The sequence below is a fragment of the Scyliorhinus torazame genome, chromosome 5, assembly GCF_047496885.1.
Source record: "Scyliorhinus torazame isolate Kashiwa2021f chromosome 5, sScyTor2.1, whole genome shotgun sequence".
Classification (NCBI taxonomy): domain Eukaryota; kingdom Metazoa; phylum Chordata; class Chondrichthyes; order Carcharhiniformes; family Scyliorhinidae; genus Scyliorhinus; species Scyliorhinus torazame.
The window spans coordinates 11145449-11277638 of NC_092711.1; the positions used below are offsets into that span (position 1 = coordinate 11145449).

General features: G+C 58.8%; 1 protein-coding gene across 1 annotated transcript; it reads right to left on the reverse strand.

The window, feature by feature from the left end:
- Window positions 1-48004: 48004 nt before the first annotated feature.
- On the reverse strand, window positions 48005-121547 carry LOC140418177 (protein mono-ADP-ribosyltransferase PARP14-like). The gene is made up of 3 exons (XM_072501601.1): window positions 121376-121547; window positions 109066-109248; window positions 48005-48784 (listed from the first exon to the last, which is right to left on the reverse strand). Exons 1-3 carry the CDS (start codon window positions 121509-121511, stop codon window positions 48204-48206), a joined length of 900 nt encoding a protein of 299 aa, XP_072357702.1. The 5' UTR covers window positions 121512-121547; the 3' UTR covers window positions 48005-48203.
- Between the last annotated feature and the right edge of the window lie 10643 nt (window positions 121548-132190).

Genomic DNA, 132190 nt, shown 5'->3' on the forward strand with positions numbered 1-132190 from the left:
CTTTGAGGAGCGTCATGGCTTCGACGTAGTTTGGCGTGTCCTGGATTAGCGGAAAGCCGCTGGAGCGCTGTATCTTCTGAGCCTCCGAGACAGGGATGGACGCCGAGTTGATGTACGCCTCGAAGCAAGCTAGCCAGTGTTGAAAGTCCTTTTTGGCGTCGCTTGAATGCGGATCCAGCTGCAGGAGATCCGGTTTGATACGGAGGTCCATCTTCTGAAAATCTTAGAGCAATAAATTGATGCGCGATCAATTGCACAAAGACTTGAGTTGGGTACAACTGAGGCTTTATTGCTTTAAGATGTGTGGCCTCCCACAGCAGCTGGCGAAATGGCTGCAGTATGGAGGACACGCATATTTATACTCCACCTACTGGGCGGAGCCAGCAGGCAGGGACTACCAACGTACCTGTAATACAGGCCCTACCATACATCACCCAATAGAGGTGCAACAGTGGTTTACCACAATGTCTGTCTGTACGAGACTGGGGGGGGAGGTCGCGGGAGAGCAAACAAAACGGAGGCCGGCTGACTCATCCCTTCAGGCACGGCCTGTAAGACGCCCAGGAGGCGAGAACAAGGGGTCACCTCAGGGCAAGGAAAAGGTTGCCACAGAACCACCTTGAGGGACGTGGGTTCGAGTGAGTGACTTGGTCAGACACTCGCGCTGAGAGATTATCGGAACGGGCGTTGATCGCTCAGCCCCTCAAACCATCCAATAGGATGGTGGCTAATCCGACATTCCACTCGTCTCCTTCCCTCTCCCCCGACCTGTCTCCTGGAAAGTCTGCGAGGGAGATATTGCGAACTGCAAGGGAGAGCAATCCCTACGGGCTGCAGACCCGAGACTGTAATCCACACCAATACTGTGAAGAAAATGGACTAAATTATCTGAAGCAAGGACTTGAACCTTCACCCTTATTATTTTTACCCCTTTCCACCCCTTTGTGTTTGTCTGTCTTGTGTATGTGTGGGGTTAGAGGGTGGGTCAGTTAAAGCGGAGGGGGGTCAGGTCAGGCATTAACGTGTCATTTGTATGAACTAGGTGTTTCATATTTGATCTGTCATTGTATTTAACCTTACAGATCAGGGGCGGGATTCTCCGTTCCCCCCCCGCCGGGTCAGAGAATCGCCGGGGCCTGGCGTGAATCCCGCCCCCGCCGGTTGCCGAATTCTCCGGCACCGGATATTCGGCGGGGGTGGGAATCGCACCGCGCCGGTTGGCGCCCCCGCCCCCGGCGATTCTCCGGCCCGCGATGGGCCGAAGTCCCGCTGCTGGAATGCCCATCCCGCCGGCGAGAATCAAACCGCCTCTCTTACCGGCGGGACAAGGCGACGCGGGCAGGCTCCGGGGTCCTGGGGGGGGGGGCGGCGTGGGGCGATCTGGCCCCGGGGGGGGGGGTGCGCCCCCACGGTGGCCTTGCACGCGATCGGGGCCCACCGATCCGCGGGCGGGCCTGTGCCGTCGGGGCACTCTTTTCCTTCCGCCCTCGCCATGGTCTCCACTGTGGCGGAGGCGGAAGAGACTCCCTCCACAACGCATGCGCGGGGATGCCGTGAGCGGCCGCTGACTCTCCCGCGCATGCGCCGCCCGGAGATGTCATTTCCACGCCAGCTGGTGGGGCACTTCCGCCAGCTGGCGGGGCAGAAATCAGTCCGGCGCGGGCCTAGCCCCTCAAGGTTAGGGCTCGGCCCCCCAAGATGCGGAGGATTCCGCACCTTTGGGGCAGCGCGATGCCCGACTGATTTGCGCCGTTTTTGGCGCCGGTCGGCGGACATCGCGCCAATACCGGAGAATTTCGCCACTGGAGTTTGTAATAATTGTAGAGGCAGGGGCCAGAGATATTGGTGACTTTTGTAAGAATTATTGCTTGATTCACTCGTGTAGTCGTGAATATTGCTCACTGGTTTCCACTAAGATCACCTCTGGTGTTTTACTAAATAATTAATTCATGCCCATGTTAACCCTTACCAACTTTTACAGACGCACCATAGAAAGCATCCTATCGGGCTGCATCACAGCCTGGTATGGCAACTGCTCGGCCCAGGACCGCAAGAAACTTCAGAGAGTCGTCAACACCGCCCAGTCCATCACACGAACCTGCCTCCCATCCATTGACTCCATCTACACCTCCCGCTGCCTGGGGAAAGCGGGCAGCATAATCAAAGACCCCTCCCACCCGGCTTACTCACTCTTCCAACTTCTTCCATCGGGCAGGAGATACAGAAGTCTGAGAACACGCACGAACAGACTCAAAAACAGCTTCTTCCCCGCTGTTACCAGACTCCTAAACGACCCTCTTATGGACTGACCTCATTAACACTACACCCTGTATGCTTCACCCGATGCCAGTGCTTATGTCGTTACATTGTATATGTTGTGTTGCCCTATTATGTATTTTCTTTTATTCCATTTTCTTCTCATGTACTTAATGATCTGTTGAGCTGCTCGCAGAAAAATACTTTTCACTGTACCTCGGTACACGTGACAATAAACAAATCCAATCCATGGGGTATGAGCTATCAGGGGTTTGGGGACAACGTTTATTTCCATGCCCAGTGGGTGCGTGCAGGTTGGCTGTGCCTTTCCATCGCTGTGTGGATCTGGAGTCACATGTAGGCCAGGCCGGGTCAGGGAGGCTGACTTCCTTCCCTGGTTAGCGGACCAGATGAGGTTTTTACGACAGTCGACACAAGATCATCATGTCATCGAGAGTGGCGCAGTGGTTAGCACAGCTGCCTCAGAGACGGAGGGAGGAGGGGGAGGGGTGGGGGAAGGAAGGGTGGGGGAAGAGGAGGGGGGAGGGGAGGGGAGGGGCGGCCAATTGTCAGCTTTTCAAACCGCGGCACGCTGGCCCGGCCCAATCGGCAATCACCGAGGGGGGCGGGGCCAGCACAATGGGCTGGGGGCGGGCCCGAGCCAACTACCAATCACTGTGGGGGCTGGGGGCAGGGCATGGACTGGGGGCGGGTCTAGCCCAGCCGCCAATCACTGATGGGGGTGGGGCGGGGCCAGGATAATTGGCTGGGAGGGCGGGGCTCAGGACAATGGGCTGGAGGGACGGGGCCAGGACAATGGGCTGTGGGGGAGGGGCCCAGGATAATGGGCTGGGGGGAGGGGCCAGGACAATGGGCTGGGGGGGAGGGGCCCAGGACAATGGGCTGTGGGGGAGGGGCCCAGGATAATGGGCTGGGGGGGCAGGGGGGCAGGACAATGGGCTGGGGGGCAGGGGCCTGGACAATGGGCTGGGGGCGGGGCCTGGACAATGGGCTGGGGGCGGGGCCTGGACAATGGGCTGGGGGCGGGGCCTGGACAATGGGCTGGGGGTGGAGCCTGGACAATGGGCTGGGGGCGGGGCCTGGACAACGGTGTCACAAAACCATAAGATGTAGGAGCAGAAATCGGCCACTCGGCCCATCGAGTCTGCTCCGCCGTTCCATCGTGGCTGATATTTTTTCATCCGTATTCTCCGCCTTCTCCCCATCACCTCTGATCGGGGTCAAAGAGATGGTCTGGGGGAGTGTGGGTAAAGGAGAAACTCCGAGGGGGGTCCGTCAATGAGAGGCTCTGAGGGGGGGCGAGTCAAGGCAGGGCCCAGGGGTAGTGAGGCTCTGAGTGGGCGGGGGCAAGGCGGGGCTCTGTGTGGGGGGGCAGTGTCACGAGTCGCTAGATACGTGATATTTCTATCTATTACATATGTGTTCAAACTACTGGATATATACGTGCACTGGATATAATGACGATACTGGATATTACTGTCATATCCCACAGACACTGTATACAAATGCCAGATACCAGTGATGTCAATGATACTCGATTCCAAATGTAAGGAAATACCTTCCAATTACCCCTGAAACAATGCTGATCAATCCAGAGGCAGTGTCACAGTAACCCTTAACTGGTATCTTTACTTCCAATCAAACAATGAAACCATCTCCGCTCTCAATCCACTGTAAAACACCATCAGCGCTCAGGAATACCCGGTGCTCTGAGATGTCTGGATCCTCCACTTTGAGAAAGAGCAATCTTTTGAAACTGCTTGAAAGAAAAGACCAGACCCCTGCCAGAACCAAGCAGAAATTCGGGCTGTATTCCTTCAGAAGCTTGGTCCAGCTCACCTTCCAGCCAGACAAGTCCGAGCTGCTTGGAAAGAAATGGTTAATCTGTCTACAGACATATCTTTACTGAACTGCAGTGGGAGCAGATGCTGGACCTCTGTCCACACCCCAAACTAAAACTCACCTAAAACCGCTTTGCTGTAAAATGCCTGATACCAGCTCCATCCAGTACATACATCACCAGAGGAGTCAAGGAAGCCTTTTGTATTGCAGGCCTAAAATCAAAATGGCAGCATCTGAAGACAGTAGGAATGTTCGATCCCATGAGGCTGGGTTTTGGAAATATTTAGACATGGCGATGTTTCTGGTTTCAGGAACGTTGCGGCACGGTAGCACAGTGGTTAGCACTGTTGCATCACCGTGCCAGGGTCCCAGGTTCGATTCCCAGCTTGGGACACTGTCTGTGCGGAGTCTGCATGCTCCCCCCGTGTCTGCGTGGGTTTCCTCCGGGCGCTCCGGTTTCCTCCCACGTGCTGGTCAGTGAATTAGACATCCTGAATTCTCCCTCTGTGTACCCGAACAGGCGCCGGAGTGTGGCGACGAGGGCTACAGCACAGGAACAGGCCCTTCGACCCTCCAAGCCCGTGCCGACCATGCTGCCCGTCTAAACTAAAATCTTCTACACTTCCTGGGTCCGTATCCCTCCATTTCCATCCTATTCATGTATTTGTCAAGATGCCCCTTAAACGTCACTATCGTCCCTGCTTCCACCACCTCCTCCAGCACCCAGTTCCAGGCACCCACTACCCTCTGTGTAAAAAAACTTGCCTCGTACATCTCCTCTAAACCTTGCCCCGCTCACCTTAAACCTATGCCCCCTAGTAATTGACCCCTCTACCCTGGGGAAAAAGCCTCTGACTATCCACTCTGTCTATGCCCCTCATAATTTTGTAGACCTCTATCAGGTCGCCCCTCAACCTCCGTCGTTCCAGTGAGAACAAACCGAGTTTATTCAACCGCTCCTCATAGCTTCAAGGAGCCATGAACCTGTACCCCTAAATCTCTTTGTTCTGTAACTCACTCAATTAATGGTCAGGAGTTGGGGTAAGTCCTGCCCTGATTCGATCGACCAAAATGATCAGATCAGTTTCCTCGAGGCCGTCCATTTCTCGATGTATCGAATATTTATTCACATTGCTTCACAATGATCGGCCTCCACCACTCTGCGGGACACAATTCTCTATCACTCTCTTGGAGGAGAGATTTCGAGCCACTTAACCTTCAACTGAGCGGCCGTTTTCCTTGTAGCTCTGCCCACTTGTTCGAGACTCGCCCACGAGTGAAAACGTCTCACCATTCACCCTGTCAATCCCCCTCAGGATCTTATATCTTTGAATAAAGTTGTCCCTCACTCTTCTGGACTCCAAGAAACGCAGATCCAGGCGATTTTGTCTCTCTCGATAGGACAACCCTCTAATCCCAGGTCAGTACTGAGGGAGTGCTGCACTGTCAGAGGGTCAGTACTGAGGGAGTGCTGCACTGTCAGAGAGTCAGTACTGAGAGAGTGCCGCACCGTCAGAGGGTCAGTACTGAGGGAGTGCCGCACCGTCAGAGGGTCAGTACTGAGGGAGTGCCGCACTGTCAGAGGGTCAGTACTGAGGGAGTGCTGCACTGTCAGAGGGTCAGTACTGACGGAGTGCTGCACTGTCACAGGGTCAGTACTGAGGGAGTGCCGCACCGTCAGAGGGTCAGTACTGAGGGAGTGCCGCACTGTCAGAGGGTCAGTACTGAGGGAGTGCCGCACTGTCAGAGGGTCAGTACTGAGGGAGTGCTGCACTGTATGAGGGTCAGTATTGAGGGAGTGCCGCACTGTCAGAGGGTCAGTACTGAGGGAGCGCCGCACTGTCAGAGGGTCAGTACTGAGGGAGTGCTGCACTGTCAGAGGGTCAGTACTGAGCGAGTGCTGCACTGTCAGAGGGTCAGTACTGAGGGAGTGCCGCACTGTCAGAGGGTCAGTACTGAGGGAGTGCTGCACTGTCAGAGAGTCAGTACTGAGGGAGTGCCGCACTGTCAGAGAGTCAGTACTGAGTGAGCGCCGTACTGTGAGAGGGTCAGTACTGAGGGAGTGCCGCACTGTCAGAGGGTCAGTACTGAGGGAACGCCGCACTGTCAGAGGGTCAGTACTGAGGGAGTGCTGCACTTTCAGAGGGTCAGTACTGAGGGAGTGCTGCACTTTCAGAGGGTCAGTACTGAGGGAGTGGCGCACTGTCAGAGGGTCAGTACTGAGGGAGTGCTGCACTGTCAGAGGGTCAGTACTGAGGGAGCGCCGCACCGTCAGAGGGTCCGTACTGAGGGAGCGCCGCACTGTCAGAGAGTCAGTACTGAGGGAGCGCCGCACTGTCAGAGAGTCAGTACTGAGGGAGTGCCGCACTGTGAGTGGGTCAGTACTGAGGGAGTGCTGCACTGTCAGAGGGTCAGTACTGAGGGAGTGCTGCACTGTCAGAGGGTCAGTACTGAGGGAGTGCCGCACTGTCAGAGTGTCAGTACTGAGGGAGTGCCGCACTGTCAGAGTGTCAGTACTGCGAGAGCGCCGCACTGTCAGAGAGTCAGTACTGAGGGAGTGCCGCACCGTCAGAGGGTCCGTACTGAGGGAGCGCCGCACTGTCAGAGGGTCAGTACTGAGGGAGTGCCGCACTGTCAGAGAGTCAGTACTGAGGGAGTGCCGCACTGTCAGAGAGTCAGTACTGAGGGAGTGCCGCACCGTCAGAGGATCAGTACTGAGGGAGTGTCGCACTATCAGAGGGTCAGTACTGAGGGAGTGCTGCACTGTCAGAGGGTCAGTACTGAGGGAGTGCCGCACTGACAGAGGGTCAGTACTGAGGGAGTGCTGCACTATCAGAGGGTCAGTACTGAGGGAGTGCTGCACTGTCAGAGGGTCAGTACTGAGGGAGTGCCGCACTGACAGAGGGTCAGTACTGAGGGAGTGCTGCATTGTGAGAGGGTCAGTACTGAGGGAGTGCCGCAATGTCAGAGGGTCAGTACTGAGGGAGTGCTGCATTGTCAGAGGGTCAGTACTGAGGGAGTGCTGCATTATCAGAGGGTCTGTACTGAGGGAGAGCTGCACTGTCAGAGGGTCAGTACTGAGGGAGTGCTGCACTATCAGAGGGTCTGTACTGAGGGAGAGCTGCACTGTCAGAGGGTCAGTACTGAGGGAGAGCTGCACTGTCAGAGGGTCAGTACTGAGGGAGTGCCGCACTGTCAGAGGGTCAGTGCTGAGGGAGTGCTGCACTATCAGAGGGTCAGTACTGAGGGAGTGCCGCACTGTCAGAGGGTCAGTACTGAGTTTGTGCCGCTCTGTCAGAGGGTCAGTACCGAGGGAGTGCTGCACTGTCAGAGAGTCAGTACTGAGGGAGTGCTGCATTGTCAGAGGGTCAGTACCGAGGGAGTGCTGCACTGTCAGAGAGTCAGTACTGAGGGAGTGCCGCTCTGTCAGAGGGTCAGTACAGAGGGAGTGCCGCACTGTCAGAGGGTCAGTACTGAGGGAGCGCCGCACTATCAGAGGCTCAGTACTGAGCGAGTGCCACACTGTCAGAGGGTCAGTACTGAGGGAGTGCCGGATCATCAGAGGATCAGTACTGAGGGAGCGCTGCACTGTCAGAGGGTCAGTACTGAGGGAGTGCCGCACTGTCAGAGGGTCAGTACTGAGGGAGTGCTGCACTGTCAGAGGGTCAGTACTGAGGGTGTGCCGCACAGTCAGAGGGTCAGTACTGAGGGAGCGCTGCACTGTCAGAGGGTCAATACTGAGGGAGTGCTGCACTGTCAGAGGGTCAGTACTGAGGGAGTGCCGTACTGTCAGAGGGTCAGTACTGAGGGAGTGCCGCACTGTCAGAGGGTCAGTACTGAGGGAGTGCGGCACTGTCAGAGGGTCAGTACTGAGGGAGTGCCGAACTGTCAGAGGGTCAGTACTGAGGGAGTGCCGCACTGTCAGAGGGTCAGTACTGAGGGAGTGCCGCGCTGTCAGAGGGTCAGTACTGAGGGAGTGCCGCACTGTCAGAGGGTCAGTACTGAGGGAGTGTTGCACTGTCAGAGAGTCAGTACTGAGGGAGTGCTGCACTGTCAGAGGGTCAGTACTGAGGGAGTGCTGCACTGTCATAGAGTCAGTACGGAGGGAGCGCTGCACTGTCAGAGGGTCAGTACTGAGGGAGTGCTGCACTGTCAGAGGGTCAGTACTGAGGGAGTGCTGCACTGTCAGAGGGTCAGTACTGAGGGAGTGCCGCACCATCAGAGGGTCAGTGCTGACGGAGTGCCGAACTGTCAGAGGGTCAGTACTGAGGGAGTGCTGCACTGTCAGAGAGTCAGTACGGAGGGAGTGCTGCACTGTCAGAGTGTCAGTACTGAGGGAGTACCGCACCATCAGAGGGTCAGTGCTGACGGAGTGCCGCACTGTCAGAGGGTCAGTACTGAGGGAGTGCTGCACTGTCAGAGGGTCAGTACTGAGGGAGTGCTGCACTGTCAGAGAGTCAGTACTGAGAGAGTGCCGCACTGTCAGAGGGTCAGTACTGAGGGAGCGCCGCACTGTCAGAGGGTCAGTACTGAGGGAGGGCCGTACTGTCTGAGGGTCAGTACTGAGGGAGCGCCGCACTGTCAGAGTGTCAGTACGGAGGGAGTGCTGCACTGTCAGAGGGTCAGTACTGAGGGAGTGCCGCACTGTCAGAGGGTCGGTACTGAGGGAGCGCCGCACTGTCAGAGTGTCAGTACTGAGGGAGTGCCGCACCGTCAGAGGGTCAGTACTGTGTGAGTGCCGCACCGTCAGAGGTTCAGTACTGAGGGAGCGCCGCACTGTCAGAGGGTCAGTACTGAGGGAGTGCCGCACCGTCAGAGGGTCAGTACTGAGGGAGTGCCGCACCATCAGAGGGTCAGTGCTGAGAGAGTGCCGCACCATCAGAGGGTGAGTACTGAGGGAGTGCCGCACTGTCAAAGGGTCAGTACTGAGGGAGTGCCGCACTGTCAGAAGGTCAGTACTGAGGGAGCACCGCACTGTCAGAGTGTCAGTACTGAGGGAGTGCCGCACTGTCAGAGGGTCAATACTGAGGGAGTGCCATACTGTCAGAGGGTCAGTACTGAGGGAGTGCCGCACTGTCAGAGGGTCTGTACTGAGGTTGTACCGCACTGTCAGAGGGTCAGTACCGAGGGAGTGCTGCACTGTCAGAGAGTCAGTACTGAGGGAGCGCCGCACTGCCAGAGGGTCAGTACTGAGGGAGTGCAGCACTGTCAGAGGGTCGGTACTGAGGGAGCGCCGCACTGTCAGAGTGTCAGTACTGAGGGAGTGCCGCACCGTCAGAGGGTCAGTACTGAGGGAGTGCCGCACCGTCAGTGGTTCAGTACTGAGGGAGCGCCGCCCTGTCAGAGGGTCAGTACTGAGGGAGTGCCGCACCGTCAGAGGGTCAGTACTGAGGGAGTGCCGCACCATCAGAATGTCAGTGCTGAGAGAGTGCCGCACCGTCAGAGGGTGAGTACTGAGGGAGTGCCGCACTGTCAAAGGGTCAGTACTGAGGGAGTGCCGCACTGTCAGAAGGTCAGTACTGAGGGAGCACCGCACTGTCAGAGTGTCAGTACTGAGGGAGTGCCGCACTGTCAGAGTGTCAGTACTGAGAGAGCGCCGCACTGTCAGAGAGTCAGTACTGAGGGAGTGCCGCACCGTCAGAGGGTCCGTACTGAGGGAGCGCCGCACTGTCAGAGGGTCAGTACTGAGGGAGTGCCGCACTGTCAGAGAGTCAGTACTGAGGGAGTGCCGCACTGTCAGAGAGTCAGTACTGAGGGAGTGCCGCACCGTCAGAGGATCAGTACTGAGGGAGTGTCGCACTATCAGAGGGTCAGTACTGAGGGAGTGCTGCACTGTCAGAGGGTCAGTACTGAGGGAGTGCCGCACTGACAGAGGGTCAGTACTGAGGGAGTGCTGCACTATCAGAGGGTCAGTACTGAGGGAGTGCTGCACTGTCAGAGGGTCAGTACTGAGGGAGTGCCGCACTGACAGAGGGTCAGTACTGAGGGAGTGCTGCATTGTGAGAGGGTCAGTACTGAGGGAGTGCTGCACTATCAGAGGGTCAGTACTGAGGGAGTGCTGCACTGTCAGAGGGTCAGTACTGAGGGAGTGCCGCACTGACAGAGGGTCAGTACTGAGGGAGTGCCGCAATGTCAGAGGGTCAGTACTGAGGGAGTGCTGCATTGTCAGAGGGTCAGTACTGAGGGAGTGCTGCATTATCAGAGGGTCTGTACTGAGGGAGAGCTGCACTGTCAGAGGGTCAGTACTGAGGGAGTGCTGCACTATCAGAGGGTCTGTACTGAGGGAGAGCTGCACTGTCAGAGGGTCAGTACTGAGGGAGAGCTGCACTGTCAGAGGGTCAGTACTGAGGGAGAGCTGCACTGTCAGAGGGTCAGTACTGAGGGAGTGCCGCACTGTCAGAGGGTCAGTGCTGAGGGAGTGCTGCACTATCAGAGGGTCAGTACTGAGGGAGTGCCGCACTGTCAGAGGGTCAGTACTGAGTTTGTGCCGCTCTGTCAGAGGGTCAGTACCGAGGGAGTGCTGCACTGTCAGAGAGTCAGTACTGAGGGAGTGCTGCATTGTCAGAGGGTCAGTACCGAGGGAGTGCTGCACTGTCAGAGAGTCAGTACTGAGGGAGTGCCGCTCTGTCAGAGGGTCAGTACAGAGGGAGTGCCGCACTGTCAGAGGGTCAGTACTGAGGGAGCGCCGCACTATCAGAGGCTCAGTACTGAGCGAGTGCCACACTGTCAGAGGGTCAGTACTGAGGGAGTGCCGGATCATCAGAGGATCAGTACTGAGGGAGCGCTGCACTGTCAGAGGGTCAGTACTGAGGGAGTGCCGCACTGTCAGAGGGTCAGTACTGAGGGAGTGCTGCACTGTCAGAGGGTCAGTACTGAGGGTGTGCCGCACAGTCAGAGGGTCAGTACTGAGGGAGCGCTGCACTGTCAGAGGGTCAATACTGAGGGAGTGCTGCACTGTCAGAGGGTCAGTACTGAGGGAGTGCCGTACTGTCAGAGGGTCAGTACTGAGGGAGTGCCGCACTGTCAGAGGGTCAGTACTGAGGGAGTGCGGCACTGTCAGAGGGTCAGTACTGAGGGAGTGCCGAACTGTCAGAGGGTCAGTACTGAGGGAGTGCCGCACTGTCAGAGGGTCAGTACTGAGGGAGTGCCGCGCTGTCAGAGGGTCAGTACTGAGGGAGTGCCGCACTGTCAGAGGGTCAGTACTGAGGGAGTGTTGCACTGTCAGAGAGTCAGTACTGAGGGAGTGCTGCACTGTCAGAGGGTCAGTACTGAAGGAGTGCTGCACTGTCATAGAGTCAGTACGGAGGGAGCGCTGCACTGTCAGAGGGTCAGTACTGAGGGAGTGCTGCACTGTCAGAGGGTCAGTACTGAGGGGGTGCTGCACTGTCAGAGGGTCAGTACTGAGGGAGTGCTGCACTGTCAGAGGGTCAGTACTGAGGGAGTGCCGCACCATCAGAGGGTCAGTGCTGACGGAGTGCCGCACTGTCAGAGGGTCAGTACTGAGGGAGTGCTGCACTGTCAGAGGGTCAGTACTGAGGGAGTGCTGCACTGTCAGAGAGTCAGTACTGAGAGAGTGCCGCACTGTCAGAGGGTCAGTACTGAGGGAGTGCCGCACTGTCAGAGGGTCAGTACTGAGGGAGTGCTGCACTGTCAGAGGGTCAGTACTGAGGGAGCGCCGTGCTGTCAGAGGGTCAGTACTGAGGGTGTGCCGCACTGTCAGAGGGTCAGTACTGAGGGAGCGCCGCACTGTCAGAGGGTCAGTACTGAGGGAGGGCCGTACTGTCTGAGGGTCAGTACTGAGGGAGCGCCGCACTGTCAGAGTGTCAGTACGGAGGGAGTGCTGCACTGTCAGAGGGTCAGTACTGAGGGAGTGCCGCACTGTCAGAGGGTCGGTACTGAGGGAGCGCCGCACTGTCAGAGTGTCAGTACTGAGGGAGTGCCGCACCGTCAGAGGGTCAGTACTGAGTGAGTGCCGCACCGTCAGAGGTTCAGTACTGAGGGAGCGCCGCACTGTCAGAGGGTCAGTACTGAGGGAGTGCCGCACCGTCAGAGGGTCAGGACTGAGGGAGTGCCGCACCATCAGAGGGTCAGTGCTGAGAGAGTGCCGCACCATCAGAGGGTGAGTACTGAGGGAGTGCCGCACTGTCAAAGGGTCAGTACTGAGGGAGTGCCGCACTGTCAGAAGGTCAGTACTGAGGGAGCACCGCACTGTCAGAGTGTCAGTACTGAGGGAGTGCCGCACTGTCAGAGGGTCAATACTGAGGGAGTGCCATACTGTCAGAGGGTCAGTACTGAGGGAGTGCCGCACTGTCAGAGGGTCTGTACTGAGGTTGTACCGCACTGTCAGAGGGTCAGTACCGAGGGAGTGCTGCACTGTCAGAGAGTCAGTACTGAGGGAGCGCCGCACTGCCAGAGGGTCAGTACTGAGGGAGTGCAGCACTGTCAGAGGGTCGGTACTGAGGGAGCGCCGCACTGTTAGAGTGTCAGTACTGAGGGAGTGCCGCACCGTCAGAGGGTCAGTACTGAGGGAGTGCAGCACCGTCAGTGGTTCAGTACTGAGGGAGCGCCGCCCTGTCAGAGGGTCAGTACTGAGGGAGTGCCGCACCGTCAGAGGGTCAGTACTGAGGGAGTGCCGCACCATCAGAATGTCAGTGCTGAGAGAGTGCCGCACCGTCAGAGGGTGAGTACTGAGGGAGTGCCGCACTGTCAAAGGGTCAGTACTGAGGGAGTGCCGCACTGTCAGAAGGTCAGTACTGAGGGAGCACCGCACTGTCAGAGTGTCAGTACTGAGGGAGTGCCGCACTGTCAGAGGGTCAGTACTGAGGGAGTGCCATACTGTCAGAGGGTCTGTACTGAGGTTGTACCGCACTGTCAGAGGGTCAGTACCGAGGGAGTGCTGCACTGTCAGAGAGTCAGTACTGAGGGAGCGCCGCACTGCCAGAGTGTCAGTACTGAGGGAGTGCAGCACTGTCAGAGGGTCAGTACTGACGGAGCGCCGCCCTGTCAGAGGGTCAGTACTGAGGGAGTGCAGCACTGTCAGACGGTCAGTACTGAGGGAGTGCAGCACTGTCAGAGGGTCAGTACTGAGGGAGTGCCGCCCTGTCACAGGGTCAGTACTGAGGGAGTCCCGCACTGTCAGAGGGTCAGTACTGAGGGAGTGCCGCACTGTCAGAGGGTCAGTACTGAGGGAGTGAGCACTGACAGAGTGTCATTACTGAGGGAGTGCCGCACTGTCAGAGGGTCAGTACTGAGGGAGTGCTGCATTGTCAGAGGGTCAGTACTGAGGGAGTGCTGTACTGTCAGAGGGTCTGTACTGAGGGAGAGCTGCACTGTCAGAGGGGCAGTACTGAGGGAGTGCTGCACTATCAGAGGGCATGTACTGAGGGAGAGCTGCACTGTCAGAGGGTCAGTACTGAGGGAGAGCTGCACTGTCAGAGGGTCAGTACTGAGGGAGGGCCGTACTGTCTGAGGGTCAGTACTGAGGGAGCGCCGCACTGTCAGAGTGTCAGCACGGAGGGAGTGCTGCACTGTCAGAGGGTTAGTACTGAGGGAGTGCCGCACTGTCAGAGGGTCAGTACTGAGGGAGTGCCACACTGTCAGAGGGTCAGTACTGAGGGTGTGCCGCACTGTCAGAGGGTCAGTACTGAGGGAGCGCCGCACTGTCAGAGGGTCAGTACTGAGGGAGTGCCGCACTGTCAAAGGGTCAGTACTGAGGGAGTGCCGCACTGTCAGAAGGTCAGTACTGAGGGAGCACCGCACTGTCAGAGTGTCAGTACTGAGGGAGTGCCGCACTGTCAGAGGGTCAGTACTGAGGGAGTGCCATACTGTCAGAGGGTCTGTACTGAGGTTGTACCGCACTGTCAGAGGGTCAGTACCGAGGGAGTGCTGCACTGTCAGAGAGTCAGTACTGAGGGAGCGCCGCACTGCCAGAGTGTCAGTACTGAGGGAGTGCAGCACTGTCAGAGGGTCAGTACTGACGGAGCGCCGCCCTGTCAGAGGGTCAGTACTGAGGGAGTGCAGCACTGTCAGACGGTCAGTACTGAGGGAGTGCAGCACTGTCAGAGGGTCAGTACTGAGGGAGTGCCGCCCTGTCACAGGGTCAGTACTGAGGGAGTCCCGCACTGTCAGAGGGTCAGTACTGATGGAGTGCCGCACTGTCAGAGGGTCAGTACTGAGGGAGTGCCGCACCATCAGAATGTCAGTGCTGAGAGAGTGCCGCACCGTCAGAGGGTGAGTACTGAGGGAGTGCCGCACTGTCAAAGGGTCAGTACTGAGGGAGTGCTGCACCGTCAGAGGGTCAGTACTGAGGGAGTGCCGCACTGTCAGAGGGTCAGTACTGAGGGAGTGCCGCACTGTCAGAGGATCAGTACTGAGGGAGCGCCGCACTGTCAGAGGGTCAGTACTGAGGGAGTGCCGCACTGTCAGAGGGTCAGTACTGAGTGAGTGCGGCACTGTCAGAGGGTCAGTACTGAGGGAGTGCCGCACTGTCTGAGGGTCAGTACTGAGGGTGTGCTGCACTGTCAGAGGGTCAGTACTGAGGGAGTGCCACACTGTCAGAGGGTCAGTACTGAGTTTGTGCCGCTCTGTCAGAGGGTCAGTACCGAGGGAGTGCTGCACTGTCAGAGAGTCAGTACAGAGGGAGTGCCGCACTGTCAGAGGGTCAGTACTGAGGGAGTGCTGCACTGTCAGAGGGTCAGTACTGAGGGAGTGCCACACTGTCAGAGGGTCAGTACTGAGGGTGTGCCGCACTGTCAGAGGGTCAGTACTGAGGGAGTGCCGCACTGTCAGAGGGTCAGTACTGAGGGAGGGCCGTACTGTCTGAGGGTCAGTACTGAGGGAGCGCCGCACTGTCAGAGTGTCAGCACGGAGGGAGTGCTGCACTGTCAGAGGGTCAGTACTGAGGGAGTGCCGCACTGTCAGAGGGTCGGTACTGAGGGAGCGCCGCACTGTCAGAGTGTCAGTACTGAGGGAGTGCCGCACCGTCAGAGGGTCAGTACTGAGGGAGTGCCGCACCGTCAGAGGTTCAGTACTGAGGGAGCGCCGGACTGTCAGTGGGTCAGTACTGAGGGAGTGCCGCACCGTCAGAGGGTCAGTACTGAGGGAGTGCCGCACCATCAGAGGGTCAGTGCTGAGAGAGTGCCGCACCATCAGAGGGTGAGTACTGAGGGAGTGCCGCACTGTCAAAGGGTCAGTACTGAGGGAGTGCCGCACTGTCAGAAGGTCAGTACTGAGGGAGCACCGCACTGTCAGAGTGTCAGTACTGAGGGAGTGCCGCACTGTCAGAGGGTCAGTACTGAGGGAGTGCCATACTGTCAGAGGGTCAGTACTGAGGGAGTGCCGCACTGTCAGAGGGTCTGTACTGAGGTTGTACCGCACTGTCAGAGGGTCAGTACCGAGGGAGTGCTGCACTGTCAGAGAGTCAGTACTGAGGGAGCGCCGCACTGCCAGAGGGTCAGTACTGAGGGAGTGCCGCACTGTCAGAGGGTCGGTACTGAGGGAGCGCCGCACTGTCAGAGTATCAGTACTGAGGGAGTGCCGCACCGTCAGAGGGTCTGTACTGAGGGAGTGCCGCACCGTCAGTGGTTCAGTACTGAGGGAGGGCCGTACTGTCAGAGGGTCAGTACTGAGGGAGTGCCGCACTGTCAGAGGGTCAGTGCTGAGGGAGTGCTGCACTGTCAGAGGGTCAGTACTGAGGGAGTGCCGCACTGTCAGAGGGTCAGTACTGAGGGAGTGTGGCACTGTCAGAGGGTCAGTACTGAGGGAGTGCCGTACTGTCAGAGGGTCAGTACTGAGGGAGTGCGGCACTGTCTGAGGGTCAGTACTGAGGGAGTGCTGCACTGTCAGAGGGTCAGTACTGAGGGAGTGCTGCACTGTCAGAGGGTCAGTACTGAGGGAGTGCCGTACTCTCAGAGGGTCAGTACTGAGGGAGTGCCGCACTGTCAGAGGGTCAGTACTGAGGGAGCGCCGCACTGTCAGAGGGTCAGTACTGAGGGAGTGCCGTACTGTCAGAGGGTCAGTACTGAGGGAGTGCCGCACTGTCAGAGGGTCAGTACTGAGGGAGTGCCGCACAGTCAGAGGGTCAGTACTGAGGTAGTGCCGCACTGTCAGAGTGTCAGTACTGAGGTTGTGCCGCTCTGTCAGAGGGTCAGTACCGAGGGAGTGCTGCACTGTCAGAGAGTCAGTACTGAGGGAGTGCCGCACTGTCAGAGTGTCAGTACTGAGGGAGTGCCGCACTGTCAGAGGGTCAGTACTGAGGGAGTGCCATACTGTCAGAGGGTCAGTACTGAGGGAGTGCCGCACTGTCAGAGGGTCTGTACTGAGGTTGTACCGCACTGTCAGAGGGTCAGTACCGAGGGAGTGCTGCACTGTCAGAGGGTCGGTACTGAGGTTGTGCCGCTCTGTCAGAGGGTCAGTACCGAGGGAGTGCTGCACTGTCAGAGAGTCAGTACTGAGGGAGTGCCGCACTGTCAGAGTGTCAGTACTGAGGGAGTGCCGCACTGTCAGAGGGTCAGTACTGAGGGAGTGCCATACTGTCAGAGGGTCAGTACTGAGGGAGTGCCGCACTGTCAGAGGGTCTGTACTGAGGTTGTACCGCACTGTCAGAGGGTCAGTACCGAGAGAGTGCTGCACTGTCAGAGGGTCGGTACTGAGGGAGCGCCGCTCTGTCAGAGTGTCAGTACTGAGGGAGTGCCGCACCGTCAGAGGGTCAGTACTGAGGGAGTGCCGCACCGTCAGTGGTTCAGTACTGAGGGAGCGCCGCACTGTCAGAGGGTCAGGACTGAGGGAGTGCCGCACCGTTAGAGGGTCAGTACTGAGGGAGTGCCGCACCATCAGATTGTCAGTGCTGAGAGAGTGCCGCACCGTCAGAGGGTGAGTACTGAGGGAGTGCCGCACTGTCAAAGGGTCAGTACTGAGGGAGTGCCGCACTGTCAGAAGGTCAGTACTGAGGGAGCACCGCACTGTCAGAGTGTCAGTACTGAGGGAGTGCCGCACTGTCAGAGGGTCAGTACTGAGGGAGTGCCATACTGTCAGAGGGTCAGTACGGAGGGAGTGCCGCACTGTCAGAGGGTCTGTACTGAGGTTGTACCGCACTGTCAGAGGGTCAGTACCGAGGGAGTGCTGCACTGTCAGAGAGTCAGTACTGAGGGAGCGCCGCACTGCCAGAGTGTCAGTACTAAGGGAGTGCAGCACTGTCAGAGGGTCAGTACTGACGGAGCGCCGCCCTGTCAGAGGGTCAGTACTGAGGGAGTGCAGCACTGTCAGACGGTCATTACTGAGGGAGTGCAGCACTGTCAGAGGGTCAGTACTGAGGGAGTGCCGCCCTGTCACAGGGTCAGTACTGAGGGAGTCCCGCACTGTCAGAGGGTCAGTACTGAGGGAGTGCCGCACTGTCAGAGGGTCAGTACTGAGGGAGTGCTGCATTGTCAGAGGGTCAGTACTGAGGGAGTGCTGCACTGTCAGAGGGTCAGTACTGAGGGAGTGCTGCACTATCAGAGGGTCTGTACTGAGGGAGAGCTGCACTGTCAGAGGGTCAGTACTGAGGGAGACCTGCACTGTCAGAGGGTCAGTACTGAGGGAGAGCTGCACTGTCAGAGGGTCAGTACTGAGGGAGTGCTGCACTGTCAGAGGGTCTGTACTGAGGGAGAGCTGCACTGTCAGAGGGTCTGTACTGAGGGAGAGCTGCACTGTCAGAGGGTCAGTACTGAGGGAGTGCTGCACTATCAGAGGGTCTGTACTGAGGGAGAGCTGCACTGTCAGAGGGTCAGTACTGAGGGAGAGCTGCACTGTCAGAGGGTCAGTACTGAGGGAGAGCTGCACTGTCAGAGGGTCAGTACTGAGGGAGTGCCACACTGTCAGGGGGTCAGTGCTGAGCGAGTGCTGCACTGTCAGAGGGTCAGTACTGAGGGAGTGTGGCACTGTCAGAGGGTCAGTACTGAGGGAGTGCCGTACTGTCAGAGGGTCAGTACTGAGGGAGTGCGGCACTGTCAGAGGGTCAGTACTGAGGGAGTGCTGCACTGTCAGAGGGTCAGTACTGAGGGAGTGCTGCACTGTCAGAGGGTCAGTACTGAGGGAGTGTCGTACTGTCAGAGGGTCAGTACTGAGGGAGTGCCGCACTGTCAGAGGGTCAGTACTGAGGCAGCACCGCACTGTCAGAGGGTCAGTACTGAGGGAGTGCCGTACTGTCAGAGGGTCAGTACTGAGGGAGTGCCGCAATGTCAGAGGGTCAGTACTGAGGGAGTGCCGCACAGTCAGAGGGTCAGTACTGAGGTAGTGCCGCACTGTCAGAGTGTCAGTACTGAGGTTGTGCCGCTCTGTCAGAGGGTCGGTACCGAGGGAGTGCTGCACTGTCAGAGAGTCAGTACTGAGGGAGTGCCGCACTGTCAGAGGGTCAGTACTGAGGGAGCGCCGCACTGTCAGAGGATGAGTACTGAGCGAGTGCCACACTGTCAGAGGGTCAGTACTGAGGGAGTGGCGCACTGTCAGAGGGTCAGTACTGAGGGAGTGCCGCACCATCAGAGGGTCAGTCCTGAGGGAGTGCCGCACCATCAGAGGGTCAGTACTGAGGGAGCGCCGCACTGTCAGAGGGTCAGTACTGAGGGAGTGCTGCACTGTCAGAGGGTCAGTACTGAGGGAGTGCTGCACTGTCAGAGAGTCAGTGCTGAGAGAGTGCCGCACTGTCAGAGGGTCAGTACTGAGGGAGTGCCGCACTGTCAGAGGGTCAGTACTGACGGAGTGCCGCACTGTCAGAGTGTCAGTACTGAGGGAGTGCTGCACTGTCAGAGGGTCAGTACTGAGGGAGTGCCGTACTGTCAGAGGGTCAGTACTGAGGGAGTGCTGCACTGTCAGAGGGTCAGTACTGAGGGAGTGCCGTACTGTCAGAGGGTCAGTACTGAGGGAGTGCCGCACTGTCAGAGGGTCAGTACTGAGGGAGCGCCGCACTGTCAGAGGATCAGTACTGAGCGAGTGCCACACTGTCAGAGGGTCAGTACTGAGGGAGTGGCGCACTGTCAGAGGGTCAGTACTGAGGGAGTTCCGCACCATCAGAGGGTCAGTGCTGAGGGAGTGCCGCACCATCAGAGGGTCAGTACTGAGGGAGCGCCGCACTGTCAGAGGGTCAGTACTGAGGGAGTGCTGCACTGTCAGAGGGTCAGTACTGAGGGAGTGCTGCACTGTCAGAGAGTCAGTGCTGAGAGAGTGCCGCACTGTCAGAGGGTCAGTACTGAGGGAGTGCCGCACTGTAAGAGGGTCAGTACTGACGGAGTGCCGCACTGTCAGAGTGTCAGTACTGAGGGAGTGCTGCACTGTCAGAGGGTCAGTACTGAGGGAGTGCCGTACTGTCAGAGGGTCAGTACTGAGGGTGTGCCGCACAGTCAGAGGGTCAGTACTGAGGGAGTGCCGCACTGTCAGAGGGTCAGTACTGAGGGAGGGCCGTACTGTCAGGGGGTCAGTACTGAGGGAGTGCCGCACTGTCAGAGGGTCAGTGCTGAGGGAGTGCTGCACTGTCAGAGGGTCAGTACTGAGGGAGTGCCGCACTGTCAGAGGGTCAGTACTGAGGGAGTGTGGCACTGTCAGAGGGTCAGTACTGAGGGAGTGCCGTACTGTCAGAGGGTCAGTACTGAGGGAGTGCGGCACTGTCAGAGGGTCAGTACTGAGGGAGTGCTGCACTGTCAGAGGGTCAGTACTGAGGGAGTGCTGCACTGTCAGAGGGTCAGTACTGAGGGAGTGCCGTACTGTCAGAGGGTCAGTACTGAGGGAGTGCCGCACTGTCAGAGGGTCAGTACTGAGGGAGCGCCGCACTGTCAGAGGGTCAGTACTGAGGGAGTGCCGTACTGTCAGAGGTTCAGTACTGAAAGAGTGCCGCACTGTCAGAGGGTCAGTACTGAGGGAGTGCCGCACAGTCAGAGGGTCAGTACTGAGGTAGTGCCGCACTGTCAGAGTGTCAGTACTGAGGTTGTGCCGCTCTGTCAGAGGGTCAGTACCGAGGGAGTGCTGCACTGTCAGAGAGTCAGTACTGAGGGAGTGCCGCACTGTCAGAGTGTCAGTACTGAGGGAGTGCCGCACTGTCAGAGGGTCAGTACTGAGGGAGTGCCATACTGTCAGAGGGTCAGTACTGAGGGAGTGCCGCACTGTCAGAGGGTCTGTACTGAGGTTGTACCGCACTGTCAGAGGGTCAGTACCGAGGGAGTGCTGCACTGTCAGAGAGTCAGTACTGAGGGAGCGCCGCACTGCCAGACTGTCAGTACTGAGGGAGTGCAGCACTGTCAGAGGGTCAGTACTGACGGAGCGCCGCCCTGTCAGAGGGTCAGTACTGAGGGAGTGCAGCACTGTCAGACGGTCAGTACTGAGGGAGTGCAGCACTGTCAGAGGGTCAGTACTGAGGGAGTGCCGCCCTGTCACAGGGTCAGTACTGAGGGAGTCCCGCACTGTCAGAGGGTCAGTACTGAGGGAGTGCCGCACTGTCAGAGGGTCAGTACTGAGGGAGTGCCGCACTGACAGAGGGTCATTACTGAGGGAGTGCCGCACTGTCAGAGGGTCAGTACTGAGGGAGTGCTGCATTGTCAGAGGGTCAGTACTGAGGGAGTGCTGCACTGGCAGAGGGTCTGTACTGAGGGAGAGCTGCACTGTCAGAGGGTCAGTACTGAGGGAGTGCTGCACTATCAGAGGGTCTGTACTGAGGGAGTGCCGCACTGACAGAGGGTCATTACTGAGGGAGTGCCGCACTGTCAGAGGGTCAGTACTGAGGGAGTGCTGCATTGTCAGAGGGTCAGTACTGAGGGAGTGCTGCACTGTCAGAGGGTCTGTACTGAGGGAGAGCTGCACTGTCAGAGGGTCAGTACTGAGGGAGTGCTGCACTATCAGAGGGTCTGTACTGAGGGAGAGCTGCACTGTCAGAGGGTCAGTACTGAGGGAGAGCTGCACTGTCAGAGGGTCAGTACTGAGGGAGTGCCGCACTGTCAGAGGGTCAGTGCTGAGCGAGTGCTGCACTGTCAGAGGGTCAGTACTGAGGGAGTGCCGCACTGTCAGAGGGTCAGTACTGAGGGAGTGTGGCACTGTCAGAGGGTCAGTACTGAGGGAGTGCCGTACTGTCAGAGGGTCAGTACTGAGGGAGTGCGGCACTGTCAGAGGGTCAGTACTGAGGGAGTGCTGCACTGTCAGAGGGTCAGTACTGAGGGAGTGCCGCACTGTCAGAGGGTCAGTACTGAGGGAGCACCGCACTGTCAGAGGGTCAGTACTGAGGGAGTGCCGGACTGTCAGAGGGTCAGTACTGAGGGAGTGCCGCACTGTCAGAGGGTCAGTACTGAGGTAGTGCCGCACTGTCAGAGTGTCAGTACTGAGGTTGTGCCGCTCTGTCAGAGGGTCAGTACCGAGGTAGTGCTGCACTGTCAGAGAGTCAGTACTGAGGGAGTGCCGCACTGTCAGAGGGTCAGTACTGAGGGAGCGCCGCATTGTCAGAGGATGAGTACTGAGCGAGTGCCACACTGTCAGAGGGTCAGTACTGAGGGAGTGGCGCACTGTCAGAGGGTCAGTACTGAGGGAGTGCCGCACCATCAGAGGGTCAGTGCTGAGGGAGTGCCGCACCATCAGAGGGTCAGTACTGAGGGAGCGCCGCACTGTCAGAGGGTCAGTACTGAGGGAGTGCCGTACTGTCAGAGGGTCAGTACTGAGGGTGTGCCGCACTGTCAGAGGGTCAGTACTGAGGGAGTGCCGCACTGTCAGAGGGTCAGTACTGAGGGAGGGCCGTACTGTCAGAGGGTCAGTACTGAGGTAGTGCCGCACTGTCAGAGGGTCGGTACTGAGGGAGCGCCGCACTGTCAGAGGGTCAGTACTGAGGGAGTGCTGCACTGTCAGAGGGTCGGTACTGACGGAGCGCCGCACTGTCAGAGGGTCAGTACTGACGGAGCGCCGCACCGTCAGAGGGTCAGTACTGAGGGAGTGCCGCACCGTCAGAGGGTCAGTACTGAGGGAGTGCAACACCATCAGAGGGTCAGTGTTGAGGGAGTGCCGCACCATCAGAGGGTCAGTGCTGAGGGAGCGCTGCACTGTCCGATGGTCAGTACTGAGGGAGTGCTGCACTGTCAGAGGGTCAGTACAGAGGGAGTGCCGCACTGTCAGAGGGTGAGTACTGAGGGAGTGCCGTACTGTCAGAGGGTGAGTACTGAGGTTGTGCCGCACTGTCAGAGGGTCAGTACTGAGGGAGTGCTGCACTGTCAGAGGGTCAGTACTGAGGGAGTGCCGTACTGTCAGAGGGTCAGTACTGAGGGAGTGCCGTACTGTCAGAGGGTCAGTACTGAGGGAGTGCCGCACTGTCAGAGGCTCGGTACTGAGGGAGCGCCGCACTGTCAGAGGGTCAGTACTGACGGAGCGCCGCACTGTCAGAGGGTCAGTACTGAGGGAGTGCCGCACCATCAGAGGGTCAGTGTTGAGGGAGTGCCGCACCATCAGAGGGTCAGTACTGAGGGAATGCTGCACTGTCAGAGGGTCAGTACTGAGGGAGTGCCGCACCGTCACAGGGTCAGTGCTGAGGGAGTGCCGCACCATCAGAGGGTCAGTACTGAGGGAGCGCCGCACTGTCAGAGGGTCAGTACTGAGGGAGTGCTGCACTGTCAGAGGGTCAGTACTGAGGGAGTGCTGCATTGTCAGAGGGTCAGTACTGAGGGAGCGCTGCAATGTCAGAGGGTCGGTACTGAGGGAGCGCCGCACTGTCAGAGGGTCAGTACTGACGGAGCGCCGCACTGTCAGAAGGTCAGTACTGAGGGAGTGCCGAACCGTCAGAGGGTCAGTACTGAGGGAGTGCCGCACCATCAGAGGGTCAGTGCTGAGGGATTGCCGCACCATCAGAGGGCCAGTACTGAGGGAGTGCCGCACTGTCAGAGGGTCAGTATGAGGGAGCACCGCACTGTCAGAGGGTCAGTACTGAGGGAATGCTGCACTGTCAGAGGGTCAGTACTGAGGGAGTGCCGCACTGTCAGAGGGTCAGTACTGAGGGAGTGCCGCACTGTCAGAGGGTCAGTACTGAGGGAGTGCGGCACTGTCAGAGGGTCAGTACTGAGGGAGTGCCGTACTGTCAGAGGGTCAGTACTGAGGGAGTGCCGCACTGTCAGAGGGTCAGTACTGAGGGAGTGCCGCACTGTCAGTGTGTCAGTACTGAGGTTGTGCCGCTCTGTCAGAGGGTCAGTACCGAGGGAGTGCCGCACTGTCAGAGAGTCTGTACTGAGGGAGTGCCGCACTGTCGGAGGGTCAGTACTGAGGGAGTGCAGCACTGTCAGGGGGTCAGTACTGAGGGAGTGCCGCCCTGTCAGAGGGTCAGCACTGAGGGAGTGCAGCACTGTCAGAGGGTCAGTACTGAGGGAGTGCAGCACTGTCAGAGGGTCAGTACTGCGGGAGTGCCGCCCTGTCACAGGGTCAGTACTGAGGGTGTCCCGCACTGTGAGAGGGTCAGTACTGAGGGAGTGCCGCACTGTCGGACGGTCAGTACTGACGGAGCGCCGCACTGTCAGAGGGTCAGTACTGAGGGAGTGCCGCACTGTCAGAGGGTCGGTACTGAGGGAGCGCCGCACTGTCAGAGGGTCAGTACTGAGGGAGTGCCGAACTGTCAGAGGGTCAGTACTGAGGGAGTGCCGCACCATCAGAGGGTCAGTGCTGAGGGAGTGCCGCACCATCAGAGGGTCAGTACTGAGGGAGTGCCGCACTGTCAGAGGGTCAGTACTGAGGGAGTGCGGCACTGTCAGAGGGTCAGTACTGAGGGAGTGCTGCACTGACAGAGGGTCAGTACTGAGGGAGTGCTGCACTGTCAGAGGGTCAGTACTGAGGGAGTGCCGTACTGTCAGAGGGTCAGTACTGAGGGAGTGCCGCACTGTCAGAGGGTCAGTACTGAGGGAGTGCGGCACTGTCAGAGGGTCAGTACTGAGGGAGTGCCGTACTGTCAGAGGGTCAGTACTGAGGGAGTGCCGCACTGTCAGAGGGTCAGTACTGAGGGAGTGCCGCACAGTCAGAGGGTCAGTACTGAGGGAGTGCCGCACTGTCAGAGTGTCAGTACTGAGGTTGTGCCGCTCTGTCAGAGGGTCAGTACCGAGGGAGTGCTGCACTGTCAGAGAGTCAGTACTGAGGGAGTGCCGCACTGTCAGAGGGTCAGTACTGAGGGAGCGCCGCACTGTCAGAGGGTCAGTACTGAGCGAGTGCCACACTGTCAGAGGGTCAGTACTGAGGGAGTGCCGCACTGTCATAGAGTCAGTGCTGAGAGAGTGCTGCACTGTCAGAGAGTCAGTGCTGAGAGAGTGCCGCACTGTCAGAGCGTCAGTACTGAGGGAGTGCCGCACTGACAGACGGTCAGTACTGGGGGATTGCCGCACTGTCAGAGGGTCAGTACTGAGAGAGTGCTGCACTGTCAGAGGGTCAGTACTGAGGGAGTGCCGTACTGTCAGAGGGTCAGTACTGAGGGTGTGCGCACTGTCAGAGGGTCAGTACTGAGGGAGCGCCGCACTGTCAGAGGGTCGGTACTGAGGGAGCGCCGCAATGTCAGAGGGTCAGTACTGACGGAGCGCCGCACTGTCAGAGGGTCAGTCCTGAGGGAGTGCCGCACCGTCAGAGGGTCAGTACTGAGGGAGTGCCGCACTGTCAGAGGGTCAGTACTGAGGGAGGGCCGTACTGTCAGAGGGTCAGTACTGAGGGAGTGCCGCACTGTCAGAGGGTCGGTACTGAGGGTGTGCCGCAATGTCAGAGGGTCAGTACTGAGGGAGTGCCGCACTGTCAGAGGGTCGGTACTGAGGGAGCGCCGCACTGTCAGAGGGTCAGTACTGAGGGAGTGCCGCACTGTCAGAGGGTCGGTACTGAGGGAGTGCCGCACCATCAGAGGGTCAGTACTGAGGGAGTGCCGCACCGTCAGAGGGTCAGTACTGAGGGAGTGCCGCACCATCAGAGGGTCAGTACTGAGGGAGTGCCGCACCATCAGAGGGTCAGTGTTGAGGGAGTGCCGCACCATCAGAGGGTCAGTGCTGAGGGAGTGCCGCACTGTCAGAGGGTCAGTACTGAGGGAGTGCCGAACTGTCAGAGGGTCGGTACTGAGGGAGCGCCGCACCGTCAGAGGGTCAGTACTGAGGGAGTGCCGTACCGTCAGAGGGTCAGTACTGAGGGAGTGCCGCACCATCAGAGGGTCAGTGTTGAGGGAGTGCCGCACCATCAGAGGGTCAGTGTTGAGGGAGTGCCGCACCATCAGAGGGTCAGTGCTGAGGGAGTGCCGCACTGTCAGAGGGTCAGTACAGAGGGAGTGCCGCACTGTCAAAGGGTCAGTACAGAGGGAGTGCCGCACTGTCAGAGAGTCAGTACTGAGGGAGTGCCGCACTGTCAGAGGGTCAGTACTGAGGGAGTGCTGCACTGTCAGGGGGTCAGTACTGAGGGAGTGCCGCACTGTCAGAGCGTCAGTACTGAGGGAGTGCTGCACTGTCAGAGGGTCAGTACTGAGGGAGTGCTGCACTGTCAGAGGGTCAGTACTGAGGGAGTGCCGCACTGTCAGAAGGTCAGTACTGAGGGAGCACCGCACTGTCAGAGTGTCAGTACTGAGGGAGTGCCGCACTGTCAGAGCGTCAGTACTGAGGGAGTGCTGCACTGTCAGAGGGTCAGTACTGAGGGAGTGCCGCACTGTCAGAGGGTCTGTACTGAGGTTGTACCGCACTGTCAGAGGGTCAGTACTGAGGGAGTGCAGCACTGTCAGAGGGTCAGTACTGAGGGAGTGCCGCCCTGTCAGAGGGTCAGCACTGAGGGAGTGCAGCACTGTCAGAGGGTCAGTACTGAGGGAGTGCAGCACTGTCAGAGGGTCAGTACTGAGGGAGTGCCGCCCTGTCACAGGGTCAGTACTGAGGGTGTCCCGCACTGTGAGAGGGTCAGTACTGAGGGAGTGCCGCACTGTCGGACGGTCAGTACTGACGGAGCGCCGCACTGTCAGAGGGTCAGTACTGAGGGAGTGCCGCACTGTCAGAGGGTCGGTACTGAGGGAGCGCCGCACTGTCAGAGGGTCAGTACTGAGGGAGTGCCGAACTGTCAGAGGGTCAGTACTGAGGGAGTGCCGCACCATCAGAGGGTCAGTGCTGAGGGAGTGCCGCACCATCAGAGGGTCAGTACTGAGGGAGTGCCGCACTGTCAGAGGGTCAGTACTGAGGGAGTGCGGCACTGTCAGAGGGTCAGTACTGAGGGAGTGCTGCACTGACAGAGGGTCAGTACTGAGGGAGTGCTGCACTGTCAAAGGGTCAGTACTGAGGGAGTGCCGTACTGTCAGAGGGTCAGTACTGAGGGAGTGCCGCACTGTCAGAGGGTCAGTACTGAGGGAGTGCGGCACTGTCAGAGGGTCAGTACTGAGGGAGTGCCGTACTGTCAGAGGGTCAGTACTGAGGGAGTGCCGCACTGTCAGAGGTTCAATACTGAGGGAGTGCCGCACAGTCACAGGGTAACTACTGAGGGAGTGCCGCACTGTCAGAGTGTCAGTACTGAGGTTGTGCCGCTCTGTCAGAGGGTCAGTACCGAGGGAGTGCTGCACTGTCAGAGAGTCAGTACTGAGGGAGTGCCGCACTGTCAGAGGGTCAGTACTGAGGGAGCGCCGCACTGTCAGAGGGTCAGTACTGAGCGAGTGCCACACTGTCAGAGGGTCAGTACTGAGGGAGTGCCGCACTGTCAGAGGGTCAGTACTGAGGGAGTGCCGCACTGACAGACGGTCAGTACTGGGGGAGTGCCGCACTGTCAGAGGGTCAGTACTGAGAGAGTGCTGCACTGTCAGAGGGTCAGTACTGAGGGAGTGCCGTACTGTCAGAGGGACAGTACTGAGGGTGTGCCGCACTGTCAGAGGGTCAGTACTGAGGGAGCGCCGCACTGTCAGAGGGTCGGTACTGAGGGAGCGCCGCAATGTCAGAGGGTCAGTACTGACGGAGCGCCGCACTGTCAGAGGGTCAGTCCTGAGGGAGTGCCGCACCGTCAGAGGGTCAGTACTGAGGGAGTGCCGCACTGTCAGAGGGTCAGTACTGAGGGAGGGCCGTACTGTCAGAGGGTCAGTACTGAGGGAGTGCCGCACTGTCAGAGGGTCGGTACTGAGGGAGTGCCGCAATGTCAGAGGGTCAGTACTGAGGGAGTGCCGCACTGTCAGAGGGTCGGTACTGAGGGAGCGCCGCACTGTCAGAGGGTCAGTACTGAGGGAGTGCCGCACTGTCAGAGGGTCGGTACTGAGGGAGTGCCGCACTGTCAGAGGGTCAGTACTGAGGGAGTGCCGCACTGTCAGAGGGTCAGTACTGAGGGAGTGCCGCACCATCAGAGGGTCAGTACTGAGGGAGTGCCGCACCATCAGAGGGTCAGTGTTGAGGGAGTGCCGCACCATCAGAGGGTCAGTGCTGAGGGAGTGCCGCACTGTCAGAGGGTCAGTACTGAGGGAGTGCCGCACTGTCAGAGGGTCGGTACTGAGGGAGCGCCGCACCGTCAGAGGGTCAGTACTGAGGGAGTGCCGTACCGTCAGAGGGTCAGTACTGAGGGAGTGCCGCACCATCAGAAGGTCAGTGTTGAGGGAGTGCCGCACCATCAGAGGGTCAGTGTTGAGGGAGTGCCGCACCATCAGAGGGTCAGTGCTGAGGGAGTGCCGCACTGTCAGAGGGTCAGTACAGAGGGAGTGCCGCACTGTCAACGGGTCAGTACAGAGGGAGTGCCGCACTGTCAGAGAGTCAGTACTGAGGGAGTGCCGCACTGTCAGAGGGTCAGTACTGAGGGAGTGCTGCACTGTCAGAGGGTCAGTACTGAGGGAGTGCTGCACTGTCAGAGCGTCAGTACTGAGGGAGTGCTGCACTGTCAGAGGGTCAGTACTGAGGGAGTGCTGCACTGTCAGAGGGTCAGTACTGAGGGAGTGCTGCACTGTCAGAGGGTCAGTACTGAGGGAGTGCTGCACTGTCAGAGGGTCAGTACTGAGGGAGTGCTGCACTGTCAGAGGGTCAGTACTGAGGGAGTGCTGCACTGTCAGAGGGTCAGTACTGAGGGAGTGCTGCACTGTCAGAGGGTCAGTACTGAGGGAGTGCTGCACTGTCAGAGGGTCAGTACTGAGGGAGTGCTGCACTGTCAGAGGGTCAGTACTGAGGGAGTGCCGCACTGTCAGAGGGTCAGTACAGAGGGAGCGCCGCACTGTCAGAGTGTCAGTACTGAGGGAGTGCCGCACTGTCAGAGGGTCAGTACTGAGGGAGCGCTGCACTGTCAGAGTGTCAGTACTGAGGGAGTGCCGCACTGTCGGAGGGTCAGTACTGAGGGAGTGCCGCACCATCAGAGGGTCAGTGTTGAGGGAGTGCCGCACCATCAGAGGGTCAGTGCTGAGGGAGTGCCGCACTGTCAGAGGGTCAGTACTGACGGAGTGCCGCACTGTCAGAGGGTCGGTACTGAGGGAGCGCCGCACTGTCAGAGGGTCAGTACTGAGGGAGTGCCGCACCGTCAGAGGGTCAGTACTGAGGGAGTGCCGCACCGTCAGAGGGTCAGTGTTGAGGGAGTGCCGCACCATCAGAGGGTCAGTGTTGAGGGAGTGCCGCACCATCAGAGGGTCAGTGCTGAGGGAGTGCCGCACTGTCAGAGGGTCAGTACAGAGGGAGTGCCGCACTGTCAAAGGGTCAGTACAGAGGGAGTGCCGCACTGTCAGAGAGTCAGTACTGAGGGAGTGCCGCACCGTCAGAGGGTCAGTACTGAGGGAGTGCTGCACTGTCAGGGGGTCAGTACTGAGGGAGTGCCGCACTGTCAGAGGGTCAGTACTGAGGGAGTGCTGCACTGTCAGAGGGTCAGTACTGAGGGAGTGCTGCACTGTCAGAGGGTCAGTACTGAGGGAGTGCCGCACCGTCAGAGGGTCAGTACTGAGGGACTGCCGCACCATCAGAGGGTCAGTGTTGAGGGAGTGCTGCACCATCAGAGGGTCAGTACTGAGGGAATGCTGCACTGTCAGAGGGTCAGTACTGAGGGAGTGCCGCACCGTCACAGGGTCAGTGCTGAGGGAGTGCCGCACTGTCAGAGGGTCAGCACTGAGGGAGTGCTGCACTGTCAGAGTGTCGGTACTGAGGGAGCTCCGCACTGTCAGAGGGTCAGTACTGACGGAGCGCCGCACTGTCAGAGGGTCAGTACTGAGGGAGTGCTGCACTGTCAGAGTGTCGGTACTGAGGGAGCGCCGCACTGTCAGAGGGTCAGTACTGACGGAGCGCCGCACTGTCAGAGGGTCAGTACTGAGGCAGTGCCGAACCGTCAGAGGGTCAGTACTGAGGGAGTGCCGCACCATCAGAGGGTCAGTGCTGAGGGAGTGCCGCACCATCAGAGGGTCAGTACTGAGGGAGTGCCGCACTGTCAGAGGGTCAGTATGAGGGAGCACCGCACTGTCAGAGAGTCAGTACTGAGAGAGTGCCGCACTGTCAGAGGGTCAGTACTGAGGGAGTGCCGCACTGTCAGAGGGTCAGTACTGAGGGAGTGCTGCACTGTCAGAGGTACAGTACTGAGGGAGTGCCGTACTGTCAGAGGGTCAGTACTGAGGGTGTGCCGCACTGTCAGAGGGTCAGTACTGAGGGAGTGCCGCACTGTCAGAGGGTCAGTACTGAGGGAGGGCCATACTGTCAGAGGGTCAGTACTGAGGGAGTGCCGCACTGTCAGAGGGACGGTACTGAGGGAGCGCCGCACTGTCAGAGTGTCAGTACTGAGGGAGTGCCGCACCGTCAGAGGGTCAGTACTGAGGGAGTGCCGCACCGTCAGAGGGTCAGTACTGAGGGAGCGCCGCACTGTCAGAGGGTCAGTACTGAGGGAGTGCCGCACCGTCAGAGGGTCAGTACTGAGGGAGTGCCGCACCATCAGAGGGTCAGTGCTGAGGGAGTGCCGCACCATCAGAGGGTCAGTACTGAGGGAGTGCCGCACTGTCAAAGGGTCAGTACTGAGGGAGTGCCGCACTGTCAGAAGGTCAGTACTGAGGGAGCACCGCACTGTCAGAGTGTCAGTGCTGAGGGAGTGCCGCACTGTCAGAGGGTCAGTACTGAGGGAGTGCCATACTGTCAGGGGGTCAGTACTGAGGGAGTGCCGCACTGTCAGAGGGTCTGTACTGAGGTTGTACCGCACTGTCAGAGGGTCAGTACCGAGGGAGTGCTGCACTGTCAGAGAGTCAGTACTGAGGGAGCGCCGCACTGTCAGAGGGTCAGTACTGAGGGAGTGCAGCACTGTCAGAGGGTCAGTACTGAGGGAGTGCCGCCCTGTCAGAGGGTCAGTACTGAGGGAGTGCAGCACTGTCAGAGGGTCAGTACTGAGGGAGTGCCGCCCTGTCAGAGGGTCAGTACTGAGGGAGTGCAGCACTGTCAGAGGGTCAGTACTGAGGGAGTGCCGCCCTGTCACAGGGTCAGTATTGAGGGTGTCCCGCACTGTGAGAGGGTCAGTACTGAGGGAGTGCCGCACTGTCGGACGGTCAGTACTGACGGAGCGCCGCACTGTCAGAGGGTCAGTACTGAGGGAGTGCCGCACTGTCAGAGGGTCGGTACTGAGGGAGCGCCGCACTGTCAGAGGGTCAGTACTGAGGGAGTGCCGAACTGTCAGAGGGTCAGTACTGAGGGAGTGCCGCACCATCAGAGGGTCAGTGCTGAGGGAGTGCCGCACCATCAGAGGGTTAGTACTGAGGGAGTGCCGCACTGTCAGAGGGTCAGTACTGAGGGAGTGCGGCACTGTCAGAGGGTCAGTACTGAGGGAGTGCTGCACTGTCAGAGGGTCAGTACTGAGGGAGTGCCGCACCGTCAGAGGGTCAGTACTGAGGGACTGCCGCACCATCAGAGGGTCAGTGTTGAGGGAGTGCTGCACCATCAGAGGGTCAGTACTGAGGGAGTGTCGCACTGTCAGAGGGTCAGTACTGAGGGAGTGCCGCACCGTCACAGGGTCAGTGCTGAGGGAGTGCCGCACTGTCAGAGGGTCAGCACTGAGTGAGCGACGCACTGTCAGAGGGTCAGTACTGAGGGAGTGCCGCACTGTCAGAGGGTCAGTACTGAGGGAGTGCTGCACTGTCAGAGTGTCGGTACTGAGGGAGCACCGCACTGTCAGAGGGTCAGTACTGACGGAGCGCCGCACTGTCAGAGGGTCAGCACTGAGGGAGTGCTGCACTGTCAGAGTGTCGGTACTGAGGGAGCGCCGCACTGTCAGAGGGTCAGTACTGACGGAGCGCCGCACTGTCAGAGGGTCAGTACTGAGGGAGTGCCGAACCGTCAGAGGGTCAGTACTGAGGGAGCGCCGCACTGTCAGAGGGTCTGTACTGAGGTTGTACCGCACTGTCAGAGGGTCAGTACCGAGGGAGTGCTGCACTGTCAGAGAGCCAGTACTGAGGGAGAGCCGCACTGTCAGAGGGTCAGTACTGAGGGAGTGCAGCACTGTCAGAGGGTCAGTACTGAGGGAGTGCCGCCCTGTCAGAGGGTCAGTACTGAGGGAGTGCAGCACTGTCAGAGGGTCAGTACTGAGGGAGTGCAGCACTGTCAGAGGGTCAGTACTGAGGGAGTGCCGCCCTGTCAGAGGGTCAGTACTGAGGGAGTGCAGCACTGTCAGAGGGTCAGTACTGAGGGAGTGCCGCCCTGTCAGAGGGTCAGTACTGAGGGAGTGCAGCACTGTCAGAGGGTCAGTACTGAGGGAGTGCCGCACTGTCAGAGGGTCGGTACTGAGGGAGCGCCGCACTGTCAGAGGGTCAGTACTGAGGGAGTGCCGAACTGTCAGAGGGTCAGTACTGAGGGAGTGCCGCACCATCAGAGGGTCAGTGCTGAGGGAGTGCCGCACTGTCAGAGCGTCAGTACTGAGGGAGTGCTGCACTGTCAGAGGGTCAGTACTGAGGGAGTGCTGCACTGTCAGAGGGTCAGTACTGAGGGAGTGCTGCACTGTCAGAGGGTCAGTACTGAGGGAGTGCTGCACTGTCAGAGGGTCAGTACTGAGGGAGTGCTGCACTGTCAGAGGGTCAGTACTGAGGGAGTGCTGCACTGTCAGAGGGTCAGTACTGAGGGAGTGCTGCACTGTCAGAGGGTCAGTACTGAGGGAGTGCTGCACTGTCAGAGGGTCAGTACTGAGGGAGTGCTGCACTGTCAGAGGGTCAGTACTGAGGGAGTGCCGCACTGTCAGAGGGTCAGTACAGAGGGAGCGCCGCACTGTCAGAGTGTCAGTACTGAGGGAGTGCCGCACTGTCAGAGGGTCAGTACTGAGGGAGCGCTGCACTGTCAGAGTGTCAGTACTGAGGGAGTGCCGCACTGTCGGAGGGTCAGTACTGAGGGAGTGCCGCACCATCAGAGGGTCAGTGTTGAGGGAGTGCCGCACCATCAGAGGGTCAGTGCTGAGGGAGTGCCGCACTGTCAGAGGGTCAGTACTGACGGAGTGCCGCACTGTCAGAGGGTCGGTACTGAGGGAGCGCCGCACTGTCAGAGGGTCAGTACTGAGGGAGTGCCGCACCGTCAGAGGGTCAGTACTGAGGGAGTGCCGCACCGTCAGAGGGTCAGTGTTGAGGGAGTGCCGCACCATCAGAGGGTCAGTGTTGAGGGAGTGCCGCACCATCAGACGGTCAGTGCTGAGGGAGTGCCGCACTGTCAGAGGGTCAGTACAGAGGGAGTGCCGCACTGTCAAAGGGTCAGTACAGAGGGAGTGCCGCACTGTCAGAGAGTCAGTACTGAGGGAGTGCCGCACCATCAGAGGGTCAGTACTGAGGGAGTGCTGCACTGTCAGGGGGTCAGTACTGAGGGAGTGCCGCACTGTCAGAGGGTCAGTACTGAGGGAGTGCTGCACTGTCAGAGGGTCAGTACTGAGGGAGTGCTGCACTGTCAGAGGGTCAGTACTGAGGGAGTGCCGCACCGTCAGAGGGTCAGTACTGAGGGACTGCCGCACCATCAGAGGGTCAGTGTTGAGGGAGTGCTGCACCATCAGAGGGTCAGTACTGAGGGAATGCTGCACTGTCAGAGGGTCAGTACTGAGGGAGTGCCGCACCGTCACAGGGTCAGTGCTGAGGGAGTGCCGCACTGTCAGAGGGTCAGCACTGAGGGAGTGCTGCACTGTCAGAGTGTCGGTACTGAGGGAGCTCCGCACTGTCAGAGGGTCAGTACTGACGGAGCGCCGCACTGTCAGAGGGTCAGTACTGAGGGAGTGCTGCACTGTCAGAGTGTCGGTACTGAGGGAGCGCCGCACTGTCAGAGGGTCAGTACTGACGGAGCGCCGCACTGTCAGAGGGTCAGCACTGAGGCAGTGCCGAACCGTCAGAGGGTCAGTACTGAGGGAGTGCCGCACCATCAGAGGGTCAGTGCTGAGGGAGTGCCGCACCATCAGAGGGTCAGTACTGAGGGAGTGCCGCACTGTCAGAGGGTCAGTATGAGGGAGCACCGCACTGTCAGAGAGTCAGTACTGAGAGAGTGCCGCACTGTCAGAGGGTCAGTACTGAGGGAGTGCCGCACTGTCAGAGGGTCAGTACTGAGGGAGTGCTGCACTGTCAGAGGTACAGTACTGAGGGAGTGCCGTACTGTCAGAGGGTCAGTACTGAGGGTGTGCCGCACTGTCAGAGGGTCAGTACTGAGGGAGTGCCGCACTGTCAGAGGGTCAGTACTGAGGGAGGGCCATACTGTCAGAGGGTCAGTACTGAGGGAGTGCCGCACTGTCAGAGGGTCGGTACTGAGGGAGCGCCGCACTGTCAGAGTGTCAGTACTGAGGGAGTGCCGCACCGTCAGAGGGTCAGTACTGAGGGAGTGCCGCACCGTCAGAGGGTCAGTACTGAGGGAGCGCCGCACTGTCAGAGGGTCAGTACTGAGGGAGTGCCGCACCGTCAGAGGGTCAGTACTGAGGGAGTGCCGCACCATCAGAGGGTCAGTGCTGAGGGAGTGCCGCACCATCAGAGGGTCAGTACTGAGGGAGTGCCGCACTGTCAAAGGGTCAGTACTGAGGGAGTGCCGCACTGTCAGAAGGTCAGTACTGAGGGAGCACCGCACTGTCAGAGTGTCAGTGCTGAGGGAGTGCCGCACTGTCAGAGGGTCAGTACTGAGGGAGTGCCATACTGTCAGAGGGTCAGTACTGAGGGAGTGCCGCACTGTCAGAGGGTCTGTACTGAGGTTGTACCGCACTGTCAGAGGGTCAGTACCGAGGGAGTGCTGCACTGTCAGAGAGTCAGTACTGAGGGAGCGCCGCACTGTCAGAGGGTCAGTACTGAGGGAGTGCAGCACTGTCAGAGGGTCAGTACTGAGGGAGTGCCGCCCTGTCAGAGGGTCAGTACTGAGGGAGTGCAGCACTGTCAGAGGGTCAGTACTGAGGGAGTGCCGCCCTGTCAGAGGGTCAGTACTGAGGGAGTGCAGCACTGTCAGAGGGTCAGTACTGAGGGAGTGCCGCCCTGTCACAGGGTCAGTATTGAGGGTGTCCCGCACTGTGAGAGGGTCAGTACTGAGGGAGTGCCGCACTGTCGGACGGTCAGTACTGACGGAGCGCCGCACTGTCAGAGGGTCAGTACTGAGGGAGTGCCGCACTGTCAGAGGGTCGGTACTGAGGGAGCGCCGCACTGTCAGAGGGTCAGTACTGAGGGAGTGCCGAACTGTCAGAGGGTCAGTACTGAGGGAGTGCCGCACCATCTGAGGGTCAGTGCTGAGGGAGTGCCGCACCATCAGAGGGTTAGTACTGAGGGAGTGCCGCACTGTCAGAGGGTCAGTACTGAGGGAGTGCGGCACTGTCAGAGGGTCAGTACTGAGGGAGTGCTGCACTGTCAGAGGGTCAGTACTGAGGGAGTGCCGCACCGTCAGAGGGTCAGTACTGAGGGACTGCCGCACCATCAGAGGGTCAGTGTTGAGGGAGTGCTGCACCGTCAGAGGGTCAGTACTGAGGGAGTGTCGCACTGTCAGAGGGTCAGTACTGAGGGAGTGCCGCACCGTCACAGGGTCAGTGCTGAGGGAGTGCCGCACTGTCAGAGGGTCAGCACTGAGTGAGCGACGCACTGTCAGAGGGTCAGTACTGAGGGAGTGCCGCACTGTCAGAGGGTCAGTACTGAGGGAGTGCTGCACTGTCAGAGTGTCGGTACTGAGGGAGCACCGCACTGTCAGAGGGTCAGTACTGACGGAGCGCCGCACTGTCAGAGGGTCAGCACTGAGGGAGTGCTGCACTGTCAGAGTGTCGGTACTGAGGGAGCGCCGCACTGTCAGAGGGTCAGTACTGACGGAGCGCCGCACTGTCAGAGGGTCAGTACTGAGGGAGTGCCGAACCGTCAGAGGGTCAGTACTGAGGGAGCGCCGCACTGTCAGAGGGTCTGTACTGAGGTTGTACCGCACTGTCAGAGGGTCAGTACCGAGGGAGTGCTGCACTGTCAGAGAGCCAGTACTGAGGGAGAGCCGCACTGTCAGAGGGTCAGTACTGAGGGAGTGCAGCACTGTCAGAGGGTCAGTACTGAGGGAGTGCCGCCCTGTCAGAGGGTCAGTACTGAGGGAGTGCAGCACTGTCAGAGGGTCAGTACTGAGGGAGTGCAGCACTGTCAGAGGGTCAGTACTGAGGGAGTGCCGCCCTGTCAGAGGGTCAGTACTGAGGGAGTGCAGCACTGTCAGAGGGTCAGTACTGAGGGAGTGCCGCCCTGTCAGAGGGTCAGTACTGAGGGAGTGCCGCACTGTCAGAGGGTCGGTACTGAGGGAGCGCCGCACTGTCAGAGGGTCAGTACTGAGGGAGTGCCGAACTGTCAGAGGGTCAGTACTGAGGGAGTGCCGCACCATCAGAGGGTCAGTGCTGAGGGAGTGCCGCACTGTAACAGGGTCAGTACTGAGGGAGTGCCATACTGTCAGAGGGTCAGTACTGAGGGAGTGCCGCACTGTCAGAGGGTCTGTACTGAGGTTGTACCGCACTGTCAGAGGGTCAGTACCGAGGGAGTGCTGCACTGTCAGAGAGCCAGTACTGAGGGAGAGCCGCACTGTCAGAGGGTCAGTACTGAGGGAGTGCAGCACTGTCAGAGGGTCAGTACTGAGGGAGTGCCGCCCTGTCAGAGGGTCAGTACTGAGGGAGTGCAGCACTGTCAGAGGGTCAGTACTGAGGGAGTGCAGCACTGTCAGAGGGTCAGTACTGAGGGAGTGCCGCCCTGTCAGAGGGTCAGTACTGAGGGAGTGCAGCACTGTCAGAGGGTCAGTACTGAGGGAGTGCCGCCCTGTCAGAGGGTCAGTACTGAGGGAGTGCAGCACTGTCAGAGGGTCAGTACTGAGGGAGTGCCGCACTGTCAGAGGGTCGGTACTGAGGGAGCGCCGCACTGTCAGAGGGTCAGTACTGAGGGAGTGCCGAACTGTCAGAGGGTCAGTACTGAGGGAGTGCCGCACCATCAGAGGGTCAGTGCTGAGGGAGTGCCGCACCATCAGAGGGTCAGTACTGAGGGAGTGCCGCACTGTAAGAGGGTCAGTACTGAGGGAGTGCGGCACTGTCAGAGGGTCAGTACTGAGGGAGTGCTGCACTGTCAGAGGGTCAGTACTGAGGGAGTGCCGCACCGTCAGAGGGTCAGTACTGAGGGACTGCCGCACCATCAGAGGGTCAGTGTTGAGGGAGTGCTGCACCATCAGAGGGTCAGTACTGAGGGAATGCTGCACTGTCAGAGGGTCAGTACTGAGGGAGTGCCGCACCGTCACAGGGTCAGTGCTGAGGGAGTGCCGCACTGTCAGAGGGTCAGCACTGAGGGAGTGCTGCACTGTCAGAGTGTCGGTACTGAGGGAGCTCCGCACTGTCAGAGGGTCAGTACTGACGGAGCGCCGCACTGTCAGAGGGTCAGTACTGAGGGAGTGCTGCACTGTCAGAGTGTCGGTACTGAGGGAGCGCCGCACTGTCAGAGGGTCGGTACTGAGGGAGCGCCGCACTGTCAGAGGGTCAGTACTGACGGAGCGCCGCACTGTCAGAGGGTCAGTACTGAGGCAGTGCCGAACCGTCAGAGGGTCAGTACTGAGGGAGTGCCGCACCATCAGAGGGTCAGTGCTGAGGGAGTGCCGCACCATCAGAGGGTCAGTACTGAGGGAGTGCCGCACTGTCAGAGGGTCAGTATGAGGGAGCACCGCACTGTCAGAGAGTCAGTACTGAGAGAGTGCCGCACTGTCAGAGGGTCAGTACTGAGGGAGTGCCGCACTGTCAGAGGGTCAGTACTGAGGGAGTGCTGCACTGTCAGAGGGTCAGTAATGAGGGTGTGCCGCACTGTCAGAGGGTCAGTACTGAGGGAGTGCCGCACTGTCAGAGGGTCAGTACTGAGGGAGGGCCATACTGTCAGAGGGTCAGTACTGAGGGAGTGCCGCACTGTCAGAGGGTCGGTACTGAGGGAGCGCCGCACTGTCAGAGTGTCAGTACTGAGGGAGTGCCGCACCGTCCGAGGGTCAGTACTGAGGGAGTGCCGCACCGTCAGAGGGTCAGTCCTGAGGGAGCGCCGCACTGTCAGAGGGTCAGTACTGAGGGAGTGCCGCACCGTCAGAGGGTCAGTACTGAGGGAGTGCCGCACCATCAGAGGGTCAGTGCTGAGGGAGTGCCGCACCATCAGAGGGTCAGTACTGAGGGAGTGCCGCACTGTCAAAGGGTCAGTACTGAGGGAGTGCCGCACTGTCAGAAGGTCAGTACTGAGGGAGCACCGCACTGTCAGAGTGTCAGTGCTGAGGGAGTGCCGCACTGTCAGAGGGTCAGTACTGAGGGAGTGCCATACTGTCAGAGGGTCAGTACTGAGGGAGTGCCGCACTGTCAGAGGGTCTGTACTGAGGTTGTACCGCACTGTCAGAGGGTCAGTACCGAGGGAGTGCTGCACTGTCAGAGAGTCAGTACTGAGGGAGCGCCGCACTGTCAGAGGGTCAGTACTGAGGGAGTGCAGCACTGTCAGAGGGTCAGTACTGAGGGAGTGCCGCCCTGTCAGAGGGTCAGTACTGAGGGAGTGCAGCACTGTCAGAGGGTCAGTACTGAGGGAGTGCCGCCCTGTCAGAGGGTCAGTACTGAGGGAGTGCAGCACTGTCAGAGTGTCAGTACTGAGGGAGTGCCGCCCTGTCACAGGGTCAGTACTGAGGGTGTCCCGCACTGTGAGAGGGTCAGTACTGAGGGAGTGCCGCACTGTCGGACGGTCAGTACTGACGGAGCGCCGCACTGTCAGAGGGTCAGTACTGAGGGAGTGCCGCACTGTCAGAGGGTCGGTACTGAGGGAGCGCCGCACTGTCAGAGGGTCAGTACTGAGGGAGTGCCGAACTGTCAGAGGGTCAGTACTGAGGGAGTGCCGCACCATCAGAGGGTCAGTGCTGAGGGAGTGCCGCACCATCAGAGGGTTAGTACTGAGGGAGTGCCGCACTGTCAGAGGGTCAGTACTGAGGGAGTGAGGCACTGTCAGAGGGTCAGTACTGAGGGAGTGCTGCACTGTCAGAGGGTCAGTACTGAGGGAGTGCCGCACCGTCAGAGGGTCAGTACTGAGGGACTGCCGCACCATCAGAGGGTCAGTGTTGAGGGAGTGCTGCACCATCAGAGGGTCAGTACTGAGGGAGTGCCGCACTGTCAGAGGGTCAGTACTGAGGGAGTGCCGCACCGTCACAGGGTCAGTGCTGAGGGAGTGCCGCACTGTCAGAGGGTCAGCACTGAGGGAGCGACGCACTGTCAGAGGGTCAGTACTGAGGGAGTGCCGCACTGTCAGAGGGTCAGTACTGAGGGAGTGCTGCACTGTCAGAGTGTCGGTACTGAGGGAGCACCGCACTGTCAGAGGGTCAGTACTGACGGAGCGCCGCACTGTCAGAGGGTCAGCACTGAGGGAGTGCTGCACTGTCAGAGTGTCGGTACTGAGGGAGCGCCGCACTGTCAGAGGGTCAGTACTGACGGAGCGCCGCACCATCAGAGGGTCAGTGCTGAGGGAGTGCCGCACCATCAGAGGGTCAGTACTGAGGGAGTGCCGCACTGTCAGAGGGTCAGTATGTGGGAGCACCGCACTGTCAGAGGGTCAGTACTGAGGGAGTGCCGCACCGTCAGAGGGCCAGTGCTGAGGGAGTGCCGCACCATCAGAGGGTCAGTACTGAGGGAGCGCCGCACTGTCAGAGGGTCAATACTGAGGGAGTGCCGTACTGTCAGAGGGTCAGTACTGAGGGAGTGCCGCACTGTCAGAGGGTTAGTACTCAGGGAGTGCGGCACTGTCAGAGGGTCAGTACTGAGGGAGTGCCGTACTGTCAGAGGGTCAGTACTGAGGGAGTGCCACACTGTCAGAGGGTCAGTACTGAGCGAGTGCCACACTGTCAGAGGGTCAGTACTGAGGGAGTGCCGCACTGTCAGAGGGTCAGTACTGAGTGAGTGCCGCACCATCAGAGGGTCAGTGCTGAGTGAGTGTCGCACTGTCAGAGGGTCAGTACTGAGGGAGTGCTGCACTGTCACAGGGTCAGTACTGAGGGAGTGCTGCACTGTCAGAGAGTCAGTACTGAGAGAGTGCCGCACTGTCAGAGGGTCTGTACTGAGGTTGTACCGCACTGTCAGAGGGTCAGTACCGAGGGAGTGCTGCACTGTCAGAGAGTCAGTACTGAGGGAGCGCTGCACTGTCAGAGGGTCAGTACTGAGGGAGTGCAGCACTGTCAGAGGGTCAGTACTGAGGGAGTGCAGCACTGTCAGAGGGTCAGTACTGAGGGAGTGCAGCACTGTCAGAGGGTCAGTACTGAGGGAGTGCCGCCCTGTCACAGGGTCAGTACTGAGGGTGTCCCGCACTGTGAGAGGGTCAGTACTGAGGGAGTGCCGCACTGTCGGACGGTCAGTACTGACGGAGCGCCGCACTGTCAGAGGGTCAGTACTGAGGGAGTGCCGCACTGTCAGAGGGTCGGTACTGAGGGAGGGCCGCACTGTCAGAGGGTCAGTACTGAGGGAGTGCCGAACTGTCAGAGGGTCAGTACTGAGGGAGTGCCGCACCATCAGAGGGTCAGTGCTGAGGGAGTGCCGCACCATCAGAGGGTCAGTACTGAGGGAGTGCCGCACTGTCAGAGGGTCAGTACTGAGGGAGCGCCGCACTGTCAGAGGGTCAGTACTGAGGGAGTGCGGCACTGTCAGAGGGTCAGTACTGAGGGAGTGCTGCTCTGTCAGAGGGTCAGTACTGAGGGAGTGCTGCACTGTCGGAGGGTCAGTACTGAGGGAGTGCCGTACTGTCAGAGGGTCAGTACTGAGGGAGTGCCGCACTGTCAGAGGGTCAGTACTGAGGGAGTGCGGCACTGTCAGAGGGTCAGTACTGAGGGAGTGCCGTACTGTCAGAGGGTCAGTACTGAGGGAGTGCCGCACTGTCAGAGGGTCAGTACTGAGGGAGTGCCGCACAGTCAGAGGGTCAGTACTGAGGGAGTGCCGCACTGTCAGAGTGTCAGTACTGAGGTTGTGCCGCTCTGTCAGAGGGTCAGTACTGAGGGAGTGCTGCACTGTCAGAGAGTCAGTACTGAGGGAGTGCCGCACTATCAGAGGGTCAGTACCGAGGGAGTGCTGCACTGTCAGGGAGTCAGTACTGAGGGAGTGCCGCACTGTCAGAGGGTCAGTACTGAGGGAGTGCTGCACTGTCAGAGGGTCAGTACTGAGCGAGTGCCACACCGTCAGAGGGTCAGTTCTGAGGGAGTGCCGCACCATCAGAGGGTCAGTGCTGAGGGAGTGCCGCACTGTCAAAGTGTCAGTACTGAGGGAGTGCCGCACTGTCAGAGGGTCAGTACTGAGGGAGCACCGCACTGTCAGAGTGTCAGTACTGAGGGAATGCTGCACTGTCAGAGGGTCAGTACTGAGGGAGTGCCGCACCGTCACAAGGTCAGTGCTGAGGGAGTGCCGCACCATCAGAGGGTCAGTACTGAGGGAGCGCCGCACTGTCAGAGGGTCAGTACTGAGGGAGTGCTGCACTGTCAGAGGGTCAGTACTGAGGGAGTGCTGCACTGTCAGAGGGTCAGTACTGAGGGAGTGCCATACTCTCAGAGGGTCAGTACTGAGGGAGTGCCGCACTGTCAGAGGGTCACTACTGAGGGAGTGCCGCACTGTCAGAGGGTCAGTACTGAGGGAGTGCCGTACTGTCAGAGGGTCAGTACTGAGGGTGTGCCGCACTGTCAGAGGGTCAGTACTGAGGGAGTGCCGCACTGTCAGAGGGTCAGTACTGAGGGAGGGCCGTACTGTCAGAGGGTCAGTACTAAGGGAGTGCCTCACTGTCAGAGGCTCGGTACTGAGGGAGCGCCGCACTGTCAGAGTGTCAGTACTGACGGAGCGCCGCACTGTCAGAGGGTCAGTACTGAGGGAGTGCCGCACTGTCAGAGGGTCAGTACTGAGGGAGTGCCGCACTGTCAGAGGGTCAGTACTGAGGGAGTGCCGCACCATCAGAGGGTCAGTGTTGAGGGAGTGCCGCACCATCAGAGGGTCAGTACTGAGGGAGCGCCGCACTGTCAGAGGGTCAGTACTGAGGGAGTGCTGCACTGTCAGAGGGTCAGTTCTGAGGGAGTGCTGCATTGTCAGAGGGTCAGTACTGAGGGAGCGCTGCAATGTCAGAGGGTCGGTACTGAGGGAGCGCCGCACTGTCAGAGGGTCAGTACTGACGGAGCGCCGCACTGTCAGAGGGTCAGTACTGAGGGAGTGCCGCACCATCAGAGGGTCAGTGCTGAGTGAGTGCCGCACTGTCAGAGGGTCAGTACTGAGGGAGTGCTGCACTGTCACAGGGTCAGTACTGAGGGAGTGCTGCACTGTCAGAGAGTCAGTACTGAGAGAGTGCCGCACTGTCAGAGGGTCAGTACTGAGGGAGTGCCGCACTGTCAGAGGGTCAGTACTGAGGGAGTGCTGCACTGTCAGAGGTACAGTACTGAGGGAGTGACGTACTGTCAGAGGGTCAGTACTGAGGGTGTGCCGCACTGTCAGAGGGTCAGTACTGAGGGAGTGCCGCACTGTCAGAGGGTCAGTACTGAGGGAGTGCCGCACTGTCAGAGGGTCAGTACTGAGGGAGTGCCGCACTGTCAGAGGGTCGGTACTGAGGGAGCGCCGCACTGTCAGAGTGTCAGTACTGAGCAAGTGCCGCACCGTCAGAGGGTCAGTACTGAGGGAGTGCCGCACTGTCAGAGGGTCAGTACTGAGGGAGTGCCGCACCGTCAGAGGGTCAGTACAGAGGGAGCGCCGCACTGTCTGAGGGTCAGTACTGAGGGAGTGCCGCACCGTCAGAGGGTCAGTACTGAGGGAGTGCCGCACCATCAGAGGTTCAGTGCTGAGGGAGTGCCGCACTGTCAAAGGGTCAGTACTGAGGGAGTGCCGCACTGTCAGAAGGTCAGTACTGAGGGAGCACCGCACTGTCAGAGTGTCAGTGCTGAGGGAGTGCCGCACTGTCAGAGGGTCAGTACTGAGGGAGTGCCATACTGTCAGAGGGTCAGTACTGAGGGAGTGCCGCACTGTCAGAGGGTCTGTACTGAGGTTGTACCGCACTGTCAGAGGGTCAGTACCGAGGGAGTGCTGCACTGTCAGAGAGTCAGTACTGAGGGAGCGCTGCACTGTCAGAGGGTCAGTACTGAGGGAGTGCAGCACTGTCAGAGGGTCAGTACTGAGGGAGTGCCGCCCTGTCAGAGGGTCAGTACTGAGGGAGTGCAGCACTGTCAGAGGGTCAGTACTGAGGGAGTGCCGCCCTGTCAGAGGGTCAGTACTGAGGGAGTGCAGCACTGTCAGAGGGTCAGTACTGAGGGAGTGCAGCACTGTCAGAGGGTCAGTACTGAGGGCGTGCCGCCCTGTCACAGGGTCAGTACTGAGGGTGTCCCGCACTGTGAGAGGGTCAGTACTGAGGGAGTGCCGCACTGTCGGACGGTCAGTACTGACGGAGCGCCGCACTGTCAGAGGGTCAGTACTGAGGGAGTGCCGCACTGTCAGAGGGTCGGTACTGAGGGAGGGCCGCACTGTCAGAGGGTCAGTACTGAGGGAGTGCCGAACTGTCAGAGGGTCAGTACTGAGGGAGTGCCGCACCATCAGAGGGTCAGTGCTGAGGGAGTGCCGCACCATCAGAGGGTCAGTACTGAGGGAGTGCCGCACTGTCAGAGGGTCAGTACTGAGGGAGCGCCGCACTGTCAGAGGGTCAGTACTGAGGGAGTGCGGCACTGTCAGAGGGTCAGTACTGAGGGAGTGCTGCACTGTCAGAGGGTCAGTACTGAGGGAGTGCTGCACTGTCGGAGGGTCAGTACTGAGGGAGTGCCGTACTGTCAGAGGGTCAGTACTGAGGGAGTGCCGCACTGTCAGAGGGTCAGTACTGAGGGAGTGCGGCACTGTCAGAGGGTCAGTACTGAGGGAGTGCCGTACTGTCAGAGGGTCAGTACTGAGGGAGTGCCGCACTGTCAGAGGGTCAGTACTGAGGGAGTGCCGCACAGTCAGAGGGTCAGTACTGAGGGAGTGCCGCACTGTCAGAGTGTCAGTACTGAGGTTGTGCCGCTCTGTCAGAGGGTCAGTACTGAGGGAGTGCTGCACTGTCAGAGAGTCAGTACTGAGGGAGTGCCGCACTATCAGAGGGTCAGTACCGAGGGAGTGCTGCACTGTCAGGGAGTCAGTACTGAGGGAGTGCCGCACTGTCAGAGGGTCAGTACTGAGGGAGCGCCGCACTGTCAGAGGGTCAGTACTGAGCGAGTGCCACACCGTCAGAGGGTCAGTACTGAGGGAGTGCCGCACCATCAGAGGGTCAGTGCTGAGGGAGTGCCGCACTGTCAAAGGGTCAGTACTGAGGGAGTGCCGCACTGTCAGAGGGTCAGTACTGAGGGAGCACCGCACTGTCAGAGTGTCAGTACTGAGGGAATGCTGCACTGTCAGAGGGTCAGTACTGAGGGAGTGCCGCACCGTCACAAGGTCAGTGCTGAGGGAGTGCCGCACCATCAGAGGGTCAGTACTGAGGGAGCGCCGCACTGTCAGAGGGTCAGTACTGAGGGAGTGCTGCACTGTCAGAGGGTCAGTACTGAGGGAGTGCTGCACTGTCAGAGGGTCAGTACTGAGGGAGTGCCGTACTCTCAGAGGGTCAATACTGAGGGAGTGCCGCACTGTCAGAGGGTCACTACTGAGGGAGTGCCGCACTGTCAGAGGGTCAGTACTGAGGGAGTGCCGTACTGTCAGAGGGTCAGTACTGAGGGTGTGCTGCACTGTCAGAGGGTCAGTACTGAGGGAGTGCCGCACTGTCAGAGGGTCAGTACTGAGGGAGGGCCGTACTGTCAGAGGGTCAGTACTAAGGGAGTGCCTCACTGTCAGAGGCTCGGTACTGAGGGAGCGCCGCACTGTCAGAGTGTCAGTACTGACGGAGCGCCGCACTGTCAGAGGGTCAGTACTGAGGGAGTGCCGCACTGTCAGAGGGTCAGTACTGAGGGAGTGCCGCACTGTCAGAGGGTCAGTACTGAGGGAGTGCCGCACCATCAGAGGGTCAGTGTTGAGGGAGTGCCGCACCATCAGAGGGTCAGTACTGAGGGAGCGCCGCACTGTCAGAGGGTCAGTACTGAGGGAGTGCTGCACTGTCAGAGGGTCAGTTCTGAGGGAGTGCTGCATTGTCAGAGGGTCAGTACTGAGGGAGCGCTGCAATGTCAGAGGGTCGGTACTGAGGGAGCGCCGCACTGTCAGAGGGTCAGTACTGACGGAGCGCCGCACTGTCAGAGGGTCAGTACTGAGGGAGTGCCGAACCGTCAGAGGGTCAGTACTGAGGTAGTGCCGCACCATCAGAGGGTCAGTGCTGAGGGATTGCCGCACCATCAGGGGGTCAGTACTGAGGGAGTGCCGCACTGTCAGAGGGTCAGTATGAGGGAGCACCGCACTGTCAGAGGGTCAGTACTGAGGGAATGCTGCACTGTCAGAGGGTCAGTACTGAGGGAGTGCCGCACCGTCAGAGGGTCAGTGCTGAGGGAGTGCCGCACCATCAGATGGTCAGTACTGAGGGAGCGCCGCACTGTCAGAGGGTCAATACTGAGGGAGTGCTGCACTGTCAGTGGGTCAGTACTGAGGGAGTGCTGCACTCTCAGAGGGTCAGTACTGACGGAGTGCCGCACTGTCAGAGGGTCAGTACTGAGGGAGTGCTGCACTGTCAGAGGGTCAGTACTGAGGGAGCGACGCACTGTCAGAGGGTCAGTCCTGAGGGAACGCTGCACTGTCAGAGGGTCAGTACTGAGGGAGTGCTGCACTGTCAGAGGGTCAGTATTGAGGGAGTGCCGCACTGTCAGAGGGTCAGTACTGAGGGAGTGCCGCACTGTCAGAGGCTCAGTACTGAGGGAGTGCCGCACTGTCAGAGGGTCAGTACTGAGGGAGTGCCGCACTGTCAGAGGGTCAGTACTGAGGGAGCGCCGCACTGTCAGAGGGTCAGTACTGAGGGAGTGCCGCACTGTCAGAGGGTCAGTACTGAGGGAGTGCCGCACTGTCAGAGGGTCAGTACTGAGGGAGCGCCGCACTGTCAGAGCGTCAGTACTGAGGGAGTGCCGCACTGTCAGAGAGTCAGTACTGAGGGAGTGCCGCACTGTCAGAGGGTCAGTACTGAGGGAGTGCCGTACTGTCAGAGAGCCAGTACTGAGGGAGCGCCGTACCGTCGACAAGGCGGGACCACGCCGTTTGGAGATTGTTTTGAACGCGGGGCAGGCGAGGTCGATGGGTCAGTGAGCAGCGTCAGGGTCTCACATCTGCGACGGGGCAGCCGGTTCGCTCTGGGTTCCGGTTCCTCGTGTCGGCCATTTATAGAGACACTGCCCAGGGGAGAGGAAGCACCTGAGTGTGTGTGTGTGTCTCTCTCTCTCTCTCTGTGGGAGTCATGCTCCGCCCTACCTGATGCGCTGCTCGTTTTCGGACTGCGTTGAACGGCAGGAGCCCCAGGATCCGGGCCAACACTGGCAGCGAAGCACTCTGGGACATCCTGGCTTGCGCCATCCTCCATCCCCCAGGCTGGGAACGGACTGCTGGGCGATATGAGGGAGCCACCTGGGTTCGCAAAGTCCAGGTCCAGGCGGGACGTTTTGTTTCTGGATTTTCTTTGGGACCATGGGTTCTGAGCTCCAGGTCGGGTGCAGCAGAACCGTTACCTTGCACTGACCACCCCGGACTGCGTAACTTCCCCCCCTCCCCGTGCAATGCGACTAGAAATATCTCTTTCAGAAATAGGTTCACGGATGAGGGCGTCACACACACACACTGGATATAGTCACGCACACAGTCGCACTCACACTCACCCTGGAAACACACACGTACACACTGGAAATAGTCACACACACAGTCGCACACATACACTTGAAACAATCACACACATACAGTCACACTCACACTGGAGAGTTACACACACAGTTGCATACATGCACACTGGAAACAATCACACACACACACACACTGGAAACAGTCACACAAACACACACACACGGTGGAAACAGTCACACACAATCGTACTCACACACACACACACACACTGGAAAAAGTCACACACACGCTGGAAACAGTCTCACACACACAGTCACACACACTGGATCAGCCACACATACAATCGCGCTCACATACATACTGGAAACAGTCACACACACACGCTTGAAACAGTCTCACACACACACACACTGGAAACAACCACACACACACAGTCGCACAGGCACACACACACTGGAAACATTCACACACACACAGGAAACATTCACACAAACAGTCGCACTCACACACACACACACTGGAAACATTCACATACACACAGTCGCACTCTATACATGCACACTGGAAATAGTCACACACAGTCACCCTCACACACACACACAGTCGCACTCACGCACAGACACACTGGAAACATTCAGACACACACTGGAAACATTCACACACTCAGTCTCACTCGCACACTTGGAAACGGTCTCACACACAGTCGCACTCACACACACACTGGAAACAGTCAAACACACGCAGTCGCACTCACACAGACACGAAAAACAGTCACACAGTCGCACTCACACACTGGAAAAAGTCACACACACACACAGTCGCACTCACACTGGAAACAGTCACACACACACGGTCGCACTCACACACACTGAAAACAGTCACACATACACAGTCGCACTCCCTGACACACACACACACTGGAAACAGTCTCACACACACTGGAAACAGTCACACACAGGAAGCAGACACACACACACAGTGAAAACAGTCACACACACATACACTAGAAACAGTCACACACACACACTGAAATTATCACACACAGTCACACTCACACACACACACTGGAAACAGTCACACACACAAAGTCGCACTCACACACTGGAAACAGTGACACACACACACAGTCGCACTCACACACACACACACTGGAAACAGTCACACATACACAGTCACACTCACTCACAGTCGCACTCCCTGACACACACACACACACACACACACACTGGAAACAGTCTCACACACACTGGAAAGAGTCACACACACACACACACTAGTAACACTCACACACTGGAAACAGTCACACACACACATAGGAAACAATCACACACACACTGGAAACAGTCTCACACACACACAGTGAAAACAGTCTCACACACACACACTGGAAACAGACACACACACTGGAAACAGTCACACACACACTGGAAACAGTCACACGCACACCCAGACCCTGCATACACATTCGCACTCACACCCAGACATTGCACAGTCATACTCACAGACACTGCACACACAATCTCACTCACACAGACACTGTGCACAGTCGTGCTCACACAGGCAATGTACACAGTCGCACTCACACACACAGTCGCACTCACACACAGTCGCACTCACACCGACACCGCATGCACACACAGTCGCACTCACACACAAACAGTGCACACACAGACATCTACAGGCACATTGACATAGTCCCACACAGACATCCACACACCTAAACGCAGTCTCTCTCTCGCACATAGACACGCTGACCCACTCACCCACAGACACCCCCTCACACACACACACTCACAGAAACAAACACACACACACATAGAGCTGTTAGAACGGAGACGTCTTTATTAATAGAGACAGCAGGATTCACAGAGTTGAAATGAAATGAAAATCGCCTGTTGTCACAAGTCGGCTTCAAATGAAGTTGGACAAGGGGAGGGCTGGGAAGGGAGGGCGAGGAGAGGTGTGAAACCAGGAGGGATTGAAGAGGAGAATTGAGGCTGTCTGCTGTTGGGTGCGTTACTTTATACGGAGCTGCTGCTATCGGATCTCCTGATCTTGACAACCTCCTTGAACTCGCTCGCCGTGGCCTCCTTGCGATCCAAATTAATGCAGAACAGGATGCCCGCTGACCTTACCATAGTCTCATGTGACCTGTTTTGATGGCACTGCTCAATCTCAAAGTTGGCACCCGGCTCAAAACCTACCTCTTTCCCAGCGTACGCGTAGCCCCAGCGGACCCTGCTATACAACTCATTCCACTCCCTCTTTATTGCCTCCTCGAGCAGCTGGCCAGCGGAGGCGAGGGCAGCTTCGGCCCGCGCCCTCTCACCCCGCGCCCTCACCCTCTCCCTCTCCACCGTCACGCGCACGCCGTGCTGTGCCCCCAGCTGGAGGAGCCTGCCGATAAAGTCGGCCGGCAGCCGCCTCGGACACGGGTACAAGGCGGACAACTCCTGGAAGTTCTCATCTCGAATCCTCTTCAGGCGGCTCAGGGCGTCCAGCACGCTCGCTCGGTCCCTCCCGAACACGTTGATGACCACGGGCAGGACCTCCTCACCACTCTCGTAGGGTCCACAAAATTGCTTCTCGTCCTTGGCCGCTCCTGCGGGAGAACGAATTGTCACTGGGTCATCCAAACATGTGCAAACATCTGAGCAAAGACCTCCGCCATTCAATAAGTCACAGTTTAGAAGTTTTACAGCCACAGAAAGAGGCCCCGCGACCCATTGTGTCTGCGTCGGCCATTGTGGTAGTCACCACTCATTGTACATTAGCTGTAATGATGATTAGTAGATGCAATACGGTAAGGTACTACAGGTACGGGGGTAAATCCCTGCCTGCTGGCTCCGCCCAGTAGGCGGAGTATAAATGTGTGTGCTCACCGAGCTGCTCCCATTCTGGTAGCAGCTGCAGGAGGCAACACATCTCTGTGTAATAAAGCCTCGATTACGCTCTACTCTCGTCTCGTCGTAATCTATAGTGCATCAATTTATTCCAGCGATAGAACTTCGTATGAAGCCTGATCGCCTACAGCTGCACCCCCAAGCAGCCAACGGCACGTCGGCCTTCGAACACTGGCTCGCTTGCTTTGAAAGCTACCACCGATCCGCGACGGATCAACCCTCGGACGCAGAGAAGATCCAGGTCCTTTACTCACGGGTGAGCACCGATATTTTTCCCCTTATCCGGGATGCGCCCACTGACACTGCAGCAATGGAGCTCCTGAAAGGACATCATCTTCAGCCGATCAACACCAGGCACCACCAGCCCCCTCCAACCCTCCCTATTTCTGTTACCTCCGCCAACCCCCTCCAACCCTCCCTATCTCTGTAACGTCCACCAGCCCCCTCGAACCCTCCCTATCTCTGTAACCTGCACCAGCCCCCTACACCCCTCCCTATCTCTGTAACCTCCTCCAGCCCCCTACACCCCTCCCTATCTCTGTAACCCCCTCCAGCCCCCTCGAACCCTCCCTATCTCTGTGACCTCCGCCAGCCCCCTCCAACAGTCCCTACCTCTATAACCTCCTCCAGCCCCCTCCAACAGTCCCTACCTCTATAACCTCCTCCAACCCCTACACCCCTCCCTACCTCTATAACCTTCTTCAGCCCCTACACCCCTCCCTATCTCTATAACCTCCTCCAGCCCCCACAACCCTCCCTATCTCTGTAACCTCCTCCAGTCCCTACAACCCTCCCTATCTCTGTAACCTCCTCCAGCCCCTTCAAACCTCCCTATCTCTGTAACCTCCTCCATCCCCTACAACCCTCCCTATCTCTGTAACCTCCTCCAGCCGACTACACCCCTCCCTATATCTGTAACCTCCTCCAGCCCCTACACCTCTCCCTTTCTCTGTAACCTCCCCCAGTCCCCTACAACCCCTCCCTATCTCTGTAACCTCCTACAGCCCCTACAACCCTCCCTATCTCTGTAACGTCCACCAGTCACTACAACCCTACCTATCTCTGTAACCTCCTCCATCCCCTACAACCCTCCCTATCTCTGTAACCTCCTCCATCCCCTACAACCCTCCCTATCTCTGTAACCTCCTCCATCCCCTACAACCCTCCCTATCTCTGTAACCTCCTCCAGCCCCCACAACCCTCCCTATCTCTATAACCTCTTCCAGCCACGACACCCCTCCCTATCTCTGTAACCACCTCCAGCACCCACAACCCTCCCTATCTCTGTAACCTCCTCCAGCCCCCTACACCCTTCCCTATCTCTGTAACCTCCTCCAGCCCTCCCTTTCTCTGTAACCTCCTCCAGCACCTGACAAACCTCCCCATCTCTGTAACCTACTCCAGCCCCTACACCCCTCCCTATCTCTGTAACCTCCTCCAGCCCCCACAACCCTCCCAATCTCTATAACCTCCTCCAGCCCCCACAACCCTCCCTATCTCTGTAACCTCCTCCAGCCCCCTCCAACCCTCCCTATTTCTGTAACCACCTCCAGCACCCACAACCATCCCTATCTCTGTATCTTCCTCCAGCCCCTACAACCTTCCCTATCTCTGTAACCACCTCCAGCCCAGTACAACTCTCCCTATCTCTGTAACCTCCTCCAGCCCTCCCTATCTCTGTAACCTCCTCCAGCCCCCTACAACCCTCCCTATCTCTGTAACCTACTCCATCCCCTACAACAATCCCTATCTATATAACCTCCTCCAGCCCCTACAACTCTCCCTATCTCACTAACCTCCTCCAGCCCCCTACAAACCTCCCTATCTCTGTAACCTACTCCAGCCCCTACAACCCGACCTATCTCGATAAACTCCACCAGCCCCCACAACCCTCCCTATCTCTATAACCTCCGCCAGCCCCTACACCCCTCTTTATCTCTGTAACCTCCTCCAGCTCCTACAACCCCGCCTGTCTCTATTACCTCCTCCAGCCCCGACAACCCTCCTTATCTCTATAACCTCCTCCAGCCCCTACAACCCTCCCTATCTCTGTAACCTCCTCCAGCGCCTACTACCCTCCCTATCTCTGTAACCTCCTCCATCCCCTTACAAGCCTACCTATCTCTATAACCTCCACCAGCCCCTACAACCCTCCCTGTCTCTGTAACCTCCTCCAGCCCCTACAACCCTCCCTATCTCTGTAACCTCCTCCATCCCCTTACAAGCCTCCCTATCTCTGTAACCTCATCCAGCCCCCACAACCCTCCCTAACTCTATAACCTCCTCCAGCCCCTACACCCCTCCCTATCTCTGTAACCTCCTCCAGCCCCCTCCAACCCTCCCTATCTCTGTAACCTCCTCCAGATCCCTCCAAACCTCCCTATTTCTGTAACCTCCTCCAGTCCCCACAACCCTCTCTATCTCTGGAACCTCCTCCAGCCCCTACACCCCTCCCTATCTCTGTAACCTCCAAACCCTGACAACCATCCCTATCTCTGTAACCTCCTCCATCCCCTACAACCCTCCCTATCTCTGTAACCTCCTCCATCCTCTACAACCCTCCCTATCTCTGTAACCTCCTCCAGCCCCCACAACCCTCCATATCTCTATAACCTCTTCCAGCCCCGACACCCCTCCCTGTCTCTGTAACCTCCTCCAGCCCCTACACCCCTCCTTATCACTGTAACCACCTCCAGCACCCACAACCCTCCCTATCTCTGTAACCTCCTCCAGCCCCCACAGCCCTCCCTATCTCTGTAACCTCCTCCAGCCCCTACACCACTCCCTATTTCTGTAACCACCTCCAGCACCCACAACCCTCCCTATCTCTATAACCTCCTCCAGCCCCTACAACCTTCCCTATCTCTGTAACCACCTCCAGCCCCCTACAACTCTCCCTATCTCTGTAACCTCCTCCAGCCCTCCCTATCTCTGTAACCTCCTCCAGCCCCCTACAACCCTCCCTATCTCTGTAACCTACTCCATCCCCTACAACTCTCCCTATCTATGTAACCTCCTCCAGCCCCTACAACTCTCCCTATCTCACTAACCTCCTCCAGCCCCCTACAAACCTCCCTATCTCTGTAACCTCCTCCAGCCCCTGACAAACCTCCCTATCTCGGTAACCTCCTCCCAACCCCTACACCCCTCCCTATCTCTGTAACCTCCTCCAGCCCTCCCTATCTCTGTAACCTCCTCCAGCCCCCTACAACCCTCCCTATCTCTGTAACCTACTCCATCCCCTACAACCCTCCCTATCTCTGTAACCTACTCCAGCCCCCTACAAACCTCCCTATCCCTGTAACCTCCACCAGCCCCTGACAAACCTCCCTATCTCTGTATCCTCCTCCAGCCCCCTACACCCCTCCCAATCTCTATAATCTCCTCCAGCCCCCACAGCCCTCCCTGTCTGTAACCTCCTCCAGCCCCTACACCCCTCCCTATCTCTGTAACCTCCTCCAGCCCCTACAACCTTCCCTATCTCTGTAACCACCTCCAGCCCAGTACAACTCTCCCTATCTCTGTAACCTCCTCCAGCCCTCCCTATCTCTGTAACCTCCTCCAGCCCCCTACAACCCTCCCTATCTCTGTAACCTACTCCATCCCCTACAACAATCCCTATCTATGTAACCTCCTCCAGCCCCTACAACTCTCCCTATCTCACTAACCTCCTCCAGCCCCCTACAAACCTCCCTATCTCGGTAACCTACTCCAGCCCCTACAACCCTACCTATCTCGATAAACTCCACCAGCCCCCACAACCCTCCCTATCTCTATAACCTCCGCCAGCCCCTACACCCCTCTTTATCTCTGTAACCTCCTCCAGCCCCTACAACCCCGCCTGTCTCTATTACCTCCTCCAGCCCCGACAACCCTCCTTATCTCTATAACCTCCTCCAGCCCCTACAACCCTCCCTATCTCTGTAACCTCCTCCAGCGCCTACTACCCTCCCTATCTCTGTAACCTCCTCCATCCCCTTACAAGCCTACCTATCTCTATAACCTCCACCAGCCCCTACAACCCTCCCTATCTCTGTAACCTCCTCCAGCCCCTACAACCCTCCCTATCTCTGTAACCTCCTCCATCCCCTTACAAGCCTCCCTATCTCTGTAACCTCATCCAGCCCCCACAACCCTCCCTAACTCTATAACCTCCTCCAGCCCCTACACCCCTCCCTATCTCTGTAACCTCCTCCAGCCCCCTCCAACCCTCCCTATCTCTGTAACCTCCTCCAGACCCCTCCAAACCTCCCTATTTCTGTAACCTCCTCCAGTCCCCACAACCCTCTCTATCTCTGGAACCTCCTCCAGCCCCTACACCCCTCCCTATCTCTGTAACCTCCAAACCCTGACAACCATCCCTATGTCTGTAACCTCCTCCATCCCCTACAACCCTCCCTATCTCTGTAACCTCCTCCATCCTCTACAACCCTCCCTATCTCTGTAACCTCCTCCAGCCCCCACAACCCTCCATATCTCTATAACCTCTTCCAGCCCCGACACCCCTCCCTGTCTCTGTAACCTCCTCCAGCCCCTACACCCCTCCCTATCACTGTAACCACCTCCAGCACCCACAACCCTCCCTATCTCTGTAACCTCCTCCAGCCCCCACAGCCCTCCCTATCTCTGTAACCTCCTCCAGCCCCTACACCACTCCCTATTTCTGTAACCACCTCCAGCACCCACAACCCTCCCTATCTCTATAACCTCCTCCAGCCCCTACAACCTTCCCTATCTCTGTAACCACCTCCAGCCCCCTACAACTCTCCCTATCTCTGTAACCTCCTCCAGCCCTCCCTATCTCTGTAACCTCCTCCAGCCCCCTACAACCCTCCCTATCTCTGTAACCTACTCCATCCCCTACAACTCTCCCTATCTATGTAACCTCCTCCAGCCCCGACAACTCTCCCTATCTCACTAACCTCCTCCAGCCCCCTACAAACCTCCCTATCTCTGTAACCTCCTCCAGCCCCTGACAAACCTCCCTATCTCGGTAACCTCCTCCCAACCCCTACACCCCTCCCTATCTCTGTAACCTCCTCCAGCCCTCCCTATCTCTGTAACCTCCTCCAGCCCCCTACAACCCTCCCTATCTCTGTAACCTACTCCATCCCCTACAACCCTCCCTATCTCTGTAACCTCCTCCAGCCCCCTACAAACCTCCCTATCCCTGTAACCTCCACCAGCCCCTGACAAACCTCCCTATCTCTGTATCCTCCTCCAGCCCCCTACACCCCTCCCAATCTCTATAATCTCCTCCAGCCCCCACAGCCCTCCCTGTCTGTAACCTCCTCCAGCCCCTACACCCCTCCCTATCTCTGTAACCTCCTCCAGCCCCTACAACCTTCCCTATCTCTGTAACCACCTCCAGCCCAGTACAACTCTCCCTATCTCTGTAACCTCCAGCCCTCCCTATCTCTGTAACCTCCTCCAGCCCCCTACAACCCTCCCTATCTCTGTAACCTACTCCATCCCCTACAACAATCCCTATCTATGTAACCTCCTCCAGCCCCTACAACTCTCCCTATCTCACTAACCTCCTCCAGCCCCCTACAAACCTCCCTATCTCTGTAACCTACTCCAGCCCCTACAACCCTACCTATCTCGATAAACTCCACCAGCCCCCACAACCCTCCCTATCTCTATAACCTCCGCCAGCCCCTACACCCCTCTTTATCTCTGTAACCTCCTCCAGCCCCTACAACCCCGCCTGTCTCTATTACCTCCTCCAGCCCCGACAACCCTCCTTATCTCTATAACCTCCTCCAGCCCCTACAACCCTCCCTATCTCTGTAACCTCCTCCAGCGCCTACTACCCTCCCTATCTCTGTAACCTCCTCCATCCCCTTACAAGCCTACCTATCTCTATAACCTCCACCAGCCCCTACAACCCTCCCTATCTCTGTAACCTCCTCCAGCCCCTACAACCCTCCCTATCTCTGTAACCTCCTCCATCCCCTTACAAGCCTCCCTATCTCTGTAACCTCATCCAGCCCCCACAACCGTCCCTAACTCTATAACCTCCTCCAGCCCCTACACCCCTCCCTATCTCTGTAACCTCCTCCAGCCCCCTCCAACCCTCCCTATCTCTGTAACCTCCTCCAGACCCCTCCAAACCTCCCTATTTCTGTAACCTCCTCCAGTCCCCACAACCCTCTCTATCTCTGGAACCTCCTCCAGCCCCTACACCCCTCCCTATCTCTGTAACCTCCAAACCCTGACAACCATCCCTATCTCTGTAACCTCCTCCATCCCCTACAACCCTCCCTATCTCTGTAACCTCCTCCATCCTCTACAACCCTCCCTATCTCTGTAACCTCCTCCAGCCCCCACAACCCTCCATATCTCTATAACCTCTTCCAGCCCCGACACCCCTCCCTGTCTCTGTAACCTCCTCCAGCCCCTACACCCCTCCCTATCACTGTAACCACCTCCAGCACCCACAACCCTCCCTATCTCTGTAACCTCCTCCAGCCCCCACAGCCCTCCCTATCTCTGTAACCTCCTCCAGCCCCTACACCACTCCCTATTTCTGTAACCACCTCCAGCACCCACAACCCTCCCTATCTCTATAACCTCCTCCAGCCCCTACAACCTTCCCTATCTCTGTAACCACCTCCAGCCCCCTACAACTCTCCCTATCTCTGTAACCTCCTCCAGCCCTCCCTATCTCTGTAACCTCCTCCAGCCCCCTACAACCCTCCCTATCTCTGTAACCTACTCCATCCCCTACAACTCTCCCTATCTATGTAACCTCCTCCAGCCCCTACAACTCTCCCTATCTCACTAACCTCCTCCAGCCCCCTACAAACCTCCCTATCTCTGTAACCTCCTCCAGCCCCTGACAAACCTCCCTATCTCGGTAACCTCCTCCCAACCCCTACACCCCTCCCTATCTCTGTAACCTCCTCCAGCCCTCCCTATCTCTGTAACCTCCTCCAGCCCCCTACAACCCTCCCTATCTCTGTAACCTACTCCATCCCCTACAACCCTCCCTATCTCTGTAACCTCCTCCAGCCCCCTACAAACCTCCCTATCCCTGTAACCTCCACCAGCCCCTGACAAACCTCCCTATCTCTGTATCCTCCTCCAGCCCCCTACACCCCTCCCAATCTCTATAATCTCCTCCAGCCCCCACAGCCCTTCCTGTCTGTAACCTCCTCCAGCCCCTACACCCCTCCCTATCTCTGTAACCTCCTCCAGCCCCCACAACCCTCCCTATCTCTGTAACCTCCTCCAACCCCTACACCCCTCCCAATCTCTGTAACCTCCTCCAGCCCCCTACACCCCTCCCTATCTCTGTAACCTCCTCCAGCCCCTACACCCCTCCCAATCTCTGAAACCTCCTCCAGCCCCCTACACCCCTCCCTATCTCTGTAACCCCCTCCAGCCCCTACAACCCTCACTATCTCTGTAACCTCCCCAGCCCCCTACACCCCTCCTTATCTCTGTAACCTCCTCCAGCCCCTACACCCCTCCCTTTCTCTGTAACCTCCTCCCGCCCCCTACAACCCTCTCTATCACTTTAACCTCCTCCAGCCCCCTACACCCCTCCCTATCTCTGTAACCTCCTCCAGCCCCCTACAACCCTCCCTATCTCTGTAACCTCCTCCATCCCCCTACACCCCTCCCTATCTCTGTAACCTGCTCTAGCCCCCACACCCCTCCCTATCTCTGTAACCTCCTCTAGCCCCCACACCCCTCCCTATCTCTGTAACCTCCTCCAGCCCCTACGCCCTACCCTATCTCTGTAACCTCCTCCAGCCCCCTACACCCCTCCCTATCTCTGTAACCTCCTCCAGCCCCCTACACCCCTCCCTATCTCTGTAACCTCCTCCAGCCCCCTACACCCCTCCCTATCTCTGTTACCTCCCCCAGCCCCCTACACCCCTCCCTATCTCTGTAACCTCCTCCAGCCCCTACACCCCTCCCTATCTCTGTAACCTCCTCCAGCCCCCTACAACCCTCCCTATCTCTGTAACCTCCCCCAGCCCCCTACACCCCTCCCTATCTCTGTAACCTCCTCCAGCCCCTTCACCCCTCCCTATCTCTGCAACCTCCTCCAGCCCCTACACCCCTCCCTATCTATGTAACCACCTCCATCCCCTACAACCCTCCCTATCTCTGTAACCTCCTTCAGCCCCTACACCCCTCCCTATCTCTGTAACCACCTCCATCCCCTACAACCCTCCCTATCTCTGTAACCTCCCCCAGCCCCTACACCCCTCCCTATCTCTGTAACCACCTCCAGCCCTGAAAACCCTCCCTATCTCTGTAACCTCCTCCAGCCCCTACAACCCTCCCTATCTCTGTAACCACCTCCAGCCCCTACACCCCTCCCTATCTCTGTAACCTCCTCCAACCCCTACACCCCTCCCAATCTCTGTAACCTCCTCCAGCCCCCTACACCCCTCCCTATCTCTGTAACCTCCTCCAGCCCCCTACACCCCTCCCAATCTCTGTAACCTCCTCCAGCCCCCTACACCCCTCCCTATCTCTGTAACCTCCTCCAGCCCCTACAACCCTCACTACCTCTGTAACCTCCCCCAGCCCCCTACACCCCTCCTTATCTCTGTAACCTCCTCCAGCCCCTACACCCCTCCCTATCTCTGTAACCTCCTCCCGTCCCCTACAACCCTCCCTATCTCTGTAACCTCCTCCAGCCCCCTACACCCCTCCCTATCTCTGTAACCTCCTCCAGCCCCCTACAACCCTCCCTATCTCTGTAACCTCCTCCAGCCCCCTACACCCCTCCCTATCTCTGTAACCTCCTCTAGCCCCCACACCCCTCCCTATCTCTGTAACCTCCTCTAGCCCCCACACCCCTCCCTATCTCTGTAACCTCCTCCAGCCCCTACGCCCCTCCCTATCTCTGTAACCTCCTCCAGCCCCCTACACCCCTCCCTATCTCTGTAACCTCCTCCAGCCCCCGACACCCTCCCTATCTCTGTAACCTCCTCCAGGCCCCTACAACCCTCCCTATCTCTGTAACCTCCTCCAGCCCCTACAACCCTCCCTATCTCTGTAACCTCCTCCACCCGACTACACCCCTCCCTATATCTGTAACCTCCTCCAGCCCCTACACCTCTCCCTTTCTCTGTAACCTCCCCCAGTCCCCTACAACCCCTCCCTATCTCTGTAACCTCCTACAGCCCCTACAACCCTCCCTATCTCTGTAACGTCCACCAGTCACTACAACCCTACCTATCTCTGTAACCTCCTCCATCCCCTACAACCCTCCCTATCTCTGTAACCTCCTCCATCCCCTACAACCCTCCCTATCTCTGTAACCTCCTCCATCCCCTACAACCCTCCCTATCTCTGTAACCTCCTCCAGCCCCCACAACCCTCCCTATCTCTATAACCTCTTCCAGCCACGACACCCCTCCCTATCTCTGTAACCACCTCCAGCACCCACAACCCTCCCTATCTCTGTAACCTCCTCCAGCCCCCTACACCCTTCCCTATCTCTGTAACCTCCTCCAGCCCTCCCTATCTCTGTAACCTCCTCCAGCCCCTGACAAACCTCCCCATCTCTGTAACCTACTCCAGCCCCTACACCCCTCCCTATCTCTGTAACCTCCTCCAGCCCCCACAACCCTCCCAATCTCTATAACCTCCTCCAGCCCCCACAACCCTCCCTATTTCTGTAACCACCTCCAGCACCCACAACCCTCCCTATCTCTGTATCTTCCTCCAGCCCCTACAACCTTCCCTATCTCTGTAACCACCTCCAGCCCAGTACAACTCTCCCTATCTCTGTAACCTCCTCCAGCCCCCTACACCCCTCCCTATCTCTGTTACCTCCCCCAGCCCCCTACACCCCTCCCTATCTCTGTAACCTCCTCCAGCCCCTACAACTCTCCCTATCTCACTAACCTCCTCCAGCCCCCTACAAACCTCCCTATCTCTGTAACCTACTCCAGCCCCTACAACCCTACCTATCTCGATAAACTCCACCAGCCCCCACAACCCTCCCTATCTCTATAACCTCCGCCAGCCCCTACACCCCTCTTTATCTCTGTAACCTCCTCCAGCCCCTACAACACCGCCTGTCTCTATTACCTTCTCCAGCCCCGACAACCCTCCTTATCTCTATAACCTCCTCCAGCCCCTACAACCCTCCCTATCTCTGTAACCTCCTCCAGCGCCTACTACCCTCCCTATCTCTGTAACCTCCTCCATCCCCTTACAAGCCTCCCTATCTCTATAACCTCCACCAGCCCCTACAACCCTCCCTATCTCTGTAACCTCCTCCAGCCCCTACAACCCTCCCTATCTCTGTAACCTCCTCCATCCCCTTACAAGCCTCCCTATCTCTGTAACCTCATCCAGCCCCCACAACCCTCCCTAACTCTATAACCTCCTCCAGCCCCTACACCCCTCCCTATCTCTGTAACCTCCTCCAGCCCCCTCCAACCCTCCCTATCTCTGTAACCTCCTCCAGACCCCTCCAACCCTCCCTATTTCTGTAACCTCCTCCAGTCCCCACAACCCTCTCTATCTCTGGAACCTCCTCCAGCCCCTACACCCCTCCCTATCTCTGTAACCTCCAAACCCTGACAACCATCCCTATCTCTGTAACCTCCTCCATCCCCTACAACCCTCCCTATCTCTGTAACCTCCTCCATCCTCTACAACCCTCCCTATCTCTGTAACCTCCTCCAGCCCCCACAACCCTCCATATCTCTATAACCTCTTCCAGCCCCGACACCCCTCCCTATCTCTGTAACCTCCTCCAGCCCCCTACACCCCTCCCTGTCTCTGTAACCTCCTCCAGCCCCTACACCCCTCCCTATCACTGTAACCACCTCCAGCACCCACAACACTCCCTATCTCTGTCACCTCCTCCAGACCCCACAACCCTCCCTATCTCTGTAACCTCCTCCAGCCCCCACAGCCCTCCCTATCTCTGTAACCTCCTCCAGCCCCTACACCACTCCCTATTTCTGTAAACACCTCCAGCACCCACAACCCTCCCTATCTCTATAACCTCCTCCAGCCCCTACAACCTTCCCTATCTCTGTAACCACCTCCAGCCCCCTACAACTCTCCCTATCTCTGTAACCTCCTCCAGCCCTCCCTATCTCTGTAACCTCCTCCAGCCCCCTACAACCCTCCCTATCTCTGTAACCTACTCTATCCCCTACAACTCTCCCTATCTATGTAACCTCCTCCAGCCCCTACAACTCTCCCTATCTCACTAACCTCCTCCAGCCCCCTACAAACCTCCCTATCTCTGTAACCTCCTCCAGCCCCTGACAAACCTCCCTATCTCGGTAACCTCCTCCCAACCCCTACACCCCTCCCTATCTCTGTAACCTCCTCCAGCCCTCCCTATCTCTGTAACCTCCTCCAGCCCCCTACAACCCTCCCTATCTCTGTAACCTACTCCATCCCCTACAACCCTCCCTATCTCTGTAACCTCCTCCAGCCCCCTACAAACCTCCCTATCCCTGTAACCTCCTCCAGCCCCTGACAAACCTCCCTATCTATGTATCCTCCTCCAGCCCGCTACACCCCTCCCAATGTCTATAATCTCCTCCAGCCCCCACAGCCCTCCCTGTCTGTAACCTCCTCCAGCCCCTACACCCCTCCCTATCTCTGTAACCTCCTCCAGCCCCCACAACCCTCCCTATCTCTGTAACCTCCTCCAACCCCTGCACCCCTCCCAATCTCTGTAACCTCCTCCAGCCCCCTACACCCCTCCCTATCTCTGTAACCTCCTCCAGCCCCCTACACCCCTCCCAATCTCTGTAACCTCCTCCAGCCCCCTACACCCCTCCCTATCTCTGTAACCCCCTCCAGCCACTACAACCCTCACTATCTCTGTAACCTCCCCAGCCCCCTACACCCCTCCTTATCTCTGTAACCTCCTCCAGCCCCTACACCCCTCCCTTTCTCTGTAACCTCCTCCCGCCCCCTACAACCCTCTCTATCACTTTAACCTCCTCCAGCCCCCTACACCCCTCCCTATCTCTGTAACCTCCTCCAGCCCCCTACAACCCTCCCTATCTCTGTAACCTCCTTCAGCCCCTACACCCCTCCCTATCTCTGTAACCACCTCCATCCCCTACAACCCTCCCTATCTCTGTAACCTCCCCCAGCCCCTACACCCCTCCCTATCTCTGTAACCACCTCCAGCCCTGAAAACCCTCCCTATCTCTGTTCCCTCCTCCAGCCCCTACAACCCTCCCTATCTCTGTAACCACCTCCAGCCCCTACACCCCTCCCTATCTCTGTAACCTCCTCCAACCCCTGCACCCTTCCCAATCTCTGTAACCTCCTCCAGCCCCCTACACCCCTCCCTATCTCTGTAACCTCCTCCAGCCCCCTACACCCCTCCCAATCTCTGTAACCTCCTCCAGCCCCCTACACCCCTCCCTATCTCTGTAACCTCCTCCAGCCCCTACAACCCTCACTACCTCTGTAACCTCCCCCAGCCCCCTACACCCCTCCTTATCTCTGTAACCTCCTCCAGCCCCTACACCCCTCCCTATCTCTGTAACCTCCTCCCGTCCCCTACAACCCTCCCTATCTCTGTAACCTCCTCCAGCCCCCTACACCCCTCCCTATCTCTGTAACCTCCTCCAGCCCCCTACAACCCTCCCTATCTCTGTAACCTCCTCCAGCCCCCTACACCCCTCCCTATCTCTGTAACCTCCTCCACCCCCCTACACCCCTCCCTATCTCTGTAACCTCCTCCAGCCCCCTACACCCCTCCCTATCTCTGTAACCTCCTCCAGGCCCCTACAACCCTCCCTATCTCTGTAACCTCCTCCAGCCCCTACAACCCTCCCTATCTCTGTAACCTCCTCCAGCCCCCTACAACCCTCCCTATCTCTGTAACCTCCTCCAGCCCCTACACCCCTCCCTATCTCTGTAACCTCCTCCAGCCCCCTATACCCCTCCCTATCTCTGTAACCTCCTCCAGCCCCCTACAACCCTCCCTATCTCTGTAAACTCCCCCAGCCCCCTACACCCTTCCCTATCTCTGTAACCTCCTCCAGCCCCCTACACCCCTCCCTATCTCTGCAACCTCCTCCAGCCCCCTACAACCCTCCCTATCTCTGTAACCTCCTCCAGCCCCCTACACCCCTCCCTATCTCTGCAACCTCCTCCAGCCGCTACACCCCTCCCTATCTATGTAACCACCTCCATCCCCTACAACCCTCCCTATCTCTGTAACCTCCTCCAGCCCCTACACCCCTCCCTATCTCTGTAACCACCTTCAGCCCCTACACCCCTCCCTATCTCTGTAACCACCTCCATCCCCTACAACCCTCCCTATCTCTGTAAGCTCCCCCAGCCCCTACACCCGTCCCTATCTCTGTAACCACCTCCAGCCCTGAAAAGCCTCCCTATCTCTGTAACCTCCTCCAGCCCCTACAACCCTCCCTATCTCTGTAACCACCTCCAGCCCCTACACCCCTCCCTATCTCTGTAACCTCCTCCAACCCCTACACCCCTCCCAATCTCTGTAACCTCCTCCAGCCCCCTACACCCCTCCCTATCTCTGTAACCTCCTCCAGCCCCCTACACCCCTCCCAATCTCTGTAACCTCCTCTAGCCCCCACACCCCTCCCTATCTCTGTAACCTCCTCTAGCCCCCACACCCCTCCCTATCTTTGTAACCTCCTCCAGCCCCTTCACCCCTCCCTATCTCTGCAACCTCCTCCAGCACCTACAACCCTCCCTATCTATGTAACCACCTCCATCCCCTACAACCCTCCCTATCTCTGTAACCTCTCCAGCCCCTACACCCCTCCCTATCTCTGTAACCACCTTCAGCCCCAACAACCCTCCCTATCTCTGTAACCTCCTCCAGCCCCTACAACCCTCCCTATCTCTGTAACCACCTCCAGCCCCTACACCCCTCCCTATCTCTGTAACCTCCTCCAGCCCCTACAACCCTCCCTATCTCTGTAACCACCTCCAGCCCCTACACCCCTCCCTATCTCTGTAACCTCCTCCAGCCCCTACACCCCTCCCTATCTCTGTAACCTCCTCCATCCCCTACACCCCTCCCTATCTCTGTAACCTCCTCCAGCCCCCTACGCCCCTCCCTATCTCTGTAATCTCCTCCAGCCCCCACACCCCTCCCTATCTCTGTAACCTCCTCCAGCCCCCTACACCCCTCCCTATCTCTGTAACCTCCCCCAGCCCCCGACACCCCTCCCTATCTCTGTAACCTCCTCCAGCCCCTGCACCCCTCCCTATCTCTGTAACCTCCTCCAGCCCACTACAGCCCTCCCTATCTCTGTAACCTCCCACAGCCCCCTACACCCCTCCCTATCTTTGTAACCTCCTCCAGCCCCCTACACCCCTCCCTATCTCTGTAACCTCCTCTAGCCCCCACACCCCTCCCTATCTCTGTAACCTCCTCTAGCCCCCACACCCCTCACTATCTCTGTAACCTCCTCCAGCCCCTACGCCCCTCCCTATCTCTGTAACCTCCTCCAGCCCCCTACACCCCTCCCTATCTCTGTAACCTCCTCCAGCCCCCTACACCCCTCCCTATCTCTGTAACCTCCTCCAGCCCCCTACACCCCTCCCTATCTCTTTAACCTCCCCCAGCCCCCTACACCCCTCCCTATCTCTGTAACCTCCTCCAGCCCCTACACCCCTCCCTATCTCTGCAACCTCCTCCAGCCCCTACACCCCTCCCTATCTATGTAACCACCTCCATCCCCTACAACCCTCCCTATCTCTGTAACCTCCTCCAGCCCCTACACCCCTCCCTATCTCTGTAACCACCTTCAGCCCCTACACCCCTCCCTATCTCTGTAACCACCTCCATCCCCTACAACCCTCCCTATCTCTGTAACCTCCCCCAGCCCCTACACCCCTCCCTATCTCTGTAACCACCACCAGCCCTGAAAACCCTCCCAATCTCTGTAACCTCCTCCAGCCCCCTACACCCCTCCCTATCTCTGTAACCTCCTCCAGCCCCCTACACCCCTCCCAATCTCTGTAACCTCCTCCAGCCCCCTACACCCCTCCCTATCTCTGTAACCTCCTCCAGCCCATACAACCCTCACTATGTAACCTCCCCCAGCCCCCTACACCCCTCCTTATCTCTGTAACCTCCTCCAGCCCCTACACCCCTCCCTATCTCTGTAACCTCCTCCAGCCCCTACACCCCTCCCTATCTCTGTAACCTCCTCCCGTCCCCTACAACCCTCCCTATCTCTGTAACCTCCTCCAGCCCCCTACACCCCTCCCTATCTCTGTAACCTCCTCCAGCCCCCTACAACCCTCCCTATCTCTGTAACCTCCTCCAGCCCCCTACACCCCTCCCTATCTCTGTAACCTCCTCCATCCCCCTACACCCCTCCTTATCTCTGTAACCTCCTCCAGCCCCTACACCCCTCCCTATCTCTGTAACCTCCTCCCGTCCCCTACAACCCTCCCTATCTCTGTAACCTCCTCTAGCCCCCACACCCCTCCCTATCTCTGTAACCTCCTCTAGCCCCCACACCCCTCCCTATCTCTGTAACCTCCTCCAGCCCCTACGCCCCTCCCTATCTCTGTAACCTCCTCCAGCCCCCTACACCCCTCCCTATCTCTGTAACCTCCTCCAGCCCCCTACACCCCTCCCTATCTCTGTAACCTCCTCCAGGCCCCTACATCCCTCACTATCTCTGTAACCTCCTCCAGCCCCTAAACCCCTCCCTATCTCTGTAACCTCCTCCAGCCCCTACACCCCTCCCTATCTCTGTAACCTCCTCCAGCCCCTACAACCCTCCCTATCTCTGTAACCTCCTCCAGTCCCTACACCCCTCCCTATCTCTGTAACCTCCTCGAGGCCCCTACAACCCTCCCTATCTGTGTAACCTCCTCCAGCCCCTACAACCCTCCCTATCTCTGTAAACTCCTCCAGCCCCTATACCCCTCCCTATCTCTGTAACCTCCTCCAGCCCCTACAACCCTCCCTATCTCTGTAACCTCCTCCAGTCCCTACACCCCTCCCTATCTCTGTAACCTACTCCAGCCCCCACACCCCTCCCTATCTCTGTAACCTCCTCTAGCCCCCACACCCCTCCCTATCTCTGTAACCTCCTCCAGCCCCTACGCCACTCCCTATCTCTGTAACCTCCTCCAGCCCCCTACACCCCTCCCTATCTCTGTAACCTCCTCCAGCCCCCTACAACCCTCCCTATCTCTGTAACCTCCTCCAGGCCCCTACAACCCTCCCTATCTCTGTAACCTCCTCCAGCCCCCACACCCCTCCCTATCTCTGTAACCTCCTCTAGCCCCCACACCCCTCCCTATCTCTGTAACCTCCTCCAGCCCCTACGCCCCTCCCTATCTCTGTAACCTCCTCCAGCCCCCTACACCCCTCCCTATCTCTATAACCTCCTCCAGCCCCCTACACCCCTCCCTATCTCTGTAACCTCCTCCAGGCCCCTACAACCCTCCCTATCTCTGTAACCTCCTCCAGCCCCTATACCCCTCCCTATCTCTGTAACCTCCTCCAGCCCCTACACCCCTCCCTATCTCTGTAACCTCCTCCAGCCCCTACAACCCTCCCTAGTACTGTAACCTCCTCCAGTCCCTACACCCCTCCCTATCTCTGTAACCTCCTCCAGCCCCCTACAACCCTCCCTATCTCTGTAACCTCCTCCAGCCCCTACAACCCTCCCTATCTCTGTAACCTCCCCCAGCCCCTACACCCGTCCCTATCTCTGTAACCACCTCCAGCCCTGAAAACCCTCCCTATCTCTGTAACCTCCTCCAGCCCCTACAACCCTCCCTATCTCTGTAACCACCTCCAGCCCCTACACCCCTCCCTATCTCTGTAACCTCCTCCAACCCCTACACCCCACCCAATCTCTGTCACCTCCTCCAGCCCCCTACACCCCTCCCTATCTCTGTAACCTCCTCCAGCCCCCTACACCCCTCCCAATCTCTGTAACCTCCTCCAGCCCCCTACACCCCTCCCTATCTCTGTAACCCCCTCCCGCCCCTACAACCCTCACTATCTCTGTAACCTCCCTAGCCCCCTACACCCCTCCTTATCTCTGTAACCTCCTCCAGCCCCTACACCCCTCCCTTTCTCTGTAACCTCCTCCCGCCCCCTACAACCCTCCCTATCACTTTAACCTCCTCCAGCCCCCTACACCCCTCCCTATCTCTGTAACCTCCTCCAGCCCCCTACAACCCTCCCTATCTCTGTAACCTCCTCCAGCCCCCTACACCCCTCCCTATCTCTGTAACCTCCTCTAGCCCCCACACCCCTCCCTATCTCTGTAACCTCCTCTAGCCCCCACACCCCTCCCTATCTCTGTAACCTCCTCCAGCCCCTACGCCCCTCCCTATCTCTGTACCCTCCTCCAGCCCCCTACACCCCTCCCTATCTCTGTAACCTCCTCCAGCCCCCTACACCCCTCCCTATCTCTGTAACCTCCTCCAGCCCCCTACACCCCTCCCTATCTCTGTAACCTCCCCCAGCCCCCTACACCCCTCCCTATCTCTGTAACCTCCTCCAGCCCCTACACCCCTCCCTATCTCTGTAACCTCCTCCAGCCCCCTACAACCCTCCCTATCTCTGTAACCTCCCCCAGCCCCCTACACCCCTCCCTATCTCTGTAACCTCCTCCAGCCCCTTCACCCCTCCCTATCTCTGCAACCTCCTCCAGCCCCTACACCCCTCCCTATCTCTGTAACTTCCTCCAGCCCCCTACACCCCTCCCTATCTATGTAACCACCTCCATCCCCTACAACCCTCCCTATCTCTGTAACCTCCTCCAGCCCCTACACCCCTCCCTATCTCTGTAACCACCTTCAGCCCCTACACCCCTCCCTATCTCTGTAACCACCTCCATCCCCTACAACCCTCCCTATCTCTGTAACATCCCCCAGCCCCTACACCCCTCCCTATCTCTGTAACCACCTCCAGCCCTGAAAACCCTCCCTATCTCTGTAACCTCCTCCAGCCCCCTACACCCCTCCCAATCTCTGTAACCTCCTCCAGCCCCCTACACCCCTCCCTATCTCTGTAACCTCCTCCAGCCCATACAACCCTCACTATCTTTGTAACCTCCCCCAGCCCCCTACACCCCTCCTTATCTCTGTAACCTCCTCCAGCCCCTACACCCCTCCCTATCTCTGTAACCTCCTCCCGTCCCCTACAACCCTCCATATCTCTGTAACCTCCTCCAGCCCCCTACACCCCTCCCTATCTCTGTAACCTCCTCCAGCCCCCTACAACCCTCCCTATCTCTGTAACCTCCTCCAGCCACCTACACCCCTCCCTATCTCTGTAACCTCCTCTAGCCCCCACACCCCTCCCTATCTCTGTAACCTCCTCTAGCCCCCACACCCCTCCCTATATCTGTAACCTCCTCCAGCCCCTATGCCCCTCCCTATCTCTGTAACCTCCTCCAGCCCCCTACACCCCTCCCTATCTCTGTAACCTCCTCCAGCCCCCTACACCCCTCCCTATCTCTGTAACCTCCTCCAGGCCCCTACAACCCTCCCTATCTCTGTAACCTCCTCCAGCCCCTATACTCCTCCCTATCTCTGTAACCTCCTCCAGCCCCTACACCCCTCCCTATCTCTGTAACCTCCTCCAGCCCCTACAACCCTCCCTATCTCTGTAACCTCCTCCAGTCCCTACACCCCTCCCTATCTCTGTAACCTCCTCCAGCCCCCTACAACCCTCCCTATCTCTGTAACCTCCTCCAGCCCCTACAACCCTCCCCATCTCTGTAACCTCCTCCAGCCCCTATACCCCTCCCTATCTCTGTAACCTCCTCCAGCCCCTACACCCCTCCCTATCTCTGTAACCTCCTCCAGCCCCTACAACCCTCCCTATCTCTGTAACCTCCTCCAGTCCCTACACCCCTCCCTATCTCTGTAACCTACTCCAGCCCCCACACCCCTCCCTATCTCTGTAACCTCCTCTAGCCCCCACACCCCTCCCTATCTCTGTAACCTCCTCCAGCCCCTACGCCACTCCCTATCTCTGTAACCTCCTCCAGCCCCCTACACCCCTCCCTATCTCTGTAACCTCCTCCAGCCCCCTACACCCCTCCCTATCTCTGTAACCTCCTCCAGGCCCCTACAACCCTCCCTATCTCTGTAACCTCCTCCAGCCCCCACACCCCTCCCTATCTCTGTAACCTCCTCTAGCCCCCACACCCCTCCCTATCTCTGTAACCTCCTGCAGCCCCTACGCCCCTCCCTATCTCTGTAACCTCCTCCAGCCCCCTACACCCCTCCCTATCTCTGTAACCTCCTCCAGCCCCCTACACCCCTCCCTATCTCTGTAACCTCCTCCAGGCCCCTACAACCCTCCCTATCTCTGTAACCTCCTCCAGCCCCCTACACCCCTCCCTATCTCTGTAACCTCCTCTAGCCCCCATACCCCTCCCTATCTCTGTAACCTCCTCTAGCCCCCACACCCCTCCCTTTCTCTGTAACTTCCTCCAGCCCCTACGCCCCTCCCTATCTCTGTAACCTCCTCCAGCCCCCTACACCCCTCCCTATCTCTGTAACCTCCTCCAGCCCCCTACACCCCTCCCTATCTCTGTAACCTCCTCCAGCCCCCTACACCCCTCCCTATCTCTGTAACCTCCCCCAGCCCCCTACACCCCTCCCTATCTCTGTAACCTCCTCCAGCCCCTACACCCCTCCCTATCTCTGTAACCTCCTCCAGCCCCCTACAACCCTCCCTATCTCTGTAACCTCCCCCAGCCCCCTACACCCCTCCCTATCTCTGTAACCTCCTCCAGCCCCTTCACCCCTCCCTATCTCTGCAACCTCCTCCAGCCCCTACACCCCTCCCTATCTATGTAACTACCTCCATCCCCTACAACCCTCCCTATCTCTGTAACCTCCTCCAGCCCCTACACCCCTCCCTATCTCTGTAACCACCTTCAGCCCCTACACCCCTCCCTATCTCTGTAACCACCTCCATCCCCTACAACCCTCACTATCTCTGTAACCTCCCCCAGCCCCCTACACCCCTCCCTATCTCTGTAACCTCCCGCAGCCCCTACACCCCTCCCTATCTCTGTAACCACCTCCAGCCCTGAAAACCCTCCCAATCTCTGTAACCTCCTCCAGCCCCCTACACCCCTCCCTATCTCTGTAACCTCCTCCAGCCCCCTACACCCCTCCCAATCTCTGTAACCTCCTCCAGCCCCCTACAACCCCTCCCTATCTCTGTAACCTCCTCCAGCCCATACAACCCTCACTATCTCTGTAACCTCCTCCAGCCCATACAACCCTCACTATCTCTGTAACCTCCCCCAGCCCCCTACACCCCTCCTTATCTCTGTAACCTCCTCCAGCCCCTACACCCCTCCCTATCTCTGTAACCTCCTCCCGTCCCCTACAACCCTCCCTATCTCTGTAACCTCCTCCAGCCCCCTACACCCCTCCCTATCTCTGTAACCTCCTCCAGCCCCCTACAACCCTCCCTATCTCTGTAACCTCCTCCAGCCCCCTACACCCCTCCCTATCTCTGTAACCTCCTCTAGCCCCCACACCCCTCCCTATCTCTGTAACCTCCTCTAGCCCACACACCCCTCCCTATCTCTGTAACCTCCTCCAGCCCCCCACACCCCTCCCTATCTCTGTAACCTCCTCCAGCCCCCTACACCCCTCCCTATCTCTGTAACCTCCTCCAGGCCCCTACAACCCTCCCTTATCTCTGTAACCTCCTCCAGCCCCTATACCCCTCCCTATCTCTGTAACCTCCTCCAGCCCCTACACCCCTCCCTATCTCTGTAACCTCCTCCAGCCCCTACAACCCTCCCTATCTCTGTAACCTCCTCCAGTCCCTACACCCCTCCCTATCTCTGTAACCTCCTCCAGCCCCCTACAACCCTCCCTATCTCTGTAACCTCCTCCAGCCCCTACAACCCTCCCTATCTCTGTAACCTCCTCCAGCCCCTACACCCCTCACTATCTCTGTAACCTCCTCCAGCCCCTACAACCCTCCCTATCTCTGTAACCTCCTCCAGTCCCTACACCCCTCCCTATCTCTGTAACCTACTCCAGCCCCCACACCCCTCCCTATCACTGTAACCTCCTCTAGCCCCCACACCCCTCCCTATCTCTGTAACCTCCTCCAGCCCCTACGTCACTCCCTATCTCTGTAACCTCCTCCAGCCCCCTACACCCCTCCCTATCTCTGTAACCTCCTCCAGCCCCCTACACCCCTCCCTATCTCTGTAACCTCCTCCAGCCCCTACAATCCTCCCTATCTCTGTAACCTCCCCCAGCCCCTACACCCGTCCCTATCTCTGTAACCACCTCCAGCCCTGAAAACCCTCCCTATCTCTGTAACCTCCTCCAGCCCCTACAACCCTCCCTATCTCTGTAACCACCTCCAGCCCCTACACCCCTCCCTATCTCTGTAACCTCCTCCAACCCCTACACCCCTCCCAATCTCTGTAACCTCCTCCAGCCCCCTACACCCCTCCCTATCTCTGTAACCTCCTCCAGCCCCCTACACCCCTCCCAATCTCTGTAACCTCCTCCAGCCCCCTACACCCCTCCCTATCTCTGTAACCCCCTCCAGCCCCTACAACCCTCACTATCTCTGTAACCTCCCCAGCCCCCTACACCCCTCCTTATCTCTGTAACCTCCTCCAGCCCCTACACCCCTCCCTTTCTCTGTAACCTCCTCCCGCCCCCTCCAACCCTCCCTATCACTTTAACCTCCTCCAGCCCCCTACACCCCTCCCTATCTCTGTAACCTCCTCCAGCCCCCTGCAACCCTCCCTATCTCTGTAACCTCCTCCAGCCCCCTACACCCCTCCCTATCTCTGTAACCTCCTCTAGCCCCCACACCCCTCCCTATCTCTGTAACCTCCTCTAGCCCCCACACCCCTCCCTATCTCTGTAACCTCCTCCAGCCGCTACGCCCCTCCCTATCTCTGTAACCTCCTCCAGCCCCCTACACCCCTCCCTATCTCTGTAACCTCCTCCAGCCCCCTACACCCCTCCCTATCTCTGTAACCTCCTCCAGCCCCCTACACCCCTCCCTATCTCTGTAACCTCCCCCAGCCCCCTACACCCCTCCCTATCTCTGTAACCTCCTCCAGCCCCTACACCCCTCCCTATCGCTGTAACCTCCTCCAGCCCCCTACAACCCTCCCTATCTCTGTAACCTCCCCCAGCCCCCTACACCCCTCCCTATCTCTGTAACCTCCTCCAGCCCCTTCACCCCTCCCTATCTCTGCAACCTCCTCCAGCCCCTACACCCCTCCCTATCTATGTAACCACCTCCATCCCCTACAACCCTCCCTATCTCTGTAACCTCCTCCAGCCCCTACACCCCTCCCTATCTCTGTAACCACCTTCAGCCCCTACACCCCTCCCTATCTCTGTAACCTCCTCCAGCCCCTACACCCCTCCCTATCTCTGTAACCTCTTCCCGTCCCGCACAACCCTCCCTATCTCTGTAACCTCCTCCAGCCCCCTACACCCCTCCCTATCTCTGTAACCTCCTCCAGCCCCCTACAACCCTCCCTATCTCTGTAACCTCCTCCAGCCCCCTACACCCCTCCCTATCTCTGTAACCTCCTCTAGCCCCCACACCCCTCCCTATCTCTGTAACCTCCTCTAGCCCCCACACCCCTCCCTATCTCTGTAACCTCCTCCAGCCCCTACGCCCCTCCCTATCTCTGTAACCTCCTCCAGCCCCCTACACCCCTCCCTATCTCTGTAACCTCCTCCAGCCCCCTACACCCCTCCCTATCTCTGTAACCTCCTCCAGGCTACTACAACCCTCCCTATCTCTGTAACCTCCTCCAGCCCCTATACCCCTCCCTATCTCTGTAACCTCCTCCAGCCCCTACACCCCTCCCTATCTCTGTAACCTCCTCCAGCCCCTACAACCCTCCCTATCTCTGTAACCTCCTCCAGTCCCTACACCCCTCCCTATCTCTGTAACCTCCTCCAGCCCCCTACAACCCTCCCTATCTCTGTAACCTCCTCCAGCCTCTACAACCCTCCCTATCTCTGTAACCTCCTCCAGCCCCTATACCCCTCCCTATCTCTGTAACCTCCTCCAGCCCCTACACCCCTCCCTATCTCTGTAACCTCCTCCAGCCCCTACAACCCTCCCTATCTCTGTAACCTCCTCCAGTCCCTACACCCCTCCCTATCTCTGTAACCTACTCCAGCCCCCACACCCCTCCCTATCTCTGTAACCTCCTCTAGCCCCCACACCCCTCCCTATCTCTGTAACCTCCTCCAGCCCCTACGCCCCTCCCTATCTCTGTAACCTCCTCCAGCCCCCTACACCCCTCCCTATCTCTGTAACCTCCTCCAGCCCCCTACACCCCTCCCTATCTCTGTAACCTCCTCCAGGCCCCTACAACCCTCCCTATCTCTGTAACCTCCTCCAGCCCCTATACCCCTCCCTATCTCTGTAACCTCCTCCAGCCCCTACACCCCTCCCTATCTCTGTAACCTCCTCCAGCCCCTACAACCCTCCCTATCTCTGTAACCTCCTCCAGTCCCTACACCCCTCCCTATCTCTGTAACCTCCTCCAGCCCCCTACAACCCTCCCTATCTCTGTAACCTCCTCCAGCCTCTACAACCCTCCCTATCTCTGTAACCTCCTCCAGCCCCTATACCCCTCCCTATCTCTGTAACCTCCTCCAGCCCCTACACCCCTCCCTATCTCTGTAACCTCCTCCAGCCCCTACAACCCTCCCTATCTCTGTAACCTCCTCCAGTCCCTACACCCCTCCCTATCTCTGTAACCTACTCCAGCCCCCACACCCCTCCCTATCTCTGTAACCTCCTCTAGCCCCCACACCCCTCCCTATCTCTGTAACCTCCTCCAGCCCCTACGCCCCTCCCTATCTCTGTAACCTCCTCCAGCCCCCTACACCCCTCCCTATCTCTGTAACCTCCTCCAGCCCCCTACACCCCTCCCTATCTCTGTAACCTCCTCCAGGCCCCTACAACCCTCCCTATCTCTGTAACCTCCTCCAGCCCCCACACCCCTCCCTATCTCTGTAACCTCCTCTAGCCCCCACACCCCTCCCTATCTCTGTAACCTCCTCCAGCCCCTACGCCCCTCCCTATCTCTGTAACCTCCTCCAGCCCCCTACACCCGTCCCTATCTCTGTAACCTCCACCAGCCCCCTACACCCCTCCCTATCTCTGTAACCTCCTCCAGGCCCCTACAACCCTCCCTATCTCTGTAACCTCCTCCAGCCCCTATACCCCTCCCTATCTCTGTCACCTCCTCCAGCCCCTACACCCCTCCCTATCTCTGTAACCTCCTCCAGCCCCTACAACCCTCCCTATCTCTGTAACCTCCTCCAGCCCCAACAACCCTCCCTATCTCTGTAACCTCCTCCAGCCCCCTACACCCCTCCCTATCTCTGTAACCTCCTCCAGCCCGCTACACCCCTCTCTATCTCTGTAACCTCCTCTAGCCCCCACACCCCTCCCTATCTCTGTAACCTCCTCTAGCCCCCACACCCCTCCCTATCTCTGTAACCTCCTCCAGCCCCTACGCCCCTCCCTATCTCTGTAACCTCCTCCAGCCCCCTACACCCCTCCCTATCTCTGTAACCTCCTCCAGCCCCCTACATCCCTCCCTATCTCTGTAACCTCCTCCAGCCCCTACAACCCTCCCTATCTCTGTAACCTCCTCCAGCCCCTACGCCCCTCCCTATCTCTGTAACCTCCTCCAGCCCCCTACACCCCTCCCTATCTCTGTAACCTCCTCCAGCCCCCTACACCCCTCCCTATCTCTTTAACCTCCTCCAGGCCCCTACAACCCTCCCTATCTCTGTAACCTCCTCCAGCCCCTATAACCCTCCCTATCTCTGTAACCTCCTCCAGCCCCCTACAACCCTCCCTATCTCTGTAACCTCCTCCAGCCCCTACACCCCTCCCTATCTCTGTAACCTCCTCCAGCCCCCTACACCCCTCCCTATCTCTGTAACCTCCTCCAGCCCCCTACAACCCTCCCTATCTCTGTAAACTCCCCCAGCCCCCTACACCCTTCCCATCTCTGTAACCTCCTCCAGCCCCCTACACCCCTCCCTATCTCTGCAAACTCCTCCAGCCCCTTCAACCCTCCCTATCTCTGTAACCTCCTCCAGCCCCTACACCCCTCCCAATCTCTGTAACCTCCTCCAACCCCTACACCCCTCCCTATCTCTGTAACCTCCTCCATCCCCTACACCCCTCCCTATCTCGGTAACCTCCTCCAGCCCCCTACACCCCTCCCTATCTCTGTAACCTCCTCCAGCCCCCTGCACACCTCCCTATCTCTGTAACCTCCTCCAGCCCCTACACCCCTCCCTATCTCTGTAACCTCCTCCAGCCCCTACACCCCTCCCTATCTCTGTAACCTCCTCCATCCCCTACACCTCTCCCTATCTCTGTAACCTCCTCCAGCCCCCTACGCCCCTCCCTATCTCTGTAATCTCCTCCAGCCCCCACACCCCTCCCTATCTCTGTAACCTCCTCCAGCCCCCTACACCCCTCCCTATCTCTGTAACCTCCCCCAGCCCCCTACACCCCTCCCTATCTCTGTAACCTCCTCCAGCCCCTACACCCCTCCCTATCTCTGTAACCTCCTCCAGCCCCCTACAACCCTCCCTATCTCTGTAACCTCCCACAGCCCCCTACACCCCTCCCTATCTCTGTAACCTCCTCCAGCCCCTTCACCCCTCCCTATCTCTGCAACCTCCTCCAGCCCCTACACCCCTCCCTATCTCTGTAACCAACTCCATCCCCTACAACCCTCCCTATCTCTGTAAGCTCCCCCAGCCCCTACACCCGTCCCTATCTCTGTAACCACCTCCAGCCCTGTAAACCCTCCCTATCTCTGTAACCTCCTCCAACCCCTACACCCCTCCCAATCTCTGTAACCTCCTCCATCCCACCAAACCCCTCCCTATCTCTGCAACCTCCTCGAGCCCCCTACACCCCTCCCAATCTCTGTAACCTCCTCCAGCCCCCTACACCTCTCCCTATCTCTGTAACCCCCTCCAGCCCCTACAACCCTCACTATCTCCGTAACCTCCCCAGCCCCCTACACCCCTCCTTATCTCTGTAACCTCCTCCAGCCCCTACACCCCTCCCTTTCTCTGTAACCTCCTCCCGCCCCCTACAACCCTCCCTATCACTTTAACCTCCTCCAGCCCCCTACACCCCTCCCTATCTCTGTAACCTCCTCCAGCCCCCTACAACCCTCCCTATCTCTGTAACCTCCTCCAGCCCCCTACACCCCTCCCTATCTCTGTAACCTCCTCTAGCCCCCACACCCCTCCCTATCTCTGTAACCTCCTCTAGCCCCCACACCCCTCCCTATCTCTGTAACCTCCTCCAGCCCCTACGCCCCTCCCTATCTCTGTAACCTCCTCCAGCCCCCTACACCCCTCCCTATCTCTGTAACCTCCTCCAGCCCCCTACACCCCTCCCTATCTCTGTAACCTCCTCCAGCCCCCTACACCCCTCCCTATCTCTGTAACCTCTCCCAGCCCCCTACACCCCTCCCTATCTCTGTAACCTCCTCCAGCCCCTACACCCCTCCCTATCTCTGTAACCTCCTCCAGCCCCCTACAACCCTCCCTATCTCTGTAACCTCCCCCAGCCCCCTACACCCCTCCCTATCTCTGTAACCTCCTCCAGCCCCTTCACCCCTCCCTATCTCTGCAACCTCCTCCAGCCCCTACACCCCTCCCTATCTCTGTAACCTCCTCCATCCCCTACAACCCTCCCTATCTCTGTAACCTCCTCCAGCCCCTACACCCCTCCTTATCTCTGTAATCACCTTCAGCCCCTAAACCCCTCCCTATCTCTGTAACCACCTCCATCCCCTACAACCCTCCCTATCTCTGTAACCTCCCCCAGCCCCTACACCCCTCCCTATCTCTGTAACCACCTCCAGCCCTGAAAACCCTCCCTATCTCTGTAACCTCCTCCAGCCCCTACAACCCTCCCTATCTCTGTAACCACCTCCAGCCCCTACACCCCTCCCTATCTCTGTAACCTCCTCCAACCCCTACACCCCTCCCAATCTCTGTAACCTCCTCCAGCCCCCTACACCCCTCCCTATCTCTGTAACCTCCTCCAGCCCCCTACACCCCTCCCAATCTCTGTAACCTCCTCCAGCCCCCTTCACCCCTCCCTATCTCTGTAACCTCCTCCAGCCCCTACAACCCTCACTATCTCTGTAACCTCCCCCAGCCCCCTACACCCCTCCTTATCTCTGTAACCTCCTCCAGCCCCTACACCCCTCCCTATCTCTGTAACCTCCTCCCGTCCCCTACAACCCTCCCTATCTCTGTAACCTCCTCCAGCCCCCTACACCCCTCCCTATCTCTGTAACCTCCTCCAGCCCCCTACAACCCTCCCTATCTCTGTAACCTCCTCCAGCCCCCTACACCCCTCCCTATCTCTGTAACCTCCTCTAGCCCCCACACCCCTCCCTATCTCTGTAACCTCCTTTAGCCCCCACACCCCTCCCTATCTCTGTAACCTCCTCCAGCCCCTACGCCCCTCCCTATCTCTGTAACCTCCTCCAGCCCCCTACACCCCTCCCTATCTCTGTAACCTCCTCCAGCCCCCTACACCCCTCCCTATCTCTGTAACCTCCTCCAGGCCCCTACAACCCTCCCTATCTCTGTAACCTCCTCCAGCCCCTATACCCCTCCCTATCTCTGTAACCTCCTCCAGCCCCTACACCCCTCCCTATCTCTATAACCTCCTCCAGCCCCTACAACACTCCCTATCTCTGTAACCTCCTCCAGTCCCTCTACCCCTCCCTATCTCTGTAACCTCCTCCAGCCCCCTACAACCCTCCCTATCTCTGTAACCTCCTCCAGCCCCTACAACCCTCCCTATCTCTGTAACCTCCTCCAGCCCCTATACCCCTCCCTATCTCTGTAACCTCCTCCAGCCCCTACACCCCTCCCTATCTCTGTAACCTCCTCCAGCCCCTACAACCCTCCCTATCTCTGTAACCTCCTCCAGTCCCTACACCCCTCCCTATCTCTGTAACCTACTCCAGCCCCTACACCCCTCCCTATCTCTGTAACCTCCTCTAGCCCCCACACCCCTCCCTATCTCTGTAACCTCCTCCAGCCCCTACGCCCCTCCCTATCTCTGTAACCTCCTCCAGCCCCCTACACCCCTCCCTATCTCTGTAACCTCCTCCAGCCCCCTACACCCCTCCCTATCTCTGTAACCTCCTCCAGGACCCTACAACCCTCCCTATCTCTGTAACCTCCTCCAGCCCCCACACCCCTCCCTATCTCTGTAACCTCCTCTAGCCCCCACACCCCTCCCTATCTCTGTAACCTCCTCCAGCCCCTACGCCCCTCCCTATCTCTGTAACCTCCTCCAGCCCCCTACACCCCTCCCTATCTCTGTAACCTCCTCCAGCCCCCTACACCCCTCCCTATCTCTGTAACCTCCTCCAGGCCCCTACAACCCTCCCTATCTCTGTAACCTCCTCCAGCCCCTATACCCCTCCCTATCTCTGTAACCTCCTCCAGCCCCTACACCCCTCCCTATCTCTGTAACCTCCTCCAGCCCCTACAACCCTCCCTATCTCTGTAACCTCCTCCAGTCCCTACACCCCTCCCTATCTCTGTAACCTCCTCCAGCCCCCTACACCCCTCCCTATCTCTGTAACCTCCTCTAGCCCCTACAACCCTCCCTATCTCTGTAACCTCCTCCAGCCCCCTACACCCCTCCCTATCTCTGTAACCTCCTCCAGCCCCCTACACCCCTCCCTATCTCTGTAACCTCCTCTAGCCCCCACACCCCTCCCTATCTCTGTAACCTCCTCTAGCCCCCACACCCCTCCCTATCTCTGTAACCTCCTCCAGCCCCTACGCCCCTCCCTATCTCTGTAACCTCCTCCAGCCCCCTACACCCCTCCCTATCTCTGTAACCTCCTCCAGCCCCCTACACCCCTCCCTATCTCTGTAACCTCCTCCAGCCCCCTACAACCCTCCCTATCTCTGCAACCTCCTCCAGCCCCTACAACCCTCCCTATCTCTGTAACCTCCTCCAGCCCCTACGCCCCTCCCTATCTCTGTAACCTCCTCCAGCCCCCTACACCCCTCCCTATCTCTGTAACCTCCTCCAGCCCCCTACACCCCTCCCTATTTCTGTAACCTCCTCCAGGCCCCTACAACCCTCCCTATCTCTGTAACCTCCTCCAGCCCCTACAACCCTCCCTATCTCTGTAACCTCCTCCAGCCCCCTACAACCCTCCCTATCTCTGTAACCTCCTCCAGCCCCTACACCCCTCCCTATCTCTGTAACCTCCTCCAGCCCCCTACACCCCTCCCTATCTCTGTAACCTCCTCCAGCCCCCTACAACCCTCCCTATCTCTGTAAACTCCCCCAGCCCCCTACACCCTTCCCTATCTCTGTAACCTCCTCCAGCCCCCTACACCCCTTCCTATCTCTGCAACCTCCTCCAGCCCCCTACAACCCTCCCTATCTCTGTAACCTCCTCCAGCCCCTACACCACTCCCTATCTCTGCAACCTCCTCCAGCCGCTACACCCCTCCCTATCTATGTAACCACCTCCATCCCCTACAACCCTCCCTATCTCTGTAACCTCCTCCAGCCCCTACACCCCTCCCTATCTCTGTAACCACCTTCAGCCCCTACACCCCTCCCTATCTCTGTAACCACCTCCATCCCCTACAACCCTCCCTATCTCTGTAACCTCCTCCAGCCCCCTACACCCCTCCGTATCTCTGTAACCTCCTCCAGCACCCTACACCCCTCCGTATCTCTGTAACCTCCTCCAGCCCCCTACACCCCTCCCAATCTCTGTAACCTCCTCCAGCCCCCTACACCCCTCCCTATCTCTGTAACCACCTCCAGCCCCTACAACCCTCACTATCTCTGTAACCTCCCCAGCCCCCTACACCCCTCCTTATCTCTGTAACCTCCTCCAGCCCCTACACCCCTCCCTTTCTCTGTAACCTCCTCCCGCCCCCTACAACCCTCCCTATCTCTGTAACCTCCTCCAGCCCCCTACACCCCTCCCTATCTCTGTAACCTCCTCCAGCCCCCTAGAACCCTCCCCATCTCTGTAACCTCCTCCAGCCCCCTACACCCCTCCCTATCTCTGTAACCTCCTCTAGCCCCCACACCCCTCCCTATCTCTGTAACCTCCTCTAGCCCCCACACCCCTCCCTATCTCTGTAACCTCCTCCAGCCCCTACGCCCCTCCCTATCTCTGTAACCTCCTCCAGCCCCCTACACCCCTCGCTATCTCTGTAACCTCCTCCAGCCCCCTACACCCCTCCCTATCTCTGTAACCTCCTCCAGCCCCCTACACCCCTCCCTATCTCTGTAACCTCCCCCAGCCCCCTACACCCCTCCCTATCTCTGTAACCTCCTCCAGCCCCTACACCCCTCCCTATCTCTGTAACCTCCTCCAGCCCCCTACAACCCTCCCTATCTCTGTAACCTCCCCCAGCCCCCTACACCCCTCCCTATCTCTGTAACCTCCCCCAGCCCCCTACACCCCTCCCTATCTCTGTAACCTCCTCCAGCCCCTTCACCCCTCCCTATCTCTGCAACCTCCTCCAGCCCCTACACCCCTCCCTATCTATGTAACCACCTCCATCCCCTACAACCCTCCCTATCTCTGTAACCTCCTCCAGCCCCTACACCTCTCCCTATCTCTGTAACCACCTTCAGCCCCGACAACCCTCCCTATCTCTGTAACCTCCTCCAGCCCCTACAACCCTCCCTATCTCTGTAACCAGCTCCAGCCCCTACACCCCTCCCTATCTCTGTAACCACCTCCATCCCTACACCCCTCCCAATCTCTGTAACCTCCTCCAACCCCTACACCCCTCCCTATCTCTGTAACCTCCTCCATCCCCTACACCCCTCCCTATCTCGGTAACCTCCTCCAGCCCCCTACGCCCCTCCCTATCTCTGTAACCTCCTCCAGCCCCCTGCACACCTCCCTATCTCTGTAACCTCCTCCAGCCCCTACACCCCTCCCTATCTCTGTACCCTCCTGCAGCCCTTACACCCCTCCCTATCTCTGTAACCTCCTCCATCCCCTACACCCCTCCCTATCTCTGTAACCACCTCCAGCCCTGAAAACCCTCCCTATCTCTGTAACCTCCTCCAGCCCCTACAACCCTCCCTATCTCTGTAACCACCTCCAGCCCCTACACCCCTCCCTATCTCTGTAACCTCCTCCAACCCCTACGCCCCTCCCAATCTCTGTAACCTCCTCCAGCCCCCTACACCCCTCCCTATCTCTGTAACCTCCTCCAGCCCCCTACACCCCTCCCAATCTATGTAACCTCCTCCAGCCCCCTACACCACTCCCTATCTCTGTAACCTCCTCCAGCCCCTACAACCCTCACTATCTCTGTAACCTCCCCCAGCCCCCTACACCCCTCCTTATCTCTGTAACCTCCTCCAGCCCCTACACCCCTCCCTATCTCTGTAACCTCCTCCAGCCCCCTACAACCCTCCCTATCTCTGTAACCTCCTCCAGCCCCCTACACCCCTCCCTATCTCTGTAACCTCCTCTAGCCCCCACACCCCTCCCTATCTCTGTAACCTCCTCTAGCCCTCACACCCCTCCCTATCTCTGTAACCTCCTCCAGCCCCTTCACCCCTCCCTATCTCTGTAACCTCCTCCAGGCCCTACACCCCTCCCTATCTCTGTAACCACCTCCAGCCCCCTACAACCCTCCCTATCTCTGTAACCTCCTCCAGCCCCTACACCCCTCCCTATCTCTGTAACCTCCCCCAGCCCCCTACACCCCTCCCTATCTCTGTAACCTCCCCCAGCCCCTACAACCCTCCCTATCTCTGTAACCTCCTCCAGCCCCGACAACCCTCCCTATCTCTGTAACCTCCTCCAGCCCCTACACCCCTCCCTAACTCTGTAACCTCCTCCAGCCCATACACCTCTCCCTAACTCTGTAACCTCCTCCAGCCCTTACACCCCTCCCTATCTCTGTAACCTCCCCCAGCCCCCTACACCCCTCCCTATCTCTGTAACCTCCCCCAGCCCCCTACACCCCTCCCTATCTCTGTAACCTCCCCCAGCCCCCTACACCCCTCCCTATCTCTGTAACCTCCCCCAGCCCCCTACACCCCTCCCTATCTCTGTAACCTCCCCCAGCCCCCTACACCCCTCCCTATCTCTGTAACCTCCCACAGCCCCCTACAACCCTCCCTATCTCTGTAACCTCCCCCAGCCCCCTACACCCCTCCCTATCTCTGTAACCTCCTCCAGCCCCCTACACCCCTCCCTATCTCTGTAACCTCCTCCAGGCCCCTACAACCCTCCCTATCTCTGTAACCTGCTCCAGCCCCTACAACCCTCCCTATCTCTGTAACCTCCTCCAGCCCCCTACAACCCTCCCTATCTCTGTAACCTCCTCCAGCCCCTACACCCCTCCCTATCTCTGTAACCTCCTCCAGCTCATACACCCCTCCCTATCTCTGTAACCACCTTCAGCCCCGACAACCCTCCCTATCTCTGTAACCTCCTCCAGCCCCTACAACCCTCCCTATCTCTGTAACCAGCTCCAGCCCCTACACCCCTCCCTATCTCTGTAACCACCTCCATCCCTACACCCCTCCCAATCTCTGTAACCTCCTCCAACCCCTACACCCCTCCCTATCTCTGTAACCTCCTCCATCTCCTACACCCCTCCCTATCTCGGTAACCTCCTCCAGCCCCCTACGCCCCTCCCTATCTCTGTAACCTCCTCCAGCCCCCTGCACACCTCCCTATCTCTGTAACCTCCTCCAGCCCCTACACCCCTCCCTATCTCTGTACCCTCCTGCAGCCCTTACACCCCTCCCTATCTCTGTAACCTCCTCCATCCCCTACACCCCTCCCTATCTCTGTAACCACCTCCAGCCCTGAAAACCCTCCCTATCTCTGTAACCACCTCGAGCCCCTACACCCCTCCCTATCTCTGTAACCTCCTCCAACCCCTACGCCCCTCCCAATCTCTGTAACCTCCTCCAGCCCCCTACACCCCTCCCTATCTCTGTAACCTCCTCCAGCCCCCTACACCCCTCCCAATCTCTGTAACCTCCTCCAGCCCCCTACACCCCTCCCTATCTCTGTAACCTCCTCCAGCCCCTACAACCCTCACTATCTCTGTAACCTCCCCCAGCCCCCTACACCCCTCCTTATCTCTGTAACCTCCTCCAGCCCCTACACCCCTCCCTATCTCTGTTACCTCCTCCCGTCCCCTACAACCCTCCCTATCTCTGTAACCTCCTCCAGCCCCCTACACCCCTCCCTATCTCTGTAACCTCCTCCAGCCCCCTACAACCCTCCCTATCTCTGTAACCTCCTCCTGCCCCCTACACCCCTCCCTATCTCTGTAACCTCCTCTAGCCCCCACACCCCTCCCTATCTCTGTAACCTCCTCTAGCCCTCACACCCCTCCCTATCTCTGTAACCTCCTCCAGCCCCTTCACCCCTCCCTATCTCTGTAACCTCCTCCAGCCCCTACACCCCTCCCTATCTCTGTAACCACCTCCAGCCCCCTACAACCCTCCCTATCTCTGTAACCTCCTCCAGCCCCTACACCCCTCCCTATCTCTGTAACCTCCCCCAGCCCCCTACACCCCTCCCTATCTCTGTAACCTCCCCCAGCCCCTACAACCCTCCCTATCTCTGTAACCTCCTCCAGCCCCGACAACCCTCCCTATCTCTGTAACCTCCTCCAGCCCCTACAACCCTCCCTATCTCTGTAACCTCCTCCAGCCCCTACAACCCTCCCTATCTCTGTAACCTCCTCCAGCCCCTGCACCCCTCCCTATCTCTGTAACCACCTCCAGCCCCCTACAGCCCTCCCTATCTCTGTAACCTCCTCCAGCCCCTACACCTCTCCCTAACTCTGTAACCTCCTCCAGCCACCTCCACCCCTCCCTATCTCTGTAACCTCCTCTAGCCCCCACACCCCTCCCTATCTCTGTAACCTCCTCTAGCCCCCACACCCCTCCCTATCTCTGTAACCTCCTCCAGCCCCTACGCCCCTCCCTATCTCTGTAACCTCCTCCAGCCCCCTACACCCCTCGCTATCTCTGTAACCTCCTCCAGCCCCCTACACCCCTCCCTATCTCTGTAACCTCCTCCAGCCCCCTACACCCCTCCCTATCTCTGTAACCTCCCCCAGCCCCCTACACCCCTCCCTATCTCTGTAACCTCCTCCAGCCCCTACACCCCTCCCTATCTCTGTAACCTCCTCCAGCCCCCTACAACCCTCCCTATCTCTGTAACCTCCCCCAGCCCCCTACACCCCTCCCTATCTCTGTAACCTCCCCCAGCCCCCTACACCCCTCCCTATCTCTGTAACCTCCTCCAGCCCCTTCACCCCTCCCTATCTCTGCAACCTCCTCCAGCCCCTACACCCCTCCCTATCTATGTAACCACCTCCATCCCCTACAACCCTCCCTATCTCTGTAACCTCCTCCAGCCCCTACACCTCTCCCTATCTCTGTAACCACCTTCAGCCCCGACAACCCTCCCTATCTCTGTAACCTCCTCCAGCCCCTACAACCCTCCCTATCTCTGTAACCAGCTCCAGCCCCTACACCCCTCCCTATCTCTGTAACCACCTCCATCCCTACACCCCTCCCAATCTCTGTAACCTCCTCCAACCCCTACACCCCTCCCTATCTCTGTAACCTCCTCCATCCCCTACACCCCTCCCTATCTCGGTAACCTCCTCCAGCCCCCTACGCCCCTCCCTATCTCTGTAACCTCCTCCAGCCCCCTGCACACCTCCCTATCTCTGTAACCTCCTCCAGCCCCTACACCCCTCCCTATCTCTGTACCCTCCTGCAGCCCTTACACCCCTCCCTATCTCTGTAACCTCCTCCATCCCCTACACCCCTCCCTATCTCTGTAACCACCTCCAGCCCTGAAAACCCTCCCTATCTCTGTAACCTCCTCCAGCCCCTACAACCCTCCCTATCTCTGTAACCACCTCCAGCCCCTACACCCCTCCCTATCTCTGTAACCTCCTCCAACCCCTACGCCCCTCCCAATCTCTGTAACCTCCTCCAGCCCCCTACACCCCTCCCTATCTCTGTAACCTCCTCCAGCCCCCTACACCCCTCCCAATCTATGTAACCTCCTCCAGCCCCCTACACCACTCCCTATCTCTGTAACCTCCTCCAGCCCCTACAACCCTCACTATCTCTGTAACCTCCCCCAGCCCCCTACACCCCTCCTTATCTCTGTAACCTCCTCCAGCCCCTACACCCCTCCCTATCTCTGTAACCTCCTCCAGCCCCCTACAACCCTCCCTATCTCTGTAACCTCCTCCAGCCCCCTACACCCCTCCCTATCTCTGTAACCTCCTCTAGCCCCCACACCCCTCCCTATCTCTGTAACCTCCTCTAGCCCTCACACCCCTCCCTATCTCTGTAACCTCCTCCAGCCCCTTCACCCCTCCCTATCTCTGTAACCTCCTCCAGGCCCTACACCCCTCCCTATCTCTGTAACCACCTCCAGCCCCCTACAACCCTCCCTATCTCTGTAACCTCCTCCAGCCCCTACACCCCTCCCTATCTCTGTAACCTCCCCCAGCCCCCTACACCCCTCCCTATCTCTGTAACCTCCCCCAGCCCCTACAACCCTCCCTATCTCTGTAACCTCCTCCAGCCCCGACAACCCTCCCTATCTCTGTAACCTCCTCCAGCCCCTACACCCCTCCCTAACTCTGTAACCTCCTCCAGCCCATACACCTCTCCCTAACTCTGTAACCTCCTCCAGCCCTTACACCCCTCCCTATCTCTGTAACCTCCCCCAGCCCCCTACACCCCTCCCTATCTCTGTAACCTCCCCCAGCCCCCTACACCCCTCCCTATCTCTGTAACCTCCCCCAGCCCCCTACACCCCTCCCTATCTCTGTAACCTCCCCCAGCCCCCTACACCCCTCCCTATCTCTGTAACCTCCCCCAGCCCCCTACACCCCTCCCTATCTCTGTAACCTCCCACAGCCCCCTACAACCCTCCCTATCTCTGTAACCTCCCCCAGCCCCCTACACCCCTCCCTATCTCTGTAACCTCCTCCAGCCCCCTACACCCCTCCCTATCTCTGTAACCTCCTCCAGGCCCCTACAACCCTCCCTATCTCTGTAACCTGCTCCAGCCCCTACAACCCTCCCTATCTCTGTAACCTCCTCCAGCCCCCTACAACCCTCCCTATCTCTGTAACCTCCTCCAGCCCCTACACCCCTCCCTATCTCTGTAACCTCCTCCAGCCCATACACCCCTCCCTATCTCTGTAACCACCTTCAGCCCCGACAACCCTCCCTATCTCTGTAACCTCCTCCAGCCCCTACAACCCTCCCTATCTCTGTAACCAGCTCCAGCCCCTACACCCCTCCCTATCTCTGTAACCACCTCCATCCCTACACCCCTCCCAATCTCTGTAACCTCCTCCAACCCCTACACCCCTCCCTATCTCTGTAACCTCCTCCATCTCCTACACCCCTCCCTATCTCGGTAACCTCCTCCAGCCCCCTACGCCCCTCCCTATCTCTGTAACCTCCTCCAGCCCCCTGCACACCTCCCTATCTCTGTAACCTCCTCCAGCCCCTACACCCCTCCCTATCTCTGTACCCTCCTGCAGCCCTTACACCCCTCCCTATCTCTGTAACCTCCTCCATCCCCTACACCCCTCCCTATCTCTGTAACCACCTCCAGCCCTGAAAACCCTCCCTATCTCTGTAACCACCTCGAGCCCCTACACCCCTCCCTATCTCTGTAACCTCCTCCAACCCCTACGCCCCTCCCAATCTCTGTAACCTCCTCCAGCCCCCTACACCCCTCCCTATCTCTGTAACCTCCTCCAGCCCCCTACACCCCTCCCAATCTCTGTAACCTCCTCCAGCCCCCTACACCCCTCCCTATCTCTGTAACCTCCTCCAGCCCCTACAACCCTCACTATCTCTGTAACCTCCCCCAGCCCCCTACACCCCTCCTTATCTCTGTAACCTCCTCCAGCCCCTACACCCCTCCCTATCTCTGTTACCTCCTCCCGTCCCCTACAACCCTCCCTATCTCTGTAACCTCCTCCAGCCCCCTACACCCCTCCCTATCTCTGTAACCTCCTCCAGCCCCCTACAACCCTCCCTATCTCTGTAACCTCCTCCTGCCCCCTACACCCCTCCCTATCTCTGTAACCTCCTCTAGCCCCCACACCCCTCCCTATCTCTGTAACCTCCTCTAGCCCTCACACCCCTCCCTATCTCTGTAACCTCCTCCAGCCCCTTCACCCCTCCCTATCTCTGTAACCTCCTCCAGCCCCTACACCCCTCCCTATCTCTGTAACCACCTCCAGCCCCCTACAACCCTCCCTATCTCTGTAACCTCCTCCAGCCCCTACACCCCTCCCTATCTCTGTAACCTCCCCCAGCCCCCTACACCCCTCCCTATCTCTGTAACCTCCCCCAGCCCCTACAACCCTCCCTATCTCTGTAACCTCCTCCAGCCCCGACAACCCTCCCTATCTCTGTAACCTCCTCCAGCCCCTACAACCCTCCCTATCTCTGTAACCTCCTCCAGCCCCTACAACCCTCCCTATCTCTGTAACCTCCTCCAGCCCCTGCACCCCTCCCTATCTCTGTAACCACCTCCAGCCCCCTACAGCCCTCCCTATCTCTGTAACCTCCTCCAGCCCCTACACCTCTCCCTAACTCTGTAACCTCCTCCAGCCACCTCCACCCCTCCCTATCTCTGTAACCACCACCAGCCCCCTACAACCCTCCCTATCTCTGTAACCTCCTCCAGCCCCTACACCCCTCCCTAACTCTGTAACCTCCTCCAGCCCATACACCTCTCCCTAACTCTGTAACCTCCTCCAGCCCTTACACCCCTCCCTATCTCTGTAACCTCCTCCAGCCCCTACACCTCTCCCTAACTCTGTAACCTCCTCCAGCCCCCTACACCCCTCCCTATCTCTGTAACCACCTCCAGCCCCCTACAACCCTCCCTATCTCTGTAACCTCCTCCAGCCCCTACACCCCTCCCTAACTCTGTAACCTCCTCCAGCCCATACACCTCTCCCTAACTCTGTAACCTCCTCCAGCCCTTACACCCCTCCCTATCTCTGTAACCTCCCCCAGCCCCCTACACCCCTCCCTATCTCTGTAACCTCCCCCAGCCCCCTACACCCCTCCCTATCTCTGTAACCTCCCCCAGCCCCCTACACCCCTCCCTATCTCTGTAACCTCCCCCAGCCCCCTACACCCCTCCCTATCTCTGTAACCTCCCCCAGCCCCCTACACCCCTCCCTATCTCTGTAACCTCCCACAGCCCCCTACAACCCTCCCTATCTCTGTAACCTCCCCCAGCCCCCTACACCCCTCCCTATCTCTGTAACCTCCTCCAGCCCCCTACACCCCTCCCTATCTCTGTAACCTCCTCCAGGCCCCTACAACCCTCCCTATCTCTGTAACCTCCTCCAGCCCCTACAACCCTCCCTATCTCTGTAACCTCCTCCAGCCCCCTACAACCCTCCCTATCTCTGTAACCTCCTCCAGCCCCTACACCCCTCCCTATCTCTGTAACCTCCTCCAGCCCCTACACCCCTCCCTATCTCTGTAACCACCTTCAGCCCCGACAACCCTCCCTATCTCTGTAACCTCCTCCAGCCCCTACAACCCTCCCTATCTCTGTAACCAGCTCCAGCCCCTACACCCCTCCCTATCTCTGTAACCACCTCCATCCCTACACCCCTCCCAATCTCTGTAACCTCCTCCAACCCCTACACCCCTCCCTATCTCTGTAACCTCCTCCATCCCCTACACCCCTCCCTATCTCGGTAACCTCCTCCAGCCCCCTACGCCCCTCCCTATCTCTGTAACCTCCTCCAGCCCCCTGCACACCTCCCTATCTCTGTAACCTCCTCCAGCCCCTACACCCCTCCCTATCTCTGTACCCTCCTGCAGCCCTTACACCCCTCCCTATCTCTGTAACCTCCTCCATCCCCTACACCCCTCCCTATCTCTGTAACCACCTCCAGCCCTGAAAACCCTCCCTATCTCTGTAACCACCTCCAGCCCCTACACCCCTCCCTATCTCTGTAACCTCCTCCAACCCCTACGCCCCTCCCAATCTCTGTAACCTCCTCCAGCCCCCTACACCCCTCCCTATCTCTGTAACCTCCTCCAGCCCCCTACACCCCTCCCAATCTCTGTAACCTCCTCCAGCCCCCTCCACCCCTCCCTATCTCTGTAACCTCCTCCAGCCCCTACAACCCTCACTATCTCTGTAACCTCCCCCAGCCCCCTACACCCCTCCTTATCTCTGTAACCTCCTCCAGCCCCTACACCCCTCCCTATCTCTGTAACCTCCTCCCGTCCCCTACAAACCTCCCTATCTCTGTAACCTCCTCCAGCCCCCTACACCCCTCCCTATCTCTGTAACCTCCTCCAGCCCCCTACAACCCTCCCTATCTCTGTAACCTCCTCCTGCCCCCTACACCCCTCCCTATCTCTGTAACCTCCTCTAGCCCCCACACCCCTCCCTATCTCTGTAACCTCCTCTAGCCCTCACACCCCTCCCTATCTCAGTAACCTCCTCCAGCCCCTTCACCCCTCCCTATCTCTGTAACCTCCTCCAGCCCCTACACCGCTCCCTATCTCTGTAACCACCTCCAGCCCCCTACAACCCTCCCTATCTCTGTAACCTCCTCCAGCCCCTACACCCCTCCCTATCTCTGTAACCTCCCCCAGCCCCCTACACCCCTCCCTATCTCTGTAACCTCCCCCAGCCCCTACAACCCTCCCTATCTCTGTAACCTCCTCCAGCCCCGACAACCCTCCCTATCTCTGTAACCTCCTCCAGCCCCTACAACCCTCCCTATCTCTGTAACCTCCTCCAGCCCCTACAACCCTCCCTATCTCTGTAACCTCCTCCAGCCCCTGCACCCCTCCCTATCTCTGTAACCACCTCCAGCCCCCTACAACCCTCCCTATCTCTGTAACCTCCTCCAGCCCCTACACCTCTCCCTAACTCTGTAACCTCCTCCAGCCCCCTACACCCCTCCCTATCTCTGTAACCACCACCAGCCCCCTACAACCCTCCCTATCTCTGTAACCTCCTCCAGCCCCTACACCCCTCCCTAACTCTGTAACCTCCTCCAGCCCATACACCTCTCCCTAACTCTGTAACCTCCTCCAGCCCTTACACCCCTCCCTATCTCTGTAACCTCCCCCAGCCCCCTACACCCCTCCCTATCTCTGTAACCTCCCCCAGTCCCCTACACCCCTCCCTATCTCTGTAACCTCCCCCAGCCCCCTACACCCCTCCCTATCTCTGTAACCTCCCCCAGCCCCCTACACCCCTCCCTATCTCTGTAACCTCCCCCAGCCCCCTACACCCCTCCCTATCTCTGTAACCTCCCACAGCCCCCTACAACCCTCCCTATCTCTGTAACCTCCCCCAGCGCCCTACACCCCTCCCTATCTCTGTAACCTCCTCCAGCCCCCTACACCCCTCCCTATCTCTGTAACCTCCTCCAGGCCCCTACAACCCTCCCTATCTCTGTAACCTCCTCCAGCCCCTACAACCCTCCCTATCTCTGTAACCTTCTCCAGCCCCCTACAACCCTCCCTATCTCTGTAACCTCCTCCAGCCCCTACACCCCTCCCTATCTCTGTAACCTCCTCCAGCCCCTACACCCCTCCCTATCTCTGTAACCTCCTCCAGCCCCCTACACCCCTCCCTATCTCTGAAACCTCCTCCAGCCCCCTACAACCCTCCCTATCTCTGTAAACTCCCCCAGCCCCCTACACCCTTCCCTATCTCTGTAACCTCCTCCAGCCCCCTACACCCCTCCCTATCTCTGCAACCTCCTCCAGCCCCCTACAACCCTCCCTATCTTTGTAACCTCCTCCAGCCCCTACACCCCTCCCTATCTCTGCAACCTCCTCCAGCCGCTACACCCCTCCCTATCTATGTAACCACCTCCATCCCCTACAACCCTCCCTATCTCTGTAACCTCCTCCAGCCCCTACACCCCTCCCTATCTCTGTAACCACCTTCAGCCCCTACACCCCTCCCTATCTCTGTAACCACCTCCATCCCCTATAACACTCCCTATCTCTGTAAGCTCCCCCAGCCCCTACACCCGTCCCTATCTCTGTAACCACCTCCAGCCCTGAAAACCCTCCCTATCTCTGTAACCTCCTCCAGCCCCTACAACCCTCCCTATCTCTGTAACCTCCTCCAGCCCCTACAACCCTCCCTATCTCTGTAACCTCCTCCAGCCCCTACAACCCTCCCTATCTCTGTAACCTCCTCCAGCCCCTACACCCCTCCCTATCTCTGTAACCTCCACCAGCCCCCTACACCCCTCCCTATCTCTGTAACCTCCTCCAGCCCCTACACCCCTCCCTATCTCTGTAACCTCCTCCAGCCCCTACACCCCTCCCTATCTCTGTAACCTCCTCCAGCCCCTACACCCCTCCCTATCTCTGTAACCTCCTCCAGCCCCCTACACCCCTCCCGATCTCTGTAACCTCCTCCAGCCCCCTACACCCCTCCCGATCTCTGTAACCTCCTCCAGCCCCCTACACCCCTCCCTATCTCTGTAACCTCCTCCAGCCCCTACAACCCTCCCTATCTCTGTAACCTCCTCCAGCCCCTACACCCCTCCCTATCTCTGTAACCTCCTCCAGCCCCCTACACCCCTCCCTATCTCTGTAACCTCCTCCAGCCCCTACCCCCCTCCCTATCTCTGTAACCTCCTCCAGCCCCTACACCCCTCCCTATCTCTGTAACCTCCTCCAGCCCCCTACACCCCTCCCGATCTCTGTAACCTCCTCCAGCCCCCTACACCCCTCCCGATCTCTGTAACCTCCTCCAGCCCCCTACACCCCTCCCTATTTCTGTAACCTCCTCCAGCCCCTACAACCCTCCCTATCTCTGTAACCTCCTCCAGCCCCTACACCCTCCCTATCTCTGTAACCTCCTCCAGCCCCTACACCCCTCCCTATCTCTGTAACCTCCTCCAGCCGCCTACACCCCTCCCTATCTCTGTAACCTCCTCCAGCCCCCTACACCCCTCCCTATCTCTGTAACCTCCTCCAGCCCCTACACCCCTCCCTATCTCTGTAACCTCCTCCAGCCCCTACACCCCTCCCTATCTCTGTAACCTCCTCCAGCCCCTACAGCCGTCCCTATCTCTGTAACCTCCTCCAGCCCCCTACACCCCTCCCTATCTCTGTAACCTCCTCCAGCCCCTACAGCCGTCCCTATCTCTGTAACCTCCTCCAGCCCCCTACACCCCTCCCTATCTCTGTAACCTCCCCCAGCCCCTACACCCCTCCCTATCTCTGTAACTTCCTCCAGCCCCCTACACCCCTCCCTATCTCTGTAACCTCCTCCAGCCCCCTACACCCCTCCCTATCTCTGTAACCTCCTCCAGCCCCTACAGCCGTCCCTATCTCTGTAACCTCCTCCAGCCCCCTACACCCCTCCCTATCTCTGTAACCTCCTCCAGCTCCCTACAACCCTCCCTATCTCTGTAACCTCCTCCAGCCCCTACACCCCTCCCAATCTCTGTAACCTCCTCCAGCCCCCTACACCCCTCCCTATCTCTGTAACCTCCTCCAGCCCCCTACACCCCTCCCTATCTCTGTAACCTCCTCCAGCCCCTACACCCCTCCCGATCTCTGTAACCTCCTCCAGCCCCCTACACCCCTCCCGATCTCTCTAACCTCCTCCAGCCCCCTACACCCCTCCCTATCTCTGTAACCTCCTCCAGCCCCTACAACCCTCCCTATCTCTGTAACCTCCTCCAGCCCCTACACCCCTCCCTATCTCTGTAACCTCCTACAGCCCCAACACCCCTCCCTATCTGTAACCTCCTCCAGCCCCACACCCCTCCCTATCTCTGTAACCTCCTCCAGCCCCTACAACCCTCCCTATCTCTGTAACCTCCTCCAGCCCCTACAACCCTCCCTATCTCTGTAACCTCCTCCAGCCCCTCCAACCCTCCCTATCTCTGTAACCTCGTCCAGCCCCTACACCCCTCCCTATCTCTGTAACCTCCTCCAGCCCCCTACACCCCTCCCTATCTCTATAACATCCTCCAGCCCCTACACCCCTCCCTGTCTCTGTAACCTCCTCCAGCCCCTACACCCCTCCCTATCTCTGTAACCTCCTCCAGCCCCCTACACCCCTCCCTATCTCTGTAACCTACTCCAGCCCCTACAGCCGTCCCTATCTCTGTAACCTCCTCCAGCCCCCTACACCCCTCCCAATCTCTGTAACCTCCTCCAGCCCCCTACACCCCTCCCTATCTCTGTAACCTCCTCCAGCCCCTACAACCCTCACTATCTCTGTAACCTCCCCCAGCCCCCTACACCCCTCCTTATCTCTGTAACCTCCTCCAGCCCCTACACCCCTCCCTATCTCTGTTACCTCCTCCCGTCCCCTACAACCCTCCCTATCTCTGTAACCTCCTCCAGCCCCCTACACCCCTCCCTATCTCTGTAACCTCCTCCAGCCCCCTACAACCCTCCCTATCTCTGTAACCTCCTCCTGCCCCCTACACCCCTCCCTATCTCTGTAACCTCCTCTAGCCCCCACACCCCTCCCTATCTCTGTAACCTCCTCTAGCCCTCACACCCCTCCCTATCTCTGTAACCTCCTCCAGCCCCTTCACCCCTCCCTATCTCTGTAACCTCCTCCAGCCCCTACACCCCTCCCTATCTCTGTAACCACCTCCAGCCCCCTACAACCCTCCCTATCTCTGTAACCTCCTCCAGCCCCTACACCCCTCCCTATCTCTGTAACCTCCCCCAGCCCCCTACACCCCTCCCTATCTCTGTAACCTCCCCCAGCCCCTACAACCCTCCCTATCTCTGTAACCTCCTCCAGCCCCGACAACCCTCCCTATCTCTGTAACCTCCTCCAGCCCCTACAACCCTCCCTATCTCTGTAACCTCCTCCAGCCCCTACAACCCTCCCTATCTCTGTAACCTCCTCCAGCCCCTGCACCCCTCCCTATCTCTGTAACCACCTCCAGCCCCCTACAGCCCTCCCTATCTCTGTAACCTCCTCCAGCCCCTACACCTCTCCCTAACTCTGTAACCTCCTCCAGCCACCTCCACCCCTCCCTATCTCTGTAACCACCACCAGCCCCCTACAACCCTCCCTATCTCTGTAACCTCCTCCAGCCCCTACACCCCTCCCTAACTCTGTAACCTCCTCCAGCCCATACACCTCTCCCTAACTCTGTAACCTCCTCCAGCCCTTACACCCCTCCCTATCTCTGTAACCTCCTCCAGCCCCTACACCTCTCCCTAACTCTGTAACCTCCTCCAGCCCCCTACACCCCTCCCTATCTCTGTAACCACCTCCAGCCCCCTACAACCCTCCCTATCTCTGTAACCTCCTCCAGCCCCTACACCCCTCCCTAACTCTGTAACCTCCTCCAGCCCATACACCTCTCCCTAACTCTGTAACCTCCTCCAGCCCTTACACCCCTCCCTATCTCTGTAACCTCCCCCAGCCCCCTACACCCCTCCCTATCTCTGTAACCTCCCCCAGCCCCCTACACCCCTCCCTATCTCTGTAACCTCCCCCAGCCCCCTACACCCCTCCCTATCTCTGTAACCTCCCCCAGCCCCCTACACCCCTCCCTATCTCTGTAACCTCCCCCAGCCCCCTACACCCCTCCCTATCTCTGTAACCTCCCACAGCCCCCTACAACCCTCCCTATCTCTGTAACCTCCCCCAGCCCCCTACACCCCTCCCTATCTCTGTAACCTCCTCCAGCCCCCTACACCCCTCCCTATCTCTGTAACCTCCTCCAGGCCCCTACAACCCTCCCTATCTCTGTAACCTCCTCCAGCCCCTACAACCCTCCCTATCTCTGTAACCTCCTCCAGCCCCCTACAACCCTCCCTATCTCTGTAACCTCCTCCAGCCCCTACACCCCTCCCTATCTCTGTAACCTCCTCCAGCCCCTACACCCCTCCCTATCTCTGTAACCACCTTCAGCCCCGACAACCCTCCCTATCTCTGTAACCTCCTCCAGCCCCTACAACCCTCCCTATCTCTGTAACCAGCTCCAGCCCCTACACCCCTCCCTATCTCTGTAACCACCTCCATCCCTACACCCCTCCCAATCTCTGTAACCTCCTCCAACCCCTACACCCCTCCCTATCTCTGTAACCTCCTCCATCCCCTACACCCCTCCCTATCTCGGTAACCTCCTCCAGCCCCCTACGCCCCTCCCTATCTCTGTAACCTCCTCCAGCCCCCTGCACACCTCCCTATCTCTGTAACCTCCTCCAGCCCCTACACCCCTCCCTATCTCTGTACCCTCCTGCAGCCCTTACACCCCTCCCTATCTCTGTAACCTCCTCCATCCCCTACACCCCTCCCTATCTCTGTAACCACCTCCAGCCCTGAAAACCCTCCCTATCTCTGTAACCACCTCCAGCCCCTACACCCCTCCCTATCTCTGTAACCTCCTCCAACCCCTACGCCCCTCCCAATCTCTGTAACCTCCTCCAGCCCCCTACACCCCTCCCTATCTCTGTAACCTCCTCCAGCCCCCTACACCCCTCCCAATCTCTGTAACCTCCTCCAGCCCCCTACACCCCTCCCTATCTCTGTAACCTCCTCCAGCCCCTACAACCCTCACTATCTCTGTAACCTCCCCCAGCCCCCTACACCCCTCCTTATCTCTGTAACCTCCTCCAGCCCCTACACCCCTCCCTATCTCTGTAACCTCCTCCCGTCCCCTACAAACCTCCCTATCTCTGTAACCTCCTCCAGCCCCCTACACCCCTCCCTATCTCTGTAACCTCCTCCAGCCCCCTACAACCCTCCCTATCTCTGTAACCTCCTCCTGCCCCCTACACCCCTCCCTATCTCTGTAACCTCCTCTAGCCCCCACACCCCTCCCTATCTCTGTAACCTCCTCTAGCCCTCACACCCCTCCCTACCTCAGTAACCTCCTCCAGCCCCTTCACCCCTCCCTATCTCTGTAACCTCCTCCAGCCCCTACACCGCTCCCTATCTCTGTAACCACCTCCAGCCCCCTACAACCCTCCCTATCTCTGTAACCTCCTCCAGCCCCTACACCCCTCCCTATCTCTGTAACCTCCCCCAGCCCCCTACACCCCTCCCTATCTCTGTAACCTCCCCCAGCCCCTACAACCCTCCCTATCTCTGTAACCTCCTCCAGCCCCGACAACCCTCCCTATCTCTGTAACCTCCTCCAGCCCCTACAACCCTCCCTATCTCTGTAACCTCCTCCAGCCCCTACAACCCTCCCTATCTCTGTAACCTCCTCCAGCCCCTGCACCCCTCCCTATCTCTGTAACCACCTCCAGCCCCCTACAACCCTCCCTATCTCTGTAACCTCCTCCAGCCCCTACACCTCTCCCTAACTCTGTAACCTCCTCCAGCCCCCTACACCCCTCCCTATCTCTGTAACCACCACCAGCCCCCTACAACCCTCCCTATCTCTGTAACCTCCTCCAGCCCCTACACCCCTCCCTAACTCTGTAACCTCCTCCAGCCCATACACCTCTCCCTAACTCTGTAACCTCCTCCAGCCCTTACACCCCTCCCTATCTCTGTAACCTCCCCCAGCCCCCTACACCCCTCCCTATCTCTGTAACCTCCCCCAGTCCCCTACACCCCTCCCTATCTCTGTAACCTCCCCCAGCCCCCTACACCCCTCCCTATCTCTGTAACCTCCCCCAGCCCCCTACACCCCTCCCTATCTCTGTAACCTCCCCCAGCCCCCTACACCCCTCCCTATCTCTGTAACCTCCCACAGCCCCCTACAACCCTCCCTATCTCTGTAACCTCCCCCAGCCCCCTACACCCCTCCCTATCTCTGTAACCTCCTCCAGCCCCCTACACCCCTCCCTATCTCTGTAACCTCCTCCAGGCCCCTACAACCCTCCCTATCTCTGTAACCTCCTCCAGCCCCTACAACCCTCCCTATCTCTGTAACCTTCTCCAGCCCCCTACAACCCTCCCTATCTCTGTAACCTCCTCCAGCCCCTACACCCCTCCCTATCTCTGTAACCTCCTCCAGCCCCTACACCCCTCCCTATCTCTGTAACCTCCTCCAGCCCCCTACACCCCTCCCTATCTCTGAAACCTCCTCCAGCCCCCTACAACCCTCCCTATCTCTGTAAACTCCCCCAGCCCCCTACACCCTTCCCTATCTCTGTAACCTCCTCCAGCCCCCTACACCCCTCCCTATCTCTGCAACCTCCTCCAGCCCCCTACAACCCTCCCTATCTTTGTAACCTCCTCCAGCCCCTACACCCCTCCCTATCTCTGCAACCTCCTCCAGCCGCTACACCCCTCCCTATCTATGTAACCACCTCCATCCCCTACAACCCTCCCTATCTCTGTAACCTCCTCCAGCCCCTACACCCCTCCCTATCTCTGTAACCACCTTCAGCCCCTACACCCCTCCCTATCTCTGTAACCACCTCCATCCCCTATAACACTCCCTATCTCTGTAAGCTCCCCCAGCCCCTACACCCGTCCCTATCTCTGTAACCACCTCCAGCCCTGAAAACCCTCCCTATCTCTGTAACCTCCTCCAGCCCCTACAACCCTCCCTATCTCTGTAACCTCCTCCAGCCCCTACAACCCTCCCTATCTCTGTAACCTCCTCCAGCCCCTACAACCCTCCCTATCTCTGTAACCTCCTCCAGCCCCTACACCCCTCCCTATCTCTGTAACCTCCACCAGCCCCCTACACCCCTCCCTATCTCTGTAACCTCCTCCAGCCCCTGCACCCCTCCCTATCTCTGTAACCTCCTCCAGCCCCTACACCCCTCCCTATCTCTGTAACCTCCTCCAGCCCCTACACCCCTCCCTATCTCTGTAACCTCCTCCAGCCCCCTACACCCCTCCCGATCTCTGTAACCTCCTCCAGCCCCCTACACCCCTCCCGATCTCTGTAACCTCCTCCAGCCCCCTACACCCCTCCCTATCTCTGTAACCTCCTCCAGCCCCTACAACCCTCCCTATCTCTGTAACCTCCTCCAGCCCCTACACCCCTCCCTATCTCTGTAACCTCCTCCAGCCCCCTACACCCCTCCCTATCTCTGTAACCTCCTCCAGCCCCTACCCCCCTCCCTATCTCTGTAACCTCCTCCAGCCCCTACACCCCTCCCTATCTCTGTAACCTCCTCCAGCCCCCTACACCCCTCCCGATCTCTGTAACCTCCTCCAGCCCCCTACACCCCTCCCGATCTCTGTAACCTCCTCCAGCCCCCTACACCCCTCCCTATTTCTGTAACCTCCTCCAGCCCCTACAACCCTCCCTATCTCTGTAACCTCCTCCAGCCCCTACACCCTCCCTATCTCTGTAACCTCCTCCAGCCCCTACACCCCTCCCTATCTCTGTAACTTCCTCCAGCCGCCTACACCCCTCCCTATCTCTGTAACCTCCTCCAGCCCCCTACACCCCTCCCTATCTCTGTAACCTCCTCCAGCCCCTACACCCCTCCCTATCTCTGTAACCTCCTCCAGCCCCTACACCCCTCCCTATCTCTGTAACCTCCTCCAGCCCCTACAGCCGTCCCTATCTCTGTAACCTCCTCCAGCCCCCTACACCCCTCCCTATCTCTGTAACCTCCTCCAGCCCCTACAGCCGTCCCTATCTCTGTAACCTCCTCCAGCCCCCTACACCCCTCCCTATCTCTGTAACCTCCCCCAGCCCCTACACCCCTCCCTATCTCTGTAACTTCCTCCAGCCCCCTACACCCCTCCCTATCTCTGTAACCTCCTCCAGCCCCCTACACCCCTCCCTATCTCTGTAACCTCCTCCAGCCCCTACAGCCGTCCCTATCTCTGTAACCTCCTCCAGCCCCCTACACCCCTCCCTATCTCTGTAACCTCCTCCAGCTCCCTACAACCCTCCCTATCTCTGTAACCTCCTCCAGCCCCTACACCCCTCCCAATCTCTGTAACCTCCTCCAGCCCCCTACACCCCTCCCTATCTCTGTAACCTCCTCCAGCCCCCTACACCCCTCCCTATCTCTGTAACCTCCTCCAGCCCCTACACCCCTCCCGATCTCTGTAACCTCCTCCAGCCCCCTACACCCCTCCCGATCTCTCTAACCTCCTCCAGCCCCCTACACCCCTCCCTATCTCTGTAACCTCCTCCAGCCCCTACAACCCTCCCTATCTCTGTAACCTCCTCCAGCCCCGACACCCCTCCCTATCTCTGTAACCTCCTCCAGCCCCAACACCCCTCCCTATCTGTAACCTCCTCCAGCCCCACACCCCTCCCTATCTCTGTAACCTCCTCCAGCCCCTACAACCCTCCCTATCTCTGTAACCTCCTCCAGCCCCTACAACCCTCCCTATCTCTGTAACCTCCTCCAGCCCCTCCAACCCTCCCTATCTCTGTAACCTCGTCCAGCCCCTACACCCCTCCCTATCTCTGTAACCTCCTCCAGCCCCCTACACCCCTCCCTATCTCTGTAACATCCTCCAGCCCCTACACCCCTCCCTGTCTCTGTAACCTCCTCCAGCCCCTACACCCCTCCCTATCTCTGTAACCTCCTCCAGCCCCCTACACCCCTCCCTATCTCTGTAACCTACTCCAGCCCCTACAGCCGTCCCTATCTCTGTAACCTCCTCCAGCCCCCTACACCCCTCCCTATCTCTGTAACCTCCTCCAGCCCCTACAGCCGTCCCTATCTCTGTAACCTCCTCCAGCCCCTACACCCCTCCCTGTCTCTGTAACCTCCTCCAGCCCCTACACCCCTCCCTATCTCTGTAACCTCCTCCAGCCCCCTACACCCCTCCCGATCTCTGTAACCTCCTCCAGCCCCCTACACCCCTCCCGATCTCTGTAACCTCCTCCAGCCCCCTACACCCCTCCCTATCTCTGTAACCTCCTCCAGCCCCTACAACCCTCCCTTATCTCTGTAACCTCCTCCAGCCCCTACACCCTCCCTATCTCTGTAACCTCCTCCAGCCCCCTACACCCCTCCCTCTCTCTGTAACCTCCTCCAGTCCCTACACCCCTCCCAATCTCTGTAACCTCCTCCAGCCCCTACACCCTCCCTATCTCTGTAACCTCCTCCAGCCCCCTACACCCCTCCCTCTCTCTGTAACCTCCTCCAGTCCCTACACCCCTCCCTGTCTCTGTAACCTCCTCCAGCCCCTACACCCCTCCCTATCTCTGTAACCTCCTCCAGCCCCCTACACCCCTCCCGATCTCTGTAACCTCCTCCAGCCCCCTACACCCCTCCCGATCTCTGTAACCTCCTCCAGCCCCCTACACCCCTCCCTATCTCTGTAACCTCCTCCAGCCCCTACAACCCTCCCTATCTCTGTAACCTCCTCCAGCCCCTACACCCTCCCTATCTCTGTAACCTCCTCCAGCCCCCTACACCCCTCCCTCTCTCTGTAACCTCCTCCAGTCCCTACACCCCTCCCAATCTCTGTAACCTCCTCCAGCCCCCTACACCCCTCCCTATCTCTGTAACCTCCTCCAGCCCCTACACCCCTCCCTATCTCTGTAACCTCCTCCAGCCCCTACATCCCTCCCTATCTCTGTAACCTCCTCCAGCCCCTACACCCCTCCCTATCTCTGTAACCTCCTCCAGCCCCTACACCCCTCCCTATCTCTGTAACCTCCTCCAGCCCCCTACACCCCTCCCGATTTCTGTAACCTCCTCCAGCCCCCTACACCCCTCCCGATCTCTGTAACCTCCTCCAGCCCCCTACACCCCTCCCTATCTCTGTAACCTCCTCCAGCCCCTACAACCCTCCCTATCTCTGTAACCTCCTCCAGCCCCTACACCCCTCCCTACCTCTGTAACCTCCTCCAGCCCCAACACCCCTCCCTATCTGTAACCTCCTCCAGCCCCTACACCCCTCCCTATCTCTGTAACCTCCTCCAGCCCCTACAACCCTCCCTATCTCTGTAAACTCCTCCAGCCCCTACAACCCTGCCTATCTCTGTAACCTCCTCCAGCCCCTACAACCCTCCCTATCTCTGTAACCTCCTCCAGCCCCTACACCCCTCCCTATCTCTGTAACCTCCTCCAGCCCCCTACACCCCTCCCTATCTCTGTAACCTCCTCCAGCCCCTACACCCCTCCCTATCTCTGTAACCTCCTCCAGCCCCTACACCCCTCCCTATCTCTGTAACCTCCTCCAGCCCCCTACACCCCTCCCGATCTCTGTAACCTCCTCCAGCCCCCTACACCCCTCCCGATCTCTGTAACCTCCTCCAGCCCCCTACACCCCTCCCTATTTCTGTAACCTCCTCCAGCCCCTACAACCCTCCCTATCTCTGTAACCTCCTCCAGCCCCTACACCCTCCCTATCTCTGTAACCTCCTCCAGCCCCTACACCCCTCCCTATCTCTGTAACCTCCTCCAGCCGCCTACACCCCTCCCTATCTCTGTAACCTCCTCCAGCCCCCTACACCCCTCCCTATCTCTGTAACCTCCTCCAGCCCCTACACCCCTCCCTATCTCTGTAACCTCCTCCAGCCCCTACACCCCTCCCTATCTCTGTAACCTCCTCCAGCCCCTACAGCCGTCCCTATCTCTGTAACCTCCTCCAGCCCCCTACACCCCTCCCTATCTCTGTAACCTCCTCCAGCCCCTACAGCCGTCCCTATCTCTGTAACCTCCTCCAGCCCCCTACACCCCTCCCTATCTCTGTAACCTCCCCCAGCCCCTACACCCCTCCCTATCTCTGTAACTTCCTCCAGCCCCCTACACCCCTCCCTATCTCTGTAACCTCCTCCAGCCCCCTACACCCCTCCCTATCGCTGTAACCTCCTCCAGCCCCTACAGCCGTCCCTATCTCTGTAACCTCCTCCAGCCCCCTACACCCCTCCCTATCTCTGTAATCTCCTCCAGCTCCCTACAACCCTCCCTATCTCTGTAACCTCCTCCAGCCCCTACACCCCTCCCAATCTCTGTAACCTCCTCCAGCCCCCTACACCCCTCCCTATCTCTGTAACCTCCTCCAGCCCCCTACACCCCTCCCTATCTCTGTAACCTCCTCCAGCCCCTACACCCCTCCCGATCTCTGTAACCTCCTCCAGCCCCCTACACCCCTCCCGATCTCTGTAACCTCCTCCAGCCCCCTACACCCCTCCCTATCTCTGTAACCTCCTCCAGCCCCTACAACCCTCCCTATCTCTGTAACCTCCTCCAGCCCCTACACCCCTCCCTATCTCTGTAACCTCATCCAGCCCCAACACCCCTCCCTATCTGTAACCTCCTCCAGCCCCACACCCCTCCCTATCTCTGTAACCTCCTCCAGCCCCTACAACCCTCCCTATCTCTGTAACCTCCTCCAGCCCCTACAACCCTCCCTATCTCTGTAACCTCCTCCAGCCCCTACAACCCTCCCTATCTCTGTAACCTCCTCCAGCCCCTACACCCCTCCCTATCTCTGTAACCTCCTCCAGCCCCCTACACCCCTCCCTATCTCTGTAACCTCCTCCAGCCCCTACACCCCTCCCTGTCTCTGTAACCTCCTCCAGCCCCTACACCCCTCCCTATCTCTGTAACCTCCTCCAGCCCCCTACACCCCTCCCTATCTCTGTAACCTACTCCAGCCCCTACAGCCGTCCCTATCTCTGTAACCTCCTCCAGCCCCCTACACCCCTCCCTATCTCTGTAACCTCCTCCAGTCCCTACACCCCTCCCTGTCTCTGTAACCTCCTCCAGCCCCTACACCCCTCCCTATCTCTGTAACCTCCTCCAGCCCCCTACACCCCTCCCGATCTCTGTAACCTCCTCCAGCCCCTACACCCCTCCCGATCTCTGTAACCTCCTCCAGCCCCCTACACCCCTCCCTATCTCTGTAACCTCCTCCAGCCCCTACAACCCTCCCTATCTCTGTAACCTCCTCCAGCCCCTACACCCTCCCTATCTCTGTAACCTCCTCCAGCCCCCTACACCCCTCCCTCTCTCTGTAACCTCCTCCAGTCCCTACACCCCTCCCAATCTCTGTAACCTCCTCCAGCCCCCTACACCCCTCCCTATCTCTGTAACCTCCTCCAGCCCCTACACCCCTCCCTATCTCTGTAACCTCCTCCAGCCCCTACAGCCGTCCCTATCTCTGTAACTTCCTCCAGCCCCCTACACCCCTCCCTATCTCTGTAACCTCCTCCAGCCCCCTACACCCCTCCCTATCTCTGTAACCTACTCCAGCCCCTACAGCCGTCCCTATCTCTGTAACCTCCTCCAGCCCCCTACACCCCTCCCTATCTCTGTAACCTCCTCCAGCCCCTACACCCCTCCCTATCTCTGTAACCTCCTCCAGCCCCTACACCACTCCCTATCTCTGTAACCTCCTCCAGCCCCCTACACCCCTCCCGATATCTGTAACCTCCTCCAGCCCCCTACACCCCTCCCGATCTCTGTAACCTCCTCCAGCCCCCTACACCCCTCCCTATCTCTGTAACCTCCTCCAGCCCCTACAACCCTCCCTATCTCTGTAATCTCCTCCAGCCCCCTACACCCCTCCCTATCTCTGTAACCTCCTCCAGCTCCCTACAACCCTCCCTATCTCTGTAACCTCCTCCAGCCCCTACACCCCTCCCAACCTCTGTAACCTCCTCCAGCCCCCTACACCCCTCCCTATCTCTGTAACCTCCTCCAGCCCCCTACACCCCTCCCTATCTCTGTAACCTCCTCCAGCCCCTACACCCCTCCCGATCTCTAACCTCCTCCAGCCCCCTACACCCCTCCCGATCTCTGTAACCTCCTCCAGCCCCCTACACCCCTCCCTATCTCTGTAACCTCCTCCAGCCCCTACAACCCTCCCTATCTCTGTAACCTCCTCCAGCCCCTACACCCCTCCCTATCTCTGTAACCTCCTCCAGCCCCAACACCCCTCCCTATCTGTAACCTACTCCAGCCCCACACCCCTCCCTATCTCTGTAACCTCCTCCAGCCCCTACAACCCTCCCTATCTCTGTAACCTCCTCCAGCCCCTACAACCCTCCCTATCTCTGTAACCTCCTCCAGCCCCTACAACCCTCCCTATCTCTGTAACCTCCTCCAGCCCCTACACCCCTCCCTATCTCTGTAACCTCCTCCAGCCCCCTACACCCCTCCCTATCTCTGTAACCTCCTCCAGCCCCTACACCCCTCCCTATCTCTGTAACCTCCTCCAGCCCCTACACCCCTCCCTATCTCTGTAACCTCCTCCAGCCCCCCACACCCCTCCCGATCTCTGTAACCTCCTCCAGCCCCCTACACCCCTCCCGATCGCTGTAACCTCCTCCAGCCCCCTACACCCCTCCCTATCTCTGTAACCTCCTCCAGCCCCTACAACCCTCCCTATCTCTGTAACCTCCTCCAGCCCCTACACCCTCCCTATCTCTGTAACCTCCTCCAGCCCCTACACCCCTCCCTATCTCTGTAACCTCCTCCAGCCCCCTACACCCCTCCCTATCCCTGTAACCTCCTCCAGCCCCCTACACCCTTCCCTATCTCTGTAACCTCCTCCAGCCCCTACACCCCTCCCTATCTCTGTAACCTCCTCCATGCCCTACACCCCTCCCTATCTCTGTAACCTCCTCCAGCCCCTACAGCCGTCCCTATCTCTGTAACCTCCTCCAGCCCCCTACACCCCTCCCTATCTCTGTAACCTCCCCCAGCCCCTACACCCCTCCCTATCTCTGTACCTTCCTCCAGCCCCCTACACCCCTCCCTATCTCTGTAACCTCCTCCAGCCCCCTACACCCCTCCCTATCTCTGTAACCTCCTCCAGCCCCTACAGCCGTCCCTATCTCTGTAACCTCCTCCAGCCCCCTACACCCCTCCCTATCTCTGCAACCTCCCCCAGCCCCTACACCCCTCCCTATCTCTGTAACCTCCTCCAGCTCCCTACAACCCTCCCTATCTCTGTTACCTCCTCCAGCCCCTACACCCCTCCCTATCTCTGTAACCTCCTCCAGCCCCCTACACCCCTCCCTCTCTCTGTAACCTCCTCCAGTCCCTACACCCCTCCCAATCTCTGTAACCTCCTCCAGCCCCCTACACCCCTCCCTATCTCTGTAACCTCCTCCAGCCCCTACAGCCGTCCCTATCTCTGTAACCTCCTCCAGCCCCCTACACCCGTCCCTATCTCTGTAACCTCCCCCAGCCCCTACACCCCTCCCTATCTCTGTAACCTCCTCCAGCTCCCTACAACCCTCCCTATCTCTGTAACCTCCTCCAGCCCCTACACCCCTCCCTATCTCTGTAACCTCCTCCAGCCCCCTACACCCCTCCCTCTCTCTGTAACCTCCTCCAGTCCCTACACCCCTCCCAATCTCTGTAACCTCCTCCAGCCCCCTACACCCCTCCCTATCTCTGTAACCTCCTCCAGCCCCTACACCCCTCCCTATCTCTGTAACCTCCTCAAGCCCCTACAGCCGTCCCTATCTCTGTAACTTCCTCCAGCCCCCTACACCCCTCCCTATCTCTGTAACCTCCTCCAGCCCCTACAGCCGTCCCTATCTCTGTAACCTCCTCCAGCCCCCTACACCCCTCCCTATCTCTGTAACCTCCCCCAGCCCCTACACCCCTCCCTATCTCTGTACCTTCCTCCAGCCCCCTACACCCCTCCCTATCTCTGTAACCTCCTCCAGCCCCCTACACCCCTCCCTATCTCTGTAACCTCCTCCAGCCCCTACAGCCGTCCCTATCTCTGTAACCTCCTCCAGCCCCCTACACCCCTCCCTATCTCTGCAACCTCCCCCAGCCCCTACACCCCTCCCTATCTCTGTAACCTCCTCCAGCTCCCTACAACCCTCCCTATCTCTGTAACCTCCTCCAGCCCCTACACCCCTCCCTATCTCTGTAACCTCCTCCAGCCCCCTACACCCCTCCCTCTCTCTGTAACCTCCTCCAGTCCCTACACCCCTCCCAATCTCTGTAACCTCCTCCAGCCCCCTACACCCCTCCCTATCTCTGTAACCTCCTCCAGCCCCTACAGCCGTCCCTATCTCTGTAACCTCCTCCAGCCCCCTACACCCGTCCCTATCTCTGTAACCTCCCCCAGCCCCTACACCCCTCCCTATCTCTGTAACCTCCTCCAGCTCCCTACAACCCTCCCTATCTCTGTAACCTCCTCCAGCCCCTACACCCCTCCCTATCTCTGTAACCTCCTCCAGCCCCCTACACCCCTCCCTCTCTCTGTAACCTCCTCCAGTCCCTACACCCCTCCCAATCTCTGTAACCTCCTCCAGCCCCCTACACCCCTCCCTATCTCTGTAACCTCCTCCAGCCCCTACACCCCTCCCTATCTCTGTAACCTCCTCCAGCCCCTACAGCCGTCCCTATCTCTGTAACTTCCTCCAGCCCCCTACACCCCTCCCTATCTCTGTAACCTCCTCCAGCCCCTACAGCCGTCCCTATCTCTGTAACCTCCTCCAGCCCCCTACACCCCTCCCTATCTCTGTAACCTCCCCCAGCCCCTACACCCCTCCCTATCTCTGTAACCTCCTCCAGCTCCCTACAACCCTCCCTATCTCTGTAACCTCCTCCAGCCCCCTACACCCCTCCCTCTCTCTGTAACCTCCTCCAGTCCCTACACCCCTCGCAATCTCTGTAACCTCCTCCAGCCCCCTACACCCCTCCCAATCTCTGTAACCTCCTCCAGCCCCCTACACCCCTCCCTATCTCTGTAACCTCCTCCAGCCCCTACAGCCGTCCCTATCTCTGTAACCTCCTCCAGCCCCCTACACCCCTCCCTATCTCTGTAACCTCCCCCAGCCCCTACACCCCTCCCTATCTCTGTAACCTCCTCCAGCTCCCTACAACCCTCCCTATCTCTGTAACCTCCTCCAGCCCCAACACCCCTCCCTATCTGTAACCTCCTCCAGCCCCACACCCCTCCCTATCTCTGTAACCTCCTCCAGCCCCTACAACCCTCCCTATCTCTGGAACCTCCTCCAGCCCCTACAACCCTCCCTATCTCTGTAACCTCCTCCAGCCCCTACAACCCTCCCTATCTCTGTAACCTCCTCCAGCCCCTACACCCCTCCCTATCTCTGTAACCTCCTCCAGCCCCCTACACCCCCCCTATCTCTGTAACCTCCTCCAGCCCCTACACCCCTCCCTATCTCTGTAACCTCCTCCAGCCCCTACACCCCTCCCTATCTCTGTAACCTCCTCCAGCCCCCTACACCCCTCCCGATCTCTGTAACCTCCTCCAGCCCCCTACACCCCTCCCGATCTCTGTAACCTCCTCCAGCCCCCTACACCCCTCCCTATCTCTGTAACCTCCTCCAGCCCCTACAACCCTCCCTATCTCTGTAACCTCCTCCAGCCCCTACACCCTCCCTATCTCTGTAACCTCCTCCAGCCCCTACACCCCTCCCTATCTCTGTAACCTCCTCCAGCCCCCTACACCCCTCCCTATCTCTGTAACCTCCTCCAGCCCCCTACACCCCTCCCTATCTCTGTAACCTCCTCCAGCCCCTACACCCCTCCCTATCTCTGTAACCTCCTCCAGCCCCTACACCCCTCCCTATCTCTGTAACCTCCTCCAGCCCCTACAGCCGTCCCTATCTCTATAACCTCCTCCAGCCCCCTACACCCCTCCCTATCTCTGTAACCTCCCCCAGCCCCTACACCCCTCCCTATCTCTGTAACTTCCTCCAGCCCCCTACACCCCTCCCTATCTCTGTAACCTCCTCCAGCCCCCTACACCGCTCCCTATTTCTGTAACCTCCTCCAGCCCCTACAGCCGTCCCTATCTCTGTAACCTCCTCCAGCCCCCTACACCCCTCCCTATCTCTGCAACCTCCCCCAGCCCCTACACCCCTCCCTATCTCTGTAACCTCCTCCAGCTCCCTACAACCCTCCCTATCTCTGTAACCTCCTCCAGCCCCTACACCCCTCCCTATCTCTGTAACCTCCTCCAGCCCCCTACACCCCTCCCTCTCTCTGTAACCTCCTCCAGTCCCTACACCCCTCCCAATCTCTGTAACCTCCTCCAGCCCCCTACACCCCTCCCTATCTCTGTAACCTCCTCCAGCCCCTACAGCGTTCCCTATCTCTGTAACCTCCTCCAGCCCCCTACACCCGTCCCTATCTCTGTAACCTCCCCCAGCCCCTACACCCCTCCCTATCTCTGTAACCTCCTCCAGCTCCCTACAACCCTCCCTATCTCTGTAACCTCCTCCAGCCCCTACACCCCTCCCTATCTCTGTAACCTCCTCCAGCCCCCTACACCCCTCCCTCTCTCTGTAACCTCCTCCAGTCCCTACACCCCTCCCAATCTCTGTAACCTCCTCCAGCCCCCTACACCCCTCCCTATCTCTGTAACCTCCTCCAGCCCCTACACCCCTCCCTATCTCTGTAACCTCCTCCAGCCCCTACAGCCGTCCCTATGTCTGTAACTTCCTCCAGCCCCCTACACCCCTCCCTATCTCTGTAACCTCCTCCAGCCCCTACACCCCTCCCTATCTCTGTAACCTCCTCCAGCTCCCTACAACCCTCCCTATTTCTGTAACCTCCTCCAGCCCCTACACCCCTCCCTATCTCTGTAACCTCCTCCAGCCCCCTGCACCCCTCCCTCTCTCTGTAACCTCCTCCAGTCCCTACACCCCTCCCAATCTCTGTAACCTCCTCCAGCCCCCTACACCCCTCCCTATCTCTGTAACCTCCTCCAGCCCCTACAGCCGTCCCTATCTCTGTAACCTCCTCCAGCCCCCTACACCCCTCCCTATCTCTGTAACCTCCCCCAGCCCCTACACTCCTCCCTATCTCTGTAACCTCCTCCAGCTCCCTACAACCCTCCCTATCTCTGTAACCTCCTCCAGCCCCTACACCCCTCCCTATCTCTGTAACCTCCTCCAGCCCCCTACACCCCTCCCTCTCTCTGTAACCTCCTCCAGCCCCCTACACCCCTCCCAATCTCTGTAACCTCCTCCAGCCCCCTACACCCCTCCCTATCTCTGTAACCTCCTCCAGCCCCTACAGCCGTCCCTATCTCTGTAACCTCCTCCAGCCCCCTACACCCCTCCCTATCTCTGTAACCTCCCCCAGCCCCTACACCCCTCCCTATCTCTGTAACCTCCTCCAGCCCCTACACCCCTCCCTATCTCTGTAACCTCCTCCAGCCCCCTACACCCCTCCCTCTCTCTGTAACCTCCTCCAGTCCCTACACCCCTCCCAATCTCTGTAACCTCCTCCAGCCCCCTACACCCCTCCCTATCTCTGTAACCTCCTCCAGCCCCCTACACCCCTCCCTATCTCTGTAACCTCCTCCAGCCCCTACAAACCGAGCTGGAGACAGGTCACCTGCCAGTTCTTTATCATAGAATTTACAGTGCAGAAGGAGGCCATTCGGCCCATCGAGTCTGCACCGGCTCTTGGAAAGAGCACCCCACCCAAGCCCACACCTTCACCCTGTCCCCATAACCCAGTAACCCCACCCAACACTAAGGGCAATTTGGACACTAAGGGCAATTTATCACGGCCAATCCACCTAACCTGCACATCTTTGGACTGTGGGAGGAAACCGGGGCACCCGGAGGAAACCCACGCACACATGGGGAGGACGTGCAGACTCCGCACAGACAGTGACCCAAGCCGGAATCGAACCTGGGACCCTGGAGCTGTGCAGCAATTGTGCTAACCACTATGCTACGGTGCTGCCCACTCCGGTCCTCACGTCGGTGGAGGTGAATCTCGGCAAGGATATCGCCGGAGCAGAAAGGCTGACACCGTGTCTGACGCAACCGACTGCGAGGCAAAGCGATACGAATGAAAGTTGTGGGCGGCGGTGGTTTTATGGGTTGAACGACTGCAAGATGACGTGCGAATGAACGTTTGCGCGCGCAACTGCGTGCGTGGGAGCGAGGGCGAGCGGGCGCGAGGAAATGCGGGACGTGCTCCGGGGGTGAACGTGCGCGCAAGAGAACGTGCGCCCGCGAGAGAGCGGACGCGTGTGAGGGTGCGCGTCCCGCGCCCGAGGGGGCCGGCGGGCGGTTCATGCTGTCGGGGAGGATTTACCGTTCGCCGATCCGGCGTCGGCCGCCGGCTCGCCTCGGTGAGGCAGAGCTGCCGCGAAGCTTCGGAAAACTTGGGGGTTCAAGATGACGATGCGAATCATGCGGAGTGACGAATTCGGGACCACCGATGTGACGGTATCAATCATCGCCTTGGCGACGGCGCACGGAGTTAATTTGCCAGATCCTGCGGACCACAAAATGAAAGGGGTTGGAGTCGGAATTCCAAAGAGTAACAAATGTGACTGACGATCAGGTCACCCAGTATATCCACGTGCAGTCTATCAAACAATGAAGCTCCAGCTCGAAATTGAGCACTGGGAAATATTAACTCTTTTTCTCAACAGACTTCCCCCGTTTAAAGAGGAAATATGGCACCAACCATTCCGGCGTCACGGTCCTCGATTGTCAGGAATGCTCCCCCCTTGATCTGATTCGATTTATTATTGTCACATGTACACAGTAAAAAGTATTGCTTCTTGCATGCTGTACAAACAATGCATAGGGAAGGAAGGAGAGACTGCAGAATATAATGTTACAGTCATAGCAAGGTGTAGAGAAAAGAGCAACTTAATACGAGGTAGGTCCACTCAAAAGTCTGACGGCAGTCGGGAAGAAGCTGTTCTTGAGTCGGTTGGTACATGACCTCAAACTTTGGTCTCTTTTTCCTGACGGAAGGAGGGGGAAGAGAGTATGTCCGGGGTGCGCGGGGTCCTTAATTACGCTGGCTGCCTTTCCGAGGAATTATAGACAGAGTCGATGGATGGGGGGCTGGTTTGCGTGATGGACTGGGCTACTACATTCACGACCTTTTGTAGTTTCCTGCGGTCTTGGGCAGAGCAGGCTCCAGACCAAGCTGTGATACAACCAGAAAGAATGCTTTCTATGGTGCATCGGTAGAAGTTGGTGAGGATCGTAGCTGACATGCCAAATTTCCTTCGTCTTCTGAGAAAGTAGAGTCGTTGGTGGGCTTTCTTAACTATCGTGTCGGCATGGGGGGACCAGGACAGGTTGTTGGTGATCGGGACACCTAAAAACTTGAAGCTCTCGACCCTTTCTCCTTCGTCCCCATTGATGTAGACAGGGGCATGCTCTCCACTACGCTTCCTGAAGTCGATGACGAGCTCCTTCGTTTTGTTGACATTGAGAGAGAGATTATTATCATCGCACCAGTTCACCAGATTCTCTATCTCAGTCCTGTACTCTGTCTCGTCATTGTTTGAAATCCGACCCACTACGGTGGTGTCATCAGCAAATTTGAGAAACGAGTTGGAGGGGAGTTTGGCCACACAGTCATAGGTGTATAAAGAGTATAGTAGGGGGCCGAGGACACAGCCTTGTGGGGCACCGGTGTTGAGGATGATCGTGGAGGAGGTGTTGTTGCCGATCCTTACTGATTGTGGCCTGTGGGTTAGAAAGTTCAGGATCCAGTCGCAGAGGGAGGAGGCCACAGAGTTTGGAGATGGGTTTCGTAGGAATGATGGTGTTGAAGGCTGAGCTGTAGTCGATAAATCGGAGTCTGACATAGGTGTCTTTGTTATCTAGGTGTTCCAGGGTAGAGTGCAGGGCCTTGGAGATGGCGTCTGCTGTGGACCTGTCGCAGCGGTAGGCGAACGGTAGTGGATCAAGGCAATCCGGGAGGCTGGGGTTGATTCGTGCCATGATTAACCTTTCGAAGCGCTTCATGATGATGGACGTCCGAGCCACTGGGAGATAGTCATTAAGGCACGCTGCTCGGCCTTTCTTTGGGACAGGGTTGCTAGTTCTCCCAATGATAATTTTGCCGATGTTCTGTTCGCTCGGTCAATCTCTTCGACGTTGAGATCGCCGTCTTCGGACGAGGTTCGAAATCATCGGAGCTGTCTAGCGAACCAATTCAGCCGCCCGGTGAAACACTGCCAGCATTTATCGCCCAACCCTGGTTCCCCTCGAGAAGTGGGTGGGCGAGCCGCCATCTTGAACCCCCTGCTGTCCCGTGTGGGGTACGTACACCCGCCGTGCTGTTAGGGAGGATTCTGACCCAGCCACAGCGAAGGAACGGCCGGTATATTCCCCAGTCGGGAGGGTGAGGGACTCGGAGGGGAACCTCCAGGTGGTGGGGGGGGGGGGGGGGGGTCCCCGTGTGTCTGCTGGCCCCCCCCCCCCTCGTCCTTCTAGACGGTAACGGCCGTGGGTTTGGGAGGTGCTGTCGAAGGAGCCTCGGCGTGTCTTGTAATACTCCCTCAGTACTGACCCTCTGACAGTGCGGCACTCCCTCAGTACTGACCCTCTGACAGTGCGGCACTCCCTCAGTACTGACCCTCTGACAGTGCGGCACTCCCTCAGTACTGACCCTCTGACAGTGCGGTGCTCCCTCAGTCCTGACCCTCTGACAGTGCAGCACTCCCTCTGTACTGACCCTCTGAAAGTGCGGCACTCCCTCAGTACTGAACCTCTGACAGTGCAGAGCTCCCTCAGTACTGACCCTCTGACAGTGCGGCGCTCCCTCAGTACTGACCCTGTGACAGTGCGGCACTCCCTCAGTACTGACCCTCTGACAGTGCAGCACTCCCTCAGTACTGACCCTCTGACAGTGCGGCACTCCCTCAGTACTGACCCTCTGACAGTGCGGCACTCCCTCAGTACTCACCCTCTGACAGTGCAGCACTCCCTCAGTACTGTCCCTCTGACAGTGCAGCACTCCCTCAGTACTGACCCTCTGACAGTGCGGCACTCCCTCAGTACTGACCCTCTGACAGTGCGGCGCTCCCTCAGTACTGACCCTCTGACAGTGCGGCACTCCCTCAGTACTGACCCTCTGACAGTGCAGCACTCCCTCAGTACTGACTCTCTGACAGTGCGGCACTCCCTCAGTACTGACCCTCTGACAGTGCGGCACTCCCTCAGTACTGACCCTCTGACAGTGCAACGCTCCCTCAGTACTGACCCTCTGACAGTGCATCGCTTCCTCAGTACTGACCCTCTGACAGTGCAGCACTCCCTCAGTACTGACCCTCTGACAGTGCGGCACTCCCTCAGTACTGACCCTCTGACAGTGCGGCGCTCCCCCAGTACTGACCCTCTGACAGTGCGGCACTCCCTCAGTACTGACACTCTGACAGCGCGGCGCTCCCTCAGTACTGACCCTCTGACAGAGCAGCACTCCCTCAGTACTGACCCTCTGACAGTGCGGCGCTCCCTCAGTACTGACCCTCTGACAGTGCGGCGCTCCCTCAGTACTGACCCTCTGACAGTGCATCACTTCCTCAGTACTGACCCTCTGACAGTGCGGCACTCCCTCAGTACTGACCCTCTGACAGTGCGGCGCTCCCTCAGTACTGACCCTCTGACAGTGCATCACTTCCTCAGTACTGACCCTCTGACAGTGCGGCACTCCCTCAGTACTGACCCTCTGACAGTGCGGCGCTCCCTCAGTATTAACCCTCTGACAGTGCATCACTTCCTCAGTACTGACCCTCTGACAGTGCATCACTTCCTCAGTACTGACCCTCTGACAGTGCAGCACTCCCTCAGTACTGACCCTCTGACAGTGCAGCACTCCCTCAGTACTGACCCTCTGACAGTGCGGCACTCCCTCAGTACTGACCCTCTGACAGTGCGGCACTCCCTCAGTACTCACCCTCTGACAGTGCAGCACTCCCTCAGTACTGTCCCTCTGACAGTGCAGCACTCCCTCAGTACTGACCCTCTGACAGTGCGGCACTCCCTCAGTACTGACCCTCAGACAGTGCGGCGCTCCCTCAGTACTGACCCTCTGACAGTGCGGCACTCCCTCAGTACTGACCCTCTGACAGTGCAGCACTCCCTCAGTACTGACTCTCTGACAGTGCGGCACTCCCTCAGTACTGACCCTCTGACAGTGCGGCACTCCCTCAGTACTGACCCTCTGACAGTGCAACGCTCCCTCAGTACTGACCCTCTGACAGTGCATCGCTTCCTCAGTACTGACCCTCTGACAGTGCAGCACTCCCTCAGTACTGACCCTCTGACAGTGCGGCACTCCCTCAGTACTGACCCTCTGACAGTGCGGCGCTCCCCCAGTACTGACCCTCTGACAGTGCGGCACTCCCTCAGTACTGACTCTCTGACAGCGCGGCGCTCCCTCAGTACTGACCCTCTGACAGAGCAGCACTCCCTCAGTACTGACCCTCTGACAGTGCGGCGCTCCCTCAGTACTGACCCTCTGACAGTGCGGCGCTCCCTCAGTACTGACCCTCTGACAGTGCATCACTTCCTCAGTACTGACCCTCTGACAGTGCGGCGCTCCCTCAGTACTGACCCTCTGACAGTGCGGCGCTCCCTCAGTACTGACCCTCTGACAGTGCATCACTTCCTCAGTACTGACCCTCTGACAGTGCGGCACTCCCTCAGTACTGACCCTCTGACAGTGCGGCACTCCCTCAGTACTGACTCTCTGACAGTGCGGCGCTCCCTCAGTACAGACCCTCTGACAGTGCGGCGCTCCCTCAGTACTGACCCTCTGACAGTGCGGCGCTCCCTCAGTACTGACCCTCTGACAGTGCGGCACTCCCTCAGTACTGACCCTCTGACGGTGCGGCACTCCCTCAGTACAGACCCTCTGACAGTGCGGCACTCCCTCAGTACTGACTCTCTGACAGTGCAGCGCTCCCTCAGTACTGACCCTCTGACAGTGCGGCACTCCATCAGTACTGACCCTCTGACAGTGCGGCACTTCCTCAGTACAGACCCTCTGACAGTGCGGCACTCCCTCAGTACTGACCCTCTGACAGTGCGGCACTCCCTCAGTACTGACCCTCTGACAGTGCGGCATTCCCTCAGTACAGACCCTCTGACAGTGCGGCACTCCCTCAGTACAGACCCTCTGACAGTGCGGCACTCCCTCAGTACAGACCCTCTGACAGTGCGGCACTCCCTCAGTACTGACCCTCTGACAGTGCGGCACTCCCTCAGTACAGACCCTCTGACAGTGCGGCACTCCCTCAGTACTGACCCTCTGACAGTGCGGCACTCCCTCAGTACTGACCCTCTGACAGTGCGGCACTCCCTCAGTACTGACCCTCTGACACTGCGGCACTCCCTCAGTACTGACCCTCTGACAGTGCGCCGCTCCCTCAGTACTGACCCTCTGACAGTGCGGCACTCCTTCAGTACTGACGCTGTGACAGTGCGGCACTCCCTCAGTACTGACCCTCTGACAGTGCGGCGCTCCCTCAGTACTGACCCTCTGACAGTGCGGCGCTCCCTCAGTACTGGCCCTCAGACAGTGCAGCACTCCCTCAGTCCTGACCCTCTGACAGTGCGGCGCTCCCTCAGTACTGACCCTCTGACAGTGCAGCACTCACTCAGGACTGACCCTCTGACAGTGCGACGCTCCCTCAGTACTGACCCTCTGACAGTGCAGCACTCACTCAGTACTGACCCTCTAACAGTGCGACGCTCCCTCAGGACTGACCCTCTGACAGTGCGACGCTCCCTCAGTACTGGCCCTCCGACAGTGCGGCACTCCCTCAGTACTGACCCTCTGACAGTGCGGCACTCCCAGAATACTGACCCTCTGACAGTGCGGCACTCTCACAGTGCTGACCCTCTGACAGTGCAGCGCTCCCTCAGTACTGACCCTCTGACAGTGCGGCACTCCCTCAGTACTGACCCTCTGACAGTGCAGCACTCCCTCAGTACCGACCCTCTGACAGTGCGGCACTCCCTCAGTACTGACCCTCTGACAGTGCGGCTCACCCTCAGTACAGACCCTCTGACAGTGCGGCGCTCCCTCAGTACTGACCCTCTGACAGTGCGGCGCTCCCTCAGTACTGACCCTCTGACAGTGCGGTGCTCCCTCAGTACTGACCCTCTGACAGTGCGGCACTCCCTCAGTACAGACCCTCTGACAGTGCGGCACTCCCTCAGTACTGACCCTCTGACAGTGCGGCGCTCCCTTAGTACTGACCCTCTGACAGTGCGGTGCTCCCTCAGTACTGACCCTCTGACAGTGCGGCACTCCCTTAGTACTGGCCCTCTGACAGTGCAGCACTCCCTCAGTACTGACCCTCTGACAGTGCCGCACTCCCTCAGTACTGACCCTCTGACAGTGCGGCACTCCCTTAGTACTGGCCCTCTGACAGTGCAGCACTCCCTCAGTACTGACCCTCTGACAGTGCCGCACTCCCTCAGTACTGACCCTCTGACAGTGCGGCACTCCCTTAGTACTGACCCTCTGACAGTGCAGCACTCCCTCAGTACTGAACCTCTGACAGTGCCGCACTCCCTTAGTACTGGCCCTCTGACAGCGCAGCACTCCCTCAGTACTGACACTCTGACAGTGCAGCACTCCCTCAGTACTGACCCTCTGAGAGTGCGGCACTCCCTCAGTACTGACACTCTGACAGTGCAGCACTCCCTCAGTACTGACCCTCTGACAGTGCAGCACTCCCTCAGTACTGACCCTCTGACAGTGCGGCGCTCCCTTAGTACTGACCCTCTGACAGTGCGGTGCTCCCTCAGTACAGACCCTCTGACAGTGCGGCACTCCTTTAGTACTGGCCCTCTGACAGTGCAGCACTCCCTCAGTACTGACCCTCTGACAGTGCCGCACTCCCTCAGTACTGACCCTCTGACAGTGCCGCACTCCCTCAGTACTGACACTCTGACAGTGCCGCACTCCCTCAGTACTGACCCTCTGACAGTGCCGCACTCCCTCAGTACTGACCCTCTGACAGTGCGGTACTCCCTCAGTACTGAACCTCTGACAGTGCGGCGCTCCCTCAGTACTGACCCTCTGACAGTGCGGCGCTCCCTCAGTACTGACCCTCTGACAGTGCGGCACTCCCTCAGTACTGACCCTCTGACAGTGCGGCACTCCCTCAGTACTGACCCTCAGACAGTGCAGCACTCCCTCAGTACTGACCCTCTGACAGTGCGGCGCTCCCTCAGTACTGACCCTCTGACAGTGCAGCACTCACTCAGGACTGACCCTCTGACAGTGCGACGCTCCCTCAGTACTGACCCTCTGACAGTGCGGCACTCCCTCAGTACTGACCCTCTGACAGTGCGGCACTCCCTCAGTACAGACCCTCTGACAGTGCGGCACTCCCTCAGTACTGACCCTCTGACAGTGCGGCACTCCCTCAGTACTGACCCTCTGACAGTGCGGCACTCCCTCAGTACTGACCCTCTGACACTGCGGCACTCCCTCAGTACTGACCCTCTGACAGTGCGCCGCTCCCTCAGTACTGACCCTCTGACAGTGCGGCACTCCTTCAGTACTGACGCTGTGACAGTGCGGCACTCCCTCAGTACTGACCCTCTGACAGTGCGGCGCTCCCTCAGTACTGACCCTCTGACAGTGCGGCGCTCCCTCAGTACTGACCCTCAGACAGTGCAGCACTCCCTCAGTACTGACCCTCTGACAGTGCGACGCTCCCTCAGTACTGACCCTCTGACAGTGCGGCACTCCCTCAGTACTGACCCTCTGACAGTGCGGCACTCCCTCAGTACAGACCCTCTGACAGTGCGGCACTCCCTCAGTACTGACCCTCTGACAGTGCGGCACTCCCTCAGTACTGACCCTCTGACAGTGCGGCACTCCCTCAGTACTGACCCTCTGACACTGCGGCACTCCCTCAGTACTGACCCTCTGACAGTGCGCCGCTCCCTCAGTACTGACCCTCTGACAGTGCGGCACTCCTTCAGTACTGACGCTGTGACAGTGCGGCACTCCCTCAGTACTGACCCTCTGACAGTGCGGCGCTCCCTCAGTACTGACCCTCTGACAGTGCGGCGCTCCCTCAGTACTGACCCTCAGACAGTGCAGCACTCCCTCAGTACTGACCCTCTGACAGTGCGGCGCTCCCTCAGTACTGACCCTCTGACAGTGCAGCACTCACTCAGGACTGACCCTCTGACAGTGCGACGCTCCCTCAGTACTGACCCTCTGACAGTGCAGCACTCACTCAGTACTGACCCTCTAACAGTGCGACGCTCCCTCAGTACTGACCCTCTGACAGTGCGACGCTCCCTCAGTACTGGCCCTCCGACAGTGCGGCACTCCCTCAGTACTGACCCTCTGACAGTGCGGCACTCCCAGAATACTGACCCTCTGACAGTGCGGCACTCCCACAGTGCTGACCCTCTGACAGTGCAGCGCTCCCTCAGTACTGACCCTCTGACAGTGCGGCACTCCCTCAGTACTGACCCTCTGACAGTGCAGCACTCCCTCAGTACCGACCCTCTGACAGTGCGGCACTCCCTCAGTACTGACCTTCTGACAGTGCGGCTCACCCTCAGTACAGACCCTCTGACAGTGCGGCGCTCCCTCAGTACTGACCCTCTGACAGTGCGGCGCTCCCTCAGTACTGACCCTCTGACAGTGCGGTGCTCCCTCAGTACTGACCCTCTGACAGTGCGGCACTCCCTCAGTACAGACCCTCTGACAGTGCGGCACTCCCTCAGTACTGACCCTCTGACAGTGCGGCGCTCCCTTAGTACTGACCCTCTGACAGTGCGGTGCTCCCTCAGTACTGACCCTCTGACAGTGCGGCACTCCCTTAGTACTGGCCCTCTGACAGTGCAGCACTCCCTCAGTACTGACCCTCTGACAGTGCCGCACTCCCTCAGTACTGACCCTCTGACAGTGCGGCACTCCCTTAGTACTGGCCCTCTGACAGTGCAGCACTCCCTCAGTACTGACCCTCTGACAGTGCCGCACTCCCTCAGTACTGACCCTCTGACAGTGCGGCACTCCCTCAGTACTGACCCTCTGACAGTGCAGCACTCCCTCAGTACTGACCCTCTGACAGTGCCGCACTCCCTCAGTACTGACCCTCTGACAGTGCGGCGCTCCCTTAGTACTGACCCTCTGACAGTGCGGTGCTCCCTCAGTACAGACCCTCTGACAGTGCGGCACTCCTTTAGTACTGGCCCTCTGACAGTGCAGCACTCCCTCAGTACTGACCCTCTGACAGTGCCGCACTCCCTCAGTACTGACCCTCTGACAGTGCCGCACTCCCTCAGTACTGACCCTCTGACAGTGCCGTACTCCCTCAGTACTGACCCCCTGACAGTGCGGCACTCCCTCAGTACAGACCCTCTGACAGTGCGGCACTCCTTTAGTACTGGCCCTCTGACAGTGCCGCACTCCCTCAGTACTGACCCTCTGACAGTGCCGCACTCCCTCAGTACTGACCCTCTGACAGTGCGGTACTCCCTCAGTACTGACCCTCTGACAGTGCGGCACTCCCTCAGTACTGACCCTCTAACAGTGCGGCACTCCCTCAGTACTGACCCTCAGACAGTGCAGCACTCCCTCAGTACTGACCCTCTGACAGTGCGACGCTCCCTCAGTACTGACCCTCTGACAGTGCGGCACTCCCTCAGTACTGACCCTCTGACAGTGCGGCACTCCCTCAGTACAGACCCTCTGACAGTGCGGCACTCCCTCAGTACTGACCCTCTGACAGTGCGGCACTCCCTCAGTACTGACCCTCTGACAGTGCGGCACTCCCTCAGTACTGACCCTCTGACACTGCGGCACTCCCTCAGTACTGACCCTCTGACAGTGCGCCGCTCCCTAAGTACTGACCCTCTGACAGTGCGGCACTCCTTCAGTACTGACGCTGTGACAGTGCGGCACTCCCTCAGTACTGACCCTCTGACAGTGCGGCGCTCCCTCAGTACTGACCCTCTGACAGTGCGGCGCTCCCTCAGTACTGACCCTCAGACAGTGCAGCACTCCCTCAGTACTGACCCTCTGACAGTGCGACGCTCCCTCAGTACTGACCCTCTGACAGTGCGGCACTCCCTCAGTACTGACCCTCTGACAGTGCGGCACTCCCTCAGTACAGACCCTCTGACAGTGCGGCACTCCCTCAGTACTGACCCTCTGACAGTGCGGCACTCCCTCAGTACTGACCCTCTGACAGTGCGGCACTCCCTCAGTACTGACCCTCTGACACTGCGGCACTCCCTCAGTACTGACCCTCTGACAGTGCGCCGCTCCCTCAGTACTGACCCTCTGACAGTGCGGCACTCCTTCAGTACTGACGCTGTGACAGTGCGGCACTCCCTCAGTACTGACCCTCTGACAGTGCGGCGCTCCCTCAGTACTGACCCTCTGACAGTGCGGCGCTCCCTCAGTACTGACCCTCAGACAGTGCAGCACTCCCTCAGTACTGACCCTCTGACAGTGCGGCGCTCCCTCAGTACTGACCCTCTGACAGTGCAGCACTCACTCAGGACTGACCCTCTGACAGTGCGACGCTCCCTCAGTACTGACCCTCTGACAGTGCAGCACTCACTCAGTACTGACCCTCTAACAGTGCGACGCTCCCTCAGTACTGACCCTCTGACAGTGCGACGCTCCCTCAGTACTGGCCCTCCGACAGTGCGGCACTCCCTCAGTACTGACCCTCTGACAGTGCGACGCTCCCTCAGTACTGGCCCTCTGACAGTGCGCCGCTCCCTCAGTACTGACCCTCTGACAGTGCGGCACTCCCTCAGTACTGACCCTCTAACAGTGCGACGCTCCCTCAGTACTGACCCTCTGACAGTGCGGCGCTCCCTCAGTACTGACCCTCTGACAGTGCGGCGCTCCCTCAGTACTGACCCTCAGACAGTGCAGCACTCCCTCAGTACTGACCCTCTGACAGTGCGGCGCTCCCTCAGTACTGACCCTCTGACAGTGCAGCACTCACTCAGGACTGACCCTCTGACAGTGCGACGCTCCCTCAGTACTGACCCTCTGACAGTGCAGCACTCACTCAGTACTGACCCTCTAACAGTGCGACGCTCCCTCAGTACTGACCCTCTGACAGTGCGACGCTCCCTCAGTACTGGCCCTCCGACAGTGCGGCACTCCCTCAGTACTGACCCTCTGACAGTGCGGCACTCCCAGAATACTGACCCTCTGACAGTGCGGCACTCCCACAGTGCTGACCCTCTGACAGTGCAGCGCTCCCTCAGTACTGACCCTCTGACAGTGCGGCACTCCCTCAGTACTGACCCTCTGACAGTGCAGCACTCCCTCAGTACCGACCCTCTGACAGTGCGGCACTCCCTCAGTACTGACCCTCTGACAGTGCGGCTCACCCTCAGTACAGACCCTCTGACAGTGCGGCGCTCCCTCAGTACTGACCCTCTGACAGTGCGGCGCTCCCTCAGTACTGACCCTCTGACAGTGCGGTGCTCCCTCAGTACTGACCCTCTGACAGTGCGGCACTCCCTCAGTACAGACCCTCTGACAGTGCGGCACTCCCTCAGTACTGACCCTCTGACAGTGCGGCGCTCCCTTAGTACTGACCCTCTGACAGTGCGGTGCTCCCTCAGTACTGACCCTCTGACAGTGCGGCACTCCCTTAGTACTGGCCCTCTGACAGTGCAGCACTCCCTCAGTACTGACCCTCTGACAGTGCCGCACTCCCTCAGTACTGACCCTCTGACAGTGCGGCACTCCCTTAGTACTGGCCCTCTGACAGTGCAGCACTCCCTCAGTACTGACCCTCTGACAGTGCCGCACTCCCTCAGTACTGACCCTCTGACAGTGCGGCACTCCCTTAGTACTGACCCTCTGACAGTGCAGCACTCCCTCAGTACTGACCCTCTGACAGTGCCGCACTCCCTTAGTACTGGCCCTCTGACAGCGCAGCACTCCCTCAGTACTGACACTCTGACAGTGCAGCACTCCCTCAGTACTGACCCTCTGAGAGTGCGGCACTCCCTCAGTACTGACACTCTGACAGTGCAGCACTCCCTCAGTACTGACCCTCTGACAGTGCAGCACTCCCTCAGTACTAACCCTCTGACAGTGCGGCGCTCCCTTAGTACTGACCCTCTGACAGTGCGGTGCTCCCTCAGTACAGACCCTCTGACAGTGCGGCACTCCTTTAGTACTGGCCCTCTGACAGTGCAGCACTCCCTCAGTACTGACCCTCTGACAGTGCCGCACTCCCTCAGTACTGACCCTCTGACAGTGCCGCACTCCCTCAGTACTGACCCTCTGACAGTGCCGCACTCCCTCAGTACTGACCCTCTGACAGTGCCGCACTCCCTCAGTACTGACCCTCTGACAGTGCGGTACTCCCTCAGTACTGAACCTCTGACAGTGCAGCACTCCCTCAGTACTGACCCTCTGACAGTGCGGCACTCCCTCAGTACTGATCCTCTGTCAGTGCGGCACTCCCTCAGTACTGATCCTCTGTCAGTGCGGCGCTCCCTCAGTACTGACCCTCTGACAGTGCGGCACTCCCTCAGTACCTACCCTCTGACAGTGCGGCACTCCCTCAGTACGGACCTTCCCACAGCTTAAAAACTGCTCTGGGATATTCGAGAAACACACATACCTGTGCCAATAGCTGGGAGGGCGACAGACTCGAAACGCCTTTTGTTGCACTCATGGATTACATTCTTTACTGCCCTCTGTATCACGTCGAGATCATCCATACCACACACGTGCATGATTACTTTACACTTCAACATGCCCCCTTTGGTCGTGATGATTTTACCATTCAATAGTTTCGCTGGCAGGGAGAGAGAGAAAACACTGGAGTAACATAGCTGAGAACGGGGCCATTCAGCCCTTCGAGTCTGCATTCCACCCCCCACGCCCCTGTACTCCCCCATCCCCTCCGAATATTAGCCCCCCCCCCACCCCCCGAGGTAAATTCCTGTTGAATGCACCGTCCTTGCAGGCTGTGTAACCCTCGGCGACGTCCGCCCTCTGTAACCCCGAGTTCACCCCAAATCCTGCTGCTCTACCCTGACCGGACTGTGTCCCTCTCACACACCCTCACACAGAGCCCCAGACACACCCTCACACACACCCTCACACAGAGCCCCAGACACACCCTCACACAGACCCCCACACAGAGCCCCAGACAGACCCCCAGACACACCCTCACACAGACCCCCAGACAGAGCCCCAGACACACCCTCACACAGACCCCCAGACAGAGCCCCAGACACACCGTCACACAGACCCCCAGACAGAACCCCAGACACACCCTCACACAAACCCCCAGACAGAGCCCCAGACACACCCTCACACAGACCTCCAGACAGAGCCCCAGACACACCCTCACACAGACCCCCAGACAGAGCCCCAGACACACCCTCACACAGACCCCCAGACACACCCTCACACAGACCCCCAGGCAGAGCCCCAGACAGACCCCCAGACACACCCTCACACAGACCCCCAGACACACCCTCACGCAGACCCCCAGACACACCCTCACACAGACCCCCAGACACAGCCCCCCAGACAGAGCACCAGACACACCGTCACACAGACCCCCAGACAGAGCACCAGACACACCCTCACACAGACCTCCAGACAGAGCACCAGACAGACCCTCACACAGACCCCCAGACACACCCTCACACAGACCCCCAGGCAGAGCCTCACACAGACCCCCAGACACACCCTCACACAGACCCCCAGACACACCCTCACGCAGACCCCTAGACACACCCTCACACAGACCCCCAGACACACCCTCACACAGACACCCAGGCAGAGCCCCAGACAGACCCCCAGACACACCCTCACACAGACCCCCAGACACACCCTCACGCAGACCCCTAGACACACCCTCACACAGACCCCCAGACACACCCTCACACAGACACCCAGACAGAGCCCCAGACACACCCTCACACAGACCCCCAGACACACCCTCACACAGACCCCCAGACAGAGCCCCAGACACACCCTCACACAGACCCCCAGACAGAGCCCCAGACACACCCTCACACAGACCCCCAGACACACCCTCACACAGACCCCCAGGCAGAGCCCCAGACAGACCCCCAGACACACCCTCACACAGACCCCCAGACACACCCTCACGCCGACCCCCAGACACACCCTCACACAGACCCCCAGACACAGCCCCCCAGACAGAGCACCAGACACACCCACACACAGACCCCCAGACAGAGCCTCACACAGACCCCCAGACACACCCTCACACAGACCCCCACACAGCCCCAGACAGAGCCTCACACAGAGCCCCAGACAGAGCCCCAGACACACCCTCATACAGACACCCAGCCAGAGCCCCAGACAGACCCTCACACAGACCCCCACACAGAACCCCAGACAGTGACACTCACACAGAGCCCCAGACAGAGCCCCAGACACAACCTCACACAGACCCCCGGACAGAGCCCCAGGCACACCCTCACACAGACCTCCAGAGAAAGCCCCAGACAGAGCCCCAGACACACACACACAGACCCCCACACAGACCCCCAGACAGAGCCCCAGACAGACCCTCACACACACCCTCAAACAGTCCTCACACATACCCCTACACCTCACAGCACTGACCCTCAGACAGACTGTCACACAGACCCTCACACAGCTCTGACCCTCACACACCCTCACACAGGCTCTCACACACACCCTCGCATCCTCACACCCTCACACACTTCACACCCCCTCACACACCCTCGCATCCTCACACCCTCACACACCCTCACACACTTCACACCCCCTCACACACCCTCGCACACCCTCGCACACCCTCACACACCCACACACACCCACACACACCCTCACACACCCTCGCACCCTCACACCCCCTCACAAACACCCTCACACCCTCACACACCCTCACACCCTCACACACCCACACACCCTCACACACCCTCACACACCCTCACACCCTCACACCCTCACACCCTCACACACCCTCACAAACCCTCACACCCTCACACACCCGCACACCCTCACAACCTCACACACCCTCACACCCTCACACACCCTCACACACCCTCACACACCCTCACACACCCTCACACCCTCACACCCCCTCACACCCCCTCACACACCCTCACACACCCTCACACACTCTCACACCCTCACACACCCTCACACACCCTCACACCCTCACACACCCTCACACACCCTCACACCCTCACACCCCCTCACACAGACCCTCACACCCTCACACACCCTCACACACCCACACACCCTCACACACCCTCACACCCTCACACACCCTCACACCCTCACACACCCTCACACAGACCCTCACACACCCTCACACCCTCACACCCTCACACACCCTCACACACTCTCACACACCCACACACCCTCACACACCCTCACACACCCTCACACCCTCACACACCCTCACACACCCTCACACAGACCCTCACACACCCTCACACCCTCACACACCCACACACCCTCACACACCCTCACACCCTCACACACCCTCACACAGACCCTCACACACCCTCACACACCCTCACACCCTCACACACCCTCACACAGACCCTCACACACCCTCAAACCCTCACACACACACACACCCTCACACACCCTCACACACCCTCACATCCTCACACACCCTCACACCCTCACACACCCTCACACACCCTCACACACTCACACACCCTCGCACACCCTCGCACACCCTCGCACACCCTCACACACCCTCACACCCTCACACGCCCTCACACGCCCTCACACGCCCTCACACACCCACACACACCCTCACACACCCTCACACACGCTCACACACGCTCACACACCATCACACCCTCACACACCCTCACACCCTCACACACCCTCACACACCCTCACACACTCACACCCTCACACACCCTCACACCCTCACACACCCTCACACCCCCTCACACCCTCACACACCCTCTCACACCCTCTCACACCCTCACACACCCTCACACCCCCTCACACCCTCACACACCCTCACACCCTCACACACCCTCACACACCCTCACACCCTCACACCCCCTCACACCCTCACACACCCTCACACCCTCACACACCCTCACACACCCTCACACCCTCACACCCTCACACCCTCACACCCCCTCACACCCCCTCACACACCCTCGCACCCTCACACCCTCACACACCCTTACACCCCCTCAAACACCCTCACACACCCTCACACACTCACACACCCTCACACCCTCACACACCCTCACACCCTCACACACCCTCACACCCCCTCACACACTCACACACCCTCTCACACCCTCACACACCCTCACACACCCTCACACCCCCTCACACCCTCACACACCCTCACACCCTCACACCCTCACACACCCTCACACACACCCTCACACCCTCACACCCCCTCACACCCTCACACCCCCTCACACCCTCACACCCTCACACACCCTCACACACCCTCACACCCTCACACCCCCTCACACCCCCTCACACCCTCACACCCCCTCACACCCCCTCACACCCCCTCACACCCCCTCACACACCCTCGCACCCTCACACCCTCTCACACCCTCACACACCCTTACACCCCCTCACACCCTCACACACCCTCACACCCTCACACCCTCACACACACTCACACACCCTCACACACCCTCACACACACTCACACCCTCACACACCCTCACACCCTCACACACCCTCACACCCTCACACCCTCACACATCCTCACACACCCTCACACTCCCTCACACCCTCACACACCCTTACACCCTCACCAACCCTCGCACCCTCACACACCCTCACACCCTCACACACCCTCACACCCTCACACACCCTCACACCCTCACACACCCTCACACACCCTCACGCCCTCACACACCCTCACACCCCCTCACACCCTCACACCCTCACACACCCTCACACACCCTTACACCCTCACCAACCCTCACACACCCTCACACCCTCACACACCCTAACACCCTCACACACCCTCACACCCTCACACACCCTCACAACCTCACACACCCACACACACCCTCACACACCCTCACAGCCTCACACCCTCACACACCCTTACACCCTCACACCCTCACACACCCTCACACCCTCACACACCCTCACACACCCTCACACCCTCACACACCCTCACACCCTCACACCCCCTCACACCCCCTCACACCCTCACACACCCTCACACCCTCACACACCCTCACACACCCTGACACCCCCTCACACACCCTCACACCCTCACACACCCTCACACCCTCACACACCCACACACCCCCTCACACACCCTCACACCCTCACACACCCTGACACACCCTCACACACCCTCACTCTCTCTCACACCCTCACACACCCTCACACACCCTCACTCTCTCTCACACCCTCACACACCCTCACACCCTCACACACCCTCACACCCTCACACACCCTCACACACCCTCACACACCCTCACACACTCTCACAGCCTCACACCCCCTCACACCCTCACACCCCCTCACACACCCTCCCTCACAGACCCTCACACACCCTCACACCCTCACACACCCTCACACCCTCACTCTCTCTCACACACACCCTCACACCCTCACACACCCTCACACACCCTCACACCCCCTCACACACCCTCACACACCCTCACACACCCTCACACACCCTCACACCCTCACACACCCTCACACCCTCACTCTCTCTCACACACACCCTCACACCCTCACACACCCTCACACCCTCACACACCCTCACACCATCACACACCCTCACACACCCTCACACCCCCTCACATACCCTCACACACCCTCACACCCTCACACCCCCTCACACACCCTCACACCCTCACACACCCTCACACCCTCACACACCCTCACATACCCTCACACCCCCTCACACCCTCACACACCCTCACACCCCCTCACACCCTCACACACCCTCACATACCCTCACACCCTCACACACCCTCACACCCTCACACACCCTCACACCCTCACACACCCTCACACACCCTCACACACCCTCACACACCCTCACACCCTCACACCCTCACACACCCTCACACACCCTCACACCCTCACACACACACCCTCACACCCACACACACCCTCACAGCCCCTCACACACCCCCTCACACCCTCACACACCCTCACACACCCACACACCCTCACACATCCTCACACCCTCACACACCCTCACACCCTCACACACCCTCACACACCCTCACACCCTCACGCCCTCACACACCCTTACACCCTCACCAACCCTCACACCCTCACACACCCTCACACCCTCACACACCCTCACACCCTCACACACCCTCACACACCCTCACACCCTCACACCCTCACACACCCTCACACACCCTCACACCCCCTCACACACCCTCACACCCCCTCACACCCTCACACACCCTCACACCCCCTCACACCCTCACACACCCTCACACACCCTTACACCCTCACCAACCCTCACACCCTCACACCCTCACACACCCTAACACCCTCACACACCCTCACACCCTCACACACCCTCACACACCCTCACACACCCACACACACCCTCACACACCCTAACACCCTCACACCCTCACACACCCTCACACACCCTCACACACCCTCACACCCTCACACACCCTCACACCCTCACACACCCTCACTCTCTCTCACACCCTCACACGCCCTCACACCCTTACACCCTCACACACCCTCACACCCTCACACACCCTCACACCCTCACACACCCTCACACACCCTCACACACCCTCACACCCCCTCACACACCCTCACACACCCTCACACACCCTGACACCCCCTCACACCCTCACACACCCACACACCCCCTCACACACCCTCACACACCCTCACACACCCTCACACACCCTCACTCTCTCTCACACCCTCACACACCCTCACTCTCTCTCACACCCTCACACACCCTCACACACCCTCACACACCCTCACACACCCTCACACACCCTCACACCCTCACACACCCTCACACACCCTCACACCCTCACACACCCTCACACCCTCACACCCCCTCACACCCTCACACCCCCTCACACACCCTCACACACCCTCCCTCACACACCCTCCCTCACACACCCTCACACACCCTCACACCCTCACACACCCTCACTCTCTCTCACACACACCCTCACACACCCTCACACCCTCACACACCCTCACACCCTCACACACCCTCACACACCCTCACACACCCTCACACCCTCACACACCCTCACACACCCTCACACCCTCACACCCCCTCACACCCCCTCACACACCCTCACACCCTCACACCTTCACACACCCTCACACACCCTGACACCCCCTCACACACCCTCACACCCTCACACACCCTCACACCCTCACACACCCACACACCCCCTCACACACCCTCACTCTCTCTCACACCCTCACACACCCTCACACACCCTCACTCTCTCTCACACCCTCACACCCTCACACACCCTCACACCCTCACACACCCTCACACACCCTCACACACCCTCACACCCTCACACCCTCACACCCTCACACACTCTCACAGCCTCACACCCCCTCACACCCTCACACCCCCTCACACACCCTCCCTCACACACCCTCACACACCCTCACACCCTCACACACCCTCACACCCTCACTCTCTCTCACACACACCCTCACACCCTCACACACCCTCACACCCTCACACACCCTCACACCCCCTCACACCCTCACACACCCTCACACCCTCACACACCCTCACACCCTCACACACCCTCACACACCCTCACACCCTCACACCCCCTCGCATACCCTCACACACCCTCGCACCCTCACACACCCTCACACCCCCTCACACCCTCACACACCCTCACACCCTCACACACCCTCACATACCCTCACACCCCCTCACACCCTCACACACCCTCACACCCCCTCACACCCTCACACACCCTCACATACCCTCACACCCTCACACACCCTCACACCCTCACACACCCTCACACACCCTCACACACCCTCACACCCTCACACACCCTCACACACCCTCACACCCTCACACCCTCACACACCCTCACACACCCTCACACCCTCACACACTCACACACCCTCACACCCACACACACCCTCACAGCCCCTCACACACCCCCTCACACCCTCACACCCTCACACCCTCACACACCCTCACACCCTCACACATCCTCACACCCTCACACACCCTCACACCCTCACACACCCTCACACCCTCACGCCCTCACACACCCTTACACCCTCACCAACCCTCACACACCCTCACACCCTCACACACCCTCACACCCTCACACCTTCACACCCTCACACCCTCACACACCCTCACACCCTCACACACCCTCACACACCCTCACACCCCCTCACACCCTCACACACCCTCACACCCCCTCACACCCTCACACACCCTCACACACCCTCACACCCTTACACCCTCACCAACCCTCACACCCTCACACACCCTAACACCCTCACACACCCTCACACACCCTCACACCCTCACACACCCTCACACACCCTCACACACCCACACACACCCTCACACACCCTCACACCCTCACACCCTCACACCCTCACACACCCTCACACACCCTCATACACCCTCACACACCCTCACACCCTCACACACCCTCACACCCTCACACCCTCACACACCCTCACACACTCACACACCCTCACTCTCTCTCACACCCTCACACACCCTCACACCCTTACACCCTCACACACCCCCACACCCTCACACACCCTCACACCCCCTCACACACCCTCACACACCCTCACACACCCTCACACCCTCACACCCTCTAACACCCTCACACACCCTCACACACCCTGACACCCCCTCACACCCTCACACACCCACACCCCCTCACACACCCTCACACACCCTCACACCCTCACACACCCTCACACACCCTCACACACCCTCACACACCCTCACTCTCTCTCACACCCTCACACCCTCACACACCCTCACACACCCTCACACACCCTCACACCCTCACACACCCTCACACCCTCACACACCCACACACCCTCACACCCTCACACACCCTCACACACCCTCACACCCTCACACACCCTCACACCCTCACACCCCCTCACACCCTCACACCCCCTCACACACCCTCCCTCACACACCCTCCCTCACACACCCTCCCTCACACACCCTCACACACCCTCACACATCCTCACACCCTCACTCTCTCTCACACACACCCTCACACACCCTCACACCCTCACACACCCTCACACCCTCACACACCCTCACACCCCCTCACACCCCCTCACACACCCTCAATCCCTCACACACCCTCACACACCCTCACACCCCCTCACACACCCTCACACCCTCACACCCTCACACACCCACACACCCCCTCACACACCCTCACACCCTCACACACCCTCACACACCCTCACACACCCTCACACACCCTCACACACCCTCACTCTCTCTCACACCCTCACACACCCTCACACACCCTCACTCTCTCTCACACCCTCACACACCCTCACACACCCTCACACCCTCACACACCCTCACACACCCTCACACCCTCACACACCCTCACACCCTCACACACCCTCACACCCTCACACCCTCACACACCCTCACCCCCTCACACCCCCTCCCTCACACCCCCTCACACACCCTCACACCCTCACTCTCTCTCACACACACCCTCACACCCTCACCCTCACACCCTCACACACCCTCACACACCCTCACACCCTCACACCCCCTCACACCCCCTCACATACCCTCACACACCCTCAAACCCTCACACACCCTCACACCCCCTCACACCCTCACACCCTCACACACCCTCACACACCCTCACACCCTCACATACCCTCACACCCTCACATACCCTCACACACCCTCACACCCTCACACACCCTCACACACCCTCACACACCCTCACACCCTCACACACCCTCACACACCCTCACACACCCTCACACACTCACACACCCTCACACCCACACACCCCCTCACACCCTCACACACCCTCACACCCTCACACACCCTCACACACCCTCACACCCGCACACACCCTCACACCCTCACACACCCTCACACCCTCACACCCTCTCACACCCTCACACACCCTCACACCCCCTCACACCCCCTCACACACCCTCACACCCTCACACACCCTCACACCCCCTCACACCCTCACACACCCTCACACCCTCACACACCCTCACACACCCTCACACACCCTCACACACACTCACACACCCTCACACACCCTCACGCCCCCTCACACCCTCGCACACCCTCACACACTCACACCCTCACACCCTCACACACCCTCACACCCCTCACACCCCCTCGCACCCTCACACCCTCACACACCCTCACACACTCACACACTCACACCCTCACACCCTCACACCCTCACACACCCTCACACACCCTCACACCCTCACACACCCTCACACCCTCACACACCCTCACACCCTCACACACCCTCACACCCTCACACACCCTCACACCCTCACACACCCTCACACCCTCACACACCCTCACACACCCACTCACACCCTCACACACCCTCACACACCCTCACACACACTCACACACACTCACACCCTCACACACCCTCACACCCTCACACACCCTCACACACCCTCACACACCCTCACACCCTCACACACCCTCACACACCCTCACACACCCACACACACCCTCACACACCCTCACACCCTCACACCCTCACACCCTCACACACCCTCACACACCCTCATACACCCTCACACACCCTCACACCCTCACACACCCTCACACCCTCACACCCTCACACACCCTCACACACTCACACACCCTCACTCTCTCTCACACCCTCACACACCCTCACACCCTTACACCCTCACACACCCCCACACCCTCACACACCCTCACACCCCCTCACACACCCTCACACACCCTCACACACCCTCACACCCTCACACCCTCTAACACCCTCACACACCCTCACACACCCTGACACCCCCTCACACCCTCACACACCCACACACCCCCTCACACACCCTCACACCCTCACACACCCTCACACACCCTCACACACCCTCACACACCCTCACTCTCTCTCACACCCTCACACCCTCACACACCCTCACACACCCTCACACACCCTCACACCCTCACACACCCTCACACCCTCACACACCCACACACCCTCACACCCTCACACACCCTCACACACCCTCACACCCTCACACACCCTCACACCCTCACACCCCTCACACCCTCACACCCCCTCACACACCCTCCCTCACACACCCTCCCTCACACACCCTCCCTCACACACCCTCACACACCCTCACACATCCTCACACCCTCACTCTCTCTCACACACACCCTCACACACCCTCACACCCTCACACACCCTCACACCCTCACACACCCTCACACCCC

Bases quoted from the DNA above. Each gene is read 5' to 3' on its own strand.
- LOC140418177 (XM_072501601.1), bottom strand. From the start codon at position 121,511: ATGTTGAAGTGTAAAGTAATCATGCACGTGTGTGGTATGGATGATCTC. The intron at 109,249-121,375 runs GTATGTGTGTTT...TGTGGTCCGCAG, and splicing joins CCTCCCAGCTATTGGCACAG to GATCTGGCAAATTAACTCCG. The intron at 48,785-109,065 runs GTAAATCCTCCC...GTTCTCCCGCAG, and splicing joins CGACGCCGGATCGGCGAACG to GAGCGGCCAAGGACGAGAAG.